Source organism: Ambystoma mexicanum, chromosome 5p (genome assembly GCF_040938575.1).
Source record: "Ambystoma mexicanum isolate Mex_15411 chromosome 5p, UKY_AmexF1_1, whole genome shotgun sequence".
NCBI lineage: Eukaryota > Metazoa > Chordata > Amphibia > Caudata > Ambystomatidae > Ambystoma > Ambystoma mexicanum.
The window spans coordinates 603,174,912-603,319,090 of record NC_090930.1 but is presented as its reverse complement, the minus strand read 5'-3'; positions in this window follow the sequence as shown (position 1 = coordinate 603,319,090).

The following is a 144,179-nucleotide window of genomic DNA, read 5'->3' as shown; positions in this document are numbered from 1 at the left end:
GCCACCTATGTAGATAGGTTGAGGACTTTGCCAGGCAGACGGCGAGACAGGAATATTACCCCAGCGGTAAACAGGAGAGCTATGAGAGAAGAGATGGAAGGCTGCGCATTCCAATTTCCGCTGCTAGAAAAGGGGGGAACAAGACTGCAATATATTCCATGGCCACACATGGATCGCGAAAACCTGAAAAATAAGCTTCCAATGCTGACGTCGGGAGTCGGGAAGTGGATACACGAGTTAGAAAAAATGACAGGGGGTTTACGTTAGCTATAGGGACATCAAAGGTCTCCTGATCGCCATACTTGGTGAGAGAGCGGACGATGTGTGGACACGAGCAGGGCACCCTGGTGTAACCATAATTAACACAGCACACGACGGAGCACCCTTTAGTAATTGCAGAGCAACAGTATGGAAAGCGCTATGAGTGCTGTACCCAGACACTTCCCATATGGGAGCTATAATGACTCTCAAAATGAAGGAGTCTGAAGATCCGTTGATTTATATCCACAATTTCCAAGACGCGTGGGTGCTAGAAATGCATGAATCTTGAATGAAATCTATATTGGTGTTTTACCACATATTATGCCAAGGGTTGCCAGAACCAGTGCAGAAACAGCTCAAAAAATTGGTAGGGGTTGAGGCTAAACCTTGGGCTGAAATACAGTTAACTATCGCACATTACTGTAGATTGTTGCAAGAAAAGAATCGGAAAAAGGAGGCAACACGAAAGGGTGAGTAAGCAAAGCTTGTGCAGAAGAAATGATCAAAGTATGCTCTTGAAGGAGCCATGCTAACTAGCCCAGCTGAACATAACTTACAACAGGTGGCTAACCCACATCAGAACAACCAGGGTAACGTAGGACTGTACCCGAGGGGAAGGGATTTAGAGGAAGAGGATGACAATGTAATCAAGGAGGTTTCCAGAGTAATCAAGGAGGTTTTCAAAACATGCAAACGGGCAACCCAGGTATGTCAAACTGACAAATAATCAGACCAGCGCCAGTATGTTGGCTGTGTGTAATGACGGGGCATTTGGCACACACGTGCATAAGTCAAGAAGTGTGGCAGAGTAGTCAAGGAATGGGAGCAGGCACGGAAAATCCACCTGCGTTCTCACAACAGGGCAATGCGCAAAACTACACAGTGCCGCAACAAGCACCAGGAGTGCAGCAGGGTCAAGGGCAATTTCAACGGGCACCACCGCAATCGTCTCAGGGTACAAACTCCGGAAGGGGAGGCAGCCCAGGGAGTGGAGGAAATCCGCAAGTGTATAGTGGGCCGAACTTATATATGAACTAGGACAGCTCACTGGGAACCCTGATGTGCTCTATCCTATCAGTGACTCAAGACCCTAATAGGGAACATAGGGTGAATGTTGTCATAGGGGGGAAAGAATATTCCTTCTCAGTTGATATGGGTGCAACATGTGCATACGTGAAGGCAAGTTTTCCTTGTCTGGCGAGGCCTTAGACACTCAGAGTTTTACAGGAGCTCACAGTCGAGTTCCCTTTACAGACGCACTCCTAGTCTCCGTAGGAAAGTACGAGATGAATGTACCTTTACTATATTCACGTCAGACCCCAGTAAACATTTTGGGTTGAGACTTAATGACAAAGTTGAATATGACAATCTCGTTTACGGAGGAGGGCTTAGTATGCTCCACTCCAGGTATTCACTATTCAAATGTGTGCAAAATGATCAGGGCATACTCAGGGCATATAGCCAGGAGAGCTATACCGCTAGAGCTAGAAGTTTTTGCATATGGCATACATGTGCTCATGGCAGGATTGCCTGGACTTGCAGATAGGACCATGAGAACCCCCGCTGAATTTTTATTCAGACCAAGAATACCTATGCATGAAGAGGAGGGACAAGTATTTCCCTTGATGATACATGCCGCAGCAGTATGAGGGAAAGTAGCATTGGACGAAGGCTGCGATGATGAAGGCAGACAATGGTGAGCAATTATTGCCATTTGAGCAGGGTGTCGAGTGACTGAAGTCACCGATGACGATCTGTTTGAAGAACAACAAGATTCAGAAGAGACAAGGGTGGAAGTGAGTCTCATATTTTGGGTAAAAATGATCAAAAGAGAAGTGCCTCAGAAAATGATGTTGGCACTGATATGTTCGGAATACTTTGATGACGACAGGCCCAGGTGCCTGTCTCAGTATGGACTACAGGACCATATGAGGTAGGCCTCCTGAAGGGAGTGGGGGAAGTGAAAATTAAACTGAAACCAGGAGCAATTTTACCGAGAGCGTGACAGTATCCCATGTCCATAGAGGCAGATGAGGGGATCGCAAAGACAATTTACGCCATTGTGGACCAGGGCATCTTTGTGACGTCAGAGTCACCATGTAATACGGTGATTTATTCTGTCAAGAAATCAAAGGGAGGGTCTTGGCATATAATTCAATATTTAAGAGCATTAAACAATATTGTTGAGGCTGAGTTCCCTCTAGTCCGTAATCCATCTACAATCTTATGTTATATACCCACCGAGGCAAAATATTTTATGGTGATTGACTTGAAAAATGCCTTTTTCTCAATCCCGTTGCACTGTGACTCTCAAGAGCGGACGTCATTCACTTTCAGACAAATGTGTCTGAAAAGCACCAGTTTGCCACAGGGGTACTGTGAGTCCCCGTCCATTTTCAAGAGAGTCCTACAGATCGACCTAAGCAACATTGCATTAGAAAGTGTCGTCTTGCATTATGTGGACAACATCCTGATCTGCAACTCCACAGAAGAACAATGCAGACACGATTCTATTTGGCTATTGACTATACTGGCTGAGAAAGGTAATAAGGTTGACAAGGAAAAGTTGCAGTATTGTCAACAAGAGGTGCTATACATAGGCCAGTTGATCTCACATGAAGGCAAGAAGGTGATCCCAGAAAGGGCTAAAGCCATATTGAACACGGCTAAGCCACACACAATAAAGCAAATGCAGAGCTTTCTAGGCTTATGTAACTATGTTAGAGCATGGGTCTTCGATTACAGCTCATACACCAGGCCTTTGCTTCAGGCTCTAAAGAAAGCCCAGGTGACAAAGGAAAATATTGAATGGTCTGAGGCAATGGAAAAAGGGTTTGCTGGACTCAAGAGAGCGATTTGTACAGCTCCAGTTCTCGGAATTCCTAATTATGCAGAGGAATTCTACCTGTTTTCGCACACAGATGGCAACGTTATGACGGCAGTGCTCGCTCAAAAAATTTTGTTGGGTTACAAGCCCCTGGCATACTACAGTGGGATCCTGGACCCAGTAATGAAAGGCCACTTTGAATGCGAACAAAGTTTAGCTGCTGCAGCGTTCACCATAGAAAAGGCAACCAGTATTGTGATGGGATGTTCCATGACGTTATACGTCGAACATTCACTGTTTGCTATTTTAGAGAAACCTAGAGGCATGTTGACGTCTCAGAGAGTCTCTGCATATGAATTGATCATATCTAATCCATCGATCAAAATAGTTTGATGTAAAACAGTGAACCCAGCTACAGTCAGAGCAGAGCCAGTCACTGAAGGAGAGCAGATACATGACTCTGCAAACTATGAAGAATTCTATGATGAAATCCCCAGGGTGAAAGAAAATGCCCTGGGGGGTGGAGAGATCGTTTTCATTGACGGCTCTTCAAGAATCGACCAAGAAGACAAAAAAAGATATACAGGCAGTGCCGTAATGAAACACATAGCAAACTGAGAATTCCTGTTACGCTCACCTGGCTCCCACAGGGGCGTCGATCGGACCCGGACAGCTGCGACCTCCTCCTACGTGAAGCATAGTGTAGAGATGACAAACTGAACTGGACCGCCTAATCTCGTCTGCTTGACCCGTAGAAGTATTCACCTGCAAGGGAAGAAAGGGATTTAGCCACCCATGGATTTTAGTAATGGCACCCCACTTTTCTCCCCACTAATCACCACCGATATTCACTTTCAGTAAGCTCACCTTATGTTTGTAAATGATGAGCTCTCCATCCTGCGTGGAATGCAGGGGTGCGTAGATACCAGTTACTTCACTGGTTTGAGGGCGTTGGAAGAGTTCTGGATGAATATTGACTCTGAGGTTCCAGGCGAGAACCCGTAAGTATAAAGTTCAAAGAGTTCAATATGTCCAATGTTCACACTTGTACATTCCTTTCTTGTGTTGCAGCTGGGTCCAAGGGAAGATTGTCTTGTGGCAGCTGATGGTGTTCAGGTAAGAGTCTGTATTACCCAACACTGTCCGGCAAAAGATGCGTGTGTTTAAATTGCTGGTTTCTCTCTCCTTACAGGTGCGGCGTAAGAAGTTGCGGTTTGTTACAGAATAATGCCTCCGGTTGTCAATCAGGTAAGTCTACGGTGGAGAGGTTGTATTTGTTGGCTTTCTCGGCTCACCTTATGTTTCTTTTGTCCCCTAGATGGTGGAATTCGGCGGAGAAAATGATGGAGGCTGCGCAGGATCGAAAAATGCTGTGAGGACTGGTGAGTATGGCGCGGCGCTGCAGCTGGCGATGCGACGCGTATAGAATAATGTCCTTTTCAAGTTTGAAGACGTGATGGATCCGGAATTCAGGTAAGGATTGAAATAATATCTGTTTTAGAACCTTTCCTTCTTCTTTCTTCTATTGCTAGGAGCTCTGGATTCGAGACGGGTGTGGCTGAAGACTGGATGCTGACTGCAGGCACGGTGAGCGTTACGCTGCTGGATGCAGAATAACGCAAAGCATGTGCTGCTGTTCGGGAGTGGTTTAAATAGCCTCCAAAGTAGTTCCAGGTAAGAAGTCCCTAGAACCACACCCGAGTAAAAAATAGTCTGTGTAGTAAAATAGTCCCATCCAGGCCTCACGTTGGCTTGGATTCATTTGCAGCATGGTCTGCATGAGGTAAGTAAAGTCTATGAGCCTGGCGCCTATGGCGCCAGGACTGATTTCTATTATGAGCCTGGCGCCTAAGGCGCCAGGACTGAACCCAGACAGCCCCCAGCCGGGGCTGCTGGGGTTTTATTAAATACTTGGATGCCTGCTCCCGGGGCTGATGGGCTTGATCCGCCTACCCGACGGTAGGCATCATGACAATTCCGGGTACTCGTCAGTGCACAAATACCATCTCATTATTCAACGCAGGCTGCAGAATTATTGGCGTTGATACTCGCCATTGAGAACCACGGAGACCAGGAAGTAACGGTGTACAGTGACTCTGCCTATATGACGTCCACAGTGCACGCAGGACTAGAATGCAGCCTTATTGGACAGGCTGATTAATGCACTACAGCTCCCAGTGGGAATAGCAGTCATGAAATGCGCCACCCACACCAAAGGGACAGATTTTGTGTCATGCGGAAACTACGCAACAGACACGTAAGCCAAGCGTATGGCCTCCAAAAGTGAGATGATCATGGAAGTGGAAGAGGAAGTGGCATGCACCCATGAGAGAATGATGGTGGCTCATACCACACATGAAGCCTATAGTAATCTGGGGCAGACGCAACTAATGGAGCTTCAAGAGGAGGCACCACAGGACGAGAAGAACCTATGGAAACGTCAAGGGTGTTCTTGAAACCCCTCTGATGGATTTTGGTGGCAAGACAGCACTGCTAAACCAGTAATGCCTGTAGCCCTACTAAAAATAGCATTGGAGCAATTGCATTACCCCATACATATGTCAAAGGAAAATCTAGCAGCAAAGCTCGCGGAAGACTGGTTCATACCGAATTTAGCTGAGCAGTTGTATTCTTTATGTCGAACTGCATAATCTGCCAGCAATTCACTGCCGGGCACACATTAAAAGTCATCCCCCGGCCAAATACACACCCAGACTCTACCTGTGCGGCCAAATTCCTAGTGAGGGAAGTGTTCCCTAGGTCGGGGGTGTGTGAAGTTATGAGGTCAGATAATGGGGCTCATTTTGTAAATTCAGTCTTTGAGCAGATTAGCTTGTTGCTTGGTATAAAGCACAAGTTCTCATCGGCGTATCATCCAGAAGGTAATGGTATCTGTTAGAGGCTCAACGGCTTGTTAAAAGAAAGGATAGCCAAGTTGAAGCTTACTCTAAAGAGGGGATTGTTACACTGACTTCCACTGGCATTGTATGCTCTTCGGAACCAACCAGGCTCCGACCATCATCTTACGCCGCACATGAGAGTCACAGGAAGGAGATTGAATACTCCCCTAACCACTCGAGACAGAGCTAGATGTGATGCTCAGCCAAACCGAGAGATCCTGGGATCCGAATTACAAGAATATCTGAACTGCATGACATCCAGTCTTACTATAATTTCAGACCAACTGCAGCGACAATAAAAAGGGTGCAGCACAGCACAAAACACAGCAGGGGACACTGAAACAGATGCAGTTCAAGGTCTACGTGTTCCACTCGTCTTTCCTGGAGATGTAAAAAACCACACGAGGAAGAGTTGGGATGAGCCAAGATTCAATGGCCCTTTCATCATAGAGGACTGCACTCCTTCAGCTGTAAAACTGTAAGGCAGGAGAGCATGAATTTTTCTCAATGACATTAAGCCCTATATCAGAGAAAGTCCTCTAGCTGCACCCCACCGCGAAGAAACCACATACAATGGGGAAGAACCTCAGCACGTGCAGACGAGATCCATGACGAGGAAGAAGGACGCATGAGCAGCAAAGCCAAGACAGAAAGACCCCTTTTGAAAATTGTGGCTTAAATTGAACATTTTCTATAAGCAAAGAGGGGGATAAGGACATAAAACGGACACTCTGTGCATCCTAGTTGCAGGGTGAAGAAGAAAATTGCGCGTTTAAGCCCAGAGACTTTTTGTTGATGCAAACTTGTGAATCAACCCACACTCCAGCATTGTTGAGAAACAAGACTCTTACAGACATTGATCAAGGACTTTTACTTTAAGAGCTAAACACAATATCCTGAATCATCAAATATCAAGACATTGTTTGACAACATTATGGTGTCCCCCAGCAGAAACATCACAGAGGACGTACTCACCTATTTCCAGTTAGTATTGGTATCATATCCGTCGCTGGTAGGAAGGGTTACCAGTATCACAGACTTTATCCAAGATCCTGCAAACAAGAAGATAATCTGGCAATTACTTACCGTCATTGAGGAAGCCTTCATTGAACTGCCTGAATACTGTGATAAGGACACAAATGTTTCAACCACGGGCAATTATATATGAACTCGTAAAGGCGCTTTTCTTTCGTATCGTAGAGGAATGCCCAGCTAATGTTGGGAGAACCACAGACACTCTCACATGTATTCGAGATCCAGGAAACTCTGAACTCTTGAGCCAGCTGTGGACCAAGTTAAGTTATCTGGTCGCAATCCATGCATCAGGAAAGTGCAAGCATTTTTCACGTCAAGGGAAGAGTCTATAATCCTGAACCCAGCAAGGCAGAACAAATGTCCCTGTCACCTGAGGACAGCCGACTGGCTCACAACGTCCTCTTCCGCCTAGTAACTGACCTTCCGGAAATGGTGGGGAGACCTGTCGAGATTGACGTCCTCACCTTCATCAGAGATCCAGCTAACGTCGCACAGATGGGACGCTCCTCCACAGCATCATGTTACAGGTGGAGCTGTCTAACTTTCAGAGAGATTACATGAGGAGATTCCAATGATACCTTCTGCCGAGGGACAGATCGAGGAAGCCAAGGCAAACACTTCATCTTTCCACCGAGGGACAGATCGAGGGAGCAGAGACAAGAACTTCACCATTATTTGTTTTGATTGCCATTTTCCCATTTCTTCACATTGAACTGTGTCCAGCATGTCCTCAGGACTGAAGCAGATTTGGGGGGTGGACTGGGAACTCACCTACTTTTTATATACACAGTACTTATCGAAGTGTTAGTCTAATATATTTTTCCGTAGTCTAGCTAGGATACTACATCCTGTATCAAGAGACAATTGTCACCCGCAAGAGGGGGGACACTTGTGAAGCACCAGACACTTTATGATACAAACTGTTCGAGAACAAGTGAATTGGGGGAAAAGAATAAACATTGATATTTAGTTATGAGCGGGATGGGGGCCCAGAACAGTAACCTGGTCCTCCCACAAGCAGAGGGGCGCCCTTGCTTCTCTGGAAGGAAATGCTGCCACCTCACGTACGGTACCATCATGTATTTATGCATTGTGTTTATCATTGTTTTGCTGTCATTAACGATCAGCACCCACCTGTTGATGTACGCATGAGTCCCACAAAAGCACTGAAAATGAATGTAATTAACAGTGACACATACACACTTGAGGTAACAAATGAAAAGAAGAGCTGGAGACAGGGTCAGCACGGAATGAATGAAAACATAGCACTGACAGCCACACGCACCCACACACTGAATACACACAAACCAGGGCATGTGTCAATGGCCACAGGACCTCAAGCGAAGGCAATCGAGAGCATGAGACTGCTTACCGAAAATTAGCCCCAGAAAATAATGAGAGAAATGAAGAAGAATCAAGCGAAAAGCCAACGGAAGAAGACTTAACACAAGCCTTTAAAAAGACAGAAGCAGCTGTAGGAGAATTGACTGCAAAGACATACATGTTAATAGATTATTTATTCCTGTTTACAGCTAGAGTGAAGAAACTGCATGAGGAACTGAAAAATAAAACCTTAGAGACTGTACTGACAATCACACAAGTTCCAACAGAAGGAACAATTACCAGGCCCACAATGCAGCCATACACTGGGCCGGTGACAGGCTGGTGGCTAATAAAGGCACTTAAAGAGGGCAGGAAAAGAATGCAAGAGGAGAAGGAGAGAATTGCAAAACCTCCACCCACCACATCGATGCAGATAAAGGAACCTGCTCCACGGACCAGCATGCCCGGGAGTCCTCCAACAAGGAAAAGCCACACAGACGCGTTTAGAGATGTAGTTATAGCAAACTACCTGCATGAAGATAACAGTGAACTGAACGACTACCTGGACAGCACAGCACATCTAGGAAACAACATTTGGTATCAGCACATGAAAGAAGTTGGAAGAAGTAATCAGAAGGGGAATGCTTCATTTGTGCAATCCTACTGTACAGCATGGGGAAATCCAAGATCTTCGTCGCTGTAGAAATCGATGTCCCGACATCACACTGTCTTTCACACGTAGCAATGTGCAACACCAGAGAACAGTTCATGGGAAGAGACGCCTCATTGATATGGGCAACTGAGACAAATTACCCAGATGAAGATGATTATATACAGGACATTAAGACGAGAAACAGAGCCCATACAAGGAATCATGTGATCAGGTATCAGAAGCCTGGAGTTAAAGGAGCAGCAATCAGATGGGAAGTGAACCCAAAGCTGAATGTCCAAGGAAAAACTCAAGAAGAGGCAAAAATTGGAAGAACAGAGGCCAAATGCAGATTTGGGGAACAGTGCTTTCACCAAACGGATGGGAAGAAGGAGTGGTAATCTGCCGAGCATGGATGGTTTTTGGAGCCTACAAGGAAGCAATAGAGAACTCACAGAGGTTGTGCAGACTTTTATGGCCACAACTCACATTACTGACATGGGTTGAAGACAGAGGAGGACCCCTGCAGATAGTGCCACTGGAAAACCAAACTGTGCTTCAGGAACAATGGCACGAGGAAGATGGGAGAGAATCAGAACTGTGGACGAATTTTTGAGGTTCCAGGAATGACGCATGGAACCGCAGTAATTATGGATCATTACTGGTCGTGTGGATCCAAAGCATACATAAGACTGCCGAAAAACTGGGGAGGCATATGTACAATAGTGAACGTCCACGTTCCTGCACTAGTAATCCTGAAAAGTGACAGTTTCCCGAAAGCAGATGCTCATCTGAGGAAAAGGAGATCTATAGAACTGGTATCCCGAAGGAAGAGAGAAAATTACTTTTCTGCCAAATCAGAAGAAGCATTCCATGCAATCCCGTATGAGCACAGGCTCTTCAGCCTCACCTCATCTGTATTCACAACGATCATCATGCCAAGATTTCAGGTTGGAGCAAATACGAAGTGGTTACAAATCACCAGATGGGAACTACTGCAAACCATCAACTCGACAATAAAGGGATTCAACACAATCAACGAAGAGTTAAGAGCAATCCGACTGATGACTCTACAGAACAGATATGTGCTTGACATGATCACAGCAATGGATGGAGGAGTTTGTGTAAAAATCAGAGAATCATGTAGCACATTTATACCTTCTCATGACAAAGAAAATGGAACCTTAACAGAAGCCATAGAAATGCTAACGAAGCTACAGAACCAGATGATCAATCAAACTGATGAAGTTGATGACTACAGCTGGTTTGGAACACTTTTCTCATGGGTCCCACAATGGATGGCAGACATATTCAAGTTCCTGGGAGCCCTGCTACTGATGATACTATTAGGATTTTGTGTTATCAAGATAATTATCTCACAATGCCAGAAAACTGCGAAGAAAGCCATAGGCATGAAGATTATGATCGATGTCAAACCAGGGTTGGAAGCCCAGAGACCTGACTGATGAAGAAATAAGAGAATTTGCGAAGGCCAGTGAATATGCGCCAGAAGGAACAACATGTGTGTATCCCAGGAAACGAAGAAAGTACGAAGGAAAATGGATTTATTGTAGCCCAGATAGACAATGCCAGCTAATGACCTGGAACAAAGACAAACATGTAAAAACAGCAGGAAGTTTGAAAGGAGTGATACAAATTTGGACTCCAAAGAGACACTCTTTCGCATCATCATGTACAAACCCAGAAGATGAAGAAGAAATGAATACAGAAGAACAAAGTAAGGTGAATACAATGGTGGAAGCAGAAGTGGTCGAGGGACCGAGCAGAGGGGGAGTGAAGAGAAGGTCCTAGTTATGGCCTGCACTCTAGCCACCCATTTTGCAAGACCAGTAACATATTTTCCGAGATATGTGATGTACGAGGAGCAAGTAAACCAACAGAGAGCCACACTTGGGCTCTGCCCAGTGCCCATCAGAAGAGAAATACCTGTTGAAGTGCCAATAACCAGACAACCATGGGCAGCACGGTACTCACTGAGACAACCGTACCTACAGCTGACACGACATGACGACTATCTTCAGACTGTACCAGAAGGGACCCAAAGGGACTTAATCGAAGGCAAATGGTGATGTCTCGAGGCCCCGGACAGAAGTACAGAAAATATGCAACCAGCTAATGCCTGTACATAGGCCTGCACATAGGCTTGTAACGCAAGTAGCTAAGAAAACAGTATGGCTTGGTATGCTTAGTAGAAGAATAGAGCGACAAGCGCCAACTATATATATATATACATATATATATATATATATATATATATATATATATATATATATATATATATATATATATATATATATATATATATATATATATATATATATATATATACCTCAATGAAGCACATTACATAAGTGCAGTCCACTTTACATGAAAGAAGAATTAAGCCCAGGATGGTAGGGGCCAAACAGGACAGGATTCATATACCAGCACAAAGCCAGACGAAAGAGCGGAATCAAAACTTAGCAAGAAGCAGCTCATGCCTAGGAATTCAAGGTCAACCCAAGGAAGGGAGGAGAGCAGCAACTCCGAAGAATCTAAACTTAAGAGCATAGCAGCCTGCCCGTGAAGGTCAAGATAAGGAGGCCCAGGCAGATGGCGAGGCCGAAGGGAGAATCAAATACACAAATAGATGGAAAATGAAGCATCTTTACGGTGTACTGACACGTGACCAGCCAAGTGCGAAGTGGTACCAACGTCTGATGTCACCCAAAACCGGAGGATGCCATTACTTTTCCTGATAAGAAACTACAGTTTCGAGGCCATCCTCAGCCAACTAACTGACACATAGCCCTAAAGTACTGATTGATGGAAGGGAGGCAGGGTGAATCTTGGGGCATGCCGCATCTGGGTAACCATTCTGCAAGCTGCTAAATAAAGTGGAGATTTATGCCTAGAGGTGTAATCAACCCAATCACAATAGACCAAATAATCTAGGGTCCTATAGCTAGTAGAACCAATGAGATGTCGTGCTTGTAGTGACGTCTAGCACGAGTGATGTAGAGGGATGTGCGTAGACGCCCACCTGATCAGAGTTGTCCAATCCTCACACCCCGTTCCCATATACAGTTATAGTAACTATACTTAAGTTACCTTTTCCAACCAATAGACTTGCATGACACATTTCCAAGTGTTACACGTCAATGATGACGAATATTGCCTATAGAAATTGCTGTTTGAATGAAGATTGTGGAGGTTGAAGCAAGACGGGTGATCGCATCACTGATGATTTCCTAATGTTTCCCCGTTTTTGTACTTGTCATTAAACAGACTTCCCTTTGCCAAAACATTTGAGTGGTCCTTATTGAGTGGTGTTGAAGTAAGAGAATCCTGCACCCCATCCACCTCAGGGTGCAGCTATCTCGTCTTAAAGTACTCAAGGGTGAGCTCTGATCCCATGGGCCCGTCAGAGGTCGCTCCACCCTCCTGTACAAATGCTCGCTCCTTAGTCTCGCATGCTCTTAACATTTCGGACCTTATGTCTGCTAACCATTTGGACTTCATGGCCATTTCTGAAACCTGGCGTCACCAGTCGGCATGCCCTGCAATCGCCTTAGCCCTCCCAGAGGGATACATCATTATCAGAGCGGATAGAAATTCAGGAAAAAGAAGGGGGAGTTGCCTTTATAGCAAAAACACATTTGGGCCTCAGAGCCACTTTCCTTACCAGCCTTCCTTCTGCTGAACCATTATCAGTTAAAATCCCACTCTCACCTACACAGACCATGCTCATGCATCTCATCTACCGCCCACCAGACATCACAGACCTCCTCTCTTCAAACACCAAACTTGGTTCCCAAACTATACTTCTGGGTGACATTAACTTAGGTTTCCAGGACCCTAATGACACCAACGCCCTAGCCTTGGAAAACTCCATCTCCAAGCTTGGCTACTAGCACCAAATCACAGAACCCACACATATCAAGGGTCAAACCTTGGACTGGGTTTCAGACCTCAACTGCTCTACCACTATACATTAGAATGAACCTGCCGCCTGGTCAGACCACCACTTCTTAGCCTTCAAAAATCCAAGGAATAACTCCCCTGAACCCTGCTATTGCCCCACCACTCTCTCTAGAAACCGCCAAAATATCACACTGCCCAACCTTAGACCTTCCTGGATGCCTCCAACTATAAGAACCTAGAAGCGAACAAACTAGTTGACCTATATAATGACACCTTATAGTCAACCCTAAATGCTATTGCACCGCTTAAGCTAAAAAAAGCCAAACCAACGGCTCTCCTCAACAAATGGTACACACCTGAACTTAAAATTCTAAGAAACTCTAAAAGAATAGCAGAAACTACATGGCTTAAATCACCTACCAGCCACAACAAGGCTGTGTTCTTTACAGCTGCAGCTACCTACAAAGCCACCATCCTATCCACAAAAAAAGAATCCTACAACACAAGCATCCTTAAACTAAATCAAGCACCAAGGAGCTCTTTAGCATCCTAAAGAAACTAGAATCCCCAGCTCCCCCGTCCGAGGACTACATGAAGGATGCAGCATGGTGTGCCACAATCAAGCAAGCCCTTGCTGACAAAATAGCGCTAGTTCAAAACAAAATAGAATCCAAAAAGAACAGCCTCACAAGAAGTCCTATATCAAAGCACTCGCAGTATCAACAACGCCTCAATGCCCGCCTTTTGCATTCACCCAAGTCACTCCGAAAGAAGTGGAAAACATTATTAGAGGCCTAAAACCCTCCCATTGCCAAGAAGACACTTGTCCCGCTCCCATCATTAAAGAAGGGGCTAAAGAGTGATCCCACTTCATCGCCACCTGGATAAAGTCCTCGTTCAAATTCAGCCTAGTCCCTAATAACCTCAAGGAGGCCTGGGTTATGCTACTACTAAAAAAACCTAACCTAGACCCCAACACTCCAACAAATTATAGGCTCATCACAACTGTCCCCTTCCTCTTAAAAATTTGGGATAAAGTCGCATACCTGCAAATCCAGAAACATTTGGAAGAAAACAATCTACTGGGCCTTAGACAATCTGGTTTTCGGCCCAGACATGGGTCGGAGACAGCCCTCCTGGACCTGAAAATCCAAATGGATGAGGCTAGGGACAAAGATAATCTGGCAATCTTACTACTGTTAGACCTGTCGGCTGCCTTTGACCTGATCAATCACCAAATCCTAATGGGTCACCTGACCACAGAAGCTGCTTTTTCTATCAACGCTTCTAATTAGATCAAATAATTCTTATCCAACCAAACTACTAGAGTCTTCTCACCTTCAGCAAACGCTGACCCGACCCCTATACACTGCAGGGTTCCTCAGGGTTCATGCGTTTCACCAATGCTTTAAAATACATTCACGAAGCTCCTCTTCGACCGCTTGGACAACATGGGTGTCATCTAGACCAATTATGCAGATGTCACTCAGGTCTTCATCACGCTCACAGGCCGGTATGAAGAGGACTTCGAGTTAATTAATTAAATCTATTTGGAAATCCAGGCCTCAATGGCTGCCAACAGTCTCTGCATCAATGACGAAAAGACTGTGCTCTTGATTGTTGGCACCAAGGCATGCCTAAATAAACTAGATCTGCAGTTCACCACCTTTGTTATCGATGGGAACTTGATCCTAGTTGCCAAGGAATCTTGACTCTACCTTGTCCTTCAAGAAACAAGTCAGCTCTGTGGCATCGTCTACAGCCTAAACAAACAAGCTGATCTATGGCTGTAAATCCTATCTGTCCCCCATTAGCTGCATGACACTAGCCATGGCTCTAGCGTTGTCAAAGATCGATTACTGCAACACACTCTTCCTAGGATCCTCCGAACTGAATCTTAATAGGCTACAGGTTTTACAGAACAACTCCCTGAGAGTAGCACTAAGCATTCAGAGATCCAGACATATCTCAAATCTCAGACGGGAGTCTAACTGGCTGCCAGTGCGTGATAGAATAACCCTTCGCACTCTGGCAATCACACATAAATGCCTGGCAAACGTGACTCCCAAATACCTATCTGATACATTCTGCAAATACCAACCAGCTAGGCCCACCAGATCTGCCCAGGCCTACTACCTATCAGTACCAAGGTTCACCCTAAAAATGGCAGGAGGAGCCAGTTTCCCTGTTCAAGCTGCCAAGTGTTGGAATTCCTTGCCCCTCACCACCCGACTGGAACCTACCTTCCAAGCTTTCAAAACCAGAGTAAAATGTTGGCTTGATTATAAGCCTCTCCTATGATGCCACTGTCCAGACACTGATGTACCTCACTGAGGTTTACTTATGTTCTTATTAACTCTTGGCTCTTACCTGTAATGTTTTGTCATTAGACCCCACTGTAACCCTGGGTCGACCTACCCTAACTGCTGTTACTGCTTCTTTTTTTATATATGCCTGTAACTCTGAAGTTTCTCCAGTGCCCAGTTACCTCAGGGTTTGCCGCAAGATACAAATAATAAATAAATACAAAAAAATACAAAAAATACAGGATGAAAACTGAAACTGTTGGCACTCTCCAACAGCCCTTGGCAATTTTGGCACCACCCACACAAGTACCGTTATGCAGTAGATGAATATATCTGGCTCTACAGGTATTTCCCGGACCACCACCTCATCTTGCATGCATTATCACCATTGCTCTCATTGCGCACATCCCTAGCATGGCATAGACAATGCCATGATCTGTAAATAAGATTGTCATGTTCAACTTACTAAGCAGATCTCACACGAGCAGGTTGACAGGATAACTGTCACAGTACAAAAGGAGAGCATGCACCACCCTTCCCCCTACTTTTACATCCAAATCTTTAGTGTACGGAACCGTAGAAATAGCCAGAGAGAATCCCTGCTTGTCGAGAGTTTTGCCAGATAATGGGATGTCCCAATCACTGATACATGATTTCTCAGCACCCAAATCAACCATAAAATTAATTGATTGTTTCCAATCTCTGCCCCACCAAGGTTTCCTCTTCAGGGTTAAGGGTCATTGACAGGACCAGACATGCACAAGCTCTCTGTGGGCAGTCCTTGTGAGGGTATGTATTTGTCCCGTGAAATCAGAAGGGGTTTCCCCCATCATGGCTGAGCTTTGAAATCGGGCGACCATACCATTCGGCGTTCCATTAAATGGGTTTGTGCCACCTGCCTGTTGGGAAGTGTTCTGGGGGGCATATTGTTGTATTTGCTTGTTGCTGCTGAGGGTGGGCTCAGGATCTGTGGGGGCAACTGCGTATATGCCGGGTGTATTTAATAGGGTATGGAAGTCATTCTGGGCGTGAACCTTGGGGGACCCCATAAGGTGCAGGACTTTTTTTGACCGTAGCAGTACCCCATCCCCTGTCTGCTCCTACATTCCCTTGAAAAATGCCCCCATTTTCCACAGTTCCAACATTGTGAAGGCTCCCTTCCTTCCCCTCTGGATCCCATTCCTCCAAATACCCCTCCTCTCGATCCTCGAAACCCACCTCTTCCTTGCTGCTGTCCTTCTTGCCACTGGGTGCCGGGTACTGTGTTCCTGCCCCCCTGTGCTTGTCCTCCTTCAGATCACAATCCCAGGTATCCTGCTTTTACCCACACCCCCCAGCCTGATTTCCAATTGTTTCCACCAATAAGCTTTTTATGTCGCTGATTGCCAGGGCGACCCAGCAGTTTGCTCTTCGAACGCATAAATCCACTTGCCCACACCCGGCATGAGGGGCGGGAGAACCTTTATCAAATTGTTTTTATCCATCTGTGCCCATGGTACATTGTGTGGTCTGCCGGTAACCTTATGTAAAAGGGAATTTGCGTTCTTGGCCTACCCCCATCAGTCCTCTTCCCACATCCCTTTTTGCTTGCTACTGCCATCCAGCCAAATCTGCTCCTTAACCTCCCATCCCACAAGCTTTCTACCCAAGGAGTCAGTTCACGTGCTTGCTCTGCCTCCTCATCATGGTCACCCTCAAACTCATCAAATGTACTCTACCCGTCAGCATTTTCATATGCTAGGCTGTGCGCCCCTTCACTTCCTTTCCCCTCTTTTACTACATGCATGTTTTTCATGGGTGTAGTATCTTTCCTGGTGCCTGCTCTACTTGTCTGTCAGCTTTCACTTTGTTGTGTACTCTTTGCAGCCTATTCGATTCTGCTCTTGCTGAGGCCAATGTCACCTCTAAATCCCTTTTATTGACATCAGCATGTGCCTGGGCGCTCGGAGGGGACACATATGGGGTGGTGGGGCTGTCGCTGCTGTGGATACATATGTTGGGTTAGTATAGCCCACTGCGGTGTCAGTGGGTATATCCTTCCGTGCTCTGTTGCTTCCTGCCCTCTCTTCCTCTGCATTCGCCCTTGGTACCGTCCTGTCCATCCCCCATTTAGTGATTGTTTCCTCTTATTCTTAGCAATTTAGAATGTAGACATGTGCTCTAACATTCCCTTGTTACGGGACCCCTGCTCTGGCCAGGAGCGGGGCATCCCCCCTCCTTGTGTCTCTGTAACCCACTGTTAGTGTTTTTTCTCAATCCTGTCCAGGTACAATGGCAGGGCCTTACACATATACTCTATGGGGGTCTCTCCCATTGTAACATTCTGTGCGCCTCACTGTCTCTATGCCTATGTTAATGCGTTACGCACACCGCTGCTGCTCTTTGGAAAGTCAGTCCATCATTTCCTCCCAAAATGTCAAAAAACAGTTTCTCCCACGAACTTCTTCTCGCTACCCCCCTACTCTAACAATTCCACACACTCATTTCACAGCAATAAGTATGAAGAACGCCCCTCTGCAGGCCTCCTCCATACACACTAAAACACAAACAAAACCATCTAAAACAACAAGCTAAAATAAAACGCACTACTATTCCCGAGCCCACTGATTATGCAGGGCTCCAATGTATTTCCTTTTTTCAATCAGTTATACAATACTTGTGGTATCACCTTCTCCCTTCTCCCTGAGAGACTCCCTACCATTCCATTTTCCTTTCCTTAATATTCTTGTTAAACAATTAATAATACCAAAAAATAAAACAAACCACACCCACAGCAGACAAATAATTTTGCTCTCTGTGCATTCATCCTCTTCACACTCTCCCATGCATCTGTCCCCTCAGTATACGGTAAAAACCAGTGCAGCTAGTTGGTGTGACCCTATTCATGATCAGCCTACTCCATAGAGAATGCCAGGGCATTGGCCCAAGGCCTGTCCGTCAGTCTTCCATCACGTAGGGTCATCTGGACTCATCATCTCCAGGGAACCAAGGTCCAAAATAAAATTAAATGTGTTATTCTAACAGTGCTACTCTATTGCTACACAGGGCACCTGGCATGGTCATGGACTGGTACAGGGGGAGGCTCGAGTTCACTGTGACCCGAACACATTTTACTCATCCCAGCTGTGTCATCCGGCATCCAAGTCTTCCACCCTTGCTATTGAACTATAATGTATCCCTACCCGAACCTCGCATTACAAATCATGCCATTGTAAAGTACAAATAGGTTGACCATTCTTTTAGATCTTTTACGGTTGTCTGGTTTATGGTCGGTGGCCTGGGGTCAGCTGGTATCTTGGAATTCAGGGGTCTTGTGTCTGGGTGGGGGTCGGAGGTTTGCCCTGGCCTGGTTGTGATAGCATGTGAAGAAAGGCACCCAGCACCATCTCATGGCCTTGGAGAATACATTCTTTATTGAGATTAACGTATTGGCAATCATTTTAGAACAAAGGAGGGTTTCTGTGGAACTTAACAGTGTGAACCACTCTCTCATCAGCGCTTGAGCCTACTCAGGTTTCTTGATCAGGTTTGCCGCCTGTGTCTAGCGCGCTGCCATGCAGGCCCTATGTTTCTTCCATAGCTACAAAATACCGCCTGTTTTTATATGGGCACTACAACTAAACACCTACAATTTGCATAATATAATGTCTGTGCAGGGTCTCTTAGCACGCCCCCCTCCCCACTGGCACATCACAGGTTTTTTCATGGGATTTGCTTCACCCTAAAGTGCCGAGAGGGATGGGATAGGTTAATTTCCTTCCCAACACCAGCCCTCCAATCACACACCAGTCAGACAGTCCCTAAAAACTGCTAAAGCACAGATCAAGCCACCCAGGGTTTGTTTTCGGTATGTAAGGGTCAGAAAACCAGCTTACCTCAGGTTAAACCATCTCAAGTGGTTCACAGCTGGCTCAGAGTTAGCCCATATCAATAAAAGACAATGGCGGCCTGCCACGATGTCTACGATGACAAAGCGATGAATTAAAGAAAATGGCCCTAAAAAGAACGTAATAAAATACATTCGTTCCACAGTCACTAACATCCTGCTGCACATGCCTGTTAATATGGTACAAATTACTTCAGCCCTGTTCAAAGGTCAACAAACCTAGTATCTCCATCAACCTTTTTTTAGGTGATCAAATCACTCTGGCGTCAACATGAGATGTTTAAATGCCCCTGTCCTGTTGGTAATATGGGCTACCTGGACTGTGTTGTACATGAATAAAGGGACACTACCCCTTTAAGAGCGGCAACAGAGAAGGAGCGGGAGAGAAAGGGAAAAGGAGGGGGCCGGGGAAGGAAACGGGAGTTGGTGTCAGGGAGTGAATAAAGATGGTTCACTGCAGCATTGGCTCCGTGTCATTCTTGAGGCTTGGGTATGCATGAATGAACGGGGCACAACACTGGCGACGAAGCCGATGCGAACCCGTGGGTGCCGGCAGCAGTGAGTGGAGGGCCCGTGTGCCCAGCAGCTTGAAGGGCCCGTGAGCCCAGCAGTGATTGGAGGGCCCGTGTGCCCAGCAGCGTCCGGGGAGGGCCCGTGTGCCCAGCAGCTTGAAGGGCCCGTGAGCCCAGCAGTGTGAGGAGGGCCTGTGAGCCCAGCAGTGAGTGGAGGGCCCGTGTGCCCAGCAGCTTGAAGGGCCCGTGAGCCCAGCAGTGATTGGAGGGCCCGCGTGCCCAGCAGCGTCCAGGGAGGGCCCGTGTGCCCAGCAGCTTGAAGGGCCCGTGAGCCCAGCAGTGTGAGGAGGGCCTGCGAGCCCAGCAGCGTTCAGGGAGGGCCCGTGTGCCCAGCAGTTAAGGAGGGCTCGTGAGCCCAGCAGACCAGGTAGGCCCGTGTGCCCTACAGCGTATCAGGACCGGAGAGCCCAGCAGAGTGGAGCCCAGCAGCGGTGGCCTGCCAGCAGCAGACCAGCCGACCAGAAGATCGGGGAGGACCGTGCGCCCAAGACTGGAGAGCCCGGTGGCGAGGAACCCGACAGCGGAGGACTGCCAGCTAACCAGCCGACCGGAAGATCGAGAGGCCCGTGCGCCCCAACTGCAGAGCCCAGCAGCGAAGAGCCCAGCAGCGGAGGCCCACCGGCAGCTGGCCCAGCCGACCAGGTGATCGAGGGGCCCGTGCGCCCGAGACCGAAGTGCCCGGCGACGGAAGCCCGCCGACAACAGCCCAGCCGACCAGGACCGCAGCGCCCAGCAGAGGAGGTCCCGCGCACCTCGACAAGAAGAGGACCGCGGACGCCAACAACGAGCGGAGCCCGCGGACCAGAAGAGGCCCACAAGAGGAAGGAGACCACGAGGGAACTCAGCAGGCCCACACGTCACGGAAGAGGAGACCCGCAGGCTCGCGGCATCCACCCTCAAGTAAGGAGTCGGAAAGGGGTAGCGAAAAGGGAACCCCGAGTCTCCCACCCACGTGACACATCAGGGAACCAGTGAAATCACCCGAAGGTGACACCTGCAAAAGGGAACCCCGAGTCTCCCACCCACGTGACACACCAGCAGACACACCCAAAGGTAACATTTGCAAAGGGGAACCCCGAGTCTCCCACCTACGTGACATCGGTGGAAACACCTGGAAAACAAAATTTTGCAAAATCACCCGAAGGTGACACCTGCAAAAGGGAACCCCGAGTTTCCCACCCACGTGACACACCAGCAGACACACCCAAAGGTAACATTTGCAAAGGGGAACCCCGAGTCTCCCACCTACGTGACATCGGTGGAAACACCTGGAAAACAAAATTTTGCAAGAACCCGAAGGTGACATTGTCACACAAAAAGCAGAGGGTGAACAACGTGCCCCAGTGGACGAACATACACCGCAGCAGTTCAAGAGAACCACGGTGCAAAAGCCTACCAGAGCACCCCGAGCATCCGCGACGCAGCACTCCACGCTACACACAGGATACCGCCATGTCATCTGCAGACGCGGCAGACCCTAATGCACCACCACCACCACCAGGAGCTCCCTCCTCTCACGCAAGCCTAATGAGGAGACCTGCCCCGTTCACGCTAAACCCACACCATGACCAGGGGCAGAGATGGGAAGAATGGATGGAGGAATTTGACGACTTCGTGGGTGCCATCGGCACACAAGAACCTCCCAACATACTGAGCATATTTGCAAATGTCGCAGGGAGAGAAATCAAAAATATTATACGCACGATCCCTCCACAAGATCGCACCACATATGCAAGACTCCTGCAAGCCATTCACGAAAAACTGGTCATCTCACCCAACCGGGACTATGAAAGGTACACTTTCAACCAATGTGGCCAGCTACCTCACGAATCAATAGGGGAGTTCGTAATACGTCTTCAGAGGAAAATATCCAAATGTGACTTTGCTAACTTTAATGACGAAGAAGCCATTAGATTACGCATCATAGAAGGGTGTGCATCCTCGATGTTCCGGAAGCACCTCCTCAAGAAACCCCTATCCCTAAAAGAGGTGCTAGACCTAGCCAGGGTATACGAAAGAGTGGACATTCAAGCAGCAGCCATTGAGAACCCAAAAAAGGGAGAAACCATAGCCGCAATACATCCCTACGCCCGCCAGCCAAACACCCAACCAAGGACCAACCAGAGGTACCCGACACAACGAGCACAGGGTGACCGCCAATGCTATCGCTGCGGATTCGAATATCCACACAGAGGACCGTGCCCCGCCATTGGGCAACGATGCATGAGATGCGGAATGGAGAACCACTTCCAAGTGATGTGCAAAGAACTACTACCGGAAGGAGGATCAGCACGCCCACAATCTGCCCCTCGCACGATGGACGCACATAAAGAACAGCATCACCATGTGGACAGGAATGCACCTCTCGCGCCATCATATCAACGCCCAAACACAGTGAGAGCCTTGGAAGGACTTCAGATCGAACCAGACAGGAAAGACCACGAATTATACGATGCCTATCAGGATGACTTCATGCGGGAACTGGAACGCGAAGACACCCGCAGAGTGGAAGCACCAGACAACCGGGAACGTGACAGGGAGCCATACCCTTACCCCCCACCACACTATCCACCAAGTGGAAACGAACAGCCTCCATACCTACAGGACGGCTACGACCGAGAGTATGTATGCCTTCTCAGCGTAGAGGAGGAGGACACCGCGGCTCCCAGAGTAACAATTCAGATGGGAAGAACCCAAAACAGATTTATTGTTGATACAGGAGCGACGGTCAACGTCATGAATGAAGACATCTATCGTGAAATAGCTTCAACATACCCCATCCAAGAGTCTAGGACACACATCTTCCAATGGGGAGCAACCCAACCCATGACATCAAAAGGGAAATTTCAATGCGACCTACGACACAGAGGCATCACAGCAACCGCCACGATACATGTGATAAGAAGCCCAGCTATTGGCCGCTGCCTTCTCAGTTACAGGACAGCTAACGCACTTGCCCTGATTGACCTACACTATGACCAGTCGGAGGTCATTGAAGGACTACCACTACCATGCGAACCCGTCAGGGCAATCATAGACAGACTACTGGCAAAAAGAGAACTCAAGAACACTTTCCCCAAACTGTTCGAAGGGGTAGGGATGCTAAAAGGGCCATGCATCAATCTACATATAGACAAAAACGTCAGGCCAGTTCCACAACACCCACGGAAAGTGGGTTTCCACCTCCAAGAACAGGTATCAAAAGAAATCCAACTTCTTCTTCTCAACGACATCTCAATACCTGGAAGGGATCAAGAGCAATATGACAAAGCCCTAACACCAACCTGTGGGAACACCAAAATGAAAATGCCACCCCGCATAGAACGAGGGGGAATAAGACTGCAAGAGGACGATTATACTATTGTCCACAAACCAGGAGGAGACGCAGACCCAGCGGACTATCCATCCAGACACCCCCTACTGGACAAAGTTGACACCCGGGCACATGAGGTCACTAAAAAAATCTTGCACCTGTCGTCAAATGACAGGCCACCAGCTGAACTCATGGTGAGAGATCAACCCAGAACACGCATTCCCAGATGGAAGGACCACACACCTGAAGAAGACCTAACCGTCAGAGAACGAGACACCGAGAGGAAGAGGAAGGCCAAGCAATGGGCTGACACAAAAAGGAGAGCGAAAGAACAACGACTAGAGATCGAGCAAACAGTCCTGGTGCGACAAACACAACGCAAGAAAACGGACACTCGATACAGCCCAGAGCCACGAACAATCACAGCCATCAAGAGGCCCATGATCACAGAAACCGGAGAACTAGGAGACATTACCCACAACTCCTCATTCCTCAGGGAGTTATATCTGGAGGAACATGAAACACAAGAAACACCCGACGAGAACACCAGCGAGGAAGAAGAAACAGAACCCCCAGTGGAATTGACCGGTGAAAGCCGAGAATCACCAGGGAGACCCCTAGGACAATAAAGAAGCCAGTGAGGCTCATCGAACAGATGTAACTGGACTCTCATGTTAAGTACGGGGGAGGTGTTGTACATGAATAAAGGGACACTACCCCTTTAAGAGCGGCAACAGAGAAGGAGCGGGAGAGAAAGGGAAAAGGAGGGGGCCGGGGAAGGAAACGGGAGTTGGTGTCAGGGAGTGAATAAAGATGGTTCACTGCAGCATTGGCTCCGTGTCATTCTTGAGGCTTGGGTATGCATGAATGAACGGGGCACAACAGACTGCAAACTACTAAACGATTCCAGTGGCAGGAGGGCTTCATTGGATGCCCCACTTTACACAAAGGTAAAGTCATTGAAACAGGGAAGACAGCAATGAGAAAGCAAAGGTGCACCTAAAATGAATGATAAGCCAATCGACTGTTAATCAATTGACTTAAATGTATTGGTTGTGCATTGGGATATTGGTTGCGCATTGGCACCCACTACAAGTAGTAAATATAAAAATGAATGCATTGAACAAAAGTGTAAACAACAATAGGGTGGTTTGAAACACAGACAAATACATGACTTTCTAAACATTTTTATATGACAAAACAAGGACTTGACCATTGTTCTGATACATCAGTTCAGGCAGAGGTTTCACTGGTGTCGTGGTGACCCACTCCATGGTGCCTTCATCCCTACACACTAAGAAGATAGGAATTCAAATTCATCTTTTCTTAACTACTACCACTCTTCACTTTCATTTCTACTTGCAGAAAGTTTGAAATTGGCAATGTAATGAAGAATAATCTTTTTTTTTGTTCTCTCAATTATAGATACTACATTTCTGTGGTCCTAGCAAAAACAAATAAAGAACAGATTTCGATTTATCAAAAAAACCTGATTCGGTATAACAACAGAACCATAATCAATTGAAACGTATTAAGTGCATTCAGTACCGACTATCTTTCATTTCCTTTGCTGGATCAGGATGGACTGTGAAGCAGAGGAAGATTGTGCACTCATAAGATGTTCGGACTCTCTGCTTTACTGCACACCACTGTTAGAGATGTATTTACTTTATTTTTTACATTTCTAAAGTGCACAAAGCGGCCCTTAGGCATTGTGGCGCTGTTACAGAAACACTTAGTTGCAAGAGGAAAACATAATCTGGAGAGTTCTGACAAACAAATATACTACAGAGAGAATTACATGGTGGTGTTGGCCAAAACACAATATGGCCAGTGCGGACAAACCAGGACATTTGAATTGCAGGGACAATGACAAGGTAGGTGTTTGGCCTAATCGTTCCATGGTTACAGGGGAACCAAATCAGTAAGGCAAAGGCAAGTACCTGAGGTTAGATTAACATTAACGGTACTAGGGTTGAAGGGGAGATCCAGAGGGGCTGTTGATGATGGCGTACTAGCGCGCTTGTCTCAGTTGAAGAGTTTGGTCTTAAGTGCTTTGCAGAAGATTGCACATGAAGCTTCATTTCTGAGTGAAGTGGGCAGAGCATTCCAATCTTTTTGCTGCTAGATATTGAAAGCTGGAGCCTCCTGCTTTAGCTCTTTTGAAAGTGGGGACGTAGATTGGGTTGGAGTGGTGAGTTTACTTGGGTCTGAGGTAGGTGACTGGTATAATTTGTTCTGATATGTAAGGGGGGTCTGTGTGAGAACGGCACTGGAGTGTGATGGCTAGGGTTTCTAATAGAATGCGCTCTTTAACAGGGAGTCAGTGAGCATCCCTTCTTGCACGTGTGAAATTTTCCCTTTTGGGAATGCTTAGCGCAGCTCTGAGGGCATTGTTTTAAGTGGCTTGTATCCTGTTGAGGTTTTTGGCCGATGTGCCCATGAACAAGACGTTGCGATAGTCCAGTTTGGCCCCAATAGTAGCCCTGGCTATTGTGGGGCAGTTTTTGGTCGACAAGCAGGGTTTAACCGCATTAATAATTTTGGTGGTGGTGCTGCCAAGGACGCAATGGCGCTAACTTGACGCGTCATGGTAAGAGAGGAGTGAATGGAGACCCCTAGAGTTTTGACTGCTGATAAGAGTCATGCTTGTTGAGAGTATTTTTGGTGCCTACCAGGAGGATCTCTGTTTTATCTCCATTGAGACACAGTCCATTAGCCGTCATCTATGCCTGGATGGCTGCCTATGTGTTGGCTAGTGTAGATGCGTCATGAGAGGGAGTAGGACTTGAGTGTCGTTGGCATAGTTTGTGTACACTATGCCGCGATCATCCAGGTCATTGAAGAGAGGTAGGGTAAAGATATTATAGAGTGTAGGTGTGGTGCATGAGCTTTGAGGGATACCACAGAGGAGGTGTTAGGTGCGGCAAAGGCATGGTCCGAGAACACTCTCATAAATCTCCCCTTCAGGAGGGAGGAGATCCAGGATGTGGCTTCCAGGAGAAATGGGTCTTGTGGTCAACAAGATGAAACTCTGCCGACAAGTCTAGGAGGAGCAGAAGTGCTGGCTTGCCTTTGTCCATTATATCATTGAGTTGGATCTTTAGGTCTAGTAAGGCAGACTCTGTTCCATGGCTTGGGCGGAAACCTGATTGCCTCTTTCCCATGATGCTGTTCGCCTCCAAGTTCTGCTGGATTTGAGCAGAAGCAACTTTGTTTAGAATTTTTAAGAGGGACAGAACCCTAGTCTGTAGTTGTTGGGTGTTTCTGGATCTAAGGATGTTTTTTTTTTAATAGGGGGCGGACCCACGCCTCTTTTAGGCATGCAGGGTCAGTGTTGGAGTTGACCAAGGAATTAATGAATGCTGTCAAAAATCGGGCTAAAGTGTCAGTGCAATCTTTAATAAGATTGGCTGGGCAGATGTTGCCCTTGCAATTGGACGGTTTGATTTGGTGAATGATGGCTAGTAGTTCTGTCTCTGTTACTTTCCGTAAAGACAAGAGTGTTTTCTCTTTGGTTTCTGCACTGGTCATAGGAGACGTGGGCAAGTTGGCTTTGGGCAAAACCTTGTAGTGGGCATTTATCTTCTTCTGCAGGGGCAAAACATTTTTTTTATCATGGCTGTTTCGGACACTAGTTCACCAGGATTCATCGTTCACAACATCCTAGGTGCTTGAGACTGGTGTGGCCAATTTTTAAAAAAAAATGGCAAACAGTTCTTTTGATTCCAATTTGGCATTAGAAATCCTGACATTATAAGCTGTTCATTTAGCTAGAATGACAGCTTTTTTTGTATTGTGCAGCCAGTGCTTTGTAGGCAGTTAATGTAGAATCCTGTGGGGCCACTTGCCATTTGGTGAGCACTTTGCTCTTGAGGGTTCTTGGTCCTCGAGCTTAGTGGAGAACCAAGAGTGTGCATGTTTCTTCCTTTTGGCTTTCCTGTTCTCTAGAGGGGCAATGATGTCTACTGCTGTTTTGATTGTGGTGTTTTACAGCTCAATCAACAATGAGGTGTCTTGGGAGAAAGGGGGCTTAAGCACTGGAACCTCTAATAATGGATGGATCCTTTCTTTAGTGAGCATCTAGCTAGTGCTGTTGGGCAGGCGTGAAATGTTTGAGTATAGAGCTGGTGGTAGGGATAGAGAAGTGAATAAGTTAGTGGTTAGTCCGTGGGGATGCAGTAGTGGAGCTGATGTCACATCGCAATTGTGGTCCACTACCCAGTCTAGAATGCGTCTTTTGGAGTGGGTAGGGTTCCCAATTGTTTGATGGAAGCCTAGATCCTGGAGCGCTTTGTCTAGGGCCTAGGCTTGTTTATCCTTGTGATTATTGAATCCCAAATGAAAGTCCCCCAAAATGATGGATTTTAGTGGTGTTTTTTAAGTTTTCCCCAAGTAGATAGAGTAAATTGTGTGGAAGTTCATTAGTTGTACTGACAGGCGGTATGCGATATGGATTACAATGGTGGTGATAGGAGAGATAGCAAGTTTTACCGAAAGGGAGTCTACATTCTCGCAGAGAAGTGATGTGGTTTGTCTTACTGCGAGGGTTTCCTTGACTATGAGGGCTACTCCGACACCTTTGGCAGTTGGTCTGTCTTGTCGGAAAATGGTGTAGCCTGGAGTGAGGGCTAGTGAGATAGATGGTCCCGAGGCTTCATGGAGCCATGTTTCAGTAATGGGTAAAGCATCGAAGTCCATGTTGGGGAGCAGGTCATGAATTTCTGTTGCATGAGCTGGGAGAGATCTTGCATTTATTAGGGCAAATTGTAGAGAACAGTGCGCTGGCATTGTCTTATTCTTGCGTGTGGAGGACAGGGGGATCCTAATAGCCTTCTTAGAGTTGGCTACCACATGGGGCGAGGGCACCCAAGGGTGCAAAGTTTGTATTGTAGGCTTGAATTTATTTGCTTCTGAAGCAGTGTAGGAGCGCATGTATAATAGTTTGTTTCTAGTTCAAGTCGGTCTGGGCGATTGTCGTGATGGAGAGGTTTTGTGCAACTCCTTAGCCTAGCTAGTCTCCTTAATAACGGGTTAGAGGAGAGTGTGGTGGTGCAAGGTGTTGGGGGAGGGGGTAATTAGGTTTGCAGAAGAAGGAAGGCAGGAAGTGGGTGGGGGCAATGTCATGCGATTTAGGTAGTTTATTAGCCATGCTAGGTTGCTATGCTATGAGCGATGGGATGGCAGTAACTCTATTTCAAGGTTGTGACAGGTGTAGTTGTTACTAAGGAGGTGGCGCTACTCATGGAGTCATGTGATGTGTTAGTTAGGTGGCAACGAGCATGTTGGTGGTATGATGTCATGTCATTGGTTATAGTAGTAAATAACAAGGGGGGTCCTGGGAGACTCTCTGCCAGAGATGAGTACTGGTTACAAGAGCCTTACCCAGAGTCTTTAGCTCACTATCTTTCACAGAGGAGAAATATCCCAAACATATCAGTCTTTGCCCTGCCCTGGGGCATTCCAGCACCGAAATGCTAGGCAATTCTCCTCTGAACAAGAGTACCAACAGCTACCCCAGACACGTGTTTCGGTCTGGTTGAACCTCATCAGTAGAGTGTAGCTGTGCATCTCTAAGATTACTGAGCAAGGGGTCCACGTCTGGATTCCCCTAGTAACTGAGGGTGAGACCCAAAGTTACTTGAAATATGCAAATAACAAGGGGGGTCATGTCTGCCAGACATGAGTCCTGGTTACAAGAGCATTACCCAGAGTCTTTAGCTCACTATCTTTCACAGAGGAGAAATATCCCAAACATATCAGTCTTTGTCCTGCCCTGGGGCAGTCCAGCACCTAAATGCTAGGCAATTCTCCTCTGAACAAGAGTACCAACAGCAACCCAAGACACGTGTTTCAGTCTGGTTGAACCTCGTCAGTAGGGTGTAGGTGTGCCTCTCTAAGAATAATGAGCAAGGGATCCACGTCTGGATTCCCCTAGTAACTGAGGGTGAGACCCAAACTTACTTGAAATATACAAATAACAAGGGGGTTCCTGCGAGACTTTCTGCCAGACATGAGTGCTGGTTACAAGAGCCTTACCCAGAGTCTTTAGCTCACTATCTTTCACAGAGGAGAAATATCCCAAACATATCAGTCTTTGACCTGCCCTGGGCAGTCCAGCACCGAAATGCTAGGCAATTCTCCTCTGAACAAGAGTACCAACAGCAACCCCAGACACGTATTTTGGTCTGGTTGAACCTCATCAGTAGGGTGTAGCTGTGCCTCTCTAAGAATAGTGAGCAAGGGGTCCACGTCTGGATTCCCCTAGTAACTGAGGATGAGACCCAAAGTTACTTGAAATATGCAAATAACAAGGGGGTCCTGGGACACTCTCTGCCAGACATGAGTCCTGGTTATAAGAGCCTTACCCAGAGTCTTTAGCTCACTATCTTTCACAGACGAGAAATATCCCAAACATATCAGTCTTTGTCCTGCCCTGGGGCAGTCCAGCACCGAAATGCTAAGCAATTCTCCACTGAACAAGAGTACCAACAGCATCCCCAGACAAGTGTTTCGGTCTGGTTGAACCACATCAGTAGGGTGTAGCTGTGCCTCTCTAAGAATAGTGACAAGGGGTCCTTGTCTGGATTCCCCTAGTAACTGAGGGTGAGACCCAAAGTTACTTGAAATATGCACATAACAAGGGGGGTCCTGGGAGATTCTCTGCCAGACATGAGTCCAGGTTACAAGAGCCTTACCCAGAGTCTTTAGCTCACTATCTTTCACAGAGGAGAAATATCCAAAACATATCAGTCTTTGTCCTGCCCTGGGGCAGACCAGCACCAAAATGCTAGGCAATTCTCCTCTGAACAAGAGTACCAACAGCAACCCCAGGCACGTGTTTCGGTCTGGTTGAACCTCATCAGTAGGGTTGCGCTGTGCCTCTCTAAGAATAGTGACAAGGGCTCCATGTCTGGATTCCCCTAGTAACTGAGGATGAGACCCAAAGTTACTTGAAATATGCACATAACAAGGGGGGTCCTGGGAGATTCTCTGCCAGACATGAGTCATGGTTACAAGAGCCTTACCCAGAGACTTTAGCTCACTATCTTTCACAGAGGAGAAATATCCAAAACATATCAGTCTTTGTCCTGCCCTGGGGCAGTCCAGCACCAAAATGCTAGACAATTCTCCTCTGAAGAAGAGTACCAACAGCAACCCCAGACACGTGTTTCGGTCTGGTTGAACCTCATCAGTAGGGTTGTGCTGTGCCTCTCTAAGAATAGTGAGCAAGGGGTCCACGTCCTGATTCCCCTAGTAACTGAGGGTGAGACCCAAAGTTACTTGAAATATGCAAATAACAAGGGGGGTCCTGGGAGACTCTCTGCCAGACAACAGTCCTGCTTACAAGAGCCTTACCCAGAGTCTTTAGCTCACTATCTTTCACAGAGGAGAAATATCCCAAACATATCAGTCTTTGTCGTGCCCTGGGGCAGTCCAGCACCGAAATGCTAGGCAATTCTCCTCTGAACAAGAGTACCAACAGCAACCCCAGACACGTGTTTCAGTCTGGTTGAACCTCATCAGTAGAGTGTAGATGTGCCTCTCTAAGAATAGCGAGCAAGCGATCCACGTCTGGATTCCCCTAGTAACTGAGGGTTAGACCCAATGTTACTTGAAATATGCAAATAACAAGGGGGGGTCCTGGGAGACTCTCTGCCAGACATGAGTCTTGGTTACAAGAGCCTTACCCAGAGTCTTTTGCTCACTGTCTTTCACAGAGGAGATATATCCCAAACATATCAGTCTTTGTCCTGCCCCGGGGCAGTCCAGCACCGAAAAGCTAGGCAATTCTCCTCTGAACAAGAGTATCAACAGCAACCCCAGACACGTGTTTCGGTCTGGTTGAACCTCATCAGTAGGGTGTAGCTGTGCCTCTCTAAGTATAGTGAACAAGGGGTCCACGTCAGGATTCCCCTAGTAACTAAGGGTGAGACCCAAAGTTACTTGAAATATGCAAATAACAAGGGGGGTCCTGGGACACTCTCTGCCAGACATGAGTCCTGGTTACAATAGCCTTACCCAGAGTCTTTAGCTCACTATCTTTCACAGAGGAGAAATGTCCCAAACATATCAGTCTTTGTCCTGCCCTGGGGCAGTCCAGCACCAAAATGCTAGGCAATTCTCCTCTGAACAAGAGTACCAACAGCAACCCCAGAGACATGTTTCAGTCTGGTTGAACCTCATCAGTAGGGTGTAGCTGTGCCTCTCTAAGAATAGTGAGCAAGGGGTCCACGTCTGGATTCCCCTAGTAACCCAAAGTTACTTGAAATATCTTGTAACCAGGACTCATGTCTGGCAGAGAGTCTCCCAGGACCCCCTTGTTATTTGCATATTTCAAGTAACTTTGGGTCTCACCCTAAGTTACTAGGGAATCCATACGTGGACCCCTTGCTCACTATTCTTAGAGAGGCACAGCTACACCCTACTGATGAGGTTCAACTAGACCGAAACACGTGTCTGGGGTTGCTGTTGGTACTCTTGTTCAGAGGAGCATTGCCTAGCATTTCGGTGCTGGACTGCCCCAGGGAAAGACAAAGACTGGTATGTTTAGGATATTTCTCCTCTGTGAAAGATAGTGAGCTAAAGACTGTGGGTAATTCGCTTGTAACCAAGACTCATGTCTGGCAGAGAGTCTCCCAGGGCCCTCTTGTTATTTGCATATTTCAAGTAACTTTGGGTCTCACCCTAAGTTACTAGGGGAATCCACACGTGGACCCCTTGCTCACTATTTTTAGAGAGGCACAGCTACAACCTACTGATGAGGTTCAACCAGACCGAAACACGTGTCTGGGGTTGCTGTTGGTACTCCTGTTCAGAGAATTGGCTAGCATTTTGGTGCTGGACTGCCCCAGGGCAGGACAAAGACTGATATGTTTAGGATATTTCTCCTCTGTGAAAGATAGTGAGCTAAAGACTCTGGGTAAGGATCTTGTAACCAAGACTCATGTCTGGCAGAGAGTCTCCCCGGACCCCCCTTGTTAATTGGTTATAGTAGTACATAGTCTCAGGGCGACACTTCCTTCAAAGGTTCTACAAGGTTCTTAGTTGGCATGGGAACTTTGACATAATAGTAAAACCCTTGACCTCTGGCTGTACCTTATTGCTACACATATCACTAGTTATCATTTTTAAATGACGTCATCAAACATGACATTGTTCCACTAACATCTGGAGGCCATTTTAAAAACACATCCACATGGAACCGTTCAATTTTAACCATATTGGAAGATGCATAAGCATGGAAGATCCAGGAGGATATTCAAGGTAATAAAATATCATCTGAATAATGGTTTGTGTCTTCTTGAAATAATAATCAGATGATGGAAAATAAAATACAATATATGTCTTTTGTAGTTCACTGAAATAATCATCAAATTAAAACACAGTAGCACTAACTGTGACAGGACTAACAGAGTCAGTAACAGTTACGGCATTACTATTGAATTACACATATCAGCGTTATGTATCTCACACAAATAATGTGTACATTTGCGGGTTTTGATACATTACTGAAATGTGTATTAATGATGTTGATTATGAAGTATTGTCTATGATATGATAAACATGAAGAGTAAATAAAACTGATTTATAAAAAGTCACGCTAGATTTTTAAATAGTAACTCACTAATTCTCTGGATAGTCTCTCGAAAAAGTATGTTTCTAGAGTTAAATAAAAATATGCTAGGTACTATTTTCACAATGATGGTGTCATGTTTAATCTTGCACAATTTGGCAGATTTTAAACATCAGCTTTAAGAAAGCATGTATATTGTGAAGAACATGATGAACATTTTCTAATGAAAAGAAACATATGGTAAAGGTGGGAAAATAAAGCACACATAATTTAATGTATGAATATTAAAGCAAACTGGGTGGTTTCTTGAAACTATTTTGGATACAATATTAGACTTTGGCTTCCAAAATGAATGGACAATGATATTGATTAGTAACTTAATAGACAAATAATGAATTTGAACATGTGAGATATTTAAATCAATTGATTATAATTAAAAGGGACCACATCTGTAGTTGATACCTACTGATTTTTGAAACAATAAAGCGGATCAAGAGAAGTGCTTTCATATTGTGATTTAAAGCTGCATCACCAGGATGTTCCAACCGCATGGGAACCAATGTTTTAAAAAGGTGTGTGGAATTATAAATGTGATAGATGTTGCTAAAGGAAATGAAATCTGCCAATTTTAAACATTTTACTTCTTTAACACATCTGGAATGAAACCTTGGAGTGTTTGTTGCCTTGAAACGTTTCTGGCATTAATATTATTGTTTAGATGAATTTCAAGTCAGTGGGCACATCTAAACTTTAAGGCCAAGACACAGATTCAATTAAATACTCACTCTGAATGGCCTTCCAAGAAAACACTTACATTGAATCACAAAATAAGCCCTCTGTCTTAATTTTCTTTTCCATGTTGTATGCTTGAGTAAAACATAAGAACATTTACCTTTTGTTGTCTTCAACCATGTAGTCCGTTATCTCGAGGTTCACTCACTTGCTGATGCCACACCAGCATTGCCCTCATCCACATATCCAATGTTTTTACCACTAACCGGTTCTCCCACCTTTCCTCAATCCTCATTCTTCTATACCTTTCCACTGCATTTAACATTGTGGTGCATCCATTTCTCCTTCACAATATGTCCCTTCTTGGTTTCCTGCACACCACAATTCACTCAGTGTTCGCTTATCACTCCAGTCATACAATCTTTATAGTATGAAACCCTGACACTTCCTCCACTAGGACCACCTCTCTCCACCCTATACACCTCCTCCCTTTGGAAACACATTTCTTATGTTGGTTTTAATTTCCCCTTCTTCGATGATGATGCTCAGATCTGCTTCTCCTTCTAGTTCTCCACCACTGCCATCTATGAACACATATATGTTTCCATAGAAACTTGCATTTTACAATAAAGGAATTACATGCATAAACAGGTCACCATTCCTCAAGTCTCTCTGTAAAGACAAAGAGAATTTGGACCCTCACGTTCGGATAGGCAAAACCCAAAGGAGAAACACATCCCTGGCATTCACCAAACAGATATGTAGCACCAATAGCACATGAGAACTAGATGCTAAAATATGGTAAAGCTGAACTCTAAGGATGAAAGGGTGAAAGGGTGAGAGAGAGAGGGTGATAGACAGACAGACAGACAAACAGTACAGGGGTGAGAAAATAGGAGAGTGACATTGACAGTGACAAAAGGAGATAGTAAAATGGTACCTGCCTGCAAGAGGCCAGCGGCAGTAGCACAGGGTTGAAGCCTTTCACCATGTGAGGTCTACTCCCCTCACCCGCTGGCTAACGATTTCCTCTCCAAGATCTCACACCACCTTAAACTACACTTACAAATCCCACATACGCAGCCACCACAGGCCTAGCTGGTAGCACATCAAAACTAACTGAGCCTTGCCTAAGGTCTCCACGTTATCCCTATCAGACATTCCCACATCAGTGGCTAATCAGACAAACGTCACTGTAGTCTATAAGATGTTGGGCTGTCTGTATGGAAAACATACTCCCAAGTGTCTCTGACAAACCCATAAAATACAGATCGGGACACAGAACAAGGTACTTCCAAAGTAAACCCCTTAACACCATTGTTTTTTCCTCTGCCTCTCACAATGTCCCACTAATGACCACCACCTCTCCACCAGAGACACATGTAGAAAATCCACCAGCAGTGGCAGAAGGGTGAATACGAAACCACAACATATCATTGCATTACACTACTATACACATGGCCAATGTGGCCAAATATATTTTGAATTGTGAGCATGATGTTTGCCTTGTTCCTTTCTACTTAATCTGAATGTTTCTAAATCTTTTGAATGAACATCCTGCCCATGCTACTTACCCTTGCTTTGCAAGTGCTACGAAATAAGTTAGACAATGGATATAATATGATATGTCATTTGTAATGCACCCGTACACAAGTGTTTCTAGGCGAGACAAGACAATGGATGGGAGATAAACGATGTTAATAGGCCTCGTGTCATTCGGATCGGACAAGTGAGACAGCGTAAAGTGCAGGGGGAAGGGAGAAGGGGAAAGTGGAATGGGGGAAGGGCAACCAGGGCAGTATTGCTCTGAGTAAGTGCAGAAAGGGCAGCACAGCTCTGGGTAAATGCAAGGAGGAAGGGGAATGTAGCCCTAATTGCACGGTAGGTCTGGAGTCAGTGCAGGGGAGACTGATTACGGAGGAGCCTGGTACCCAATGAGATTCTGTGGGTACCCAAGCAGCCAACAGTGCACAGACAGGTAGGTCAGCATGGGAGGGATGAGAGAGAAAGCAGAGGAGAAAAGGATGGTCTTGAGTTGGTTCCGTTACTTCAGGTGGTCTGGCTCAAGTTTGTGAAGTGCAGAGAGGCCATTCCAGAGGGAGGCACCTGCAGAGGAGAGAGACTACCCCTGACTCTCTGCCTAGCGAAGCGTCTGATCGCCAGAGAGTTTGAGGTAGCTGAGCAAATGGCTCACGAAGAGTGAGATTTTGGAAGAGAGAGTTGGATGCAGTGCGGCCCCCGGAAAGCTTTGTGGATGATGCAGAGGGTGTTGAACCTGATCCTTGCAGCCACTGGGAGCCAGTGGAGAGATTACAGGGCTGGAGAGATATGGTCCCGGGGCTTGAGGTCAAGGACAAGTTTTGCAGTCTTGTTCTGGATTAGTTGCAGAGGGCAATGAGAAGAGGCAGGCGGGTTGAGTAAGAGGCTGTTGCCGTAGTCCAGCCTAGAGAGAACCAGGGCACTGGAGACAGTGAGCTTCTGGGGGAAATTGAGCAAAGGAAGAATACCTCTGACGAGGGGCAGCTGGTAGTAGGCATTCCTGGCAAGTTCCATGATGTGAGGAGAGAAGGATAGAGCAGAGTCTAATATGACAACAAGTTTTTTGTCTCACTGGATGAAGGAGGGGTCGGCCAAAGGAGGGCGGCCAGATTGAGAGAGTAAAAGCGGGAGCAAGAGTCACAATAAGAAGGGTCTCCGTCTTACTGGCATTAAGGTATAGATCATTTGAGGCGCAGATATCATGGATAGACGGTCAGGAATAAGCGAGAGAGGAGAGCAGGCTGTGTGGAGCCTGAAAGAGAGCTGAGTGTCATCCGCATGACAGTAGAGGTTACAGGAGAAAGTAGAGATCAAGTGGGCCAAGGGTTCCAGGTAGACATTGAAGAGCCAGGGTGAGAGGTTGAAGCATTGGCGGACACAATAAGTGGAGACAGAGGTGGTGAAGAGAAATGACCCAAAGTGGACCTGGAAGTGTTGGTCCAGGAGGAAGGCTGTCAACCACTCCAGGGCCAGATCCATGATGCCTATGTTCTCACGGAGTCTGTTGATCAGTATGGCGTCATTGTCCATGTCCAAAGCAGAGGAAAGGTCAAGGAGGATCAGGACAGAAGGAAAGTTTGAATCAAGATTAGAGAGCAGATCTTCACAGGTATTCAGGAGAGCAGTTTCCGTGCCTCTGGCTGCTCTGAAGCCAGACTGATGGTCATGGAGACAACCAACAGATTCAGTGTGGTGGGTAAGCCGGTAGATGTCCAGCCTTTCCAGTAGTTTTCCCAGGAAAAGAATGATAGGGATCGTGAAAGGAGTGATAGAGATCTGGCAATAATTTGCCAGACAGGTTGGATCAACAGAAGGATTTTTAACGAGGGGGTGCACAAGAGGGTGCCTTGAGGAGAGTGGGGAAAAATCCAGTGGTGAAAGAGTGATTGCAGAAATCTTGCAAGGCTGTAGTTAGGGTGTCAATGTGGTCCTAGATGGTTCTGGAGGAGCAGGGGAGCACCTGTTTGGACGACACATTCATAGATTGGATTTGACTAGAAACATCACCAGGTGTTGTCTGTGAGAAGGAAACGAAAGGAGGAGGAGATTAATGCAAATGCTGACCTACTAGCATTCCCAGAAAACCTGCATACAGATAATTTAAAGATATATGAATCAAAGTTTGAAGTCAATTTAAGCACCAGGATACCCACAGGTCACAGTGTGCTATACAAATATGAATTAACATAACATAACATGAACACATTTTTTGTTAGGGAAATACTTTTCTGTTTTTCCCTGGATGGTTAACTGATATTTTCTAGATAAATGTTTTCTAGATAAATGTGAGGCCTAAACAGAAGGGAATTGTGTAATGTGGCTCCTGAGAGACTGTGTGCCACCTATGTGTTAAGTGACATAAAGATACATTGTATCCTGTGTAAGTAACCAGACTCAGTCATCTTTATTGACTCCATTTGCTGATAACAGTCTAGAGTGTATGTGTATAATTTTAATAACTAAGCATGCTCCACCCTCTTTTTATGAGTCAGAATGAGACATGATGATACTGCTTGCCTTGGAAACCTGTTGGGTTGCATAGCCAATAACAAGATTTGCCAATTACTTGAATGTTACTTGGATACCTTTCCAAGATCCACATCGTTGTGAAAGGCCAGGAAGACGCTTTGAAAAGTTTGCATGTTATGACACCAAATTATTGGTTTGCTATCAGAAGTCAGAAAAGTTACCCCCATCCCAATTGGGCTGTATTTTTATTCAGCTCCAGAATGAATTCCTTTTTTTTTCAGAAGAAATGTTGACTCTGCAGTAGATCAAACCAAAGAAATTCAACGTTGGGATAAATCTCCATGGGGAGAGAAAGGCAAACTAAAAAAGTATCTTTCATCGCTGTGCATGACTGTGCCTTTGCAAAATCAATCTGATAGAGAAATTCTCCTGTGTATGCAGACATCAGATGTCTAATGTGACATGAGGGAAACCTCAAACAATAGATCCATCCACCCGACTTTGTTTCTCAAAGATGGGTTGCAGGCACCCCAGAAAAAGTCTATATGACTGTCCCTGAGCACACCACACAAAAAGATGTGGGAGCACAGAAAATCCTTATTAATGGTACACAACAGAGCCCACCAAATGTCAGTACACAGAGAAACAAGCAAGCAAAGAGCTGTGAAAGACCATGCACAGCTCACCAAAGACATGAATTTAGCTCGACTGTGATCCTTGGGTCCCAGCTGAACCTTCCAACTGCTGGATCTGAGACATCTCGATCTGGACTAGTTGCCCCATTGTGCTGTGACACAAGTTAATTGCTGTTATAGTCCAACACCTCCTTTTGTGCCCTTGCCCAGACCAGTTCAACTTCACTGCTACACCATCACTGCTACAGTCCTCACTGCACACAGGGAGACAAGCAACCTGTGGTTCCAAATTAAATGTTGATTGCTAGTGGCTTTAACCCCCTAACATTGCCATAAGGATGGTTCCTCTGCTTTCTGATTTATCTGGATGCCTCTCCAGGGATATATGAACTCTGGCCCCACCTTTACCAATATCCATTTATTTTACATTATGGGTTTGAAAACATCAGATCCAGCATGCTGCCCAGGAAATTCTAAGTCCATATTTTCCATTGATTCCTATGAAAAAGTTTAATCCTTTTCAGTGCATAAATGTTTCTGAGTGCTCCTGCAAAGCATTAGCCAAACTGGGTGCCTTAGGTAACCATTTCACTTTTTACATTTCTCTCTCTTACAATGTCAACATATCTGCAAACTGACCATTTATTACTTCCGCAATAATATGTTTGTCAATATCACAGGTTGGACATTCCCTTTTTCAACGACAGAAACATCACACACTATCTTGAAACCATTGTGATACCCACCCAAGAGTTGCCCTTGACTGCTTAGATATCTCTGCTACCAAATGACCCATGGAAAACGTTCAGGGAATCCTATAGACTAGCTGTAAGTGATTGACACTCACACCCGAAGACAGGTCTGAGAAGAAATAATCCTTATAGAAAGCATTGTTTCACATTAGGCGAGTTGTGAGTTGTACTGTGAGTGGTGGATAATTCAGAGAGATTCGCTAAATACGGAAGGAAATAGGCACCTGTTAAACAATGCTGTTAGAATAATTTACTTCAGGGACTATGTTTTCTAAAAACATGTCAGTTCTCTCCTCGGATTTTCAGTTTTCAAAACATTTGTTGGCAAACAGAATTGAGACGGATGGTTCATGCACAGAAAAACCTCTTCCTTTCAAAGAGTAATCTGCCAAAACAGATAATTAATTCTGAGTTCTGTCCAAGACCCGGAAGTTTCATAAATAGGAAATCCCAAGAGAGAAGGAATTCATAAGAGACCATTAGCAGAAACGCAATTGGTGAATGCATACAGTAAAACAGTAAAGATGTGTTGAGGGTTTTGATACTTTCATGGAAAAATATGCAGTGCGACAAAAGCACATTGATTTAGAGGAGAGCCAACCCAGCCCCCATGTAAATCGCCCAGTTTACAAAAAAAAGAGACCTCTACACAACCGCAAGATGAGGTGGTGCAAGTAGTTATAGATGACGAATGTCAAGATGGTACAGATAATCAGGGAACTTTTGATAGTTATCAGGATGATAACCCCGAGGACAATATCCATCTGACTCAAGTGTTCAATACCACATTCTTTATAATGATTTACTCAAAAAGGCAGCGGATCACTTTAAGATCCAAACTCAAGAGACAATACAAGATATGGACTTTGTTGATGAATTGTTAGAGGAAAACAACATCAATAGGTCCATTTGTTCCACGGCTCCAATCAGTTATTAAGCGGATTCAGCCCTCTTTGGTTAGTCCATCCCTTAATAAGGCCGTTAATCCCTGCATAGAGAACTTTTAGACCTGCTCTTCAGGCACCTTAAGTATAAGGGGACGTATTAAACCAGATTTTCTAGTGGTAACTACCACCCGGAAAAGAGCAGTTACTCCACTGGTATCAGCTGAAGCGATGCCCGAGAAGCAAAGTAAAAAACCTTTTGCATTGGGGAAAATAGAAGCTACTTCAGCTGTTTACCAAGTGCGCATTGCAAACAATGGGGGGTTGCTGTACACCAGGGTGAGCAACGAGGGAATGGATATGGTCAACACTTTTTCTGAACACTAGAGGTGGAAAGGTAGCACCACTGAAGAGCCCAGATGTTGTGTACGTGGTACACGAAACGCGCATGCGCGGCCCAGCTGGCCGGCGCATGCGCGCTAGTTAATAAAGGCGGTGCCCCGGCAGTTCGCGCTGGAGCGCCGGAACAAGCAGACGTCTCCGGCGTGTGTTCTTGCGCGCCGCCTACGCGCGCTGGTGTCCCGACCCAGGGAGGCCTGCACACAACCACAGGGCTTTCCCCAGGGCACAACACTGGCGACGAGGAGGTACGGTCTGCTTCTGTGCCCCGACAACCTCGGAGAGACGGAAAGTCTTCCGTATTACGGACCCGCGGAGCGCCGGCGGCCATCTTCTTTTCACTCGCTCCCCCCTTCACACGTGGCGGCAGTGGTTGCGGCCCGAAAGGGTGCTCGTGCGCCACTCGCCAGCTGTGTTGAAGGACACAGACAATTTTTGGAAAGCCCACAGTCCTGCAGGCGCAGGGCTGTGGCAATTAAGAAGAAAGAAGTAGGTTTTTACACCCCAACACTGCCACGAGACCAGGACAAGCCGCCCTTCTCTCAAGACAGACAACTGTGAGTACGTGGCGCAGAAATGGGTGAAGAGGCTGACGATGAGGGTGCCGCCGCCCCAATCCCCCGCAGAGCTCGCAACTCCCTAGCCCCCATGCCGGAATTCGATACTACTGGCCCCCCTTCCAAGCTGGGCCCGAAGTGGCTATTGTGGGTCAAAAGACTAGATATGTTCTTCAGGGCATCTGGAGTGGACGATGATGACACCAAAATTGCGACCATGATCTACTCGGCAGGCGCAGAAGTCCACAAGATCTACGACTCCCTCGTCATCCCCGTGGTCACGTATGACGCAGTCAAGCAGGCACTCAAAGACCATTTTCTCCCCATGGCTAACGTGGATTTTGATAGGTTTGTCATGGGCGCTGAAAGACAACTGGACGACGAGCCCCTAGACAAATTTTGCGCCCGCCTGAGACACCTGGCGACCTCCTGCAGATGGGTCAATGAGGAAGAAATGGTCCGCAACCAATTACTGCAGGGGTGCAGCTCCGGAAAACTTCAAAGGCAGGTATTGAGAGAACCTGGCCTGACCCTCCAGCAAATTTTTGACCTGGGTAGAGCACATGAGCTGGCGGAAGCCAGAGGTGCGAAAATGGACGCTGCCACGCGACCAAGGAATGACGAGGATGCATTTGCAGTGGGACGGTCAGCAGCGGGAAGGTCAAGATGGGCGCCGAGAAGGCCCGATACCACGCCCACGCCAGGCCCCATTGTGCTCATACTGTGGGTATGACCTCCCCCACAGTGGTGACTGCCCGGCAAAGTCGAGAACATGCGCCCGGTGTGGCACATCGGGGCACTATGCCAGGATGTGCCGAGCCGCCTCCTCCGTTGCAGCAGGAAGGGGACCGGAGAGAGTTGGACGAGGAGGCGCTCGCAGAGTGAGAGGCATCTCTTCGATCGATCAGGGCCTGCAGGACCTGGACATCGCGGAAGAAGAAGACGAGGAGGAAGAGGTTTTCTTCATCTCCAGCATCGCAAAAGGTCCTGGCACGAGGCGCCAACCCACATGCACTGTCAATATTGATGACGTTCCCACCCCCATTCTCATCGACACTGGGGCTTCGGTCTGCGTGCTAGCCACCAAACATTATGAAGCCCTGCCTGGCCCACCGGAACTGTCAGCGTCCATGGCACGAATATATGCATTCGGGGGGGAAACACCCCTACCCATCCAAGGTGTGTTCGTTGCCCCGGTTTCTCATGGACAAAACACCATCAAAGCAAGGTTCTTTGTCACCAGCGTCAGCCTACATTCCCTGTTGAGCTGTGCGGCGTCGGAAGCACTCGACATTGTCCATTTCACGTTTGGGGTATACCACGCCGATCTGAAAAGCATGCTACACAGGTTTGAAACTCTCTTCAAGGGCATTGGTAAACTGAACGCAGAGCCCATTCGCCTACACATCGACAAGTCCGTGAGGCCGACAGCTCTCAAACACCGCCGGATTCCTTTTCACTTAAGAGCCCAAGTGGAGGAGGAGCTGCAACAGCTAGTCGACCGGGACATCATTGAAAGAGTGGAAGGCCCCACCCCTTGGGTTTCGCCCATCGTAGTAGCCCCAAAGCCGAAACAGCCGGGGGCAGTACACATTTGCGTGGACATGAGGCTCTCAAATGCCGCCATCAAAAGGGAGCGTCACCTCACACCCACTCTAGACGACATCGTCGGAGAACTTCAAGGCGCCAAAGTCTTCTCCAAACTGGACCTCAGGTCTGGGTACCACCAGTTGGAACTGCACCCTGAGTCGAGGTACATTACGACATTCACTACTCATGAGGGGTTGTACCAGTACAATAGACTTAACTTTGGAATCTCGTCCGCGGCAGAGGTCTTCCAGAATGCCATCAGAGGAGCCCTGTCCGGACTGAAGGGTGTCATTAACATGTCCGACGACATCTTAGTCTTCGCCAGGTCGGAAAGTGAACACCTTAAACGGCTAGAGAACACGTTTGAGAGACTACAGGCGGTAGGCCTAACCCTGCACCAAGAAAAGTGCGAATTCCTCAAAGACCGGCTAGAATTCTTTGGGTTCACCTTCCATGCGGGGGGCATATCCCCGGACCCTGGAAAAGTGAAGGACATAAGGGATGCGCCTGCACCCACATCACCGGCGGAGGTTCGGAGCTTCTTGGGGATGGTCAACTACTGCGGCCGCTTCATCAAAGACCTGGCCTCTCTGTCCGAACCACTGAGGGCACTTACGAGAAATGACGTGGCTTGGCAGTGGACTGAGATTGAACAACGATCCTTCAATGCCATCAAGGAAGCCCTGTCAGAGCAGGAGACAATGGCCTACTTCAACCCCAGCCGGGAATCGGAGGTTGTGGTCGATGCCAGCCCGGTGGGACTGGGGGCAGTCCTCATGCAAGCAGACGAACTAGGGGTCATGAGGCCCATAGCATATGCCAGCAAAGCCCTCACCGACACGGAAAGGCGGCACTCCCAGATAGAAAGGGAAGCCCTTGCCATCCTGTGGGGGTGCAAACACTTTAGAATTTACATCCTCGGCAAACCCGTCATCGTGGTTACGGACCATAAACCCCTGATTCCTATCCTGTCCGGAACGTCTTCCAAGCCGCCTCCCTGCATCGAAAGATGGATGCTGTCCCTCATTGAATACGGCGTCAAGCTAGTATACCGCCCAGGCACTCATAACCCCGCCGACTACCTTTCTCGCCACCCAGGCACGGGGAACGCCCAGAGTCCTGTAGAGATGACAGACGCTGGGGACGCCGTGCATCTCGTCATCGAATCAGCCCTGCCAGTAGCCTTGTCGAGGGAGGACATTGCGGACGACTCGAACTCTGACGAGGCGTTCCTAAGAGTGAAAAGGGCGGTGGCCACAGGAGAGTGGCGGGACATCCTCCTAAACAATGCCAGGAGGAACCCGGAGGTACAAAGGGACCTACAACTGCTGTGGAAAGTTCGACACGAGCTCTCGGCGTCCACGGACGGCCTGTTGCTGCGAGGGAACCAGATCGTGATCCCCAGGTCGTTGGTCATGAGAGTCCTCCAGTTGGCCCACACAGGGCACCAAGGCATGGCGAGGATGAAGGCGCGCCTCAGGCTGAAGGTCTGGTTCCCCGATCTGGAACACAGGGTAGCCGAATTTGTGAGGACCTGCATCCCCTGCCAGGCCACGAGTCCTGCGGAGAGGGGTCCACCCATTCAGGCCATGGAACGGAGCGACGTGCCATGGGGAACAGTGCACGCAGATTTCAGCTCGACCAGAAGAGGTCTATATTTCTTGGTGGTCACAGACCAGTGGTCGAGGTACCCGGAAGTGGAACTTGTGGAATCCACCGCCAGCGATCACACCATCCTGGCCATGGACAAAATCTTCGCCACCCATGGGTTCCCACTTGAGATCTGCTCAGATAATGGAGCGCCGTTCCAAGGGCAGCGGTTTGCCAGATACTGCGCGGAACGAGGCATCAAGCACCGGAAGGTGACCCCGCTGTGGCCAAGGGCCAATGGAGAGGTTGAGCGTTTCATGCGGACGCTTAACAAAATTTTTCGTATTTCTGTCAATGGAGGGGAGGACCTGCGACACAACCTAATCGACTTTCTCTGTGAGTACCGGTCCACCCCACATCGGTCCACCGGAATCGCACCCGCCGAGGCGCTGTTCAGGTGAATACCCAGAGGGCTGATACCCGAAGCGGGAGACCGACGCCCAGGAGTGATCGATAGCGCACAGGTGACAGCAGACAGGGCCACGAGAAACGAGAGCGAAACAACAAGGCGGAGGCTGCCGGGAAAAGAGATAGCAGTAGGAGACACCGTCCTAGTCCGGAACAGGAAACCGGAAGGAAAACTCTCGATGACTTACGAAACCCAACCAATGGGAGTAACTCATGTCAAAGGTTCAATGGTCACAGCTGCGAACGCGTGAGGAACGGTGACCAGAAACGTGTCCTTCTTCAAGCGCATAGGACCCGTGGCAGCGGAGGAAGAAACCCATCCTGACCAAGGACAAGCAGCAGAGGCGCCGCAGGAAGGCGGTGAACCGCCCGAAGACCCTGGGGGACCAGAGAACCTCGAGAGAGGCTCGCCCAGGTACCCGCGCAGAGAAGGGCGCCGCCCTCCGCAAAGGTTCCAAGACTTCATCATGGACTCGGCAGCCTGAGTAACGAAGTCTGTTAAGTACCGTTTGTTTTGAGCCATGTTGGCTCCCCATGTTTAATGTGTTTGTTGTTTGAGGGGGAAAAGGAGGGATGTTGTGTACGTGGTACACGAAGCGCGCATGCGCGGCCCAGCGGGCCGGCGCATGCGTGCTAGTTAATAAAGGCGGTGCCCCGGCAGTTCGCGCCGGAGCGCCGGAACAAGCAGACGTCTCCGGCGTGTGTTCTTGCACGCCGCCTACGCGCGCTGGTGTCCCGACCCAGGGAGGCCCGCACACCACCACAGGGCTTTCCCCAGGGCACAACACCATTGAGGACCCACCTACCTACACAACAGAGAAGTGGCAAGTGTAGCACCCCAGAATATATGACAGGTGAAGGGGGGCAGGCCCCAGTCAATCAAAACAGTGTGGGTAGGATAGTGTACCACCACAAACCAACCCTTCTAAAAAACTCCCCCTTCTGTATACACCTCTCAAACTCTGAACTAAACACAACCACAGTTCTACAGCACAACATCTGCACACACGTCACCACACCGCAACAACAAAACAAGCTACACATAGTCAAGGAGAACAGCACCAGCAGCTACTAGCTGAAATACACACCTATGCTCAGCAAACCAAACTGAAGCTGCTGAAAGCACATTACAGCCCCCCTGCTCTTTCTCCTGTTCAGTCCTACTGAATATACCCCCGCCCCCTTACCATCTTGCCTTACTGACTTGCAGGGCGCCAAGAAACCATGCAGTTGTGACAGTGTGCAGTATAAGAACCTTTAACATAACATGTGCAAGAGAAACCAAGTCATAGAAAACAGTTTAAAGGTTAATGCTTATTTTATAGAATAAACTCAATGAACATGGCTAACTATAATATTTATGAAAAAATGCACGCTTAGTGGAAATTCTAATGAACACATAAAGGCCCCAATTGATGGAATAAAATAGCGCTGAAAAATGGGCGCTTGCGTGCAAAACATGTGCAAGCGCCCGTTTGTTGAATCATGGAACACACAGCGCGTGGCTTAAAAGAGACTTGTGCTGAACCCGCGCGGGTCCAACACGTAACTGCGACACCACAAATGCCTTGTGCAAGACTCCCAGTAAAGGCACATACCGTCTAGCCCAGTCACTTAAAAAATGTGGAATGGGAACAAAAAGCGTAAATGTGGGTGTTACGTGGGAAGTACCACAGTAAAATACTTGCAACGTCCACATGCGCGCTAACAACACGTATTCATGGAATTGAACAGGACTCTCCTGCACGTGGAAAAAGACACACTAATCCAGAAACACGTCCGTCAAGCGAAAGCAGGCATAAGCATCACTGCGCACTACGCATAAAAACGGCATGTGAAAAACCAAAGCGCTATACAGCTATGATAAATGAACTGCATTTTTTGGCCACTGGGATATTTCAGCGGATAACTGCCATTGTCAGGGGCATTTCACAGGCCACGCAGTCACGCTCCTACACCAGGTGTTGGCAATCATGACTGCATGCCCCTCAGTCCACAGGCACATATACATGCCCAGAACACCCGCAGAAAGGCAGGCCATGGTCCAGGGTTGGCGCACTTCCCTAAAGTGCAGGTGCCATCGATTGCACCCATTTGGCCTTACGTCCACCTAGGGCCACAGAGCACATCTATCGCAATTGCAAGCACTGGCATTCCATCAACGTGCAGGTTATATGTGATGCCAAGGGAATCATCACCTCTGTATATGCCAACTATCCAAGGTCCACTCATGATAGTTTTATATTCAGAATGTCACCCCTACAGTGGGCCCTGGAAGCTGGGAGGCATGGCAACACATGGCTCATTGGCTCATTGGAGAGTACAAATGGCCCTGCAAATGCATGCATGTCTCACACAGACAAAACCACACCGCTGACAACCCATCTCACCTCTAAAGGGGACAGTGCATACCCTCTGAGCACCTACATGATGATGCCAATACAGAACCCCACCACACCACCACAGGTAAGATACACCGCAGCCCAAATTGCAACTAGGGGCATAGTGGAGCACATATTCAGAGAGCTAAAGTCACGCTTCCGCTCCCTTGACCTCTCTGGTGGTGAGCTACTATATGCACCACCAGTAGTGTGCAGGATCATTGTGGCAGCATGTGTTCTGCACAATGTTGCAACACGGCGTGGCGTACCGGAGGACATGGTGGTGCCCCCATATCCCCAACCACATGCACAGCGGCTGCACATGGGAGGGGAAAGGGCACGTGGTGGGCCTGCCCGCACCCAGCTGGTGGCACAATTTTTCTGCTAAAATCCAACCCCTGCGGAGTGCACACAGACCTGGCACATTCCACGTGACAATCGATGATGACAAAGGGACAATCATCTGTCCTAACCTTAACACCCTGAGAATGTGTGCTTGGAAGTGCTACATTGTGTGCATCCCTTAGTACTAAAAGTATCTCAATCAAGTGTGCATAAAAGGAACTCATGAAAGATGGAGTATGCCATTAACACCATGACAAAGTGCACATCTAAATGATGGTATGTCACCTAAACTCTCCAACACTTCATGTTACCTGCTTGACACATCATGCCACGGCATGCAATGTCCAAATAGAGAAATAAATGGCAAACACATAACACTCCTATCACAAAGCGTGCAACAATCAACCTAAAAAGTCCAGAAATAACTCACTCATCAATATAATCATATACACAGTTAGATCAATTGGCCAGGATAACAAACCAGAAACACAGGACCCAAGAGTTAATCTGTCTGACCGTGACCATATCCAAATGCACATGTGCCTAAATGTGTCATGGCTTGCACATGACACCCTTCTAAATTCCACCCTTCTAAATTCGTGTGGCACTGCTAACCAAAGGGGGCCAGGGAAGTGCATATAGCATCAAGGCTAACAACAATGGAGACAGTCAAGGCAATACATGAAGATGGAACATGAAGAAAGGATGCATCACAATGTACAAACATAAAATGATGCCAACCATGCACTGGACAAGCAATCATGAATCCGACTAGGGGTGTTACCCAGGTTGGACATGAGACTGCCCAAATATAGAATGGAAACCCAATGCCACTGTGTAAGTTACTTTCACACGCTGCACTCCTAGCAAGCCCATGGAAAGGGGAAACAAGAGTGGCATATGTGTTTGGACCCAAGGCACAAACACCAACATGAGAAAAGCCTCTATGGGACCAGCTGGACAAGCCGGTCAGATAGCACAGCGAGTAGAGCGCTCGCGTTGACATCCGTGCAGAGCCTGCTGACGTGGGTTTGAATCCCGGCAGGGCCAAACTCAGCCTTTCATCCTTCCGAGGTCGATAAATGAGCACCACACACCGTGGGAAATAAGCAGCTGGAACCTACAGTGGATGCCCTCGGCTGCCACACAAAGCAACATGCTGTCACATAAATGCACAATAGACAAAAAATACCATTAAAAAAAAAATGCCATAGGGCACCGGGGGTGGGCCCATCCAGAAGGGAGGAGGTGCAGGGTGCACGTCAACACCCACATGTGTGGATGTTAAAAAATAACCCTCCATGTTTTAATGGGCTGCACGGCTATGATGGAGTGGGAGACCTGTTGCTGCTGCCGCCACCCTCTGGTGCTGCATCAGAATGTGGCAGTGGAAAGGGAGGCCAGACTGAGATGCTTGTATCAGCAACATGATGGCCAGGAGGTCTCCATGCATCATTTCACGGTATGCATGCAGTTCCTCCGTGATGGTACGAGTCATCATTTGCATCTGCTGTTCAGATGGTCTACTGCTGGATGCCTCGAGTACAGTCAGTGTAACCCTGAGGGACCTATACCCTGCTGGCCCAACCCTCTGCAGTCAAGGATGCAGGCAGAGCCCTCAGTTCTGCCCGTCGTAATGCCTGGTGCTCCACCTGTCTTGCTGGGGGTATCATGGAATTGGCCACCCTATCCATGCCCTGAGCCAACATCTTATGTGAAGCAGCCTGCTGTTGTGCAACAGCATACATGGATGGCTACCACACAGTATCCGCAGCTAAAACACGGCCGCCGCCCTTGGCGGACCCCATGCCTGCCTAGGCGAGGGTACCTGGCCCTTGATGTGATGACGCCATCTGTGGCTGCAGGACTGCATCCCTCCCTTGATCTGCTGCCAGAGGACTAGGAGTCAATACTGTGGAGCGTGACTCTGCAACTGTAACCACCACAGACGGATGTCCCAACACTGACTGGTCCTGTGAGGGGTCTTCCCCCCTCCAGACGTTTGAGATGCAACAGCACCCACAGTCGATGCACTCACCATCGACACCACAGAGGTATCCATATTTGATTCACCACCAGAGCCTAAGGCTTCCTCGGGGGTGGACTCAGACTGAGTCTCAGCCAAGATGGCCAGTAGCACCAGTGGAACTTCATGGGCTACCACATCATGTCCTGGTGGTTGGTCGTGGCTCACTATCTTGATCCACCTCCACCTCCTCCTCTGCATCCAGTGCCTCATCATCTGCACATGAACAGAAAAATAAATGAAGAGCCATGTATATACCATAGGCCACACACATAGGCATCACAATGTTGTCATGTAACACATCAACCTGCCATGTCACAAACTCCTGCACCTATGCAGTGTCAATGCAAGTGTAGGGTAGCATGAAAGCAGCTATGGACCTGTGTGGAAGGGCTAAATACAACCTGTAGTGCATGTTGCATAGCACCTGCTACACAAATGAGCACCTAACTGGCATAGTTCATCCACCAACATCACAGATGCAAAAACACATATGCCACATACCATAGCCATGCCTGTTCTGTAATACTGCATGAGATGGGACTTGCTAACTACTGTCCCAGAGCCACGTACAATGGATGTGACATGAAATGTAAATCACAAACTCAACACATACAGCTGTCACACGGTGCAACAATGCAAGGGTGGTGGAATAGAGTGAAGGAAGACACACCAATCCCATGAGGCCAACTCACATTGAGATCATGCGAGTGAATAGGCATGGTGAAGGTGAGACCTAGGGTTGGAAGTGGGAGTGGGCAATGCAGTACATGGGAATGACATACCAATTAAATACAACTACATTATCATCAATGAAAATGCGGTGGGCTGGTGGAACTGTATGTGCAGACATCAGCTGTCAATAGCTGCTAGAGAGTTGTAGGGATCCAGTAAACAGTCACCGAGTGTTGAGTATGGTAGGAAGGCAGTGCATGGGTACAACTGGTGGATCAGAGGCCCGTTTCGGAGATCATAGTGTGTGCAGATGGCTAGATCATTCTAGTGGGCAGGTGACTAGTGCATTTCTATCAGTCATCCAGCAGGGATGAGGAGGTAGAGAAAGCAGAACACAAGAGGAAGGATCATAAGAGCCTCCAGGCCCAGAGAAGGTTCACCTCCAATGCCATTGAGGCAGAGAGGCTGTAGCAGAGGGAGGCCCCAGCCGAAGATAGACATTAACCACTAACTAATTGCTCTGAGAAGTAACTGACCCTGAGGGAGTAGGAAAGGGATGACCAAATACCATGAGAAGGAAGCAAATTGGGAAGATGGAGTTGAAGGAACTGCTGCACCAGGACCCATAAGGCCCTGTGGACAATGCATAGCAATTGAAAATGAACAGTCGTAGCCACTGTGAGCCAGTGCCATCATCACAGTCCTAGGGAGACACAATGCATGGCACCAAGACAAAAGGACACTCCCCAGTGGCAGAGAGAAGAGGCACAGAAATCTGTGTATAGGCTGTTGCAGTACCCTGTTAGGGAGAATTCTCAAGAATGTGCTAATTTCCCTTACCTTTTGAGACCCCCAGCAACTTTGCTGGATTTCTAGGATTTTAATTTTTACCTGGAAAGAGCGTGAGCCTTTTTTCCCACTCTTTCATGTATTTTGATGTGTGTTTTACTTTGTATTCTTTGGATGTGGAGTTTTAAAACAACTCCATAGGCATCATCTTTTTCTTGTGTGTCACACAGCACCTTCTGTGCAGTGGCACAGGGTTGTCTTTCCAACTTCCCAAGGTTTAAATACCTTCTCTGGGACGGACTACCATCTCCCAGAGCATGTAAAGGTTAAATTGACTTTACTAGTCTTTTTAAATGTACAGACCCAGCACACACTATATTCCTATAGAGTGCATGAGTGGTTGCCTAGCATCCCCTGAGTCTAAACACTCATGTAACAGTCAAATGGTACCCTTTACCTCTTGAAATGGCTGGTGGCAGTGGTTTAGAACAAACTACCATGATTTTGCCCGACCACGAACAACGGTAGCTAAAAATCGGGGTAGCCATGTTTTTCAATATGGCACCCAAGACCTATCTGTTAAAACAGACTCTGGTCAACTTTTTTCACTGTTTATTTTACGAAAGGTCCTTATAGTGTTTGTCTCTGTGCGCTAAACCAGGTTTGTTCCCTTTGTTAATCGGCCTTTGGCGTGCTTCAGTGCTGAAGCCCTCCTCTGGCGCCTAAGTGTCTGGGTTGGACAGGATGTGAGGGATGTGCCCGAAACTCCCTATGCTTAGTATCCTAGGAGACCTGAATGCACCCTGGCATGATTGGCTGGCTGGCTGTCCGGCAAGAACATCCACCCTGCTGGGTGAGTGACATCTAGGCTGGAATGAATGGGGGAAAACTGTTTAAAAGCAGGCCTCTGGGACTTGGAAAGGAGAGTCAACCACTGGAAGGTAAGAACCGAAGACGAGCTGAAGGAAGACGATTTCCGCAACTCCTGGTCCACCGGTGAAGCCCTGCTGCAGGCCTGAATTGACTGAAACTACATCGACAGAGAAGCCCTTCAATGTTAAGTTTGTGAAACTTTCGCAACTTTGAAGGCTTGTCCTTCCCGAAACCGACATATAACTTTTCGTCTTACCAACTACTTCTTAAAACCGTGGCAAAGACCTAACCGTTTATTACCAGAACTGTCCTATCCTATCCAAGACTCTGAACCATTGACTTTGGCCTAGGCCTATTGAATTGCATTGCTGGTTGTAGTGAACTGAAAGTATTTCCCCTACCTCTGAAAGTATTTGTACTTTAATTCTTTTAACCTTGTCTTTTTACCCCTATTTAAAGTGACTGAAGTGCCATTTTGCTCCCACTTCAGGGGAGCTGAACTTGTTCAGAAACTGATTGGTTGTGTATTGTAGTATATTAAATTGTGATATTGAGGTGCTCTTATTAGTGGAATGTTTTCCAATTGACTGTGTAAATAAATGTATATTCTTTTCCCAGGAAACCTTGAGTAAGTGTTTGTTTGAACCACTGTGATTGCTGCCCCTTTGCCTAACCACTTGTACTGCTCACTTTACTCTTGAGATAGGTCTGGCTGCTCAGCCACTGCTACCACATTACTGTGTAGTACAGGCTTGTACTAAAGGTGAAATTGTACTTACACTTGTAGTCTTAATTTTGTGTAGTGTTCCCAAAGGGTACTGCATGTGATTCTGCCTAACATACCCCACCATAAGTATGACCAGTCCTCTGGAGACACTGAGCTACTGGTGGAATGAGAGGAAAGGAGGAATCCCCCTGAGGAGGTGCAGCTGGCAGGGTGACCTCTTAGAGATGTCAGGGATGTGCGGAGAGATGGCCAGTGTGAAGTGCAAGATTGTCACAGGCTATCCACCATCACAGGTTGGAGCAGGAAGAGGGCCAAGAGAGCCTGGACAGAGTGACATGGAAGGAGTGAGCTTGTGTGGTGATGGGGTTTTTCACAGTGTGCAGCATATTGTGCATTCACCTATTGCAGTCATGCAAATGAAGCCAGAACTGCCAGACAGCCAACACACTTCATCCAAGCAACATACATATGACCTAGACACACACACATCACCGCTTACCAGACATTCCCTCATAAATTGGCAGCCCTCCCACGCCTTGGATCTGCTCCACATCAATCATAGCACCTATGATCTCCTCCTGTGGAGTGAGTTCTTTGTCCTCTCGTGGTGACCCACCTCTAGTCACCAGAGTAGAGGCCTAGTTGGCACCCATCTTACATTTGGCTCAGCGCCAGAGGTCATAACAATGCTTCGTTGCGTCAGTAGCTGAGCGCCTCTCATGCATGGGTGTAGGACATGGAGGGGACAGGGGGGGACAAATCCCCCCCCCAATTTTAGGTGGGGGGATATAATGTCATTCATCCCCTCCAGAATTTGGTTTGGAATTGTGTTTCTGCAGCATTACGTCTGCAGCCTGCCTCCCCTCTCTGTCCTCCACTCACTGTGCCTCCACTCTTAGTCCTCCTCACTGTGCCTCCCCTCTCTGTCCCCCTCTCACTCTGCCTCCCCTCTCTGTCCCCCGCTCACTGTGCCTCCACTCTTAGTCCCCCTCACTGTTTCTCCCCTCTCTGTCCTGCGCTCACTGTGCCTCTGCTATTGATCCTCCACGCACTGTGGCTCCATCTGCTCTCTTTCCCCCACTCACTCTGCTTCTGCTCTCTGTGACCCCGTCACTGCCGTCTCCCCAAACCTCTGGCATACTGCACCCCTGCGCTCTTCCCTCCGTTCTTTCTCTATTTCAGTTTGATGCTCTTGCTGCTGTGTGCCTAAGGAATTGAAGGAGGCATATTTAGTTTAGATAGGGAAATAAATGGGGTATCATGCATTTCTGTATTTATACATGTGGCTGGCAAAGAAATGGGTAATCCGTTCGATTAAAGCTGGATAGACAAGTGCGAGGGTTGGCCTCCTGTTTTGGCATTTCAGCTGGCTTATTTTGGGGTCGCTAGATCCCACCCAGTTGGCAATAAGCAGTGAAGGAAGCAGAGACAATAAAGTTCAGCAAGAGTGTGTTTTTCTCACATTTTCTCTCCTCAGAATTAGCGTTACTCTGTTAAGTCACCGATTTTTCATTTTGTCTTGTCGTTGCACTGGAAGGGTCTTGGAAAACTCTGGTGTTATTTTATGTTACTTTGCATTTGTATAGCGCCTTATGTACCATTGGTATGGTCTCAAGGCGCTGGTAGGTTGAACGCCCTCGGGAACCGAAGTTCAAGTCAGTCGAGAGAATAGAGAGAGTCAAAGGGCGTGTGCGCACCGGATATGTGTGCAGCTGGTGTGGGTTTTGTGTGGTAGCTGCTTCTTAGCAGTAGGTGTGGTGGTTGGGAGATCAAGAGTATGTGTTAGTTCTGGCAGGTTTTTATCCAGACCGAGCCTGGCTGCATCAGGCCTGAGGAGAACACCTAGGCTGGAGTGTGTGCAACCAGCAGTGTTTCGTTAGGGTGATGGGGAGTGTGAGGCAGATGGTGGTATGAGAACAGCTATACCGAATGGTGTCATACTATCGCTGTGTTCTAGTTGAGCGGTGGTGTAAGGAAGAGAGTAAGCATGGAGATATGATATGGTGGTTTACCTAAGGTGTTTGAGATCGGGGTCACTCCAACAGTTCCATGTACTCTATCCGTTTCATGTACTCCGACTGTTCCATGCATTACGACTGTTTCGGGCACTCAAAAACCATTCATTTCCATGCACCTTCAAACATTCCATATACTCCAAACCATTCCATGTAAGTCACACCATCCTATGCACTACAATCCGTCCAATGCACTCCAATCCGTTCCATTCACTCCAATCCGTTCCATGCACTCCACTCCATTCCATGCACTCCAATCCGTTCCATTCACTCCAATCCGTTCCATGAACTCCAATCCGTTCCATGCACTCCAATCCATTCCATGCACTCCAATCCGTTCTATGCACTTGTTCCATGCAATCCAATCCGTTCCATGCACTCCAATCCATTCTATGCACTCAAATCTGATCCATGCATTCCAATCCGTTTCATGTACTCCTAGCAATTTTATGCACTCCAATCATTTTATGCATTCCTACCATTTTATGTAATGCGCCTTTCATTCGTTCTGCCCACGTTACCTTTTCTCCATGCATCATCTATCCACATATGTAATCTTCACACGTTCCATCCACTTCATTGGGTCCACCCATTTCACACGTTCCATCCACTTCACCCATTCCACCCACTTCACCGGTTCCACCCACTTCACTGGTTCCAAACACATCACCCGTTCTTCCAGCTACTTCATCCGTTCTACCATTACACCTGATCAACCCACTTTACCCATTCTACACCCATTCATCCTTTCATCGCCATACTTCACCCCTTCCTTCCACATATTTCACCCGTTCCTTCCACATATTCCACCCATTCCTTTCACATACTTCACTCGTTCCATCCACATACTTCACCCGTTCCATCCACATACTTCACCCGTTCCTTCCACATACTTCACGTGATCCATCCACCTAATTCACCTTTTCCATCTACATACTTCACCCTTTCCGTCCACATATTTTGCCCGTTCCACCCTGTTCGCCCATTCTACCCTGTTCATCCTTTCTGCCTTGTTCATTCTTTCTGCCTTGTTCATCCATTCCACCCAGTTCACCCATTCCACCCAGTTCACCCGTTCCACACAGTTCATCTGTTCCACCCAGATCATCTGTTCCACCAAGTTCAACCGTTCCACCCAGTTCATCCGTTCCAGCCAGTTCATCCGATCCACCCAGTTCATACGTTTCATCCAGTTCATCCGTTTCACCCGGTTCATCCGTTCCACCCAGTTCATCCGTTCCACTCACATACTTCACCCGTTCGAACCTCATGCTTCTTCCGTTCCAACCACATTTTTCACTTGATCGATCCACTCCACTCGTTCCATCCACATACTTCGATTGTTCTATTCAATATATTTGACCCATTTAGTCCACATCCTTAACACGTTCTTCCTGCATACTTTACCAGTTTCATCTATATACATCACCTATTCTTCTAGATCAATCATCCGATTCCTACCACCCACTTCACCCGTTTCTTCCCTTTACTACATCCGCTCCTTCCAACCACTTCACTGGTTGTTCCATCCACATATATCACCCGTTCGATCTAAATACATCATCCGTTTGCTCCACACTCAACACTCGCTCTGCGCTCTACACCCGCTCTGCACCCTACACCCACTCTGCACTCTACGCCCACTCCTCGCTCCGCATTCTACACCTACATCGTACTCTACACCCGCTTCGGATTCTACACCCCCTCTGCACACTATACCCGCTCCACACTCTACACCCGCACCGCACCATACTCTACATCCACTCAACATCCTACATTGGCCTCAATCATTTTGCACACTCATTCACTCTACGCACTCATCCGCTCCAGGCACTCATCCGCTCCACACACTCATCCGCTCCACGCACTCGTCTGCTCCACGCACTCATCCGCTCCATGCACTCGTCCGCACCACACACTCGTCCGCTGTATACACTCACCCATTCTATGCACTCATCTGCTCTATGCACTCATCCACTCTACGCATTCATCTGCTCTATGTATTCATCCGCTCTACGCATTCATCCGCTCTATGCACTCATCCGCTCTACGCACCCACCCGATCCACGCACTCATCCACCCTATGCACTCATCCGTTCTTACACACTCATCCGCTCTTACGCACTCATCCGCTCTACGCACTCATCCGCTCTATGTACCCATCCGCTCTGTGCCCAAATCCGCTCCATGGACTCATCTGCTCTGCGCACTCATCTGCTCCTATGCACTCAACCGCTCTTACACAGTGATCCTCTCTTACACACTGATCCGCTCTACAGAGTCATCCGCTCTACACACTCATCCGCTCTGGACACTCATCCGCTCTACACACTCATCTGCTCTACATACTCATCTGCTCTACACACTCATCTGCTCAACGCACTCATCCACTCAATGCACTCATCGGCTCTATGCGCTTCATCCACTCTACCGACTTCATCCGCTCCACTCACTTTGTTCATTCATCCTGCATTATCGGTTCAGCCCATGTCACTTGTCGTATGCACTCGATCCGTCCCATGCACTACACTCGTCTCATGTACTCAAGTCATCTATTCTGTACTTCCCATTTATACCATGCACTCATACAGTCTATGCCATCTGTCTGTGTACTCATCTGTCTCCTGTATTCGTCTTTCCATCCTCTTCACTTTATTCATTTCATCCATTTTGTTTGCTTCATCCATTGCAATCATTACATCCATTTCATTAGTTTCAACCGCTTTACTGCTTTTGTACAATTCATTCTTTTTATCCCCTTCAGGGGTGGACTGGGAACTAAAAGAGGCCCTGGAAATAATGACTGGGGACTAAAAGAGGCCCTGGAAATAATGTCCAAAGTGGCCCCATATGACACAATTTCAGCAAGCCCAATGTGTTTCCTATGAGAACATTTGGAAATACCACACAAAAGAGGCCCAGGGTGCAGAGGCCCACCGGGAAATCTCCAGAGTTCCCTATAGGGCAGTCCACCCCTGATCCCCTTCACCACTTTATTCTGCTTTACTCATTCTATTCTGTTTGTCCTTTTTAGTTTACATTAGAGGTTATTAGTTGTTGATATCTCGCTTGGATCTTGATGCTGTATTGTTATTTGTTTTCATGTTATTTAAGATCTAGTGGTTTGGGTTAGTTGAATTGTTGTTATCCACTTTATTCATCACGTCCACATTGATCTTCTTGTCGATTTCATTTATTTTGTCCATTTCTTTAATTTCAGCCACTTTACTGCTCTCGTACAATGTATTCTTTTTATCTACTTCGAAGGTTTGATCCTTTTTACTCATGTTATTTTGTTTGTCCTTTTTAGCTACCATGATGCTGCATTGCTATTTATGATCTATTATTTGGTAAAGTCATTGAGATGCTGTTATCCAGATTGAGTTGGTTTGAGTTTGGGGTCGGTATTAGGGGAAGAGTCAAGTTTTTAATAATTTGCGGAAAGACTGAGGTCTTCAGTGAGTCGGATGTGGGGTGGGAGTGTGTTCCACAGCGTGGGGGCCAAGGCTGAGAATGAATATCCACCTAACCTGACTGAATTTGTTTTAGGTATGACTAAGAGGCCGGCTGAGCTTGATCTTAGAGTACTTGGAGGGTGATAGGGTTTTAGTTTGTCTTGAAGATATTGAGGTCCGGTTTTATGCAGTGCTCATTGAGAAATGCATAAGGTTTTGAAGGTCACCCTTCGGGCAACCGGAAGCCAGTGCAGAGTTTTGAGGGCTGGGGAGATGTGGTCTCTCGGGCCGAGCACTAGTAACAGTTTGGCTGCAGCGTTTTGTGCTCTTTGTTGTTTAGACAGTTGGTATGCGTGGACTCCGAGGTAGAGGGGGTTAGCATAGTCCAGTCTTGATATAACAATTAATTGGACCGCGGAGAGTCTGTTGGGAAGGGAGAGGAATGGAAAGATGCCCATAAGAGGTTTAAGGTGGTAGTGGCAGGACTTTGAGACGTTGTTGACTTGGCGCGAGAGTGTTAGGTCAGAGTCTAGGGTGCATCCAAGGTTTTTTACTGACTTAGAGGGAGTCGGTGAGTTGCCCATGGCAGATGGCCAGGGTAGTGGGTGTGGAAGAAGTTTGGAATTGCCACATACCATGATTTCGGTTTTGGAGGGGTTTAGCAAGAGGTGGTTTGTGGTCATCCAGAGCTCTATGTCGAGGAGGCAAAAAGCAAGGTCAGGTCAGCAGTTGGGTTTTGAGTTCAGGAATTTTAGGATTAGTTGAGTGTCTTCAGCGTAATTGTAACACAGGATGTTATGTGAACGAATTATTCCTGGGAGGGTGGCCATGTAGAGATTGAACAGGAGGGCTGATAGGCATGCTCTTTGTGGAACTTCTGTGTCGACTGGGAGGGCTTGGGAGGAATAGGTGTAGAGAAGGGTTATTTGTTTCCTGTTTTTGAGGAAGGATGCTATCCATTTGAGAGCAGTTCCAAGAATTCCTAGGGAGTGGAGGCGGTCAAGGAGGATTGCGTGATAGATTGTGTCGAAGGGGGCGGATAGGTCAAGAAGGATTAATGCGGCACATCCCGCAGAGTCAGCCGTGTTTTTAAGGTCATCCCAGATTGAGGTTAGGGTGGTTTCAGTTCTGTGTCGGGCTCTGAAACCTGATTGCGTGGGGTCAAGGAGATTGTTGGCTTCGACAAAGGCATTTAGTAGGGAGTAGGCGGTTCGATCGATGAGTTTGACAAGGCACCTGGTGTTTGAGATGGGGCGGTAGTTTTGGGCTCGAGAGGGTCAAGGGAAGATTTTTTTTTTAGAGGTTCGACATGAACCATTTTGAATGCGTTGGGATACATTCCAGAGGATAGGGAGTCATTTATGATCGATCTTGCGTGTTCTCCTGTGCAGGTAGAAGCGAACATTTCTTTGAGGGTTGTGGGTGTGCAAGGGTTTGTCTACTGCACGCTTTGCCTTCTTACGAGGCTGTGCATACCCCAAGTGGCTGGGACCACTTGGATCAGTAAGGGCTTGAGCACTGGTGGCCTGGGCTGTGGCACCACACACAGATGGTGTGACTGTTGGTGCCCTTGCAGGTGGGTGTACTTGGGTGCCGGTGCCATGACGCTGCATAGCATTTCCCTTCCCCTTCAATGCACAGATGGCATCTGCCCCTGTGTCTCCGTGGACCAGGGGGGAGCACCACAGGCATGGCTGGGTGACCCGGAGCCTGGGTGGTGGTTGCTACAGCTGCCCCCGCAGCTACCTGACCCTGTCAGGTGCGTACAGCAGGTGACACTGCTGCATCTGGACCCTGGACGCTGCACGTCATGTTCCTTCCCCTTCGATGCACAGATGGCATCTGCCCCTGCGTCTCCGTGGACCAGGGCGGGGAGCACCACAGGCATGGCTGGGTAACCCAGAGGCTGGGTAGGGGGGCATGGCTCTCCCTGCATGGGGCTGGACACCTTCGTCACCTTGCAAACGTTGGGCGTCTCTGCCACCTCGCACACCTCTGCCACCTCGGGCACCTCTGCCACCTCGCACACCTCTGCCACCTTGGGTGCCTCTGACACCTTGGGCACCTCTGCCACCTCGGTCCCCTCCGCCACCCCAGCCACCTTTGCTTCCCTTCCCACTAGTTGCCCTCCCAGTCATGGCACAGATAGATTGGTGCAATGAGAGGCGCAGCTATCGATTGTCCTGGGTAATTGGAGTGAGGGGTCAGTGTATGTGATGTCAAACATACCAGTGTGCCCCAGCAAGGCTCAATGTTACCCCTGGAAGAAAAAGAAACAAGCCCTGTAATGCACAGGCACCCCAAATATGATAATAAAACATGTACGCGACCCCTCAGCAGCCCACATGGAAATAAAAAACCTAACGCAGTGTGCTGTGTCACCCAGCAACACAAGAAATACGTATGTGAAGGACACATAAGCTACAGTGATGTTAAATAAGGGGCTACGCAACACACAGGGGCACCACAGATTGCAAAATGTGTACGTAACTCACCGTCAGCCTCCAAAGTGCACGCACATGTGCACAGAGGCAATCCCCCACCAAAAGAAGAGGCTTGCACGCAGTGAAGAGATCGCATGAAAATGAAGCCCACACATACGTCCGCTATAACTCGGCAAGCGTGATGCTCTCCTACGTACTACTTTATCCCGATCCTGAATGCCACGGCCAACATTCAGCGTGTGTCACGTAAGTTACGTGCTTAGGGCCTTTCCGCTGAATCCACACTAAGGCACTGGTTCCGCACGTGTGGAGTCACTCTGTTTCCGGCTGGTCAAGTGAGTAACATGCTCCTGCCTACCAGCCAATTTACCTGCCTCCAAGTGCCCTGAGCTGCCTCCTACGAGCCATCTGCTGCTGCCTTCCCACTATGTGTGCCTGCTCCCCATGTGCCCTGCAATTTGGTGCCTGCTGTACAGCCATTGCCAGTGCTCCTGCCACTGTGACCACATCTGCTGATCCTGAAGAATCCCAACGATGTGCCATACCACTGCTCCACAGCCCAGCCCCAGGTCGAATTTTGCAATAAGAGCCAGAAAGGCAGTAGTTCAATATGCACAAACAATAGACCTTCTGGATTTGAATTTTGCAATTTTTAAATGTGATATGCAAAGTCTTTTTCTTTTAAGAAAAGAATAAACAGAACAAATCATTTCTCTCTCCTCCTTTCCCTTTAAATACTGTGTTGTGTGAGAAGTGGGTTCCTGTTGACAGAAGCAGGCCGCGTCTGTCACCGCTACCGCCCAGCTGACAGGAATAGTCAGCCACGCCACGCACAGGATGATGCGGCTTGAAGGGCCCTGCCTCCCGGATGAAGATCTCGATGAAGGACGGCTTGCAGAACCTCCATGAAGCTCCTCCGACGTCCGGAATCGAAGCAGAGCGTAATCAGTATCCAGAGGATCCAAAAATAAGGTAGGTGGATATCTTTTTAACTCTTTTATAGGTGTCTTTAAATTCCACTGGAGCAGAGCCTACAAGCTAGGGTGCCATCTTCCACGGTGCCAAGCCACACGCCCTCTCTATCCCTAGCTTTAGAAGACAAAAAGCAGAAGGCTCAAGCTTCCCAGTAGTAGTGCCAAAATTATAGAATGCCCTCCCTTACCACCTGAGAAATGACACCTCATTCAGAAAAAAATCTTAAAACCATGCTCTGCAGATCCAACCTTTTGTGATAGCTTATTAGACTATTATTCTCAGTACTAATCAAGATAAAGACCTGCAACAAAATATAAACATGTAAAATAGTGTGATTCCTGCTTCTGAACTCATTGTAAATGCACTGCCTGATGTTTATATGCAATGTACAGGGTAAAATTGTAAAGTAACAAACTCTAAGATTTCACATTTTTAACCATATCCTTACGTTGTAATCAGCTCCTAGTTGCCTCTGGGATATGTGAGCTCTACAAATGAATAAACAAATAAATAAATAAAATTAAAGCATGATAGCTTAACCATTTAAGGCCCGATTCATAGAATTACGCGCAGTGTAGGCGCAAGCGCTGTGCGTTGAAGAGAAGCATGCGCCACACGTGCGCCAGGCGTGGCACGATTTAACAATTGCATGGCATGCGTATTCATGGATTAACTGAGGCATCACTAGCCATGAGCTCAAGGAACATCAAGCTGCACCACTAATGCCCCAAACACACCCCCACATGCAGCAAAAAAAAGCCAGTGAAATGCCCAACACGGCGCAAGCCCCCGTGTCATCCCATGTCCAGCATGCAGCCCCCCAGGCAAATTGTGTGAAAATCTGTTGCAGGCAGGGCACACGTCTAGTTTCCACTCGATTTGGCTGGGGTGTGTCTGGGGTATGCAATGAGTTTCCACACAATTTGGCTGTGGTGCGTCCGAGGGTACGCAATGAGTTCCCACACGACTTGTCTGGAGTGCGTCTGGGGTATGCAATGAGTTGCCACATGATTTGGCTAGGGTATGTCCGGGGTATGCAATGAGTTCCCATGCGACTTGTCTGGGGTGCGTCTGGGGTATGCAATGAGTTCCACATGATTTGGCTAGGGTATGTCCGGGGTACGTGATGGGTTTCCACGCAATTTGGCTGGGGTGCGTCCGGGCTACAAAATGAGTTTCCACGCGACTTGTCTGGGGTGCGTCCAGGCTACGCAATGAGTTTCCACGCGTCTTGGTTGGGGTGCTTCCGGGGTACACAATGACTTTCCACGTGATTTGGCTCTGGTGCGTCTGGGGTACGCAATGAGTTTCCATGCGATTTGGCTGGGTTGCGTCCAGGGTATGCAATGAATTTCCATGTGATTTGGCTAGGGTGTGTCTGGGGTACGCAATGCGTTCCCACGCGATTTGGCTGGTGTGCATCCGGGGTACGTGATGAGTTTCCATGCGATTTGGCTGGCATGCATCCAGGCTACACAATGAGTTTCCACGCAACTTGTCTGGGGTGCGTCCAGGCTACGCAATGAGTTTCCACGCGTCTTGGCTGGGGTGTGTCTGGGGAACGCAATGACTTTCCACGAGACTTGTATGGGGTGCGTCCGGGGTACAACATGAGTGTTGCATCCGGGGTACGCAATGAGTTTCCACGTGATTTGGCTGGGGTGCATCAGGGTACGCAATGAGTTCCCACACGATTTGGCTGGGGTTTGTCCGTGGTACACAATGAGTTTCCACGTGATCAGTTTCCACGCGATCACTCCACCTGCACCCCAGCCAAATCACATGGAAACTCAGTGCAAACCCTATGAAACATGTACAAATACCCTGGAAGATGACCCTTCCTCACAGCACAGCCACATCCCAGCCCCCAACACCCGTGACCGCCCCCGCAGGCAGCCCACATCACATGGCACCCCCATCAACCGTGACCACCCCCACAGGCAGCCTACACCACATGGGACCCCCATCACCCATGACCACCCCCGCAGGCAGCCCACAGCACATGGCACCCCCATCACCCGTGACCACACCCTCAGGCAGCCCACACCACATGGGACCCCCCAACACCCGTGACCACCCCCACAGGCAGCCCACTCCACCTGGGAACCCCCCATCACCTGTGACCACCTCTGCAGCAGCCCACACCACAGGGGACACCCCATCACCCGTGACCACCCCCATAGGCAACCCACACCACATGGGACCCCCCATCACCCGTGAACACCCCTGCAGGCAGCCCACACCACATGGCAACCTCCATCATCCATGACCACCCGTGCAGACAGCCCACACCGCATGGGACCCCCCATCACCCGTGACCACCCCTACAGGCAGCACACACCACATGGGACCCCCCATCACCTGTGACCACCCCCACAGGCAGCCCACACCACATGGGACCCCCATCACCCGTGACCACCCCCACAGGCAGCCCACGCCACATGGGAATCCCCATCACCCGTGAACACCCCCGCAGGCAGCTTACATCACATGGGAACCCCATCAACCATCACCACCCCCGCAGGCAGCCCACTCCACATGGGAACCCCCATCACCTGTGACCACCCCCGCAGGCAGCCCACATCACATGGGAACCCCCATCACCTGTGACCACCCCCTCAGGCAGCCCACACCACATGGGACAGCCCCACACCCGTGTCCACCCCCGCAGGCAGCCACACCACAAGGGACCTCCATCGCCCATGACCACCCCGCAGGCAGCCCACACCACATGGGACCCACCATTACCCTTGACCACCCCCACAGGCAGCCCACACCACATGTCCCGCCACCCACACCTGTGATGGCAACCTGCAGGCAGGTCCCGTCTCATGGGACACCACCCACCCCACCAGTGATGGCAACCGGCAGGCAGGCCCTGCCTCATGTCCCCCCACCGACACCTGTGACGGCAACCTGTAGGCAGGCCCCGCCTCATGTCCCCCCACCAACACCTGCAATGGCAACCTGCAGGCAGGCCCCACCTCATGTCCCCCCACCAACACATGTGACAGCAACCTACTCAGGCCCCCCACCAACACCTGTGACGGCAACCTGCTGGCAGGCTCTAGCTCATGTCCCCCTACCAACACATGTGACGGCAACCTGCAGGCACGTCCTATCTCATGGGACACCCCCCACCCCTGTATATATAAAGAGAGACAAAGCTAAAGTGTAGATGCTAGAGGTACATGAAAACGATTTATCACATCAGGGACCAATCACAATTAAGATCAAATTTTAATGATAAATCATAAAAGTTAAAACAGCCAATTAAATGAGGTGGTCCACAGTACAAAACATACAGTATTCAATATAAAACCAAACTAAACTAGAACAGAAGTTACGTGAACAAACTAGTTCGGCTAGTGACAAAACCAGTGTGTTAAAAGAGCACAAGGGGGTAACTATTAAACAAATTGTATAGAACCCTACTTCCGTTTGGAATAAATGTGTAATACGTTTAGGTCTCTGGTTACAATACAGAGATATATCTCGACATGTTTCTGTTCCTAAAACAAGTGTGGAACATTCATCAGGAGGAAGATATTAACGTAACCCAGTAACAGTTGAAATAGCACATAACAGTGAACACTCTCTAGCATCTGTGGGGATAAAACAAACAAACATATAGTCAGCTCATGAGTAGCAAGATACTATGAACAGTTCAAAATCAATGAACAGAGGCATACAAAAAGAGGAAACAAATACCTCAAATGCCGCCTGTGGGTGCTCGCTACTCTGAATAGTAGGAGGTAGAAGATCATATGGTCAATCCTACAAGAGATAATAAATACCTTGTAAGCGTGATTAATCGCTTACCGAAAAGCAGAAATTGTGTATAACACACAGCAGAATGGGAGACCAAAATACAAATGCCAAGTACTGTAAGGCAGACGTCACAAGGGTACATCAGAAATACGAGGGTACATAAGGGTAGATCACTAAGTAAACAAAATGGTGAAATCATTTCGTAACTGATAGAGTAATGTAAGTTAGAAAGATGCTACGTTCACAGTGTAAGATACAGACGCCCAACATAGCTCGAGCTTATTATGAGGGCCATGCAACGTTCCAAAGGGTAAAGAAGAATGTGGAGGTCAATTAAGTCCCGAGCCCAAAGATGACACCCTGGGACGTGCTAGTGTGAGGTATAAAGCAACACAGATATACCTTCGGAGAGCCCAAGGAGGCAACAGTTCCACAGGAATCCTTCATTCGGCACTAGAAGAGGATAAAGAGAAACGAGCGGTGCTAGCATAAATATTCGCTCGTAGCCCACCTCACTTAGACTCGTAAATGAGCGCTATTAAAATAATAAATATCGCTCACCCTGTACAAAATAACCGCTAGAGGGTAAGTGCTCTGTACTCAACGGGAACAAATCCCCGAGTGACTCAGGAGGCTCGCCGCCGCTGATGCGAACAGGTAGTCATAGTAACTTGGTAGTCCTACCTCTATGTTCAGTGGAATCTAGCCAGAACCTGGGAAAACAAAGAGCACGGCGGCGGCCATCTTAACCCCCACCCCACCAGTGACGGAAACCTGCAGGCAGGTCCCGCCTCATGTCCCCCCACCAACACCTGTGACAGCAATCTGCAGGCAGGTCCTGTCAAATGGGACACCCCCCACCCCAAAACAATTTGGACCAATATACATTAAATCAGCACATGTGAAATCAAATGCCACCACACAATGCACACTCCCGGTGCACCTCAACACCCATCCATGGTTCATGCTCCCCAGTACATGCCCCATGGCATCGGAATCCTAAAATCACACATGCATGCATGTGTGCACACACGTTAACAACATTGGTCAACGGCAGGGACACAGAACTGAGTCATTAAAAACAACATATGAAACCAGCATGAATTAAATTAAAAAACAAACAAACATGACAACAGAGATAAATTGGATGTTAAAAATGAAAAACTTCAACAAGTGGTCCATGTCCATTAATGTAAGTCAAAATAAAACACAAATGAAAAGAAAACCATTCCTCCATTGTGAACTAAAATAGATCTCAGAAAAATACAACTATTTACAAACAACCAGGGTCCATTGTCCCAAAACAAGTTTTAAAATCCTAATAAATACCATTAAAAAAGAACTATGTACAAAATGTGGAGCAAAGTCCAGGAACTCCAAAACAAAGTGAAAAATAAATGAAACATACACCTAAAGAACTATATACAAAGGCAGTGGACTAGTCCTCCTCCTCACCATGCTGCCTCTCAGTCCCCGCCAGGGCATCATTGAACATTGCGTCCACTTCCACTAGGCGGGCCTCTGCTTCCCCCTCGAGGGCTTGCAGGCACTCCACCATTCTCCTCCCGAACTCCCTGCAAGTCTCCTCAAGGACCTCTGCCCGCCTATTTGCCCGACGCAGTGAATTCTATACCCTGGCCATGGCGAATCGTGCCTCCTGTGCCCGATGCTGCTCTGCCCTCATCTGCTGGCCGAAACGCTCCAACACAGAAGACATCCTTGTTGTAAGGTCCACGTTTGCCTCCTGCATGATGGTGGGTACCTGCCCCTCTGCTGTTGAAAGCCCTGAGTCCTGTCACCTCCGACTCTAAGCCTGCTGCTGCCAATATGCCCAGTGCCTGCACATCAAGGACTGCCTCTGCGATGATGAAAATCCCAGGGGCCGTCATGCACGTGCCCTTCTCCTTGGTGACTGCTCTTCCACCATTACCATCACTCCTGTTGCTGTGGTGACCACATCTGCTGATGCCACCTTGACTCCTGACTCTGGCAGGGATGTGATCTCCACCAAACTGGCCGCCGGGGTGAGACAGATACACAGGGGGCCCTGGTGGTATCTGGCCAGGAAGAGGGCAGGGAGGACGACTGGCACACAGAGGAGGAAGACGAGGATGGGGTCACATGAGTGGCCAGCCCACAGACCCACTGCGTGACCATGAACTGTGTTAGCCAGTTCAAGAGATGACATACCTCATTGTGATGACGTAAACCCCCTAATTGGAAGCCTGCACCTCATCACTGATGTTGCCGGTACGCCTCATGATACCGGCTAGCAACGTTTCCACCCGGTCCCGAATGGCTTCATCTGCAGGTATTGGTGTGTCTGTTTGGATGGGTCCGGCCTGAGGCATGCCCGCAGGTGCATACAGATGCAGTCACAGTCCCAGGAATTAGCACAAGCACCTCCACGGCAACCTGCGCTGCCTCCGGCCCCTGAGTCTGGACTGCATCAGTCACACCTACGTCATCACCCCCGCTGGGCAGTGGAGTGGGAAACCAATCTGACCAATAGTTCTAATAAAATGTTATTATTACTTATTGAGCATGCGGAAAGAGCACACTCTCGTATTGTCAAACAAATTGATGAACTCAAACAAGAAATTCAATTGTTTGATGCACCTTCTGCAACTATTGATAAAAACTTCAAAACAATGTATAACATACTGAGAAGGCATCAAGATGAGGTTAAAATGAGAAAATGTAGAAAATTTTCTAGAGACGACAGGGATTATCGAGATAATCGGGTTTACACTTACCAGCCTAAATTTGATGATGTGTCTAGATCGCGCAACAGTAGTGCTGCCTCATGCCCTGCCAGCTCTGATGTAGAAAGTGATGTAGATAGACCTAGGAACAAAGCTGTCCCAGGGACTAACCCACCTGAGGATGAGGCTCAGGATGAAGAGGATACTGACTCTGTGGAATTACCTGTACAACCTACTTTGGCTCCGCAACCTTTTTTAGAACAGATGGGAAGATTCAAAAAGGGCAACCGACAAGCGGCCATCAGAAAACAGGTCAGGTTTCGCTTACCACCCGTTGCCAATACCGCAATGCTCGGGCCCAACCAAGGGGCTCAAGGGGTGGCCAACACAGGCGGCGCCAACGCCGCTTCATTAGGTCAACGGCTAACCAGAGCTTCTTATCAGAAATCCCTGCAGAATCGTCATTGCAATTGCAATTTACATTAAGTCCTGGAATTGTACCCTAGAATTAATCATACTATTGATTATTCGCCTTCGACAAGCATCAACGCCTTTGAAGAAGAGCTCTGCTCGAAACACGTGTCAGGCTGTGGAATTGAATTAAAAATATAACTCAACTGATTGATGTATTATTGTAAATTGGCGCAGTTCACTGATTATATTGACCTTGTTTCTTACCGAGGGCACTTGGTCTAGGTACCCTCAAAAATTCATGTTGAACGCTGCCTTTTATATTCATAACTATTGGCATTAGCGCTGGTCGTTCTTAGTGGCCTTCTGGACCACCTTGTTCTACTGGTTTATCTAATATGCAGTCTGTATCTATTCACCTCATATACCGACCTCCTGGGCCTTTAGGATCTTTTGAAGAGGACCTTACAAACATCCTATCAAACAACCTCAAGAACTCCTCCCAAAGCATCCTATTAGGAGACTTGAACCTTGGTCTCAGCGACCCTTTAGATGCTAATGCCACTCTAATTAATAACACCATAGAGGAATTAGGCTTTACCCAGAAGATCACAGATCCCACCCACATCAAAGGTAGAACTCTTGATTGGTTAGCTGTGCATAATTGCCCAATGGTTTCATCTACAATGCCACAGCCCTGGTCTGATCATTACTTGATAACTTTCTCCTTAGAGGCTGTACCATCCCAACCTTACAGTATAGCTCCAGCTGTCCCGACCAGAAACAAAAGAAACATTACTCCTGAAAACCTTATCCCCATGATCCTACATACTCTTAACGCCATTCCAGACCACACAGATCCTTTCACTATGGTAGACTTGTATAATAAAGTAATGCTATCATCCCTTGATTACATAGCACCACTGAACATGAGAAAGAGTAAACCTTGCAAACATGTGAATACCTGGTTCTCTCCCCATCGTAAGGCTATCAGACAGGAGAAACGACGCTGTGAACAAATCTGGAGGTCAGATCCTTCAGAAAACAATAAGAAAAACCTGAGCAAACTAGCTTCCCAGTACAAAAAAGAAATCATCCTTGCTAAACAAACTTCCTATAACCTTTGAATTTCTCAAGCCAAATCTAACACCAAAGAGCTTTTTGTAATTCTGAAAGAGGTAGAATCCCCTGTCCAGATGCCTGACTTTTGCCTAAAGGATAAAAATTGGTGCACAGGTATACAAAATGATCTAGCTAATAAAATTACCTCATTGCAAACTAAGATTAGTACTAAAAAAAGACTCCCTTCTCTCCACCTCCAAATCCAGCAACACTAGCTCATTAATGTCACAATCCATCCTGACGCCTCCTCCTGCGCCGATTCCCCACTTTAACTTCCGTAAGGTATCCACCAAAGAGGTTGAAAATGTCATTTGTACTCTCAAACCCTCGAATTGCCATGGGGACCTATGCCCTGCACAATTGATAAAAGATGCAGCTCGTGAACTTGCACTGTTTATCACCATACTAATAAATGCATCCTTCATATCAGGCACCATACCCGATAATTTGAAACAATCTTGGGTCCTCCCACCCCTTAAAAAAACCAAATCTAGATCCCTCCATTCCCACTAATTACCGTCCTATCACCACAGTGCCATTCTACTCAAAATCCTTGATAAAATAGCGTACCAACAAATCCAACACTACCTTGAACACTACCACCTTCTAGAAGTCCGACAGTCAGGCTTCAGAACCCAGCACGGAACTGAGACAGCACTCATGGATCTTAAGGCACAGATAGATGAGCTGAGAGACGAGGGTAAGACAGCACTACTGCTACTTCTTGATCTCTCAGCTGCATTCGATCTGGTCGACCATGAGATCCTTTGCAATCACTTACAATCGGCAGCACACTTTTCCCAAGAGGCAACCGACTGGATCCAGTCCTTTCTTAAAAACCGTACTATGCAAGTCTTTTCCTCACTAGTAGCTGCTGATCCAATGCCCATCACCTGTGGCGCGCCTCAGGGCTCTTGTGTCTCCCCTACACTGTACAACATTTTCACAAAGCCCCTTTTCGATGATCTAGGTGGTCTGGGTATCACCTACATAAATTATGCTGATGATACCCAGATCCTCATCCCGCTGACGGGGGATTATGACAAGGATTTGGCTTTTGTAAATAGAGTGTATCTCATCATCCAGGCATGGATGGCCTCACACGGTCTATGCCTGAATAATGACAAAACAGAACTCCTCATCCTAGGTACCTCACCCAACCTTAATATACTAGGCCAAAATTATTCTTCCTTTGTAATTGACAATAACAACATCACCGTAGCCAAGGAGGTCAAAACCCTCGGCTTCTATTTAGACTCCACACTTACCTTCAAAAAACAAGTTAATGCCATGGCATCCACCACATCTTATACATGCAAACTTATTAGAGCAGCCAAACCATTCCTTTCACCCATTAGCTGTATCACCCTAGCCAGAGCTTTGATCCTGTCCAAGTTGGATTATTGTAATGCCCTCTATGCAGGCGTCAACAAATACATCACAAACAAAATTCAAATTTTAAAAAATAATGCTTTGAAGAGCTGCTCTAAGCCTCCCGAAGAAAGCCCACATCTCAGAGACTAGAAGATCTGTCAATTGGCTTTCAACAAAAGACAACATTTTCCTTAAATCCGTCTCTCTGACTCACAAATGCCTCCACCAAGCTGCCCCTCAATACTTTATAACGAGATTCACTAGACCGGCATCTTGCCGCCCTTCCAGAAAGGTCAACTCTAACCTCCTTCTAGTGCCAAGATTCAAACGTACTATGTCTGGAAGAACAGCTTTCCTGTTAAAGCAGCACAATTTTGGAACTCCCTACCACCATCCATCAGGGAAGACCTTCCTTACCCACAATTCAGATCCAATACCATCCTCTGGCTCAAGGAACATGACACTTAACGTTCTTCCTTGCTGCGCTATACTATAAATACTGTAAATTGTGTATAACTGTGTATATCCACTGATCCTCTATGCTTAGACATTATATAACCTATAAATATTGTATATTTTCTGTAATTATAACTTGCTGTATCGGCTTTCATTGTTTTTGATGTTTCCAGCAATGTAACCTCAGTTGGACTCCATCTTTTGCGCTCCCTGTAACCTAAGCTTTACAATCCTCTTGTTGCTTCTGCGCCCTGCTACCCTTAGGTTAGGTGCGCACTATAAATAATAAACGTAAACATAAAAAAATAAAACAGCTACTTAACTTTTGGAAAAGAAAAGGGAAAACGATCAAAACAGAGGAGAAATAGTGGAGAAGGAGGAAGAGGGTCAAAATATAAAAAGAGGAAGGGAGAAAACAGAGAAATAAAGAAGAGAAATGAAGAGGAAAAGAAAGAAATTGAAAGAGAAGGAAAAGAAGAAAGAGAAAGGGAAAGCAAAGGAGAAATAAAAACAAAGGGAGAAAGAAAAAGAGAGAAAAAGAGAAAGGGAGGAAAGAGAAAAGAAGCAAAAAGACTAAGAAATGGAAGATAAGAGAAAAGAAAGATAAGCAAACGAAAGGAGGAGAGTAAAAGGAGACGGAAAGAAAAAAGGAGGAAAGGAAGAGAAGAAGTGAATTATGCACAGAGACAACAAGGAGAAAGAAAAGAAATGAGAAACTAAAAGAAAAAGAGACTGTAGAAGACAAAGATGTAGGTGAAGGAAATGAAACCAAAAGAAGAAAAGAAGGAAGAAAGGAAAAGTAGTGTAAACAGTTAACGGATAAGAAGATAAAGAAAGAAGTGGAGCAGAAAAAAGAGAAAGAATACTCTATTAAATTACATTATGACTACAAAGCGAGCACAATCCAAAGATGTCCCTCCTCCATCATCTGCTGCCCTCAAAAGGCAAAAAAGCCAATCTCCTTCACCTACAGAAAACTTAACAGACACGGTTATGCAAATGATATTATCAGAAATGAGAGGTCTTAAACCTTTCATGGAAGACACTAATGCTAAACTACAACAATTGGATAATAAGTGGTCTGTCTTTGAGGCCAGGATGAATGAGGTTGAGAGGCGGGTCGGGAATGCAGGGGATATTTCCAACAAGGTCAACTCATTGGAAACCACAGTATTAACTCTACAACAATAGCCTGAAAATCTCGAAAATTGAAACAGAAGAAACAATAGTCGTATTATTAGCCTTCCCGAAGGAATTGAAAAGGACAATCCTACTGCCTTCCTATATGTGTTCTTACCTTGAGTTCATAACCTCTCGGCCCCAATACAACTTAACATCCAACAAGCACATCGAATTGGCCCTCTCAGACCCTCACAAAATTCCAATAACCCACCCAGGACCATGATACTAGCTCTTCTTGATTTTACACATGTCACTCTTATTATGGAAAAAGTCAGGCAAAACAGAAATCTAACCTGGGAAGGAAAAATAATTTTAATAACACAAGATGTAGCCAAAGCAATGGCAGCAAAAAGAAAGGAGATTCTTACCTTCAAACGAGCAAAGCAACTAAATGCGAGATATGGTATCAAACATCCTGCCACCCTTAAAGTTACTCTTAATCGACAAACCTCAACATTTCAGAATCCAGCGGATCTGCGTAGGTCTACCCAATCTCAGAAAAAGATTGACATGGATATATCACCTTCTTTTACTTTAAGATGTAAATACTCTTTTTTTACTGCTTCTCCACCGGAGGGGGGTTTTGGCGGGCCTAATTCTTTTTTCTGCTCCCCCCATCATATTTATTCTTGTATATTAACATGGACTGATGTGGCTTCTTTTTTTTAGCCACCTCCGTATTCATAATCCTTTATGATGACTCAATGTTATTTAAATTCATGTTATACCCTTCTGTTGTGTCCCCTTCCTTATGTCTCTTTCCCTTTATATCTTCATTTGTTTTGCTAGACATTACCATTGCCTGTACTCAAATGCCATATCATTCTAATCTACAGGTACAAAAATGTTTGTAACTTATTCTTTGCCACCTTTGTGTATCCATATCATATGGTTTATAGATTCATTATTGCATTCTCATGTCCTTCAACATAGTATCTTGGAATATCAAAGGATTACATAATCTGATTAAGAGACAAAAGGTATTATCTCATCTAAACAGATTGAAACCCTCAACTGCTTGCATTCAGGAATCCCACCTCTCCAATGAAGAGGCAAACAAGCTTAAGAAACATTGGGTCGGTCAGGTGTTCTCCAGTTGGCAAACGGAAACACAAATGGAGTCATTACTTTGGTTAGTAAATATCTCAAATGCAACATACTCTCATTTGAATCTGATTATATGGGAAGATGGGTTTTGCTCAAGCTATCGATTAAGTCCAAGGAATATTCCATACTTACCATCTATGGCCCAAAATCCCTTGATTCTAATTTTTGGAGGCAACTTCGAAATCACATGCTACAATGCAATCACCATAATTTAATTGTTTGTGGTGACTGCAATCAACATATAGACCCCTTCTTACATAGGAAATCTAGTGTTTGCTTTACCAATTCTACGTCTCATAAACAATTCCCCAATTTTATATTGGAACAAGGTCTTAGTGACGCATGGCGCTTACTTCACCCCACTGATTCTGATTTTACCTTTTTACACCGCACCCCATACACCCTTTTCAAGACAGAATTGTATTTTCATACCAAACTCCATGGCATACCTTCTCCTAAAAGCCCAAGTTGAATCCATTACGATTTCTGATCATGCTCCCGTTCGCATCCAATTGCAATCTTCCAGTAACTCTAAACCCTCAAATAGATGGCGATTCAATACTAGCCTACTGAATGATGTCTTATTCACACCCTTTATTTATTTATTTTTTTAAACATTTTTTATTGGCATTTATTAGTTGCGCGTTACAGGTTATTTCTTCATGTTTATCATCACATTGCCGGTTTATTGTCTTTTTTAAACATATTGTAACTTTCAACAACATATAAACAGAAAGGAAATAAGAAAAACAACAACTGTCTTCATATCGTTTCATCACATTGCTCTACTTGACATTGTGGGGGGGTATATTTTCCAGTTCAGTTCGCCAACTTCTAGGGGGGCAGCGTGGGCTGGCCAGGGGTTTATTTACAGTTTGTGTTACTCAGTATGTTTTCATTGAAGTTTGACTGTTTAGGGGGGCATGTCATCGGATGGGAGAAACATATCTCTAATCAGGGCTTTCCATGCTTCACATGTGACACTTATATCTCTCGCATTTCCAACTGTGCCCGCACCCCAAGCTTCTGTTTCTGCTGCAGTCCACCTTTCCATTTCCTTCTTCCACCTTGGATATTGTGGGCTCGCCTTCGATTTCCATGCCATTGCTACGGTTCTTTTTGCCAATATGCACGCCATACTCATGAATTTGGCAATGTGTTTGCTCTTACTCAATTTGGGATATGTGCCCATGAGGCATTCTTTTGGGGACCATATCTAGTAATTCTGGCCTTCCTCCATTCCTGTTCAATTTTTATCCAAAGAAGTTGTGTTTTATCACACCCCCAAAACATATGCATCAGGTCGGCCTCCCCTCCCCTCTACCACACCATAGGCACATTGGGCTGGTTTGTTTGTTGAAGCTTGCCACCCTGCTAGGGGTCATATAAATTCTGTATAGAATGTTCATTTGTATCAGTCGAAATCTGGCATTTCTAGACACCTCCTTGGGGTGCGACATTGCCCTCTCCCATTCTTTCTCTGTGATATCTACTCCCAAATCTTTCTCCCATTTAGCTTTCACTGTGGTAGTGCGGGGGTTAGGCCTGTCATTCAGTTGGCCATATAATCTCGACACTGGCCTCCATCCATTGCTCAGATTATATATTTCTGTTATCAGAGGATGAGCTACTGGTTCTTAAGGCCATTCGTCCCAGTTTGTTCTAGCTGCATGCTTAATTCTGTGATACAATAAAAATTGCCCACTTGGAAACCCCTCCTTTTCATGTAGGGAATTCAGTTCTCTAAATGTACCGTCCTCGTACATATCTCCACAGGTGTACAGGCCCAGTCTTTCCCAGTGTCTAATGGCGGGGAGGTCAGTAGCGACCATTCCTGTCACTGCCAATAGTGGCATTTCAGGTGAGTAAGGGTGGACCAAGTGTTGTACTGTTCTGACCCTGTTCCACACCTGCTTCCCCAGCAACACCAGCATGGGTTCTTGTCTCATGCGGGTCTGTGGGATCCATATGATTTCTTTTAAATGCGCTGGTGCTACCAGTTCGCACAGCAGTCTCGTTTCTACAGTGATCTCATCCGATAACCATTGTTACATGGCTCATTTGTGCTGCTAAGTAGTATCTTTCAAAGTCCGGGAGTTGTATGCCCCCTACTTTATGGGATAGCATTAGTGTGGACAATGCCAGTTTGTGGCGCGTTTTCCCCCAAAGAAAATCTTTAACCAATGTTTCCAAGGTGTGAAAGAAAGGCGGCCCAATGTAGTAGCAAATGTTCTGAAAGTAGTGCAAAAACCTCAGTAATATGATCATTTTCAGCAATCAATTCCCTCCCCATCATTGACAGCGGTAGTTTAGACCAGAACTTCATTGAGTTGCGCAAACCCTGTATCACAGCTACTGTGTTATGCTTGTGTGTAAGTTTTGGCATGTGCTTGATTTTAACCCCAAGATATCTGAACGTGTCTTGTTGCCATTTTATTCCTTCCTTTGGTAATTCATTGATTCCTATCCCAATCAGGCTTACGAGTGTAAACATGCAAGATTTGTGTCTGCTTAAGTGTATTCCAGAGTAACACGCAAAGTTATTTAATACTTCCAGTATTGTCGCTGCATTTTGCCCTGGGTCCCTCAGGTAGAGTAGTACATTGTCTGCGTAAAGTGATATTATATGGTGTTCTCCACCTAGTTTGATCCCAGCGTCAAAAAATTGCTTTCTAATGTGGGCTCTAGTCCCAGGATGTAAAGCATGGGTGATAGTGGGCAACCCTGTCTGGTACCCCTATGCATGTCCCAGGCCTCTGACACCACCTTCCCTGTCTTTACTCTCGCCTTTGGGTCTTTATATAGTACCTGTACCCATATAGTACCTGTACCCATCGCACAAAGCCCTCTCCAAACCCAAATTCTCATAGGACCTCCACCAACCATTCCCAGTATATGGAGTCGAATGCCTTAATGGCATCAAGTGACATCACTGCTAGTTGTTCTCCATCTTGCTGTGTTTGTGCCATAACATGTTGCAGTCTCCGTAAATTAGCAGTTGTGATGCGCCATGGCACAAAACCGTTCTGGTCCTCGTGTATTAGGCTTCCTATCACTCTGGACAATCGTTTGGCTAGTATGGTGGTTAATATTTTCACGTCATAATCGAGCATGGCTAAGGGGCGGTATGAGTTGCATTCATTTGTTGGTTTGTTTGGTTTGGGTATTGGAACTATCAGTGTTTCTCTCATGCTACTCTGTAACCTTCCAACCTCATATGCTTCCTGAAACACCTCGTGGAGTACCTGCGTTAGCACTGATCCATATGCCTTGTACAACTCTGGAGGAAGTCCGTCGCTACATGGGGATTTACATGTGGACAGTGACCGTATGGCGTATGTCACTCCTTCGGGGGTGAATGCTTCATCTAGGGCCTCCCTTTGTGACTCGCCCAGTTTGGGTAGTCCAATTTCATCTAGCGTGTCTCTTATGTCTATCAGTGGAATAGGGGTATCGTGAACATAGAGTTTAGCGTAGAAGGTTGCAAAAGTATCATTGATTGCTTTCTGTGTCTTGTGTACCTCCCCAATGTCTCCTCTGAGCGTTGTCATTGGATGTCTAGGATTTTCCCGCTTGCATAACCACGCTAGCAGTCTACCAGGTTTGTCCCCTTCTTTGTGTGCTCTGGTGGTGCGTGTTTCATAATCAAACTTGGACAACCTCCCCCATGCTTCCTGGCAAACGATTCAGGCTTCTGCTAGTTTTGTTTCCTCCTCCCGGGTTCCCAGGCTAGTGGCTTCCAACTGTTGTATGTCCTCCTCTTGTTTCTCTAGTTCCCGTTTGAGCATTCTCCTAATGCCCCCTGCACCTGCAATGACTTATCCACGTATTACTACCTTCAAGGATTCCCACATTGTGCTTCAGCGGTCTACGCTACCCTGGTTGATCGTGATGTATTCCTCCAGTTTTCCTCTAGCTCCCCCTTGAAGAACCAGAGTGCTTCCGTGGGCATACGACATAGTGGTATGTGAGGCCTGGGGCCTGCCATAGCCCAGTGCATTAGCAATGGTGAGTGGTCAGATATTATCCTGCCCATGTATTGTATTGTTTCCACTTGTGCCATGTGTGCTCTGTCTACAAAGAGGTAATCTATTATTGTGTGCAATCCATGTGGCAAGGAGTAGTGTGAATAAGCTCTGATCGTGGGGTGATGTTCTCTCCAAGCAGGTCTAGTTGTTCTACCATGGTGTTCAATACCTGCGGGGCTGCTTCTGCTCGGGTTCGTGGTGGTTAAGATCTGCCCAGAGCAGTGTCACCCACGCAATTAAAATCTTCACCCCAGATGTATAGGCCCTCGCGGTGCCGGAATAGTTTAGGATATAGTGTGTGTATGTGTGCAGGTATGCCATGATTGGGGAAATATGAGTTTACAATGCAGATCTCAACGTGTTCAATTACGCCCCATAATACCAGATATCTGCCCTCTGCATCCACCTCCTTCCCCAAGAATCTGAAGGGAACTCCTGGGCCTATCCAAGAATACACTCCTCTAGCGTATTTGGAGTAGGCATCCCTGTGACTCTGCCCCCCCCCCAGCTTTCTTCTAGTTTGGCCATGGCTTCTGCTGTGAGATGGGTCTCTTGGAGTATGGCTATGTCTGCTTTCTTCCTATGGAGGTCGGATTTGATTCTGTTTCTGCACATGTAGGTGCCCATCGCACGCACATTCCACGTCAGGACTTTAAGTTGCACCACCATAGTCACAGTGGTAGCCCTCTAGACCCCTCCCGTCGTGTTCCCAGCCAGTTGTTGGCCACGACCACGGACATCCTCCACTCACCACATCCCCTTATGAAGACATCTAAACAATATAAAAAAACAAGTAACACAAACCAACTTGTCGCGCCCAGCGACTGCATTGCTGCTACTAAAATCGGGCGCCTCAGCACAGTTTTGCCCCTTCCAGGGAGTCCAGCGTGAACATTTGCATGCCAGCAACATGCCAGCACTCGTCATTCTGTGGGTTGGGACTCAGCTTACAGGTTGGGTCACCCAGCTCCATCCCAGCCATATGTTGATTACTCTCACGGTCGTTACATGTCTTTAAACATTTTTCGGATAAGGATGTTCTTATTCAAATGGATTCATCTCTCCATGCCTGTTCTCCCCCCAGCCGCAGCATGTTTCAATTATCTTGTTCCCTCCCATCTGCCAGGTTGTTGTGCTCCAGCCACATATTGGCTGCCGCTGGGGTCTCTAAGAATATTGCTCACCCTTTAAATATCACCTTCACTCTTGACGGGTATACTAACATGCATTTCAAGTTCAGTTGCCTGAGTTTTTCCTTTATCGGGACTTAGGAGTTCCTTGCTCTTTGTACAGCCTGGGTGTAGTCGGGGTATAGGGTTATTTTGGAGTCTACTCATTCTATTACCGCGCCTTCTCTCGAGTACATGAGTATAATTTCTCTATCTTGGAAATTAAGGATTTTCGCAATCATTGGGTGGGGATGTGAGCCCGGCGGCATTTCTTCTGGAGAGATATGTGAGCTCTCTCTGCCGCGAAACCCTGTGATAGCTTGCCCACACCTATTTCCTGCTGCAGTAGTGAGTCCACGAATTTAGTTGGGTTCAGACCCTCCATCCCTTCCAGGATTCCAATCAGCCTGACATTACTGTGTCTGGCCCGCCCTTCTGCCTCCTCTGCTCGTGCCTCCAGCGCCCTGACCTTCCTTTCCAGGTCAGTTACTTTGGTCTTCAGGTATGTTGTAGTTTCAGTTGTCTCTTTTAGCCCAGCTTCAGTTACTCTGACCCTCTCCGCCAAATTCCTTGCGTCTTGCCTCATTAATTGCATGTCTATTTTTACTTCATCGATTTTAGTGTCGATGAATGACCTTAGGGCTGCAATTGCCTCTAGCACCTGCCCATCTCGACTGTCTGTTTCTTCTGATTTTTGGGCCTCCGGCATAGTCACTTGCCATTGTGTCTTGGATTTTGATCTGGATGCCGCAAATGAGTCCAAAATTGTCGCCTTTGTTTTGTCTTTATCTTTAGTGGAAGGCATGTTTTTCTTGGTGTTGTGAGGCAGGCTATTTGGTGGCGCCGTCAGTACCACACAGCAGGGGAAAGGCTGCTCCTCAACAGTGCGGGTATACAGGGTTTTGGATTACGTTGCTTCTGATTTCTTACTGAAGCAGCAACACCCTTCAGCTTTGGTGCGTCTTGATCTCCAGTTGTGTGTGCACCTTATGTGCCCAGGCTCTGTTGCTTAGTTTATTTTGCCCCGCCTAACTGTACGGCACTGCTCCCAGGCCTTCGTCGGTCTGTACCAACCTTAGAACACTTTTGTCCTTATGTCTCTTCTCATGCGCCTCAGGTTTAGTTCAGCCTGCAAAGTAGGCTTGCAGGCGTGCAGTATGATCGATGTTCATTGCCAGGAAGGTCGTACTGCAGGCACTTTGTTACTCTGCGCACTCTACTACTCCATAACTCATTGTCTCTGGTGGGAGCACACTTTCGTTTCGTGTTGGGCCGCTATGACATGTGACCCTACGAGGCATTGCTTTGGTCCTGCCAGAGTTCTCTTATTTGACTGTTGGTTGTGCTGCAATATAGGTCCCTGGGTTAGTGCTGTGTGGTAGCAGAGCACGTGTCCCAAATGTGGTTCCGGGGCCAGTTCACTGTGTCCGCCTTACCCGTTCTCCATTGCTGCTGTCTCAGGTTATCAGGGCTGGTCTTTGTGGTCGGGTGCTCATGGGGTGCGCAGGCTCTCCAGTACTGTTTGTTTGTGCCGCCAGGGGGAACTATGTGCCAGTGCCCCTATTGTAGTTTGTGTTGCTGCCTTTTCGCTTGCTGTGCCACTTACCTTGTATGGCCAGACAGCCCTTGGCAGTCTTGCTTCTCTTCCACCTCTGCTCGTCCACTGTTGCTCCTCAGGCATTCTGGGGGTCTCCTCAGCGTTGGTGGCCAGCCCGTGGCCTGTAGGATCCCTTGTGCTGGTCAGTGGCCAGCTTGTGGCTCGTCCAATTCACTGCTTAGGTCTTGCTTCATGTCACTCAGGCACACCAGGTCTGTCGTTATTCCACCCCTAGGGTGGCTCCATTCATTGCTCTGATTAGGGTCGAGGTGGGACCCGTGCCGGGCGTCTGCCGCCTGTCCCCTTTCCCGGCTTTGTACCGCCCTGGATATCGGGCGTTTACTGCCCCATTGTGGTGCAAGCTCCATGCATGCTCCTTGCCCAGGGGTCATGGGACCAGCTCTCTTTGTCTGTGCATCGTTCTCTTGTCTTGTGCCCGCCAAGGGTTCCCCCTCGTCTCAGCAGGCGCGGGTCATTGCAGAGCCAGTATTTCCCTGCCGCAGCTCACTTCGCTCAACTCCTGTCTCTGCTATGTCGCGTAGCCCTCCTTACCTTCCTGGTCTGCTCAGGGGAAACCTCCACGCAGGGTCTCCCCCATGGCACACGGAGTCAGACTGCTTTTTGCCAGGTCCTCTTCGATGGCCCGCCGTCAGATCCGCTCTGTTGCGTTGTTGTGCCACCCTTCCCCCAGTTCAATTGCGGTCCGCAGCCGCACCTGCCATTTTGGTTTGGCCAGTGGGGAGGACTTCGAAGGGGCATCCACTGCTGCTCTGAGCTCCGATTTCTCCCATTTCTTCTTCCAGTTCGTGGAGAAGCATCTCTGCTGGTGTTTAATGTATTTTCCTGTCGATCCTATGTCAGCTCGCCGTCTCTTAAGGATCTTTTTCCAGGATCTCAGCAGGAACCCGGTGCTACAGCTTCCTCACACCATGCGCGCCAGTATTCACACCCTTTATTACCCAGCAACATAATACATTTTTCATTGAAAACAAAGATCAAGATACATCCACTACTAATAACTGGGATTGTTATAAGGCCGTTCTCAAGGTAATATTATCTTATTTGTAGCCAATAAAAAGAAAAAACTAAAGCAACAGTCGGAATCTATTCTTAGACAGCTAAAACTGTTCGAAATTCAATTCGGCAGTACTAATTTACCCACGATTCTTAAAGAAGTCTTAAAGTTAAGACTTCAATATAATAAAATTGTTACTCAATACTCTTGTGCAAATATGCTCAAATATAAATCAAAAATCTATCAACTTTCCAAAAAGGCTAGCAAATCTTTAGCCTCGTATCTTAAATATGAAAAAGAAAAGGCTAGAGTTGTCACCCTACAAGACCACTTAAGAAACAGAAAATGATCTGATACAGATATTCTTCAAATTTTCTCAAAATTCTACTCTAAATTATACTCCTCAGAAGCTTCTTGCAATAATACCTCTATTGACGATTTTCTACTTAACATACCTAGGAACACGTATTCCCCAGATAGATCTCAACTCCCTTAATACTCCTATTACTCCTGCTGAAATTTTCCAACCCATTAAACATCTTAAAAAAGGCAAAGCCCCTGTCCCTGATGGCTTTCCTATAGACTTTTATTCAAATTTTTCTAACCTATTAGTTCCTAAACCTAGTAATCTTTACTCTCATTTTATATCAGAAGGGAAGTCCCACGGTTCTTTTCTTGAAGTCATGATTATTGTTTTTCCCAAAACCAATAAAAACCCAGAACTCCTTCAAAGTTATCGCCCATTTTCCCTTATCAATAAAGACTGGAAGATGTATGCGAATATTTTAGCCAATAGACTCCTTCCCTTTCTTCCCAAACTTCTTAAACAAGATCAAATTGGATATGTTAAGGGTAGAATATCTTCCTCTAATATTAAAATGTTCTTAGACATTATTGGCTTAATACATCAATCCACGGATCCTCATGCTGGAGTAGCCTTAGATGCCGAAAAGGCTTTCAATAGAGTTGAATGGGATTTTTTATTTAAAACCCTTAAATGGCATGGTTTTGGCCCTCCCTTTGAATCCCTGATTAATGTACTTTAACTTTTACTCAATGCACAAATCTTTAGAATTGACAACTTTCTACCCTCTTCCCTCTGTCCAGAGGAACACGTCAAGGCTGCCCCCTTTCTCCAATCCTTTACATCTTAGCTCTTGAACCTTTCTTAAATACCATTAGACAAGATGATAATATATCAGGAATACAATATCAAAACCTTCATATTAAAACAGCTGCATATACGGATGATGTTCTTATATTTCTGAAAAATCCAGAACAAAGTGGTCCACACCTTTTAGAGACTATTTCTAAGTTCTCTAAAGTATCTGGATATAAGCTTAACATTGATAAATTGGAAGTCCTTCCCCTTAACAAATGCTGTATGCCGCATCATACACTATCCTTAGGAATGAAATGGTGTCCTCAAGGTCTCAAATATCTTGGCGTTCATATGACTACTCCCATCTGTGAGATGCGAAAAAGAAATATAGATATCATACTAGCTAGAGTCAATGAACTTGTAACTTCATGGTCTCCCCTTTATCTATCCCGGTGGGGTCGTTTAGAATCCATAAAGATGATGATATCGCCTGTAATTCTCTACCTTCCATATATGCTACCTGTTTCCTTTCCCCTCTCCTTTTTTAAGTCCTTAGACTCTTGCCTACTCAAATTATTATGGGATAAAGGAAGGCATAGAACATCACTTAGTAAATTAAAGAAACATCACTCGATGGGTGGTGGTAATTTTCCAGATTTAAGGAAATAACACTTAGCCTTTGTTATTAAGCAAGCATTCAAGACGAATTGGAATATGCTCCCATTTGGGTACTGCTAGAAAAAGCTGTGGCTTCCCCAATTCCCCTATCAGATATTTACCTATCAAAAGTAAGAATAAACTTATGACATTTTCCTGTATATGCCAATCTGCACTATATCTTAAAATATATATGTTCCCATCTCTTGTCAAATTGTCTGCCTTTATCTCTCCCCTTTATCTGGCTCAATCCCTTCATTAAGGTGAAAGTCAAATCAATATTGTGGAAGCCATGGCTATCTAGAAACATTAAATACTGGAATCAATTCTTCTCACATGATGCTCCTATTGTTTTTGAAAATGTTACTATCAAACATCATCTCCCGGCATCTGCCGTAAAACAATACATGACTATTATTGCTGCTATGTTCGAAAATTATGATCAACTTATTCATAGCTCCAATATACCTGATTCACTAAGATTGTTTTATATACTAAAACCCAATTGTACTGCATCTTTCTTCTATAAATCTCTGATGGCAACTCCAGTGGCTGGTCCGCTACATGAAGATTGGAAAGACGACAGCATACTGCCAGACCTTCAATATGGCTGGCCTCCACAGTGGGAATGCATCTAGAAAATTACTTTGTCAGCTGGTTCAACCCAAACCCTATTTTCTTCCTTCATAGGGCCTTTGCTACCCCTGCTTCCCTTTTCAAATGTGGCCTGTTACCTAATGACCTTTGCTGGAGTTGCTCTTTACATTCAGGCTCATTTATACATATGTTTGTTGAATGTCAATATGTTAAACCCTTTTGGATTTCTCTATGGCAAACGATCAAACTTATTTTCAAAACACAGCAAGACTTTTGCTTTGACTTTCTCATTTTTGGAAGCTCCCTTCTAAAAACTGTAAAAGCCACCAAACACACAAAAAACGTTTAGATCTATGTCTCATGGTCACACTGCAAACTATAACTACTAATTGGAAAAGTCTACAACACATTCATTACAAGTGTTGGTGGAACAATATTTGTAATATTCATAGGCTAGAAAACTGTATAGCTTCCTCTCCTGCTCTAATATGCAAACACAATTTGAAATGGCAACCATTTCTTAATTTCTTATCTAATACAGATTACCACTAATCCTTTCATTACATATTTCCTTTTCCCTCTACTCTTTTCCATTTGTATGTGTTATGTCCTGTCTGTCATGTTTGTTATATGTATAGCATGTTATCATACTACTTTTTCGTTACCTCCCCCTTTTTTATATCAAAAACACTATGCTGTTTAAAATAACTACATCCTTTTCCTTACACATACTAGATATTGTTATAAATTCTTTGCACCTCTTATCTCTGATTTAAGTACTGGCACTTATTCTTGTTGTATTATTAATGGCTACTGAATATATTTATCATAATAAAAATCTTCTAAACTGAAAAAAAAGCTAGGGATAGAAAGCATGTTAGTATAGGCAGAACAGGTTGGTCTGTTAGTGTTGACTTTGCTGATGATTTTGCTGAGGTTTTTAGGGGCCTTGTTAGTGATACACTTGTGTGTCATCGTCAAGATTTTGAAGTTGATTCTGTCTTGGACAGGGAGCCAGTGAATGTTCCTTCTAGTGGATGAGATGTGGTTGCGTCTAGGGATGTTTAATGCTGCGCTTATGGCGTTGTTGTGTACAGTTTTGATGTTTCTAGTGCTAGTTCCTGCTAAGAGGGAGTTGCAGTAATCAATCCCAGAAAGTATCAGGCCCTTGCCAGGGTGATAGAGTTTTCTGTGGAGAGAAAGGGGGGCTGGCTTCTATCAGTTTAGCCGTGTATGCAGCTGAAGAGACAACAGCGGTGACCTGTCTATTTAGTGCAAGTGTGGAGTCAATATAGACCCCTAGGGTTTTTATTTTAGTGGCCACTGGGATTTTGTTGCCATTGATAATGAAGGTGTTGTAGCACTGTGCGAGGTAACTAAGTTTTGTTTTGTTTCCGATGGGGATAAGCTCAGTCTTATCATCATTGAGGCATAATTCATTAAACGCCATCCAAGCTTGGATCGTAAGGTATATTTTGTTTAGATGTATGGCGTCATGAATTTCAAAACCAATTATCCTTTGAGTAAAAGACTAGAAATATTTCAAAAACAATAGCAAAATCTGTAAAACAATAGTCTAATGTTCAATAAGAGGAACAAACCTTTGTGGATTTAGAAAATGATTTTCAGAAAGACATTTTTTTTTTTTTAAATTGCAGAGGTGTGCAACGTGTAATCCCTAACATGTTTACATTGGAGATTAGAGCTTGTATACTCACTTGTTTTTAATCTGTATGTACATGTTGTATTCAAAGAGGGTTAGGGCTGGTTAGGTTCAACCACATTCATAGATGGTATTTTTGAGGGATGATTGCCAGCTACATAGAGCAATGGTGCCCTAATAGTTCCAATGGGCCTGCGTATATGCCATCAGTAAATATTGGTGTGCACTTCTTCTTTTGCAAAATAGAGTGCCTCTCTTGGTCTCATTGGTCTCATTTGCCCCAGGTAGAGAAATTGCTTCTTTAGTGGATCTCCCATTGGTGTTGAGGGTTCTGAAAGCATCTCCTTGTTTGCCTTTAGAAGATTTTTCCTGTTTTTTTCTCTTCACTTATCCCACATGTTTGGTAACCGGTCATTACATCGACAACCATAGCATTGACAGCCAAACCAGTTAAAAAAGGCATCTAAAAAAAAGCATCTAATGCATTTTTTTGGATGGTAAAGGGTTTAGTTTAACAAACATGGGTTTTAAAGGTTAAAAAAGGGGATTAGGGGGGACCCCCCATTATAAATGTTTTTTTTTTTTAAATGCATTAGATGCTATTTTTAGATGCTTTTTTAGATGGTATGGCATTAGATGCTTTGTCTGTCGATGGAATGACTATAAACCACATGTTTTGTCACTGGGATTCCGGGTTGTGGACTAGTAGAATGGGGTTCTCTTTGTCACACCTATATATTTGTATTGTGTTTTGGAATAAAAGAGAGGGCATGTCTGGGCCCGCCAGTTCCCCATCTTTTTCAAGAAACATTCTTCCAAAACATTCAACCTGAACATTGATATGCTACAGGTTAAAGGCCTGATATTTCACTGAAGCGAAGAGTCACTTAAGTACATATCCTTCAGATCTAATCACCTACTTGTTATGCTATGTTATTTGATATTTGTATAGCACCTATTGCCATTGTTATGGCATCGAAGTGCTGGACTCTTGGAAGAAAGGTTTGAGATACGTTAATGGCTAATAATTGACATTTAATGGCACAGGTTGATCTGTCACTGTTTATCATGGATTGACCTTTATGTACAGTCACGTCAAGTCATCTTATGTTGTATTTCACATCACTAAACTTGGCATGGTCTCTTGTAACTGAGGAAAAGAGGGTTGCGGTAGGGTGGTAGGGAGAGTGATAAAATGCAAGATACCTTTGGCTACTGTGATTATGCATGGAGTACCTGCCTCTGCGTGTAGATATGTTTCTGGATGATTTGTACTGAGGCCACTTGCGATATCTGTACCCAGACTGGAGACATATGTGCATGTGTGTGTGTCTGCATGTGTGTCTGTACGTGTGCGTGTGTGAGGGTGGCTTAGTCGATGGTCTTAGTGTTTATCCAGTTTATCAATGTCGAACAGGGACATGAGTTATCACTGGATTATTTACAAATAACACAGTTCTTACCCTTTCTTGCCACACTGGCATTTTCAGTTTTGTTTAATGGAGTAAAGCTCAAGGGTGAAGAACATTGCATATTGCTAGAATCTGTGATGAAACCAGCGGAGCTGAAGGCAGACAGTGCTACATTAAATGAAATGCCATCCATGTCATTGAACCTTCAGATGGAAAACTTTGCCCCTAGCTATTGCAATTTTATTTAGTGATGCACATGGGCACTATAGGGCCTCATTACGAGTTTGGTGCTATCTGGTTGGTAAATCTGCCCCGATACAACTAAACTGTATTACTGTTACCGTCACATGGTCTAGCTGTATTACCGCCGGATTACATGTGGTGGTGGTGGTGTAAATCCCCATTTTTTGGAGTCCATGGGAACCAATGGTGCATTTTCGGTGGAATTACCACAGTGGTAATTCCGCCCTGGTAATTCCACTGAAAATGGGTGGAAAGTTGGCAGATTTACCTCAAACTCGCAGTTGGAGGTGAATCCTTCAACCTTTCGCCGAACTCATAGTTGGGCAGTGCGGTAATGCAGCAGTATATGGTAACACTGCTGCATTTAACCCGCACTGCACAACTCGTGATATATGCAGTGTATGAATTAGGGTGGTCCTGGTAGCAGGAATCTGTACTTCCTGCATACACTAGCCCTGCCATTTTGGGTATTAGGTATCAGGTATTAAAAAGAAAAGAATACTAATTTTTCTACACTTCTCTCCATGGAACTTGCAATTGGTCATCCGTCTAGTTAGTTTTCAGATTTAAGACTATGTAATTGATTAGGTAACATTTTATATCATTGTGAATTTCTATTCTGGACACGTGGCCCATTGACTTTTAATTAGAAAAATATATCTTGCTCATTAACATTTAACATTGCTTTTTCAACAGCAGTTAACAGCATCGAGCAACTTTCGGGTTGAATAGATATAATTATTACTTAAGAATACATGGTTCGTGATAGAGTCACCCACCCCAGATTGCCTTTCAATCAGGACTTTGATTGATAATATTTGCTATGTTCAAGGTAGTGCTCTTAACAAAGAGCTTTGGCTGTTTCAATGAAGTATACTGACAGCAAAGGTTGTTGTAAAGGCTGTTTGACTCTGGGCAGTTCATTTCCCCTTTGTATGGCCCTGGCTGTAGTTGCATTTACCTCTGCGCCTTTTTAACAGAGGAAGGCTAATAACTGAATAAAAGCTCCCTTCAAAAAGTCCCTATTTTCTCTTTGCAAAGTACTCCCGGATTGATTATTACAATGCTCAGACCTACTCTGCGAAGGTTTCCAATTACATAGATGTACCTTGTCATTCAACAATTACATTTGGGAATGACACGTTCAAGCCTTCTCTAGTCTCAGGCAACGTTGTGTGATACAGACGTTGGGAGAGTTATCATGATCACTCTTGAAAACCTTAACCTAATTTTGGTTTCTAAGTGAAAATTACATAAATAGTGGGCTTTACAATGATACTCTACACTTTGCACACTTTGTGAAACTTGTGTATTGAGCTGTGCTACAATGTAATGTTTGGCCAATTTTGTATCAAACAGGCAACAATGGTCATCAGTCTGAAAAAAATGGGACTGTTGTTATAAAAATCAGGGCAGATACACCTCCGCCACTAGCACATTGCAGATTGTCTGTCATGTGTGGAAGTCAGCGCTGAGTGAGACCGTTTACCACAACCCAAGGCCATAAACAATATCGACCAACATAGGGAAATATGAAAAATGGATAACAGCTTGGATAAGAACATATCTTTATTTACTTATTTTTTAAAGAATAATAAGAACTTAGTTTCTCAGTTTTATTGTTTTTCGATTGTGGTTGTTCAGAGTTCAGTCTGGTACTCACTGTTGCATATGTGAGAGTGGAAACATATTCTAGAAATAGGCCATTGAACTTAGGTTTGTGATGTACAGAAATGTTAAATGGTAGGCTTATACTTTGGCTGAATAGAATGTCCTGGAGATGTATGCACACATTGAAAACAATATATACTATGACAGCTCTTGTCACAGTGTCTCATTGTTTACTTCAGGTTTACTTTGGGTAGGAACTTGTTACTGTTCCCAATGTAGGAACAAAGTGATGTTTCACTTGCACTCTGTTCATATATTGGTGGTAGTGGTCAGGTAGTTAAGGTTTAAAACAGAGAAATGGGATGGATAAGATACAAGTGAAGGCCAGTTCCAACACCTGTCCGGCCAGAGGTTTTCTTTAAATACGCACATCATATGCATTCAGTTATTTTAAATGTGTATTTCATAATTTTGTATTTTCATAGAAATGCCTAATACTGTAGATGTAGGCATTCAATATTTGTTGACCCAATTGTATTAAGATTAATTGCAAAATGATACTTTTTCTAAGATAAGTGCAGCTGAGCAAGACATGGTCCTGCGAAGCCCGGGATCTGCATGTAGGACTCTGGTGCTTCACAGGTGTCTTTAGTAGTTCCTGAATTTGTATGTATTATTATTATTATTAGTTTAGTGTTTATAGAGCGCTACATGCCCATGGGTCTCAGGGCGTACAATAAACTGAAAAAACAGTGACATGACAGACACAGCTCTAGGCTGCCTGTTAAAACTGGTTTCAGATTGAAGAGGTTATGCTTGACAATTGTTTAAATAGACTGAGAGTGCCTGCTGATCTTATAGAGGATGCTAAAGCATTCCACGCTTGGGGTGCCTGGCACTCACCGGTTGTAGCGCCAAGCTTGACAAGCTTGTTTCTGGGTTGAAACCATTTGAGACGGTCCTGGGAGTGCAACTGGCATACCGATTTTTATCAGACCCTTGAGGTATTTGGGGCTAGTGTCAGTCCAACATTTATAGGACAGAGCCAGGAACTTGTGAGTGATTCAGTGTGGTATGGGAAGTCAGTGAAGTTCCCTTCTGGCATCAGAGACCTGATTCCATCTAGCTAGACAGACTGTGAATGGAATGAACTGGCACATTTCGAGAGACATGGATCGAGTGTAGATTAGCTTGCGTGGTGCCTGCCAGAAAGCTGTAACAAAAATCTAGCTTTGAGTTTACGAGCACAGTGGCTAGTGAGGAGCAGTTGCTGGCTGAAATAAAGGGACAGATATTACTGTGCAGCTTTGTTGTGTAGCTGCATGATGCACGTATGTGTGAGATATGAGTCTTCATGCTGAGTTCAGCATCTAAAAATATGCTGAGCCTCTCGCTTAGAGACCATAATAGAGTTGCCCACAATGCTAAAACAGCCATAGGCTGGATCAAGTTTGTTCAGTCGGGGACCTGAGGCTGCAATCAGCCGCTCAGTTTTGTCTCTAAGGCTAGTGAATTATCCACCATCCACATCTGTACTGCATCGAACACTTTGTTGATTTTGTCAGGGTCCCCTGAATGATCTCCGGTAAGCGGGAGGACGACGTGGGTGTCTTCTGCATAGTTGGTATATTGTATACCCAGGTGGTCCAAGAGACTGAGCAAGGGCCGAATGTAGATATTGACGGAGCAATACATGACCCCTGTGTGACACTGCATATTTGTGTAGTGGACAGAGAGCTCACCTCACCAACTGCCACTCTAACAGTGTGTGGCCCGAGAAAAAAGGAAGAGATCCATTGGGCCGCCAGGTCAGAGCACTGGGCCAATTCCCTTACTCTAGTGACCAAAAAAGAGTGATCGACAAGGTTGAAAGCTGCAAAGAGATCTAATGGCATTTGCAGGGCAGGATGATCCTGACCCACTATGCTGGCCAATGTGGATTTAAGGTCCAGCATAGGGTTTTCTGTCCCATGCTTAGCTCTAAAGCCTGACTGGCAAGCCAAAGTATGCCATGTTCTTCAATATGGCCATGCAGCTGTAAGTAGGCTACTTTATCCATGATTCTAAGGAGGAAAGGCACATTAGTAATGGGTTGGTAGCTTTTTGCCACTGCTGGTTTCAGGCTACTCTTCTTAAGCAGAGTCATAATCCAGGCCTCGTTAAGAGATGAGAGAACAATCCCTTTGCTAAATGAGAGATTAATGAGTTTGGTTAACCAGGAAACAGGTAGCTCAAGGGATCCTCTTAGGAAGCTTACCAGGCATCTGTCACCCAGACAAGATATGGGTTTCATGATAAGGACAGTCTCAATTATGTCACCCTCAGAACAGTGGGTAAAGTTGAAGTTGTCATTGTTGGTCCGGGGTTGAATGTTACCCTGTGGTGGAAGCACTGGAGGTGAGGACACTCTGTGCCCAGCGGAACATTCTTGAAGGTCCCTAATGGTCTGCCTATGGCCAAATATCTTCATATTAATTCTGAATGTTCTGGCACCAGGATGAGTCTTTAGAGAAAACCTGGCTGACAGGTGGTGTGTCCTCAAATTTGGAAAGGATCTTGAACAGTTTGCTGGAACTTGAGTCAGCGTTCTCAATTCTGGAATTAAGATAGGTTGATTTAGAGTCCATAATAGATGTTTTAAATTCGTTGACAGAATTTCTATAATGGGAAAGAGAATTGGGGCCGGGGTTCTTCTGCCACTCCCTTTCGAGAGATCTTTTGGTGCGTATGAGACAAATAATGTTATTGTTGTACCAAATGTTCGTGTGGGTCTCGACTTACATTTTTTTTTAACTTTCATGGAAGCAATGGTTTCAATGGCAGAGTTGATGGAGGCTGTAAAATATATCAGGCTTAATGAATCTCTAAAACTGTCGATGGGCCGTAGCATGGTCGCCAGCAGTGCAGAGAATTTAGAAGAGGTGATATTTTTTAAATGCCTAGATTTATTTTCCTATCTGGGCAGGGAGTCCATTCTGGGAGGAGAAGCTGATAAGGAAACATGCAGCGTCACTCAAAGCGTATTTATCTCGATTTATATAGTGCTTTCACCAAAGCGCTAAACATGAAGAAAAAGTATTATTTACACAAAAAGAAATGTACATATATGAGAAAGCTGAAAGAGAAAGGTGGTGGTATTTTAGAGGAGAGCAAACAAGATGAATACAAGGAAGAAGTCCAATAGCTAGAGGGAGATGATTTTAGTGTTTTGGGCAAGCAAAAAAAATTGAAAAAAATCAGAACTGAGAACTGGGAGTATGGGAGACAACCAGGGGAAACTGGGAGTTATATCTAAGAATAACGGGGAAGACTAAAACCATATTAAGGAAGAGAGATAGGGAAGAGCTATTCTGAGAAGAAACTTGAAAAAGTTACAAGGGAAATTAATGGTAAAATGGGATGGATTTGAAATGTAGCCGATGGAGCCAAAGTACTGCAGGGTGCACAGAATCCCCAGGAGACATAACAAAGAGTAAATGGATAGACGAGTTCTATATCAATCAAAGAGGTATTCATTTAATAAAGGGAAGGTTGAGAAGGTGACACAGCGACAATCAAGACAGGCAAAGACAAGAGAAGAAGCAAGATGTTTGAGGTCATGGAAGGGCATGCTTTCGTGGCATTAAACAAATGCAACTGACAAGATTGAGCAATAGTAGAAATATGGGTGGACAAGGAGGAAAAGTAAACTTTGATGTCAAAATTGATTCAAGGATGGAAGCGGATTCTAAAGTATGCAGTGAGTAGATTGAAGGATGTGGGGGGTGGAAGTGGGGAAGAAAAGGGGCTTCATTTTGTAAGGGTGTATGGTTCAGAAAATTAACAGATATCCAAAAGTGAATGGCGACCAGACAGGGAGAACGTGTTGAGTGAAGGGATTTGGTAAAGGATGAAAATGAGAAGATAGTTTAGTGCAGAAGTGGTTGGAGAGGCTGATGGGGGAAATAATACAGGCTAAAAGGATCACATAGCGAAAGGTGAAAGGGGCAATGACACATCCTTGAAGGAGGACATATTGAAAGAAAAGAGTAGAGAAAGATTTACCAGCTCTAGAAACAGTCTATGTGCTGTATATAAGCTAGGAGTTAAACATTTTAAAAATAAACTCTTTAAGACCAAGAAAGAAAACCATGCAAAGAAGAGTAGTGTGGTTGACACAATGAAACATAATGAAAGACTGTGGAACTGTATATGAGTACAAGAAGGAGGGGATGCTTGACATAGTGAGCAGTGAGAAAGGGAATTAGAGACAACAAGCAATACAGTTTCTGTGCAGTGATAAGGGCGGAAACTGGATGGATCAAGGGAAAGAAGTGAGGCATGATTTAGGTGAGCACAACTTGAAAGTAACCTGTGCAATCAGTAATCTTTCGGAGGGAATAGAGCAGAGACATAGGATGACATATAGAGTTAAAGAAGGATACATTGATGTTTTTTAAATAGGAAGAAACAAGGCATGGTAAAATACAGTAGCAGAAATATAGGTAGATAGATGGATGCTGCAGATAATAGTTAAATAAGCAAGCAATAGGGGATAGACTTTAGGAATCCGGGAGAAAGGTAGAGGATCAGTGTGGCTCTGCTTCATGGGTTCAATCTTCTTTATTAGTCTACAAAGCAGTATAGAACAATGCATATAGCAGCCCCCAGCCTACCGCTCTCAGCGACTCCAGCTCAATCAACATCTCTGGAGGTCCATGTCACCATCGTTCCATCCACCCTATGCATCCCATCTTACATTCCATCCATCTGCTCCAGCAACCAGCTCACTATATAACATGTCGACTCTCCTTCCTCATGAATAATTTTTCACATGACCACATTTTACTCCTATAGCACTCCTCATTACTTTATCAAATTGTACAGGTTCACTATATAAAGGATCACCTTTCCTTATCACCAAAACTTTGTTGATCCTCACCCAATCGTTTACATGAATTTCAATGGCTTTCTGACCTTTTACTCTCCTCAAGCCTTCCTTCATTCTGTGGTCCACCTCTGTTATCACATCCTCCTCTATGCAATCAGACTCACTCACACTTCCCAACCGGAAGTTGAAACCCTTGTATTCCCCTTTCTACCTCTCATCATCAAATGATAATGGACTCACTCCTGTAACCTCAGATGGTGACATTCTGGAAGCATGCACATGCTCTCTCACTGCCTCCCTCTTTCTTCTTTCAGACTCTATGGCCATCTTTATCGTATCCATTATGCAACTGTTTACTCTCTTAAGCACCCATTACTTTCAAGGTGGTAGAGATCTATCCTCTTGTGAATAATACCATATTTTCCCAAACTAGCTCCAAAAACCTTTTCCACAAATTGGCTTCCATTAGCCAATAAAGTGCTTCCCAGGTAGCCTTCTCTTTCATAAATCTGATCCAAAATCTCTGTAACAATAACCACACTAGCTTTGCTCACCACTTTGCACTCCACCCATCTTTTTTGTTGTTGAATAATTTGTATTGAAGGTTTGAAAAGGAAAGACAATTGCATTCATAATAGTCAGATCAGTAATTCATCAATGTAGTATGCCATTCAAGATATGGGGCCTCATTAAGAGGCCAAGCGGTAACCCTGCCGGTGATACCGGTGGGTTGCCGCTGAACTTGCAATATTTTACCGGTGCCTGACTTCCCGGTGCCACTGGCTGATTATGAGTCTGGTGACCCGGGAAGACAGGTGCCGGTAAATTGTAAATCCCCATTCTCATAGAGTCCAATAGGACTCTATGGGAGTGGGGACACAGAAACACCAGCACTGTTGCTAACGATGCTGGTACGAACATGATGGGTCTGCCTACCATGGCCGCTGCGCCCCTTCAGGGTCAGACCTGTCTGGCATAGCGGCCATGGCAAGCAGAGTCGGAGTTTGCCAATCCGGGAAGTATCATCCACAATGGTCTCTCTCCTGCCTTCCTTTCCTCGTCCATGTTCATGAGAGCAGCTCATGTACCACCCAGCCCTTCACTATCATCTATATTTCTGATCTGTTTCCATAAATCGGGAGGTAAAACAACAGAAAATAATATTTATTTTAAGTTAAGTATTGAAGAAATCAAAGTTGATTGCATTAGAAGCCTTTAGGATTCTTGTTAATATCGGGGATGGATTGTTTAAGGCAATGTATCTCTGACCTGGAGAAAGGGATGTATATGAATATCTCAAGATAACTCTCCTCAGCAATAACTGCCTGGTCGTCCACATTCACCCCTGGTACCGCTTTGTGTGCTATGTGAATAGGGGGCGCTCCCCTCATTGGTAACTGTAAGTTCGGGTTATTGAAATATGCTATTTAAAAGTAACGCCAAATCAAGAGATAGTGAAGTTGGTGGAATGTTTTCTCCAAAGGTTTGTTTATATATACATAATATCTCCTGAGCAACATAATTTCCTTTTAAGACATTCATCCTGCAAGTATTCTGCCATTATCTGTAATACTTTTTCTGAATTGATGAGGATTATTGGACAAATGTGTCACAGATCGCTATAGGGGAGAGAGAGACATCTTAAATTCACTTGACTGCATCCTTAGTGATGATGCGCATTTCTTCGGTATCTCTAATGTGTATGGGTAAAGTAATTTTTTGGACATACAATGCAGTTAGTGTCGGACCAGAACCTCTATCTAGCTTGGATTGGTGTAGCTGGTCTAGTTCTCGTTTAAAAGAAAATCATTGCAACATGTGTTCTGTGCATTTTTAGAGGTGTTTCCCGGGTGCTGTGGGGCAGCAGTGTTGGTAAAATCACCCCAAATCTGTACCAGGTATTGTCCCATTTGTTCTAGCAGCACTTTCTGTTCAGGGATGCTTTAATGATCACTTAGAGGTGGAAGTGGTTGCTTTATCAGTCACAACTCTATGGTTACAGAGGGAATGGTGGTATTCAAGTAGAGGAGTGTTGGAGGTGGTGAGGTTTTAGGTGATTCTAGAGTGGAAGTGGGTGCAGGCCAGGTGTCAGGGCTTGTGTCGAGAGCTAGTGGCTGCTGGAGGCAATGGCAGAATATAGGGAGGGGGTAGTGGTGGTGCTGTAGGAGGTGTTTGTCTCTCACTTAGCAGTTTGTCCATTAACTCATCAGACGTGCGCAAGTCCTTTGACTGGTATATTTTATGAACATCTAGCTGGAAGTTCCTGTCCATGGCCCTAATACCCTCTTCCTGTTTATGCTGGTCATGCACTAAAGCCTTTTCTGCTTGGGTAATATGTCTGAAAGCATATTTTACCCTACTTTTGAGACGTTGGGTAGCTTCTATGTGCCTATCCCGAACCGCATCAATAGCAGCAGGTCTCACTTTTTTATTTAATAATACTGACTCCAAATGCTGTTTTCTTGACAGTTTAAATGAACCATTTTGTGGCCACTGTAAGTTTGGTACATGTCTGGCCTGGCGGTGTCAAACACTGTTAAAAACTATTGCTCGAAACCCATATTTAATATACATTTCATAGGCTGGGGAACTCTCAGGTGTTGCAGGCTGACCATATTCTAACTCAGTGAGTTGTTTTCTATTGCAGCAAAGTGCTGGCCAACATGTGCGCATCTTACTAAATCCAGGCATTTCTTAAGTCAAAACACGGTCCCTCACCTGGCAAATATTTTGCAAAATATTTTTGTGCACTACCAGTTTAAAAAAAACTCACCTTATTCCAATTAAAAGCAATCCCCCATCAAACAGACTCTTTGGCTGGTGGTCTTCAAGAGAGCAAAAATACAGTTGCAGCTATGGTTTGGGACCCTCGCCGAGATGATCACTGGGTGAAGATATGTGGATCACGAGTAGCAGCTATGAGAAACTCCATATCAGATCAGCAGGGATCCCCGGTACTCACTGGTCCCACTGTCAGTTCACTCCATCCTCGAACAGTGATGGCCCAACCTCGAAAGGGCCCAGGTCCCGGGCGCCAATCGTAAGACCACAAACTGTTAACTGCAAATAAGATAGGACAAGACCAACAGTCACGGGTAAAATATATACACCAGTTTATTCACTTCAAGCAGACCCTGGTTAATCTACAACAAATTACAGTTGTAGTGAAGTAAGCAATTTGCAATAAGATTGCTTCATCTTTTATACACATTGCACTGCATGAAAATCATGGTTTACAAATTTGGTAAACTGCATGCAAACCTATGTAAACTATAAGTTTACAAAGGTTTACGAGTGTTGGAAGCCTTTTCTGTAAACTTTTGGTTTACATTGAGTTTACACATAAGTAAACCATGTAGTTATGCAAGTCTATTTGGACTTTATGTTCCAGCGATTTGTAAACCCTAAGTTTGCCATGGTTTACAAATCATGAATACTTTGTAAACCCTAAGTTTGCCATGGTTTACACATCATGAATACTTTGTAAACCCTAAGTTCTTCCATGGTTTACATATCATGAATACTTTGTAAACCCTAAGTTTTACCATGGTTTACAAATCATGAATACTTTGTAAACCCTAGGTTTGCCATGGTTTACAAATCATGAATACTTTGTAAACCCAATGTACACTTAATGATTCATGCACAAATGAACATTTCATTTACCAAGAAAACGTATTTGTATACCTTTGTAAACCTAGTGTACACCTGAAATTCTCATTAGTAAACATTTGGTTTACCGAATTTACAAAGAATGTAAACCTTTGCAAATAGTTTTCAGTTCCGTCTTTTAAGTGCACTTTTACTTTATTAAATAGTAAACCCCTTAAAACACAATGGGCCTCATTATAATGTTACCAATCCGGTAACTACAGTACCAGTAAGCTTGCCGGTACCGTAGTTCCCGAACCAGCAAACTACGAGTTGTGCTCGCGGGTGCCTTTCTCTTAGGAAGTTTACCGGGCATCTTTCACCCAGACAAGATATGGGTTTCATGATAAGGACAGTCTCAATTATGTCACCCTCAGAACAGTGGGTAAAGTTGAAGTTGTCATTGTTGGTCCGGGGTTGAATGTTACCCTGTGGTGGAAGCACTGGAGGTGAGGACACTCTGTGCCCAGCGGAACATTCTTGAAGGTCCCTAATGGTCTGCCTATGGCCAAATATCTTCATATTAATTCTGAATGTTCTGGCACCAGGATGAGTCTTTAGAGAAAACCTGGCTGACAGGTGGTGTGTCCTCAAATTTGGAAAGGATCTTGAACAGTTTGCTGGAACTTGAGTCAGCGTTCTCAATTCTGGAATTAAGATAGGTTGATTTAGAGTCCATAATAGATGTTTTAAATTCGTTCACAGAATTTCTATACTGGGAAAGAGAATTGGGGCCGGGGTTCTTCTGCCACTCCCTTTCGAGAGATCTTTTGGTGCGTATGAGACAAATAATGTTATTGTTGTACCAAATGTTCGTGTGGGTCTCGACTTACATTTTTTTTTGACTTTCATGGAAGCAATGGTTTCAATGGCAGAGTTGATGGAGGCTGTAAAATATATCAGGCTTAATGAATCTCTAAAACTGTCGATGGGCCGTAGCATGGTCGCCAGCAGTGCAGAGAATTTAGAAGAGGTGATATTTTTTAAATGCCTAGATTTATTTTCCTATCTGGGCAGGGAGTCCATTCTGGGAGGAGAAGCTGATAAGGAAACATGCAGCGTCACTCAAAGCGTATTTATCTCAATTTATATAGTGCTTTCACCAAAGCGCTAAACATGAAGAAAAAGTATAATTTACACAAAAAGAAATGTACAAAGATGAAAAAGCTGAAAGAGAAAGGTGGTGGTATTTTAGAGGAGAGCGAACAAGATGAATACAAGGAAGAAGTTCAATAGCTAGAGGGAGATGATTTTAGTGTTTTGGGCAAGCAAAAAAAATTGAAAAAAATCATAACTGAGAACTGGGAGTATGGGAGACAACCAGGGGAACCTGGGATTTATATCTAAGAATAACGGGGAAGACTAAAACCATATTAAGGAAGAGAGATAGGGAAGAGCTATTCTGAGAAGAAACTTGAAAAAGTTACAAGGGAAATTAATGGTAAAATGGGATGGATTTGAAATGTAGCCGATGGAGCCAAAGTACTGCAGGGTGCACAGAATCCCCAGGAGACATAACAAAGAGTAAATGGATAGACGAGTTCTATATCAATCAAAGAGGTATTCATTTAATAAAGGGAAGGTTGAGAAGGCGACACAGCGACAATCAAGACAGGCAAAGACAAGAGAGGAAGCAAGATGTTTGAGGTCATGGAAGGGCATGCTTTCGTGGCATTAAACAAATGCAACTGACAAGATTGAGCAATAGTAGAAATATGGGTGGACAAGGAGGAAAAGTAAACTTTGATGTCAAAATTGATTCAAGGATGGAAGCGGATTCTAAAGTATGCAGTGAGTAGATTGAAGGATGTGGGGGGTAGAAGTGGGGAAGAAAAGGGGCTTCATTTTGTAAGGGTGTATGGTTCAGAAAATTAACAGATATCCAAAAGTGAATGGCGACCAGACAGGGAGAACGTGTTGAGTGAAGGGATTTGGTAAAGGATGAAAATGAGAAGATAATTTAGTGCAGAAGTGGTTGGAGAGGCTGATGGGGGAAATAATACAGGCTAAAAGGATCACATAGCGAAAGGTGAAAGGGGCAATGACACATCCTTGAAGGAGGACATATTGAAAGAAAAGAGTAGAGAAAGATTTACCTGCTCAAGAAACAGATTATGTGCTGTATATAAGCTAGGAGTTAAACATTTTAAAAATAAACTCTTTAAGACCAAGAAAGAAAACCATGCAAAGAAGAGTAGTGTGGTTGACACAATGAAACATAATGAAAGACTGTGGAACTGTATATGAGTACAAGAAGGAGGGGATGCTTGACATAGTGAGCAGTGAGAAAGGGAATTAGAGACAACAAGCAATACAGGTTCTGTGCAGTGATAAGGGCGGAAACTGGATGGATCAAGGGAAAGAAGTGAGGCATGATTTAGGTGAGCACAACTTGAAAGTAACCTGTGCAATCAGTAATCTTTCAGAGGGAATAGAGCAGAGACATAGGATGGCATATAGAGTTAAAGAAGGATAACTTGATGATTTTTAAATAGGAAGAAACAAGGCATGGTAAAATACAGTAGCAAAAATATAGGTAGATAGATGGATGCTGCAGATAATAGTTAAATAAGCGAGCAATAGGGGATAGACTTTAGGAATCCGGAGGAAAGGTAGAGGATCAGTGTGGCTCATCTTCATGGGTTCAATCTTCTTTATTAGTCTACAAAGCAGTATAGAACAATGCATATAGCAGCCCCCAGCCTACCGCTCTCAGCGACTCCAGCTCAATCAACATCTCTGGAGGTCCATGTCACCATCGTTCCATCCACCCTATGCATCCCATCTTACATTCCATCCATCTGCTCCAGCAACCAGCTCACTATATAACATGTCGACTCTCCTTCCTCATGAATAATTTTTCACATGGCCACATTTTACTCCTATAGCACTCCTCATTACTTTATCAAATTGTACAGGTTCACTATATAAAGGATCACCTTTCCTTATCACCAAAACTTTGTTGACCCTCACCCAATCGTTTACATGAATTTCAATGGCTTTCTGACCTTCTTTTCATTTTACTCTCCTCAAGCCTTCCTTCATTCTGTGGTCCACCTCTGTTATCACATCCTCCTCTATGCAATCAGACTCACTCACACTTCCCAACCGGAAGTTGAAACCCTTGTATTCCCCTTTCTACCTCTCATCATCAAATGATAATGGACTCACTCCTGTAACCTCAGATGGTGACATTCTGGAAGCATGCACATGCTCTCTCACTGCCTCCCTCTTTCTTCTTTCAGACTCTATGGCCATCTTTATCGTATCCATTATGCAACTGTTTACTCTCTTAAGCACCCATTACTTTCACGGTGGTAGAGCTCTATCCTCTTGTGAATAATACCATATTTTCCCAAACTAGCTCCAAAAACCTTTTCCACAAATTGGCTTCCATTAGCCAATAAAGTGCTTCCCAGGTAGCCTTCTCTTTCATAAATCTGATCCAAAATCTCTGTAACAATAACCGCACTAGCTTTGCTCACCACTTTGCACTCCACCCATCTTTTTTGTTGTTGAATAATTTGTATTGAAGGTTTGAAAAAGAAAGACAATTGCATTCATAATAGTCAGATCAGTAATTCATCAATGTAGTATGCCATTCAAGATATTGGGCCTCATTAAGAGGCCAAGTGGTAACCCTGCCGGTGCTACTGGTGGGTTGCCGCTGAACTTGCAATATTTTACCGGTGCCTGACTTCCCGGTGCCACTGGCTGATTATGAGTCTGGTGACCCGGGAAGACAGGTGCCGGTAAATTGTAAATCCCCATTCTCATAGAGTCCAATAGGACTCTATGGGAGTGGGGACACAGAAACACCAGCACTGTTGCTAACGATGCTGGTACGAACATGATGGGTCTGCCTACCATGGCCGCTGCGCCCCTTCAGGGTCAGACCTGTCTGGCATAGCGGCCATGGCAAGCAGAGTCGGAGTTTGCCAATCCGGGAAGTATCATCCACAATGGTCTCTCTCCTGGCTTCCTTTCCTCGTCCATGTTCATGAGACCAGCTCATGTACCACCCAGCCCTTCACTATCATCTATATTTCTAATCTGTTTCCATAAATCGGGAGGTAAAACAACAGAAAATAATAATTATTTTAAGTTAAGTATTGAAGAAATCAAAGTTGATTGCATTAGAAGCCTTTAGGATTCTTCTTAATATCGGGATGGATTGTTTAAGGCAATGTATCTCTGACCTGGAGAAAGGGATGTATATGAATATCTCAAGATAACTCTCCTCAGCAATAACTGCCTGGTCGTCCACATTCACCCCTGGTACCGCTTTGTGTGCTATGTGAATAGGGGGCGCTCCCCTCATTGGTAACTGTAAGGTCGGGTTATTGAAATATGCTATTTAAAAGTAACGCCAAATCAAGAGATAGTGAAGTTGGCGGAATGTTTTCTCCAAAGGTGTGTTTATATATACATAATATCTCCTTAGCAACATAATTTCCTTTTAAGACATTCGTCCTGCAAGTATTCTGCCATTATCTGTAATACTTTTTCTGAATTGATGAGGATTATTGGACAAATGTGTCACAGATCTCTATAGGGGAGAGAGAGACATCTTAAATTCACTTGGGAGCAACCTTAGTGATGATGCACATTTCTTCGGTATCTCTAATGTGTATGGGTAAAGTAATTTTTTGGACATACAATGCAGTTAGTGTCGGACCAGAACCTCTATCTAGCTTGGATTGGTGTAGATGGTCTAGTTCTCGTTTAAAAGAAAATCATTTCAACATGTGTTCTGTGCATTTTTAGAGGTGTTTCCCGGGTGCAGGCCAGACAATTAAAATCCTGCAATTCTGTGGGGCAGCGGTGTTGGTAAAATCACCCCAAATCTGTACCAGGTATTGTCCCATTTGTTCTAGCAGCACTTTCTGTTCAGGGATGCTTTAATGATCACTTAGAGGTGGAAGTGGTTGCTTTATCAGTCACAACTCTATGGTTACTGAGGGAATGGTGGTATTCAAGTAGAGGAGTGTTGGAGGTGGTGAGGTTTTAGGTGATTCTAGAGTGGAAGTGGGTGCAGGCCAGGTGTCAGGGCTTGTGTCGAGAGCTAGTGGCTGCTGGAGGCAATGGCAGAATATAGGGAGGGGGTAGTGGTGGTGCTGTAGGAGGTGTTCGTCTCTCACTTAGCAGTTTGTCCATTAACTCATCAGACGTGCGCAAGTCCTTTGACTGGTATGTTTTATGAACATCTAGCTGGAAGTTCCTGTCCATGGCCCTAATACCCTCTTCCTGTTTATGCTGGTCATGCACTAAAGCCTTTTCTGCTTGGGTAATATGTCTGAAAGCATATTTTACCCTACTTTTGAGACGTTGGGTAGCTTCTATGTGCCTATCCCGAACCGCATCAATAGCAGCAGGCCTCACTTTTTTATTTAATAATACTGACTCCAAATGCTGTTTTCTTGACAGTTTAAATGAACCATTTTGTGGCCACTGTAAGTTTGGTACATATCTGGCCTGGCGGTGTCAAACACTGTTAAAAACTATTGCTCCAAACCCATATTTAATATACATTTCATAGGCTGGGGAACTCTCAGGTGTTGCAGGCTGACCATATTCTAACTCAGTGAGTTGTTTTCTATTGCAGCAAAGTGCTGGCCAACATGTGCGCATCTTACTAAATCCAGGCATTCCTAAGTCAAAACACGATCCCTCACCTGGCAAATATTTTTGTGCACTACCAGTCTAAAAAAAACTCACCTTATTCCAATTAAAAGCAATCCCCCATCAAACAGACTCTTTGGCTGGTGGTCTTCAAGAGAGCAAAAATACAGTTGCAGCTATGGTTTGGGACCCTCGCCGAGATGATCACTGGGTGAAGATATGTGGATCACGAGTAGCAGCTATGAGAAACTCCATATCAGATCAGCAGGGATCCCCGGTACTCACTGGTCCCACTGTCAGTTCACTCCATCCTCGAACAGTGATGGACCAACCTCGAAAGGGCCCAGGTCCGGGGCGCCAATCGTAAGACCACAAACTGTTAACTGCAAATAAGATAGGACAAGACCAACAGTCACGGGTAAAATATGAACACCAGTTTATTCACTTGAAGCAGACCCTGGTTAATCTACAACAAATTACAGTTGTAGTGAAGTAAGCAATTTGCAATAAGATTGCTTCATCTTTTATACACATTGCACTGCATGAAAATCATGGTTTACAAATTTGGTAAACTGCATGCAAACCTATGCAAACTATAAGTTTACAAAGGTTTACGAGTGTTGGAAGCCTTTTCTGTAAACTTTTGGTTTACATTGAGTTTACACATAAGTAAACCATGTAGTTATGCAAGTCCATTTGGACTTTATGTTCCAGCGATTTGTAAACCCTAAGTTTGCCATGGTTTACAAATCATGAATACTTTGTAAACCCTAAGTTTGCCATGGTTTACACATCATGAATACTTTGTAAACCCTAAATTCTTCCATGGTTTACATATCATGAATACTTTGTAAACCCTAAGTTTTACCATGGTTTACAAATCATGAATACTTTGTAAACCCTAGGTTTGCCATGGTTTACAAATCATGAATACTTTGTAAACCCAATGTACACTTAATATTTCATGCACAAATGAACATTTCATTTACCAAGAAAACGTATTTGTATACCTTTGTAAACCTAGTGTACACCTGAAATTCTCATTAGTAAACATTTGGTTTACCGAATTTACAAAGCATGTAAACCTTTGCAAATAGTTTTCAGTTCCGTCTTTTAAGTGCACTTTTACTTTATTAAATAGTAAACCCCTTAAAACACAATGGGCCTCATTATAATGTTACCAATCCGGTAACTACAGTACCAGTAAGCTTGCCGGTACCGTAGTTCCCGAACCAGCAAACTACGAGTTGTGCTCGCGGGTGCCTTTCTGCCAGCCAAGGCACCCGCATAGCAGCACCCGCGAGCACAGCATTTCGGATGCACTGGCACCGTCATTAAGAGTGCTGGTGCATCCGAGCTGCCCATTCCCATTCAGTCCTATGGGACCGACTGGGAATGGGGAGCATCTTTTTTCCAGTGACCACAAATGGGCAATTAACGGATCGGGCAGGGCCGTAATGACCCGGTAATTGCCCATTTGCAAGCGCCGGAAACAAAATGACACCGGCTACCACCAATGTCATAATAACCCCCAATGTTCCCAGGTTGTGTTTTAGGAGTTTACTAACGAATCCTCATAAATACAAACCTGGAATCTACTGAAGTAGCTATTCTCCCCTATCTGCAGTGACTTAGAAAAGGCACATATGATTTGAAGAAAACAGGTTGATTGTGCATCACTGGCAGCTCACCTTAAAAAATGCGTCACAAATATTTAAAGCCTCTCAACTATGTGACTGCATGTTAATATGACATTGGAGACATCAAAGATGTAAATCCATTTGAAAAAAAATAAAATAAAAGAGAATAACAGGGTTCGAAATTGCCAGGAGCTAGGAGCTATTTATCTCCTGGTTATAGCCCAGGAGAGCCTGGTTACCTCGAAACCAAGTGGTGCAATACAAACACGGTTTTGTAATATTAACAGGGTAGGTTTGGGTATGTGTATAAAAGAGAATCATGGACAAACTTATTGGCTAATGTATAAATGGACAAACATTTAGAATTTGTGTCTTACGCAAAGTTTACATTTGCTGTACTCTATGCACTAGCTACTGCCTAATTGGTGATGCCCGATACAAGGGGGCTGAAATTTGTTCCTGGTCAAGAAATCCTAATGTCAACCCCTGCAATAGTAACCAGCATTTTTTCTAGGACACTAGACTCTTGCTACACAACACTTACATGTCTTATGAATTGTTGGTTAATCCTCCAGTTATGGCTCTTTACTTGTCTTTTTTAATCTAAATTCACCAGTCGCTCAAATGTCATAAAAGTCCTCAGTGTGCTAGAGTACCACAAATAACTTTCATAGGGCAAATTAATGTAAGCAACAGATACAAATCATGGTCACAGCCATATGCACCAATAGGTTAATGGGTTTAAAAGTTAAAGAAACTGTTGTATGCTGACCATTAGGCATATAGTGGCCACTGGCAAATATAATTTAAAAAACACTGATGAAGCCAGATGAGGTCCTACAGCACATAGAAGAGAACTATAGGTGAAGCTAATGTAGGCTATATTGGAAACCCACAATAAAAGCATTTCGAAAAAACAAGGTCCTATATTTAGACAAGTCCAGCATATGCTTCTCCTAGCCTGCTAAAGTACTGGTGTGCACCTCAACCCTGCTTTGATGCAGAGCACCAGCCTCATAGAGGTTTAATCAAAATCACAATTCTAATCCCAGACAGTTTCCAACATTATTTCACATCCATTGATTGGAGTAGGGAAATCTGACTTAAACACAAGCAACTTACAAGGCACACGCGTTCAAAACAGAATAATTGCAATTACAATGTGTGTGACTGTGGTCAAGTAGTTATACAAATTAAGCCTTCCAGGTTTTGGGCCTTGTTGAATGCGGTCATTAGAAATATAGAAACAAACCTATGGGAAGTTAGACACATCTGCTGTACCAATTCCGTGCAGCAGCAACAATATATTCATCTTAGCTTCTACATCAGCCACTGATTACTTGACAGAGTTCATCAAATAGTAATATTAACCACTTACAAAGCAGAAATAGCTAAACCTTCCATCTTGAGTCTTAAATTGTAGAGTATTCAATAGTTTTTTCAGAAGATATTTCCTATTAGAAAGCAACTAATAGCAAAAAAGGCATTATCAATATTGATTTGACCAAGATCAGCATTTTGACAAGTTGGCGACTAATAAAGTCTGCTAATGCTCCAGTTTATTGAGGCATGTCACTTATTCCTTCAGAACCAGGTGTCCACAACAATGTGTAAACCATACGCAATTTGTAAAGTTTGGACTCCCCATTGTGAAGGTCTTACTTCTTTGTGCCCTCATCATGGAACCATGGTTCCCTTAGCCACTTTATGAGGCCCTGTATCCCCCTTGTGGACATGGGTTTGAAATTAACATGGTGGAAATGACCACATACACATGCATAACTCAAATTCTACAAAAGCAAAACGGGGACTATTAGCTAATTGTGGTTTACTGCTTATAATGAAAAGGAAGGAAGAAAGAGAGAGGGAGAAAGAAAAAAGGGAGAAAGAAAAAGACAGAGAGAAAGACAACCATTAGCAAAGAGTGGCAGACCGCTTATAGCGAGCGCCTCCTCCATGGCAGATTGGAAGAAAGTAGGCTAACCATTAGCAATGAGTGGCAGACCGCTTGGAGCGAGTACCTCCACAGTGCCTCTGACTCAAAGAAAGGAGGAAGATGACCATTAGAATAGTGTCAGACTGCTTAGAGACAGATATTTACTTGGGATCCAAGGGAGTGGAGGGAGGACAGAGAATAGCAAGCTGGAGGTGTGAGAGAATTGCACAAGGAGGGCACAAACAAGACAAAGCTTTAAATGCTGGTCTACAAATGTTCACTGTTCGAGACAGTAGTGTAGTTTACATCACTGAGCCTAAATGCCTATGCATTGTCAGACATTGAGCAGCCTTGTATTACAATAGCCGTTTATTACTGCTTTGTATGCGTGTAAAGTCGAAAAACATCTAACTCATTTCCTTAAGCCCCTTCATTTCAAGGTAAACATTCAGTGAAAGGTGTGTATATTGTGCTTTCAATCATTTATCAATAAACTCATACCCAAATTCGAACAGCCATCCCAAAATAAAGAGGATTACCAATCCTCGTTTGTCATGACCCAGCAAAATTGCCCCTTCTGGACCTCATGGTCATTGTCACGAAGGGCTAGTACTCCTTCTTCCTCCCAACATGGCCGTACCAAGCTCCTACCCTTGACTCTTGGATTCAGACGCTGATCGACTTACAAAGAGAGGCAAAGGATCAGTTAGAACAGACCCAGACTCGAACCAAAAGATATGCGGACTCTAAGAGAAGACCATCACCTTCCTATTCAGTTGGCGATCAAGTCCGGTTAGCCTCGAAAATGTTACCTCGACATCTACGACCAAACAAATTAGCTCCTCGCTATTATGGTCCATTTTCTATAAAGGAGGTCATCAATCCTGTCTCATTCCGACTTAAGCTTCCGGATTCCTGGAAAAAGATACATCCAGTCTTCCATACTTCCCTGTTGAAACCCTACGTTAGTTCTACTCGAAAACCCTTCAAACCCGCACCTGTGGTTGTGGACGACCAGTTGGAATATGAGGTGTCCAGGATATGTGATTCCAGGTATAGGAGGGGTCGACTACAATATCTGGTCGAGTGGAAAGGCTACCCCCCTAGCGAGAGAACATGGGAACCAGTTTCTAATTTAAAGACCCCTCGTTTGCTCAGAAGATTCCATCTCATTCACCCAGGCAAGCCTGGAGGAACCAGTCTTCGGAGGGGGCATGCTGTCATGACCCGGCGAGCCTATTCAAGACCCGAACCATCCACAGGAAGAGTCCTGCGGCCGAACAAGGGAGATCCCGATCACAGGTGAGACGAGGGGAGATTTACGACAGTTTGAGACGCCAAACGATCAATACGGATTCTACCATGGAGAATGCAATTCAGGACCTGATGCACGGAATGCAAGAACTTTCCACAGAGATGCAGAATTTAAAAGCCGATAATGCAGCGCTAAGACAGCTTGTCTTGTCACATGACTCCGCGAACAAGGACAGCGTACTATTGGGAGGAGTGGTTTATAAATACGACGGTTCAACAAAGACCTTACGTGGATTCCTGGATTCTTGTTTGGTACATTTTACCTTCAAGCCCTACTATTTCTCAACTCCTAGGGCTAAGGTAGGCTTCATAATATTGCATCTTTCCGGTAATGCCCTTACATGGGCCACTCCTTTACTCAATTCAGGGGATGCTCTCCTGGATGATTATGAAGGCTTCATCGCGGAACTCAAGACCATGTTCGAACGTCCAGAGATGGTCCACGGTGCTCAAGAGAAGTTACTCGACTTCCAACAAGGATCCCAAGACATGTTGACCTATGTTACCAGATTCAAACAGCTAGCCAAAGAGGCGTACTGGCCCCAGAAAGCCAGTTTTACCTTATTTCACAGAGGTCTACATGAAGAGATTAAGGACGAATTAGCCAGAGTGGCACGTCCTAGTTCATTCCAGGCCCTCCTGGACTTGTCTATGCAAATAGACTTCAGAATCCAAGAAAGAAAGGCCGAAAAGAAAAAGAATAAAGTCTCAATTTAAAGAAACTCCCCAGAGAATACTACAAGGACCGAATCTGCCAAGAATCCGAGCACTGATTCTGAACCCATGCAACTCGGAGCCTTTCATGGACCAATTTCCCCGCAGGAAAGGTTAAGAAGGATACACACAGGCTTATGTATGTATTGTAGCTCAGATAAACATCTAGTTAAACAGTGTCCTCTGGCTCCTTCCCGACGCTCGGGAAACGCCAGCTCCCGATCCTAAATGGAGCAATGTTTCGGGAGAGCGATGTTTGCTCCACATCAATTCCATCCTTGAACTCTCCTGGACAAAACAAATTGGTGATATTAGAGGCCTTTTTATCGCCATCCAAGGAAAAGGTCTACCCCATACTGGGCTTGGTGGATTGCGGAGCAATGGGAGTCTTCATTGATCAAGATTGGGTAAGAAGTCATAACATTCCATATGAAGCAAGATGTTTTTCACAGCCAGTGGAAGCAATTGACGGAAGACCTCTTTCCTCAGGACCCATAAGTCTGCAAACAAGGGAGATCCATCTTTCCATAAATCATCATCAAGAAAGGATTGTGTTTGACATTATAAAATCAGCCTATTACCCCTTGGTTCTGGGCATGCCCTGGTTACAAAGGCACAATCCATATATTAACTGGACGGCCTGATCCTTATTCCTGTGCTCGGAGTTCTGTATGAACCATTGTTTTAACCTGGATACCTCAGTCAAAGCTCCTATAAGTCTACCAAGTTGTCCAGAGACACCACTCATGGTTTCCAATATTGTACAAGTTCCAGAGATCTATCAAGGGTATGCTGACGTTTTCTCTACTGCCATTGTTCAAGCCTTAACTCCACATAGACCCGAAGACTGTGCCATAGATACTGAACCCTCAGCAGTGATTCCCTTTGGCAGGATGTTTATCCTTTCAGAACCCGAAAGGAGAGCCCTCCGGGAATACCTAGACACTAATCTTGAGAACGGCACCATAAGACCTTCAAAATCACCAGCTGGTGCTTCATTGTTCTTTGTTCCAAAAAAGGATACTAAAGAGCTCAGACCTTGCCTGGACTATCGGGGCCTAAATCAATACACCCTGAAAGACAGATACCCTCTACCCCTGATCTCGGATATCCTTGAAGCTGTGAGAGGTGCAGTGATATTCACGAAACTGGATCTCCGAGGTGCTTACCATTTTATCCGTATCCGGGAAGGAGACGAATGGAAAACAGCCTTTAGAACACCCTTTGGTCACTTTGAATACCTAGTCATGCCCTTTGGTCTGACCAATGCTCCTGTAGTCTTCCAACGTTTTATGGATAGGGTGTTCTCTGACATGTTATTTCTCAATGTTATCGTCTACTTGGATGACATATTGATCTTCTCCAAGGACTCCTTGAAACATGAAGAACATGTAAAAGCAGTACTTCAACGTCTCCGTGAAAATCAACTCTTAGCCAAACCAGAAAAATGTTTGTTTCATGTCACAAGATTTCGTCCTCAGTTCAGAAGGTATTAGTATGGACCCTTCAAAGGTGAAGGCCATACTGGCTTGGCCCGCCCCAACATCTGTTAAGCAAATACAATCCTTCCTGGGGCTTGCCAACTTCTACCGGAAATTTATTCCCACCTTTTCCGAGATTGTTCAACCCATTGTTAATCTCCTGAAGAAAGACGTTCAATTTAACTGGTCTATACCACAAGACAAGGCATTCCAACGCTTGAAAGAAGAATTGACCCAGGCCCCCATCCTGGCCCAACCTGACATAAATCGTCCTTTTCTAGTGGAAACTGATGCCTCCAATTACGCCATAGGAGCAGTTTTAAAACAAGAATCCGATGATAAGTTGGAACATCCCATTGCTTATCTCTCATGGACCCTGACCACCAGCGAGACTCACTACTCAGTTCTGGAGAAGGAGTTATTGGCTATTCGTCATGCCTTCACTGAATGGAGACATTTACTCCTGGGTGCTAAATATCCAGTTCAAGTCCGTACTGATCACCGAAATCTTCAGGTCCTACAATCCATGGAGTGCAGGAATAGTAGACAAGCTCGATGGGCCTACTTCTTTGCTCAATATCAATTTCAAATTTCACATGTTCCTGGATCGCAAAACTTGATTGCTGATGCTCTTTCTCGGCGTCCCGACTATGTTCCCTTGGAGGATAAGATCTATCCAAAAATGTTTCCACCCACAATCTTTGTAGCTCAAGTGATCGATCTCCTAGAAGAAATCAGAGCACATAATCAATTATCTGAACTCTGGAAGGACATATCGAAGAAAAATCCCTGGCGTCTGACAATCAAGGAAGGATATTTATTCAAGAACAATTCAGTGGTCATTCCGACAAAAGAACTTCAACAGAAGGTAATGAATCTATGCCATGATACTCTTCACTCCGGCCATCGAGGAGTAACCAACACCTTCCATCTTATACAAAGACAATTCTGGTGGCCAGGGATGAAGTCCAGTGTAGTTCAATACTTCAAGACATGTGCTATTTGTAGTCAGAACAAGTATGATAATCAGAGGCCGGCGGGTCTGCTTCTACAACCTACGTTGCCAACCCGACCCTGGGAAGTTATTGTCACTGACATTTTTGTTGAATTACCACCTTCCCGAGGATATACAACCATTATGGTAACCATTGACTTGTTCACTCATCTAGCTCATTTTACACCATTGTATAAACTATCATCTTCCTCGGAACTTGCTTGAATTTTCCTGGAACATATTTTTCGTCTTAATGGCCTTCCTTCCAAGATTATTTCGGATCGGGGACCCCAGTATATTTCACAATTCTGGAAATATCTCTGTCGTGTTCAAGGAATCCAACGTGCCCTTTCTTCAGACTATCATCCACAAACCAATGGAGCAACGGAACGAGTAAATCAAACCCTGGAACAATATCTTCGTTGTTTTGCCACCAAGGTTCAAGACGATTGGTCTCTCCTTATACCCTTAGCCGAATTCTCCTACAATAACTCAGATCATTCAGCTCTCAAGATCAGCCCTTTCTATTGCAGTCAAGGTTATCACCCATCTGTTTTACCATCAGTTCTTCCCGAATCTACTCCGGTACCTACCCTTGACTCTTGGATTCAGACGCTGATCGACTTACAAAGAGAGGCAAAGGATCAGTTAGAACAGGCCCAGACTCGAACCAAAAGATATGCGGACTCTAAGAGAAGACCATCACCTTCCTATTCAGTTGGCGATCAAGTCTGGTTAGCCTCGGAAATGTTACCTCGACATCTACGACCAAACAAATTAGCTCCTCGCTATTATGGTCCATTTTCTATAAAGGAGGTCATCAATCCTGTCTACTTCCGATTTAAGCTTCCGGATTCCTGGAAAAAGATACATCCAGTCTTCCATACTTCCCTGTAGAAACCCTACGTTAGTTCTACTCGAAAACCCTTCAAACCTGCACCTGTGGTTGTGGACGAACAGTTGGAATATGAGGTGTCCAGGATATGTGATTCCAGGTATAGGAGGGGTCGACTACAATATCTGGTCGAGTGGAAAGGCTACCTGTTACAATCACAGACTTAGAATGCTAGCACAATACCAAAAGGATACTCAGATGTACAAAAAAGGATACAAGTTGAGTTCCCGGAGGACTTCTCACAATTGGCTCTTCCGGGTGACTTCTAAGGAGATGAGTTTGATGATTGAAAACCTTCCAACCAATGCCACTCTCAGACTATTGATAAACAAAAAACAGCCTGAGAGAGTAATTAGTTGAAAGGGCCAGATATGGGATGGATACCACCAGTCTGCTGGATAAAGAATAATATAAAGTTCCGTGCACTTATCCTTATAGAAAGTAGTTGGATGGAGGTCTGGATGGAAAAGGTATTCCTAGAACAGGAAGGTCCAGGATAGGCTGGGACTGGCAGAGCCCTTTAAAGGTTTGAGATGGATCCGAAATCCAGATGTGGAGAATAGAATAACCAGCTGAAGATAGCGGTATGAACCGCAGGGTGTTGCTGCGAGGAGCCAGAGGACCGTGGCGTCAGGATAGCTGGGGTTCTGGCCGAGACTTGCAACACGGGTCCGGCTGGTAGCAAAGGAAAAGCAGTCTGGAAACTGCCGTGTATAACAGCGCGGATCCGGCTGGTAGCAAAAAGGAAAAAGCAGTTTGGAAACTGCTTAGAAGCAAGGTAGAAACCGAGCTCCGGAACGAAGATCAAAAACCAACGATCAGAAGCGCCGATTAGCGGGAGGCTTCCGTTTAAATACGAGTCAGCTGACGAGAATGCGTGAGTAGCGCGATGACATCCAGTCATGTGATACTCGCGCATACCTGTGGAATGCAACTGGTATTGGTAAATGGTATGCGCGGTATGCTTGATAAGGAATGTCCGCCTGTTCGCAAAAGGCAGAAGATAAGGAAGTCTGACAATGAATTAGCGGGAATGAAGGCGTTTGCCAGGAATCTTCCCCCAGAGTCGCCACCGAGTATAAAATGGTCTGGCTGATCTCTGGGCTGTACGTGCAGGGTGCTGAGCACGAGCATGGGAGGACCTGGCAGGCATGACAGTGCCATCCCCCAAAGTGCGTGCCACCCCCCTGGAATCGTGGAACCTGCGCAGAAGAGCGGGAGCATGGATGTTAGCGAGTGGTTCCCAGGAGCGGTCCTCTGGACCGTAACCCTTCCAATCAATGAGGTAATGTGGAACCCCTGCACGCATTCTCATGTCAAGTATCGCCTGTACATCATACTCTTCGGAACCTCTCACAGAAAGAGCTACAGGCTGAACAGGTAGCCGAGTTCCGGCTATGAAGGGTTTCACTAAGGAGAAGTGAAACACTGGATGTAATTTCCAATTCGAGGGTAGATTCAAACGTACAGCCACCGGATTCAATACCTTGGTGATCTTGTACGGTCCCACAAAGCGTGGTAGCAGTTTTCTTTTTCCCGGCATTTTCAGGTTTTTGGTGGACAACCACACCGACATACCCACTTTATAAAGAGGAGACAGACGTCTGTTTTTGTCAGCGTAATGTTTGGAACTAACCTGTGCTTTCTCCAGATTCTTTTTAATTGAAGAATGCAAGGATGACAATTCCTTCAATTTATCGTCAGCCCTAGGAACCAACATGGAAGGCTCTAAGTCCACTGGAATGGACCTAGGATGCTGTCCGTATAAAGCGTAGAACGGAGAAGTTCCCGTTGAAGAATGTACCGAATTATTGTATGCAAACTCGGCTGCGGGCAGTACCTCCAGCCAGGTAGATTGGTACTGTAAAGCCAAACACCGTAGGTACTGTTCCATTGTATCGTTGACCTGTTCCGTCTGTCCGTCTGTCTGAGGGTGGTAGGAACTAGACATGCGTTCATCCATCAGGAGGGCTGTTGACAATGCCCTCCAGAAACGAGACGCAAACTGTGACCCCCTGTCGGTGACGACCATAGAGGGTAAACCAAAAAACCGAAACACATGTTTCAAAAACAGATCAGCTAGAATAGCCGCTGTAGGAACACCCTGACAAGGCAGAAACGGTGCCATTTTCGTGAAATAGTCCACCACGACCCACACCGTGTCGAATCCTTGGATAGGTAATTCGACCACGAAATCCATGGATACCATAAACCAGGGTTTATGGGGTACAGGCAAGGGATGCAAAAGCCCCATTGGTTTCTGAAGCGATCCCTTACTTTGAGTGCATATAGAGCAGGAGGTGACATAGTCTATCACATTCCTGGACATGCTCGGCCACCAGGCCCACCTCCAGATTATTTCCAATGTTTTCTTCTGACCTGGATGGGCCGCAACCAACGAGTCATGACCCCAGTTTAATGCCTTGGCACGGGTGTTTTCTGTGGGTAAATATAAGAGGCCATTGTAGTATGGGAGACCGCCACGAATGTCTAGGTTCAGGCGTAGTACCTCTTGGGGATTTTGAGAAACCCAATCTGCGATCTCTTGTTTCAAAGACGGTTGAACAGAGCAGCTACAAATCACCTTTTCAGCCAATAAGGTCGGCTTGCTTGAGTCTTCGGTAACAACCGTATGGAGCCGGGACAGGGCTTCGGCTTTGGTGTGTTCTCTGGCAGGGCGATATGTGATCTGGAAATGCCATCGAGCCTGCCGTCCGGTCAGACACTTCATCGTCTTTATGGCTTGGAGGTTCCTGTTGTCTGAATAAACACACACCGGATATTTAGCCCCGAGAAGATGATGCCGCCATGTCAGGAAGGCATCTTTAATGGCCAAAAGTTCCTTCTCCGTGACTGTATAGTTCCTTTCATAAGGAGCCAGTTTGCGGGAGAAGAAGGCCACAGGATGTTCTGCTCTGGTGGATTTGCACACCTGGGAAAGGATAGCGCCAATGGCTATGTTGGAGGCATCTGCCTCCACTATAAAAGGCAAACTAGGGTCAGGGTGCTGCAGAACCGGGGCGGTGGTGAAGGTTTCTTTCAACAGATCAAAAGCCTTTTGGGCCTCTGTCGTCCAGCGGAAAGCAATCTTAGGACTTGTTAGTGCAGTGAGAGGTGCTACTGTCTTAGAGAAGGCGTGTATAAACCGCCTATAAAAGTTCGCAAAACCAAGAAATGATTGCAAGGATTTGACGGAGACGGGTACAGGCCAGTCCAGGATGGCTTTGACTTTAGATTGACTCATTCTAACTCCCAGACTGGTGATATCATAACCCAGGAACTCAACGTCGGATGTGTGAAAAACGCATTTTTCTGCTTTTACGAACAGGTGGTTTTCTCTCAGTCTCTGGAGAACCTTGGTGACATGTGTGACGTGATCCTGGAGGGAGGTTGAATATATCAGTATGTCGTCGAGATAGACGACTACAAACTGATCGATGTAATCACTAAAAATGTCATTCATGAAATACTGGAAAGTTGCGGTGGCGTTGCACAGGCCAAACGGCATAACAAGGTATTCGAAGAGACCGTACCGGGTCTTAAAGGCGGTCTTCCATTCGTCACCTTGTCGAATACGCACGAGATTGTATCCCCCCCGCAAATCCAACTTGGTAAAGATGACAGAAGCACCCAATTGGTCCAGAAGGACGTTGATCAGGGGCAATGGGTACTGGTTCTTTATTGTTATGGCAGTAAGGGCCCTATAATCAATGCAAGGCCTGAGGTCCCCCTCCTTCTTTGGGATGAAGAACAAAGGAGAGGCCGCTGGAGATTGAGAAGGACGAATAAACCCATTGGCGAGGGCCTTGTTAATGTAGTCTTTCAAAACTGCATCTTCCCTTGGAGTGAGAGAGTACACACGTCCCGTTGGTATCTTGGCACCAGCCACTAATTCGATAGGACAGTCGTATTGCCTGTGTGGTGGCAATGCCTCCGCTTTACCCTTATCAAAAACGTCGGAATACGCGTTGTATTCAGTAGGCACCAGGACTGTGTTAGAGCGAAGTGCCCCAATACTAGGGGAACTGTCAAGGAAGGCCAGCACAGGCGTGGATACCACTTCCGACTCCAGAAAGCAGTTTTTATTGCAATAGGCTAATGGGTATTGGATGTGACCGGTTACCCAATCTACGTGAGGGTTGTGCAGTCTGAGCCATGATAAGCCCAAAATCAGTGGGTACTGAGGTGCAGCAATCACGTCGAAAACCAGGTGTTCAGTGTGGCCATCAGGCAGGGTTACCTTAATGGGGATAGTGTCTTCCGTTACTAAACCAGAAGACAAAGCTGATCCGTCAACGGTGTTGACGGATTCGGGTACTGTTTTGGTAACTGTGGGAATAGCCGATTGTGTAGCAAACGTGATGTCTATGTATTTATTGGAAGCACCGGAATCCAACATCGCCTTGGAAAAGACGGTGGTTCTGTTGAACTCCAAAGAGACTGCTACCTCTATGGAGGAGGCTACATATAATGCAGAGTCCTGTTTGGTGATCGACAAAGGAACCCCTGCTATTGCCGAGCTTTGACGTTTCCCGCTTTTCTAAGCGGTTTCTTAGGGCAAGAAACCAATAAATGCTCAGCGGAACCGCAATACATACATAGGTTGTTCTTGCGGCGATTCTCGCGTTCAGCGGATGACAAGCGGCCACGTGTAGCGCCAATCTGCATGGGTTCAGGTTCGCTAGAAATGGGTTGAGACACATCAGAGCGACCAGAAGCTGACGTAAAGGGTTTCTTCTCCCCTTTCCTTGCGGATCGCCGCGCATCTATTTGGAGGACTAAATCCAAAAACTCTGAATAACCAGAAGGGGCCACAGGAACCGTTGACACAGCGTCTTTTAGTTCTTCTGACAGTCCTTTGTAGAAAACAGCCGTTTTCTTGTCTTCAGGCCATTGGGTCTCTGCCGTCAGTTGATTAAAGCGAGCAAGGTAGGCCAAGAGTGTCTGGTTACCCTGTTGTAAGCTTAGTAGCTCCAGATCCGTAGCCTGGTTAGCGTAGCGCATATCGAATACCTTACTCATGGCAGACAATAGGGCATCACAATCATATAGTAAGGGGCTGTTTGACTCTAATAGCGGATTGGCCCAAGCTGCAGCAGAACCACCTAGATGGGACAGCACAAAAGCCGCTTTAGTGGTCAGGTCCGGAAAGGAGCTGGGCCTACAGAGAAAGTGCAGGCGACATTGGTTTACGAAAGTACGATAGCATTTGGGGTCCCCCAAAAACCTCTCGGGTGGGGCCAAGGGGAACTGGGTAGGCATCAGGACCTGTAACTCCCTGGAGGGAGGAGGAAAACCCGAGCCGGAAGCCACTGGTTCCCCACCTGTTGCTCCTTGTGGTGCAGCTCGTATAGCGTCCTGCATTACGTCCATGCGGTGACGGAAGGTATCCTGAGCGGATATCATCTTGTGCCTAAGATCAGCTATGAGCTGCGTGAGGACGTGTAAGGGATCGGTTCCTTCCATCTTAGGCTTCTGATTCTGTTACAATCACAGACTTAGAATGCTAGCACAACACCAAAAGGATACTCAGATGTACAAAAAAGGTACAAGTTGAGTTCCCGGAGGACTTCTCACAATTGGCTCTTCCGGGTGACTTCTAAGGAGATGAGTTTGATGATTGAAAACCTTCCAACCAATGCCACTCTCAGACTATTGATAAACAAAAAACAGCCTGAGAGAGTAATTAGTTGAAAGGGCCAGATATGGGATGGATACCACCAGTCTGCTGGATAAAGAATAATATAAAGTTCCGTGCACTTATCCTTATAGAAAGTAGTTGGATGGAGGTCTGGATGGAAAAGGTATTCCTAGAACAGGAAGGTCCAGGATAGGCTGGGACTGGCAGAGCCCTTTAAAGGTTTGAGATGGATCCGAAATCCAGATGTGGAGAATAGAATAACCAGCTGAAGATAGCGGTATGAACCGCAGGGTGTTGCTGCGAGGAGCCAGAGGACCGTGGCGTCAGGATAGCTGGGGTTCTGGCCGAGACTTGCAACACGGGTCCGGCTGGTAGCAAAGGAAAAGCAGTCTGGAAACTGCTGTGTATAACAGCGCGGATCCGGCTGGTAGCAAAAAGGAAAAAGCAGTTTGGAAACTGCTTAGAAGCAAGGTAGAAACTGAGCTCCGGAACGAAGATCAAAAAGCAACGATCAGAAGCGCCGATTAGCGGGAGGCTTCCGTTTAAATACGAGTCTGCTGACGAGAATGCGTGAGTAGCGCGATGACGTCCAGTCATGTGATACTCGCGCATACCTGTGGAATGCAACTGGTATTGGTAAATGGTATGCGCGGTATGCTTGAGAAGGAATGTCCGCCCGTTCGCAAAAGGCAGAAGATAAGGAAGTCTGACATTGAATTAGCGGGAATGAAGGCGATTGCCAGGAATCTTCCCCCAGAGTCGCCACCGAGTATAAAATGGTCTGGCTGATCTCTGGGCTGTACGTGCAGGGTGCTGAGCACGAGCATGGGAGGATCTGGCAGGCATGACACTACCCCCTTAGCGAGAGAACATGGGAACCAGTTTCTAATTTAAAGACCCCTCGTTTGCTCAGAAGATTCCATCTCATTCACCCAGGCAAGCCTGGAGGAACCAGTCTTCGGAGGGGGCATGCTGTCATGACCCGGCGAAATTGCCCCTTCTGGACCTCATGGTCATTGTCACGAAGGGCTGGTACTCCTTCTTCCTCCCAACATGGCCGTACCAAGCTCCGTGCTACGCACTAGCTTTCACGTCGTGGCACGTACTATAAATTGGTCACGCCCCTGCGGGTCCGCGCATCTCAACGCTATCTTCGGAAGTGACCCGACGTGTGCTTACTCTCTACATTGATTTCCTTGATCCTCTTGCTTCCTTCCTTGCCTTTATCTTGTTCCCGGATTTCCCTCCCTACTTACTCGTTGTACGCTAATCCTGGATACCCTGGAACCACGAACTTCCCGGAACTCTGAACGCGTCCTGCAACCTGACGAGGCTCGGGCGAGCCTATTCAAGACCCGAACCATCCACAGGAAGAGTCCTGCGGCCGAACAAGGGAGATCCCGATCACAGGTGAGACGGGGGAGATTTACGACATCGTTAGCATTAAAATCCATCACCAACATATGTCTGTGTGGTGCTGCTGTTCCCTCTGACCTAATCAGATTTCCAGAAACGCAACTCATGCTTGTAAAACACAGCAGGTCAAAACCCTGGCATGCAACTATATTGCATCTTTTTTTCAAGTACCCATCCTTACACTAGCAGTTGTCTAGATCTCTTACCAGGAGCTGGAATGGCATAGTAGAAACTCTTGGAACACGGACTGGGTTAAAGGCATTCTGCCTTGTAACTCAAGTCATCTGACCATCTTCTACCTGTTATTACCAGCAAACAGGTTATGAGATTGAGTGGGAACATGTGGCTACTAATAAAAATAAAGAATTGATGGGCAGGAGCACCTAGGAGCAGCTCCAAGGTATTTGGCATCACCTAGTATACAGGAAACATATCTGGAGAACTAGCAGCTAGTACATGACATGCCACAAATGTAACTTTCTTTTGGGATCCAAACTATTGTCCATTATATATTCCTCATTGTAATGCGATTGAAATTGTGTTTGTTTTTCTTTATGTTATGGTGTGATCGTTTTGTGGAACATTTATTTTAAGCTATACACTAGGTTTTATTATTAATATACTGCATTTTACTTAAATGTGTGTTATAATGCTCTTTTATACAAATTCCCATAACTGGTTATTTTCACATAGGTATATTTCAATGGTACCGGTTTGACAAGGGAGGCAACTGTAGCTCCTGGTATTGCTTGGTGTCAAGATATCTGGGCTCTCTGAATCTACAAGCATGAGATAAACAGCTCTTAGCAATTTCACTTGCTGCATTTCATTTGAGGAGGACAAAAGAGAATGAAATGGCCAGTCTTGCACCTTCTGCCAAAATTGTTTATATGGCTCAAAGCTTTGCACTTTCCACAATGTAAAATTTATATTTTATTTATGCATGTATTGCTTATTTAAATAACGGCTATACATCAAATGGTGTTTCAAGGTGCACGAGACAAAAGTGTGTGTGGATGGGAGGGGGGACAACAAAGAAAACAAAAAAACGATCCTACCAGGCCCTGTGTCATTCGGATTGACCAAGTGCAGTAACAAGGATTGCAGGGGGAAGGAGTGCAGGTAGGGGGGAGGGAACATTCTAGGGTACGAGGGAAATACGGGGTAGAGTGGGGGCATACAAGTACAAGTGGGGAGGAAGGGAATAGAAGGGCCCATTGAACTAGGCAAGTGCCAAGGGGAGAGCAGGTGGGCAAGTGCCAGGGGATGCAGGGAGTGAGGACCACATTCTAAGTGTGAGGACGGGGGTGTACCAGGCTCGGTAGGGATGCACACTTGTCAGGCTAGTGAGGGGAAGGGGGCCCAGAAGGGCAAGTGTAGTTTAGGGAGACCGGAGTGCTGGGGAAGACTGAGCGAGGAGGGCCTGGTGCACTGTAGGACTCAGAAGGGACCAGGCAGCCAGTCCATGGGCAGAGGGGGGCATTAGCAGGGGAGGGGGAGAGGAAAGGAAGGCGTGAAAAGGAGGGTCTTGAGAAGCTTCTGGAACTTAGGAGATCCAGCTCAAGCCTGAGAGGGTCAGAGAGGCCATTCCACAGATCTACCCCCACTCTCTATTAAGCATCTGATCGGCAGAGAATTGGAGCTAGAAAACAGAAGGGCTCAAGCAGGGAGATATTTAGTGAAGGGTGGATCCTCATCCTTCAGCCAAGGTGGGTTTGGCTGAGTCGGTCAGACCATAGGGTAGAATTGTGAGGGAAAGAGTCACAGAGGCTGCGGAAGAGTCCAGTGGCTGCAGCAGGAGTGTCAAGTTGAATATTGAAGTCTCTGAGTAGGAGAAGTTTGGAGGTAGAGGCCAGGAGAGAAGAATTGAGGTCAGACCACTCCGAAAGAAAGGGAGGGACTGGACCAAGGGTCCTGTAGATGGTGGCAAGAGTCAGTGAGAGGACAGAGAGCCCACGCCTGCAGAGGAGGCATTCGAAGTAAGAGTAGGACTGAGTGGGTATGTATGATAGTAGCAGGGACTAATTCGGGGAATATCAGGGCCACTCCGCCTCCAGTCCGTTAAAGCCTGGACTTAGAGAGGATCTTGTGACAGAGCTGGCAGTGAACCATGTCTCAGTCAGAGTGAGGACGTCAAGGTCAAAGTCTTCAAGGAGGTGACACATAGCAGAGGAATGTTCAACAGCAGAGCAAAAGTTGAGGGTATCTAAGTGAAGCTGGTTGCCACCTTGGAAGGTCTTCTGAGGAAGAGTACAGTGATGCGGTACACACCTCGGTGGTGGCAAAAGTGTTGGGGGGTAGCAGAAGGAGGAGTGTCAGGAGAAAGGAGGAAGTTGATGAGAAATGAAAGACACCCAACAAGACGGAGGAGGTTGGGCTAAGAGTTCTGGGCCATGACAGTGCCATTCTGGTAGACATTAATGATGCACCTAGAGGATGAAAAATGTGCCAAGAACATTTCCCATCTGGGTCCACCATTAATGGGTGAAGAGTCCGAAGGTCTGGAGATGAAGTAACAAAGAGGATGTCAGTGATAGTCTACCTCGAAGAAGCTTTGACATAGGTGTCAGCGATGGGCAGGCCTGTATTGGAGAGCTTTCTTGAACTTTATCCTTCCAGGCTTCAGAAAAGAGGTAGGATAGGTGATGGAGTAGCAGTTAAGAGTAAATAGGGGAGATGGAGAGTACCATGGATGGAGATGATGGAAGAGGGGTAGAGTGAGATAGAGACAATGCACAATGAACTCACCAGGCGACCTAGCAGCAAGACAGGTGCAGACAGATCAGGTGCATGAGAGGAAAGTCCAGGCCAGAGAAGAGGGACCTCAAGGCACAAACATATGGGTGGAGTGATCTGCAGGGGCAAGGGGGATGTGTGGTGCAAGAGTCAGAGGCAGCACGGTTGTTATGCTGCTCATGCAGCAGATGGGTGCAAAGCATACATGTTTTGTTTATTTGCTATGGTGTTGCTGGGGTCTTATTCGTTTCCAGAAAGTGTTACAAAGGCCCTGTCATTAGGACTCAATATTGACCTACTCAGTTGCCTGCTGATGCTTCCTCAAGTAGGGGACTCCTGTTCAGATGGATGGCCTAATTGCAGGGAAAATGACAATATAACAACTACTCTTTGTAGTCGAAACACTTCAAAAAACATCACACCAGCCAGAACATTGGATGATTCCCACTCAGGTACTTGAGCCTCTTGTGCAGATGTTCAATTTGCTCTGAATCCGGTTTCCGCCAAGTCATCCCCCGCTCCGAGTGTACCCTCGCCATGATTTTTGGCTGGCTGGGAGGCCTGGGGTCATCAGTCTAAGCTCCCCCTGAACACTGTATGTATTGGATGCTGTACTGTGCACTTCCCATGGCCATCCCACTCGGCTCTGATTTCCCGCTTCTTGCTCAAGTTCCAGACCGCTATAACAGTCAGTGGCTACTCACTCTGATGTGCCTCTTTTCCCTGCACACCTGCTGTGAGCACCCTGGCTTTGCGCTCATTCACCACGTTGTCCTGCATTTGTCATCCATCTCCAAATCTTGCTGAAGGCATTGTTGTCCAGTCAAGCAGGAGGCTGAACCCCTGGTGCCGCAGATACAATTTAAAATGACCCATCTTCTACCCACACAAACACTCCCACCGACACAACGTCTCTCACATACCCAGCTACTCAATCACTCCCTCTATACAGTTGAAGGGGGCAAAAAGTACAATATAAAACAATCAAATAAAATAACCAAGAAAAAAATAAAAACACTGTTTAAAAGAAATCCCAATTTGATATACCATTCTTAAAAAAGGTAGCATATTTGCATTGGAGTAGCAGACTACTTCCTCCCAAGAGTTCACTCTTGTTTTCTTTATCCATCCTGGCCTCGAGAGTTCGTAGATACCAAGAAGATAAATCTGCTCTTGCAACTTTCACCAAGAGCACCGTTTGAATCTGCTGGTGAAAAAAGACATCCAGCCTCATTACGAATCAGGCGTTTAGGGGTTAACGGCGACTTAAACGGCGCCGACCCTTAACGCCTGATTCCGAGGTCCCTTTGTGCCATGGTGAGTTTAACGCCTGCTTTTTGCAGGCGTTAAAATCCATGGCGCTAAGGGACCATGGTGCTAATTACGCCACCGTAATTTACGGTGGCGTAATTAGTGCCTTCCCCACTCCCATTATGCCCTATGGGGCAAAAATGGGAATGGGGAAGGGTAAAATGGGAAATGGGGATTTACCGCCCCACTCACCTTGGAATGGGGCAGTAAATCCGCCATCCACCATGGTGTAAACATAGTTTACACCATGGTGGTAAGGGTACGACCCAGGCGGTATCTTACCGCCTGGGTCATAATGAGGCCCATCATGTCAGAAATAGCCCTTGTTTGGGCCAATTGTAGGTTTTTATAACATTTCCAGCCAACCAGTAACTCACTTCCTAAACCAAAAATTCACTGACTCTCTCACTCAGTCTGCCAGTCTGAGGGCCACTCAATCACTTTGCCACTCTTGCAGTCACACCATCACGTCACATTCAGTCAGTAACTCAACATTAGTCACACAGTCACTCCCACACAATCCCAGTCATTAAATTACACGTGCTTGGTTGGACTCAGACAAGTTTGAGAAGAGCAAGCAAAGTACTTTTTGGTTCACACATAGCTGTGAAAAATAAAGCATAGACAATTTCACTGTACACCCTCTGATGTGCTTTCGTAATTCCATTTAGGTACCTTGTATAGTTCCTGTCGATGACGATCCAATGTTAACCTTCGCTTTGATGCCATCAGTTCTTCTTTTGTGAACAAAAGATCCAGCAGCTTGTTCAGTAGGTAACGTGATGGGTTGCGTGTCTGATTTTTTGCCAGTTACTTCACGGGGTTCACTAACATCTGCAAACCCACAGCTCCAATCTGTTGCAAGGGGCATTGTTGTCTGTGTACACAAAAAATGAAAAATTACTACATTTCTCAAAGCTCTCAATCTGGATAAAACCATGGCAATTCCTTAGAATTTAATATATATTAGTGTCACTTCCCCAGGAAGTGGCTCTCCGTTTATCTTGTTTCCCATTTATTTGCATAATTGGTATATTGTGAAGAAATTACCAATCTCATGTTTCCCCCATGTTTCCCCATGTACAGTGCATTGGTAAAGGAGCCATACAAGCAAAACAAATACACAGGGTTTGAAATAGAGGGGAGCTGGGGGCTATTAAGCCCAGCTTGTAGCCTTCAAGAGCCTGGTTAGCTTTACAAAATGCCTACCAGGAGCTACATTTGCCTCCCAGGCCAACTAATGTTGATCACGTATACCCACAGGAATTTAACTATGTGCTTGCTTTTGTAACTATGAAAAAAAAAACTTAGGACACCACTATATGACATTGGAAGCATAACGGGTCATAAGTAATGGACAAAGCGATATGTTTGCATGTGGGCATATAATGAGTGATGGACAATAACCGGTGAATACATGAGTCACAGTATTTGAGCTACCTTTACCCACCCCTGACACCGTCGTCTAGAAGCCCTATGGCTTCATAGGAATGTTGGGGAGGAGGGTTTGGGATTGGGGTGGAGACAAACAGAAGCCTACAACCGATAGCATTTGGATAGAGAAAAAGCATTTATTTATTACATAGGGGCACAAACCAACTTTTGTTTAACTCTAATGGCACTTACCTCTGATGCAGTTGATGGACCAGGGTTGGGATTTGGATGGGGAAAAACTGTTTTTGTGGCTCCCGATCGCCTCCTCTTTATCCACTGAAGGGCCAGTTCTGAGCAGTGCTCAACTGCTACCTGCTGACCGGAATGCATTGTGTCCCAGTATGCTGAAATAATAGCACAAATATGAATATTACACATTCTAATACAGTACACATTCTTATCAAGTCTTATCCGACTTTGCGCTCAAAGTGCCTGCCAGTGATTTCTCAAAGTAGTCTTCTTAGAGTTATTAATTTATTGGAGTTGTAAACCCACTACTGGTCTGATATAAAGGTCTTAACTAGGTCTGCCTTCAGCCACTTGATTTAGAACTGGTGCGGGAAGCTTGCCGCTTCAGCCAGTACGCACCGAGACAGGTTGTGAGGTGAATAATGAGTGCTATGAGCAGTGTAGCGTGGGCCAGAGCTCCAGCATTGGGCTCTTCACTTTCATCTTGCTAGTCTCATTTGCCAAATGTGAACCCCATGTGTCAATGTGCTCTCACCATTCTGCCACTGCCATTACACTCACAATTCTTCAATCCCAACTACCTTCACGATGTACTCAAATAATTAAATGCTGCACCCATTCCCAGCAACACTAAAAGCATTTAAGCCTGTGTGTGGGTGTTAATATTGGCTTGATTGTTTGAGCTGTTTTACTCCACACTAGTTGACCAGAGATGGAAGTTCAGATTGAAAAATAAGGACACAGGAAGATTGAAGATGTTATTGTGGAAAAAGAAGCGCCCCCTACGTACAAGCTATCCTGTAGGTCCACAAAGCAGTTCAAAGAAGCAACCAAACACGTCTGGAAGTATTAGATGAAAAAAGTAGGATATACCCTAAAGCATAATCATTTTACTCAAATGTATGTTGCTTTATAATTACTTGTGCTGTTCAAGTACAATATTGTGCTTTGCTGATCGAACAAACAGAGCCAGGAGAAAGAGAAGTGGAAGCGATTGTCTGTGCTGCGGTTTGATCAATCACCTCTACCAGCTTTTCAGAGGAGCTGAGTATTCAGTGGAATGGAGCTGGGCGTAAAACGGAACCATCAATGTGCAACCGCATTCATTCATTTGCACCTTATAACACTTGTGTATAGGCGCGTTATAAATGCCATATCATATCATGCGCCGACGTTCAGGCCATTTGCGCAAAAAAAACTCGTAAAGACAAACCTGCTGAATACAGACGTGCAGCATTGAATTTGCACCTGTGCTAACTTTCTGTATTCTGTCCCAAGACAGTTAAAATTGACTTATAAATCTGAGTTTTTGGGCACAAACCACAAGCTGTACATTGGAACAGCTGTTTATAAATGTACATGTTTTAAGATGAGCTCACAGATTATCTTAATTTGGGCAGTAATTCAAGCATTTTCGGCTGTTTGTTATATACAGGGGAATTCTTGTGAAAATGGCATGCATTGAAAGCAGTGGGTCATTTTGCCAAGGTTGCTGTGGATTTCGCGGCAACATTGTCTCTGATGGGCAGTATTTCACCATGCGTGTTAATTACCACTTACCACTCCCAGAGTTCCTGCCCTTAGTTTGCGCTCGCACATTTCAAAACACTGCAAAATGAGCGAGCACGTACATCATTAATCACAAATGTTAGGCGACCTCCTTAAAATGAATCTTTATTTGTTGCCACTTTACTTGGTAATGAAATGCTTAGTTCGCTGCTCACATTTACTGAAGATTAAAGCCGTCATGTTTGTCATTTAGAGCAAAACCGGTTGCGAACAGCAGTCTATTATGAACGCAGGGCGTGTGGGGGAGGCATGACGGGATAATCGATGCTCTGAATATCTTGAAATTGCCAGGAAATAATGGATCAGTAAATAATTGTAAAATACAGATTGGCAGTCATGAAGTGAATTGAGTCCTTCTTTATAACGTGCGTGTGATTTACAGGAGGGAAACCGGCAACGCTGAGGAGCCATTCCTTTCTATCTAGCCGGGCCCATGCAGCGTCCATCCATCGTCAGGGAATGGAAAGCAGACTTTACTTTCCCCTGCGAATGCTGCATGGTGAAGGACCGCGCTGCGCTCCTCATTCAGCCACATAACACAACTAGTACTGGAAGGTATGAATGAAAACGTAGCTGGATTGAGAGTTGCTTGAAGGGCCCGGGAAGGCAAACACTCCAGCTTTGAAATACATGCCTGACTGAATCCTTTACTTTCGCGGAGTGCGCAGAGCTACAGATTGCCTCCAGAGAGACACATGCACATAAATAAGGGGCCACACTTGCCTCTTCTATGCTATTTATCCAGTTTCTCGTGCCCACGGCCACCAGTGTATCTTCTTCCTCTTCCGCCGCCATTGCTGCTCACGCTGCCAGGACCGAAGGATAAAAAAGCCAAATGCCCCTGCAAAACCAGCCCAAAATAAACCAGCTCCCATCGAAATAAGCGAGCACTCACTTAAAACGCTGTGGTTAGGTGTCAAAAGTTAAACATTTAACAGAATTGCATAGAACACAGAGTGTACATACTTGCCAACATTCTGTGACCAAAAAGATGTAGTATTTTTTAAAGTTTCAAAGATAATTATTTGCATAACAATGACATCACAGGAAAATACAAAACATACATTGTTGGCACCATTGAAGCATCCTAAAATACACAACCCATCAAACAGCACAACATAGAAAGATGTTCACATGTCAAAAATGTATAATTCTGAATGGTAAGTGAACACCAAATTCAATTACACAGAAGGTAATCACACAGAGCTGGTAGGCAACGATTGCCACTGCACTGTAGCAGCAGCCTGGGCAATACATATGTATTCCTGCAGTGCAAGTTGAACACCGAATGACATGGAGACCAGTGGTGGAAATGGAAAAAAATTGGTGGGGGATCCCACAAGGCCCGGAGTGGGGGCAGAGTTTGGTGGGCAGTGCACGAGGAGACAGGGTTAAGGTGGCAGAGCTGGCAGTTGACCTCCGATCAAAGGAAATGTCCAAAATAATACTTTAAAACAGCGCTATTTCTTTCATGCTTCTTCTTTTCCAAACTATATATCAATTCCACTTTAAACCGCTTGCATGGCACTGGTGATGAGTTACTTCACTATGCGAATAATAGTTTTGACCTGTGTTGCTGAGTAAATATTCTTTAAAATTGACAATTTGCATCCAATTTTATTTTAAAAAAACTTCCCCTTGGGTACTATTCAAACACAGCGATTTCTGCCATAAGCAACGTTTTCCTTCACTTGAACCCCACCCGGCACAGCTCCTGCAGCTCCCCTATGAAACCATTTGGGTGGCTGCATCGTGTGTGATGTTAATGGGGATATATATTTATGCAATTTTTGTCGGATACCTGCATATTTATTTATTTATGCCATGTTTGTCGGACAAACATGGCATAAATAAATAAATAATTCAGGACCATGTATCCGACAAACACTGTATAAATAATTCGGGACCATGTATCCGACAAACATTGCATAAATAAATAAACCGGGTCGCAGCTGAGGACTGTAATTTCCTCTTGTGACCTCTTGCACGGGGTCACCAGACGAGGTTACAGTTTGCTTACGTGCGCTTTATTATTATTATTTTTTTGTCTTCTTCTTCCCAGCGCACAGCAGGGGTTTGGGGCGGCTGACTCTGGCTGGATTCCGAGATCCGGCTACACATCTGGTGCCGGTTCTCGTATCCGGTGAGAGCCGGCCCAATGACCAGCCCTGATGGAGACTGATACCCCGCTCAGTCTGATAGACAGATGCTGTGTGATGGTGTTATGCTCTACCACTTGCCTTCACTTGTGGTTCACCTAAGGGTTGTACCGGTAGCAGTGCAGGACAGGTTCACGTAGCTGTAAGGTCAGTGGATTGGTCTGAGCCCAATCAAAGTAATCACCTACCAGCCCACTGTACAGACACACTAATTAATGTGTTGCATGCTTTGTCCTGGGCCTAGCCTCAAGCAGCCTGCCTCAGTCACATATATTACCTGTCACTGTAAAATGCAGTATGTTCTGTCACACAAATCTGTAGGCGGTAGGACTGCTTAAAAAGCAGTAGCCTACTGCCTAAATCTTCAGGGTTGGCAAGTATGAGTGTATGCTCAGCAAATATAACCCCACTCTCCTCAGAAACCCTTTGTTAGGAGCACAGTTAAATTATATTCTCTTTATTAGTCAAACAATGACTAAATGTAGGTCCATATTATTACCACAAAATACATTTTGTTGTGTGTCTTGAAAGCACATTTGCAAACCCATTGAGGTTAAATGTAAAAGAGGTAGCAGGCGCACCTCTCTAGAATGAACATGGCATGAAAACCTGTTCAGTGGTTTTTACCCCCTTCAGAGTCTGCAGCCATCACTTTTTGCTCACTGCACTTTTCACAAAGGAGGAATATCCATTTGCATATCAGTCTTTGTCCAACCCACAAGGGCAGTCCAGCACCGAAATGCCTGGCAAACTCCATTTGAACCCGAGTACCAACAGCAAACCCATTCACGTGTTTCAGCCTTGTTGGGCCTCATCAGTGAGTTGGAGCTGTGCCTCTCTGAGCACAGTGAGCAAGGGGTCCACGTCTGGGTTCCCCCTTATAACAAAGGTGACCAACACCAATACAAAAAAGATAGCAGGCACTCCTCGCTAGAATGAACATGGCATGATAATCTGCTCAGTGTTTTTTTCCTGGAGATTGGGCTTATATTACTCTGCCTTCTGGTACTTGTAGCTGGCAAGTGAAAATGGGGAGGAGGATGGGGTGGGGCAACTAAAATTGTGCTTTTTTTCTTTTTCGTGTTACACATATTTCTATAATGAAATGTTTGTCAGCTTGGTTTATCATGTGATTTGCATACATTTTAAGTCATCTCCATTAAAACTCAGACATGTCCACAAACTGTATCTGGGAAGATATGTGGTTAAGTACTTCAATTGCAAGACTGGACCCCAATCCTGATTTCACCAATTCCCTAAAGCGTCTTATCATTAAATTCTGAGACGATAATAGTCTCCAGAGGCAGAGTATGTGCGTAATATGCATTTAACAGTTGAGACACTGCAAATAGGCCTGGCAGCGATTCTGCAGGTTTAACAGTGCAATTAAGGGGAGAAGATAAGGGAGAACAGACCGAGGATCTTCAGGCACATTGCATTTGGATTGTGCAAGTGCAATGGGAAAATTGGTGGCTATTAATCACGGCTGTATTTCTTTCTCTCAATTATGATGTATGCAGCCCACAGGTGCCTCAGACTATTTTCCACTCTAAGCACAAGTCCTCCAACCATCATGTTGAATTAGGCCCCCATACCTCTTCAGCCAGGCCTGACTATACGACTGGCCTACATTATGCATCCAGTTTGGACATGTTTTCTCACTGTGATATGGCATTTTTAAAGGTAAAGCCAAATCCCCCACCCCCCCATCGTGGCCCGCCCAGTGTCTGCCAGAAGCAGGGGCCGGCCATGAACCCCACCAGGTAAGCATATTATTTATTTTCTGCTTCTTTTCTGCTTGGTTTACTTACATCTGATTAAGAAATGTAAATTATTTAAGAGTGCCATGCATAGTATTGATTATTTGGGGTAGAGACAGAAGGCTATTCAGGCATGGTTTGGTGCCAATGATCCAAATGTCACAAGGCCTAGCCGGACCGTTGTTATCTTTCTCCCTTGTCCCCCCTGCCCACCTTTATTTTGTATTGAGGTGCCTTGAAACACCATTTGTTGTGTAGGGGACTTACAAAGTATCCAATAAATAAAAGAAAGAAATAAAATAGTAATTGCGGTTACATTTTCTTTTTTCCCAGAGGTAATAACATAACAGATATACAGCCGGAGGTGGTATACAGAGGGGTACAGAGAAGGGGTACAGCTGTACCGGGCGGCAGGCAGGAGACAGGCAGCCACCGTCCAGCGAGTCAGGTGGCACGTTGGGAGATGGGATGGCCGAGGTGTTAGCCATTTCGTCTACCCTTTGCTGCAAATTGGTATACCCTGAATGTTAGCGACTCGGCATTATCTACTGGAGAAATTAGTTAAGTGCAGTTGGACTTGTAATTTGCACCAATAAAATGCAAAATTAATAAAACCTAATCTCTGCGAAATGTTTAATCAGATTAAAATGCTAAATAACGGCAACCAGCATCGAAACTAATTTGACATTATGTTTGCAACATTTAAATGCAGTACAAATGTGTGCCTATGTAACTGGATTGTTTTTACAGAGATACAAGTTGGAAAAAATCAAAAATAAATCTTACAATGTATACTTGCTTGTAAAAGAATCCCAAATAAATGCAGTAAAAATGTGTAGTGTTGCTAGATTGGTTTTATTGAGAAACAAGTTGAAAAGAAAAACAAATCCTAAATAAGTCCTCCACTCTAAAGGCAAACAATCCATCCTTGTTAAGAAATCCAAAATAAATCCTGTAGAAATGCCTGCCTGCCAATTAGTGTTAGTGGATTGTTTTTACTGAGAAACACGTCAGTAAAAATCCAAAATAAATCCTGTAGAAATGCCTGCCTGCCAATTAGTGTTAGTGGATTGTTTGTACTGAGAAACAAGTCAGTAAAACTCCCAAATAAATCCTGTAGAAATGCCTGCCTGCCAATTAGTGTTAGTGGATTGTTTTTACTGAGAAACAAGTCAGTAAATATCCAATATAAATCCTCCAACCCAAGACAAATAAATCCTTGCCAGAAAAAATCCCCAAAAAATCCAAAATAAATCCTCCAAGAATCTGCAGCATGAAAACAATCCAGAAGCAATCCCAAAAAAATCCAAAAAGTGGATTTCTGTTTTACTAGGGAGGGGCTGCACGAGGGACTTTATAGAGACAGCAGAGTGAGAAAGAAGGAGAAAGAGAGAGAGAGACCGACAGCGGAACCGACAATTGCCAGAAAGAGAGCCAGCAGGGAGACAGAGAGATCTGATATGAGAGAAAAGAGAGACAGTGTGAGATACACGACTGGAAGAAAAAGCAACAGGCCGGTACGTGTGTCTGAAGAAGCAGTAAGTCACCCCTGCTGACAGTGGCACACAGAGCAAGCTGATCCTTGGGAGAAGAGGATGTGACAAGCCAGAGGGAGTGAGGGAGAGAGACGGACGGGCAGCGTGGCAACATACAGAAACAGAGCAGAGAGACAGGCGAGAGGGAGTGCATGATACACGGTAAAGGCTAGCAAGAGGGAGGCTTGAGGCGCTGCAGAAGCAGGGACAGAGTGACTAGCTCAGAGGAAGGCTGAGGACAGGATACACTGCAAGAGAGAGGGATTATGAAACTGGAGAAAAGTTGTGCGCAATAGCCGATGGGGCACAGAGTGAGTAGGAAAGGAGGACACCAATATGAGAGTGAGAGACTGCTGCGTAGAAACGGCAAGATAGCGAAACAAAGTAGTTAAAGGAAGCAAATAAGAGACACACAAATTACAGAGGACAAGTGTTGTTAGAAAAACAGGATTCAAAATTTCCAAAGGCACATGTGAATCACAATGCATACTGTGGCTGTGCATTTGTTAGACACCTTGCAGACTTCGAATGAAGGAAAACGTGATGAAATTAATTAAGCGGCGGGGACTCTGTGAGAGACAACAAGGGGTCAAGAGGCCGAAAGCCAGTGCCAGAGAAACTACATCCATCATTTCAAAGTGTTTGAAGCCATACGTCGCAGCTGTGTAAAGCTGCACGGAAATGTTGGCTAGGAATCAGAGCGGGTTCTGAAGTGACAGACCTTGCGATTTAGGGTGGCCAACTCTTTGATAGTCTTTTTCGGGACACTTGCCCACAAGGCGGTGAGTCACAACGTCATTCACGTTTGACCCGCCCCTTTTTTAAATGTACATTTTTTTAATGGCTCTTAACACCTGGCTTAATTGCAATGCAAATGATTTGTCCTTGGGAGGTGATGGTCACGTTTTTTAACTGCAAACATGACCATCACGACCCCAGGAACAAAACATTAGCATTTCAATTAAGCCAGATGTGAGAGCGTTACAGCTTGACCTGCAGGCTCAAAAGGAGCCAGGGCTGCTAAACCGCACGTGCATGCTGTGTAATGGCCACTTCAGTTTGCAGAGTGGCTGTGCTGGAGACAGGTTGTCCCGCGAATTCCGGGACAGTTGACCACCCTACCTTGCGTTTGCAGTCCAGATATTCCGGGTGATTGGGATCGGGCACATTCCGTGGAGCGAGACTCTGAGGCCAGCAGGGCAGCTGACGACCCTTCCCCCCACCCCTCTAACAGCCCATGAGTTTCAAAAAACAGAAAAGTATGGTCCCTGATGATCCTCACTCACAAATAAATAACCCCAAAACAGTGTGCACCGCCGTAATTACCTTGCTCTGGCTTGTTTGATCCAAATTAAGTCCACGCTTGCTCGATCCGCCATTGCTGCTGGTGTTCTTCTGGATCAAGAGGAAAAAAATAAGCCGAATTCCCTTTCAAAACAAGTCCAAAACAAGCTTACTCCCACCAAAAAATGAAATAACGCAAACATACATGTAACCCAGACATCATATTTTAGAACTAAAAGCATTTGCTAAAATTACATTTCATTTTTCTGGTAATTAGTATTTTCATTTCTTGTATTTCCATTTCTGGGGCTTTAAATGTGAGCTTTTCAGTGCCTACCTTACAAGCTGCGTTTCCTGGAGCCCTTCTGTCCATCACTTCCCTTGGGCTATATTCTTATACCTTGTCACCCTTTAACCAATGTGTAGCCCAAATGGATTTAAGCATAGCCCATTTCATATTTTATAACTGTGCTTGAAAAAATGTTTGTGTTGTTGAAATATACATACTTGCCAACATTCTGTGACCAAAAGGATGTAGGATTTTTCAAGTTTCAAAAACATTATTTAGCATAATGACATAACAACACCAAGTTCCTTGAAAAAATACAAAAAGATAGCAGGCACTCCTCGCTAGAATGAACATGGCATGATAATCTGTTCAGTGTTTTTTTCCTGGAGATTGGGCTTATATTACTCTGCCTTCTGGTACTTGTAGCTGTCCAGTGAAAATGGGGAGGAGGATGGGGTGGGGCAACTAAAATTGTGCTTTTTTTCTTTTTTGTGTTACACATATTTCTATAAGGAAATGTTTGTCAGCTTGGTTTATCATGTGATTTGCATACATTTTAAGTCATCTCCATTAAAACTCAGACATGTCCACAAACTGTATCTGGGAAGATATGTCGTTAAGTACTTCAATTGCAAGACTGGACGCCAATCCTGATTTCACCACTTCCCTAAAGCGTCTTATCATTAAATTCTGAGACGATAATAGTCTCCAGAGGCAGAGTATGTGCGTAATATGCATTTAACAGTTGAGACACTGCAAATAGGCCTGGCAGCGATTCTGCAGGTTTAACAGTGCAATTTAAGGGGAGATGATAAGGGAGAACAGACCGAGGATCTTCAGGCACATTGTATTTGGATTGTGCAAGTGCAATGGGAAAATTGGTGGCTATTAACCACGGCTGTATTTCTTTCTCTCAATTATGATGTATGCAGCCCACAGGTGCCTCAGACTATTTTCCACTCTAAGCAAAGGTCCTCCAACCATCATGTTGAATTAGGCCCCCATACCTCTTCAGCCAGGCCTGACTATACGACTGGCCTACATTGTGCATCCAGTTTGGACATGTTTTCTCACTGTGATATCGCATTTTTAAAGGTAAAGCCAAACCCCCACCCCACATCATGGCCCAGTGCCTGCCAGAAGCAGGGGCCGGCCATGAGCCCCACCTGGTAAGCATATTATTTATTTTCTGCTTCTTTTCTTTTCTGCTTGGTTTACTTACATCTGCTTAAGAAATGTAAATTATTTAAGAGTGCCATGCATAGTATTTATTGTTTGGGGTAGAGCCAGAAGGCTATTCAGGCATGGTTTGCTGCCAATGATCGAAATGTCACAAGGCCTAGCCGGACCGTTGTTATCTTTCTCCCTTGTCCCCCCTGCCCACCTTAATTTTGTCTTTAGGTGCCTTGAAACACCATTTGTTGTGTAGGGGACTTACAAAGTATCCAATAAATAAAAGAAAGAAATAAAATAGTAATAGCGGGTACATTTTCTTTTTTCCCAGAGGTAATAACATAACAGATATACAGCCGGAGGTGGTATACAGAGGGGCACAGAGAAGGGGTACAGCTGTACCGGGCGGCAGGCAGGAGACAGGCAGCCACCGTCCAGCGAGTCAGGTGGCACGTTGGGCGATGGGATGGCCGAGGTGTTAGTCATTTCGTCTACCCTTTGCTGCAAATTGGTATACCCTGAATGTTAGCGACTAGGCATTATCTACTGGAGAAATTAGTTAAGTGCAGTTGGACTTGTAATTTGCACCAATAAAATGCAAAATGAATAAAACCTAATCTCTGAGAAATGTTTAATCAGATTAAAATGCTAAATAACGGCAACCAGCATCGAAACTAATTTGACATTATGTTTCCAATATTTAAATGCAGTACAAATGTGTGCCTATGTAACTGGATTGTTTTTACAGAGATACAAGTTGGAAAAAATCAAAAATAAATCTTACAATGTATACTTGCTTGTAGAAGAATCCCAAATAAATGCAGTAAAAATGTGTAGTGTTGCTGGATTGGTTTTATTGAGAAACAAGTTGAAAAAAAAAATCCTAAATAAGTCCTCCACTCTAAAAGCAAGCAATCCTTCCTTGCTAAGAAATCCAAAATAAATCCTGCAGAAATGCCTCCCTGCCAATTAGTGTTAGTGGATTGTTTTTACTGAGAAACAAGTCAGTAAAAATCAAAAATAAATCCCCCAAAAATCTGCAGCATGAAAACAATCCAGAAGCAATCCCAAAACAATCCAAATAGTGAATTTCTTTTTTACTAGGGAGGGGCTGCACGAGAGACTTTATAGAGACAGCAGAAAGAGAAAGGAGGAGAAAGAGGGTGAGACCGACAGCGGAACCGACAATTGCCAGAAAGAGAGCCAGCAGGGAGACAGAGAGAGCTGATATGAGAGAAAAGAGAGACAGTGTGAGATACACGGCTGGAAGAAAAAGCAACAGGTCGGTACGTGTGTCTGAAGAAGCAGTAAGTCACCCCTGCTGACAGTGGCACACAGAGCAAGCTGATCCTTGGGAGAAGAGGATGTGACAAGCCAGAGGGAGTGAGGGAGAGAGACGGACGGGCAGCGTGGCAACATACAGAAACAGAGCAGAGAGACAGACGAGAGGGAGCGCATGATACACGGGAAAGGCTAGCAAGAGGGAGGTTCGAGGCACTGCAGAAGCAGGGACAGAGTGACTAGCTCAGAGGAAGGCTGAGGACAAGATACACTGCAAGAGAGAGGGATTATGAAACTGGAGAAAAGTTGTGCGCAATAGCCGATGGGGCACAGAGTGAGTAGGAAAGGAGGACACCAATAGGAGAGTGAGAGACTGCTGCGTAGAAACGGCAAGATAGCGAAACAAAGTAGTTAAAGGAAGCAAATAAGAGACACACAAAGTACAGAGGACAAGTGTTGTTAGAAACACAGGATTCAAAATGTCCAAAGGCACATGTGAACCACAATGCATACTGTGGCTGTGCATTTGTTAGACACCTTGCAGACTTCGAATGAAGGTAAACGTGATGAAATTAATTAAGCGGCGGGGACTCTGTGAGAGACAACAAGGGGTCAAGAGGCCGAAAGCCAGTGCCAGAGAAACTACATCCATCATTTCAAAGTGTTTGAAGCCATATGTCACAGCTGTGTAAAGCTGCACGGAAATGTTGGCTAGGAATCCGAGCGGGTTCTGAAGTGGCAGACGTTGCGACTTAGGTTGGCCAACTCTTTGATAGTCTTTTGCGGGACACTTGCCCACAAGGCTGTGAGTCACAACGTCATTCACGTTTGACCCGCCCCTTTTTTAAATGTAAATTTTTTTAATGGCTCTTAACACCTGGCTTAATTGCAATGCAAATGGTTTGTCCTTGGGAGGTGATGGTCACGTTTTTTAACTGCAAACATGACCATCACGACCCCAGGAACAAAACATTACCATTTCAATTAAGCCAGGTGCCAGAGCGTTACAGCTTGACCTGCAGGCTCAAAAGGAGCCAGGGCTGCTAAGCCGCACGTTCATGCTCGGTAATGGCCACTTCAGTTTGCAGAGTGGCTGTGCTGGAGACAGGTTGTCCCGCGAATTCCGGGACAGTTGGCCACCCTACCTTGCGTTTGCAGTCCAGATATTCCGGGTGATTGGGATCGGGCACATTCCGTGGAGCGAGACTCTGAGGCCAGCAGGGCAGCTGACGACCCTTCCCCCTAACCTCCTAACAGCCCATGAGTTTCAAAAAACAGAAAAGTATGGTCCCTGATGATCCTCACTCACAAATAAATAACCCCAAAACAGTGTGCTCCGCCGTAAATACCTTGCTCTGGCTTGTTTGATCCAAATTAGGTCCACGCTTGCTCGATCCGCCATTGCTGCTGGTGTGCTTCTGGATCAAGAGGAAAAAAATAAGCCGAATTCCCCTTCAAAACAAGTCCAAAACAAGCTTACTCCCACCAAAAAACGAAATAACGCAAACATACATGTAACCCAGACATCGTATTTTAGAACTAAAAGCATTTGCTAAAAATACATTTCATTTTTCTGGTAATTAGTATTTTCATTTCTTGTATTTCCATTTCTGCGGCTTTAAATGTGTGCTTTTCAGTGCAAGCTGCGTTTCCTGGAGCCCTTCTGTCCATCACTTCCCTTGGGCTATATTATTATACCTTGTCACCCTTTAACCAATGTGTAGCCCAAATGGAGTTAAGTATAGCCCATTTCATATTTTATAACTGTGCTTGGAAAAAATGTTTGTGTTGTTGAAATATACATACTTGCCAACATTCTGTGACCAAAAAGATGTAGGATTTTTCAAGTTTCAAAAACATTATTTAGCATAATGACATAACAGGAAATTACAAAACATATATTGTTGGCACCACTGGAGCATTCGAAAATGATAACCAATCAAACAGCACAACATGGAAAGATGATCAAAGGTTTAAAATGTGTAATTGTGAATGGTAAATTAACACCAAATTCAATTACCTAACTTCACAGAAAATAATCACTCTGAGCTGGTAGGCAATGTTTGCCACTGCTCTGTAACAGCAGCCTGGGCAGTACATATGTATTCCTGCAGTGCAGGTCGAACAACATGGAGACTGATACCCTCCTCAGTCTGATAGGCAGACTGGTGGGGGGACTAGCACACTGGGCATCAGAGGGGTTGGGGGGACATAGCAGCACAGGGTAACGGAGGGGTGGGGGAACAAGCACATTGGGCATCAGAGGGGTGGGGGACATAACAGCAGCACAGGTTAACAGAGAGGTGGGGGGCTAGCACACGGGGCATCAGAGGGGGTGGGGAGACTATAGCACATGGGGCATCGGAGGGGGTGGGGGGACATAACAGCAGAACAGGGTAACGGAGGGGTGGGGGGATTAACACACGGGACATCAGAGGGGGTGAGGGGACTATAGCACACGGGGAATCGGAGGGGGTGGGGGGTCATAACAGCAGCACAGGGTATCGGTGGGGTGGGGGGAGTATAGCACATGGGGCATCGGAGGGGCTGTGGGGACATAACAGAGCAGTAGGGTATCAGAGGGGTGGGGGGAGTATAGCACACGGGGCATCAGAGTGGGTGGGGTACTAAGAAAACACAACGGCGTAAAGGAGGGTGTGGGGGGACGTAACAGAGCAGCACGGGGTATCGGAGGGTGGGTAAAGACAACAATGGCGCAACAGAGGGGTGGGAGATGTGAGAGAGGGAGTAATCTCACGTGCCGAATAGCAGGCATCAGGTTATAAGTGCTGCGTGCAACAGACGAGTCATACATGACAGTCTTCATAGGCGCGTGAAGATGAGCATACGGGCAGAGAATGCAATAATGGTATGTTGGATGGGAGGGCGTGGGGCCTGGGGGGTGTTTAGGCAGGAAACATGGGGAGTTGGGGGCAGCTCCCGAAACGCGAATGCTGGGCGCAATGATCGTTGGCAAATTCGATAATGGGTTATGTTGGGCGGGATCGGGCGGGTGGCCTGGGGGGCAGCGGGGGGGGGCGTTTAGGCAGAACGTGGCTGGTGGGCCGTTCATTTTGTGAGAGTTCACAGCTCAGTATACTTCGATGCGTGGCAGCAGGATCGAGTTACCGATCATCGCCCATCACGCTCCCAGGGTAAACCAGTAGCCACGGCAACTGCAAGCGACCTGCCGAGCTGTCGATGCCCATTTTTTTTTTTGGATCGTCACTGAAAGTTAATGGCTGTGGATGTGGGTGCATGGGGTGGCGAGGGGAGGGCCAATCAAATGAAATGCCAGCCATACGATCGCCATACATGAACATATATTTTCGGGCAGCATAATTAGAACGATCACACGCGGTCAACGCTGTACGTGCGCACGATATGACCGCTAAGTCTTGAGAGTACTGCAAAGTATAGCAATGCCACCAGGCACTTCGGCATATTGTTAGCATGTTTATGATGTCACTCTTTGATAGTTGATTTAAGTTTAAACAAAAGAAAAGGACATTGTGTTTCAATACAAATTACAGTTTGCCAGTGTTGTCAGATTTGTTAACCATTGAATAACCTCAGTTTTGCAACTGTTTACAAAGCTCTTTTAAACATTTCACAAACTTAGTGTTTAGCTAAGTTTGCACAATATTTAAATGAGTGTGCACCTTGTTTCCCAATGTTTTACAGAAATGTAAATTGCATGCAATACCTTACATTTACAATGTTTGCTCTTTTGAAAACCTTCAAGACTTACATAGGTACCTTCTGGGAACATATCACAGATTTTCACTTGTTTGGACGGGTCCCATGTCATTTGTACTGTTTATCAAAAGTGGGGGAGATTCCAGAAAATTGGCACAGCAGAGCCTCTTGGTCATAAGGAACCTTAACTCCATTCCTACCATATATCTTAGACCACGCATGGGATGTAGTCCTCACTGGGTCAAATTTACAAGGTTCTCTGTGGCTAGGGCTGAAGAAGACAGACCGAAGGTCAGTTGGGGAGGCCACACATTTCTCAATGGGAATATGGGTGGCCGTGTTATCAGGGTCAAAACAGTGCTTGGCAAATTGGGCCACCAAATAATATAATTTGAAGTCTGGTGCAGCTATGCCTCTGCTTCGCCGTCCCTCCACCCCATATGAACGAAGTGGCCAAAGATTGGAGCTTCTTAAAGAAAGCTTTACCTGGACAAATGGGGACATTACAAAAATAATACAGCAGTTTTAGGAGAACAATCATTTTTAAAAGCACAAGTTGGCCATATAGAGATATCGGGAGTTTGGACTACAAATGGAGTTTGGCTGTGAGTGTCTGCAAGTATCCCTCATGATTATCTGTATATAGCGTGTGTTTGTTTCTGGATACAACTATACCTCGGTAGTAGACCCGCACAGGGGACCATTTAAATCCACTAATACCGGATAAGTCACAAGTGGCAGAGGTGAGAGGGAACAATTCAGATTTAGAAATATTAATCTTGTATCCAGAGTAGCTTGCAAATTCGTAGATACCAGTCATGATGAGCTGTAGGTTAACCTCAGGGTCCTGAACATACAGCAAAGTGTCATCTGCATAAAGGGATATTATCTGTGGAGGACCACAGGATCCTAATGCCTCTGTGTACATAATTCTTCAGAACGAACTCCACCATAGGTTTGATAGTAAGGGCAAACTATATGGATGAGAAAGGAAAACCCTGCTAGCGCCCCTGCCAAGGGAAATAAAGGGAGGATAGAGAGTGGTTAGAAAGGACACTTGCTCCCTGGTCAGTATAGAGTAAGCGGCTGCATTTAATGAAATACGTCCCCAGTCCGAATGGTTCAAGAATCAAGATTAAATAGGAACAGGATACTGAGTCAAAAGCCTTATTTGCGTCGAGTGCAGCAATTGCTGCATTTGCATTGGGATCAATTTGTGCCATCACCCCGAACAGCCTACGGAGATTCAGGGCTGTCGACCGCTTGGGGATGAATCCCGACTGGTCAGGATGAACCATGTTGGGCATGTGTGGGAGAGTCTAGTGGCAAGAATCCTGCCTAAAATGTTGGCATCAGTGTTAATTAGTGAAAGAGGCCTATATGAGGACATGTCATGGGCAGGGCGCTGGGGCTTCAGGAGCACAGTGATTATGGCCTTATGCATTGATCCCGGGAGCAGGCCCTGTTCCATTGCCTTCTTCCACACCTTCAACAGGATGGGGGCAATTTCTCTTGAAATGTCTTATCCAGTTCAGCTCCCAGCCCATCTGAACCGGGAGCTTTCCCAGATGTTAAGGTTGCAATAGCATTTTTTATCTCATCTAGTGTGATAGGCGAATCTAGTGTAACACTGATATCGGGAGAGAGGAAAGGGAGTTCCAGCCCCTGTAAAAAAAAATGTGGCTGTCTCTGCAGCAGTTCGTTCATCTCAAATGGAGTATAATGTCCTGTAGAACTGAGCAAATGTAGCATTTATGTCCCTTTCACGATTGACCCCTTCTCCTTGTGCATTCTGAATACTAGCGATAGCGATATGATTATCAAATTTGAGCATGTTGGCTAGAAATCTACCAGATTTATTGCTTTCTCCCTATCTACGGGCTCTGGCAGGGGTTGCCATATATTGGACCTCTGTGTGTGCAAGTTTATGAAACTCCCCAAGCAATCTATGGATATCAGCAAGGGTATTTTTATTATGGGTGGAACTGTAATCTTTCTCAAGCCTTGACAGTCGGGGTTCCACTTGGCCTAGCTCCTTTTGTGACTAACACCTGTAGTACAGTGGTCTTGGCCATCACAATACCCCGTTCCACACCTTAAATGTTTCCCACAGTGTCGCAAATGCCCGCACAGAGCCTGCATTGATCTCTAAGAATTCCTCTATCTCTACCTGAAGGAATTCACAGACGTTAGGATACTTAAGAATGTTATGAGGCATCCTCCAGTGTTTAGTGAATGGGGGAGATTGTGTAGTACTAGGTAGAGGGAGACAGGGGAGTGAACCGAGAGGGTGCAGGGATGGATATTGCATGCCATCACTGCATCCGAGAGAGATGAGTTGAGAAGCCAATAGTCAATCCGAGATTCAGAGTCATGGACAGACGAACAGTAGGTATACTGCCTATGTGACGGGTGTAGCATATGCCAAGCTCCAATCAAAGGGGTCTGTATCATAATCTGTTGTGGTGTGGTGGCGGCTCTTGTGGGTCTATGAGGGACTGTGGAAGTCCTGTCTAGCGTTGTATCAAGGATTGTGTTAAAGTTGCCTCCCCATATTACTAACATTTCATCTAGTGGGGTGAACATATCAAGAATAGTACTGTAGGACTGAGGATCATCCACATTCGGTCTGTATGTATTGACTAGCACAATGGGATGCCCCGTAACCTCACCCCACACCAACACAAATCTACCCGAGAGTGTCTATTTTACTGTTCAGGTTCCCAAACCCCAAAGATGGATGGATCAATGTAAGAACCCACCTGGATTGTTCTGAATAGTCTTTGTAGTATTGAAGGGGACCCCAGCATGCATTGAACACAACATTTGTGTTTTTAAGGGTGTGTGTCTCCTGGAGCATCGGTATTTGTGGGTTGTGCCTCCTCACATATGCCGCTATCCTCCTGGATTTAGCAGGATTGTTCAGGCCCGCACATTCCAGGAGAGCAGTCTAATTGCCAATCCACTGCTCATCTGAGTACCACCCGCTATATCGACCATTCCTGTCACCTCATATTTAATATTCATGGACAGGCTAGGCACCATCTGTGAGAACATGACTCTCAGTTTTCAAACTTTTAACATCCCCAACTGATCCCGGTGCAGTGTGAAGGGTAAAACTTTGTGGACCCCACCACCCACTCCCACCCACACCATCAACCCCAACTCGATGATGACATCCCAATATAAACTTGCAGAACCTTCCGGAGCCACGTATGATGCGGCTCACAACTGCCACAGCTGGATATGCTCCATCTGGTACAACTTAACAATAGTAGTTCAGTGCCACCCAGACACTTAGTTTTCATTTCCGAAAAAGGATATCATACCCAGCATCAGTCAGTCTGCCAGGTCTCTCTGATCTGCTTCAGGTGGTGGGGGCCTATTTCGATCCGGTCCACGTGTTTGTGGCGGCAATGGAATTGAAGCCTCTATATAGTCCATTGCTGCTTCAGGGTGTTCGAAGAAATGAGCCCGGTCACCATGGTGAAACCTAAGCTTCACTGGGAATATCAGCACGTAAGGAACTTGTCTCAGTTGCAGTTGTCGTTTGACCAGTTCGTATGACCTCATTTGGGCCTGTACTCCAGCAGCAAAGTCCGGATATATGTGTATATTGTCTCCATCGTAGCGCAGGGACCCCATCTCTCGCTAACCTAAGGACTGCATCCATATCTCTGTAGTTAAGTAATTTGACAATAATAGTGCGGGGAGGGGCTCCTGGTTTAGGCACAGGAGCTAATGTACGATGGGCTCTCTCCACAAGGAAATGGTCAGAGAAGGTTGTGGCACCAAATAGGGCTTTCAGGAGCGCCTCTACATGTAGTTCCATAGAGCCCTTGCAAGAGGATTATGCCACACCCACTTTTCGGATATTGTTTCTACGGGCCCTGTATTCAAGGTCATCGCATTTGCCATGCATTTTGGACATCTCCCATTTCAGCAAGGTTGTATCACATGTGTTTCAGCCGATAGAATCTTCATTGGTACTGATCCTGGCCTCAGCTTCTGTTACACAGGTGCTTCCTTTGTCCAGCCGGGCCTTCAAGGATCCGATGATGGAGACAATGTCGTCAAGTTTTACATTTACTGCTAGAACCCCACTCTGCAGAGTTGCCAGGAGGTGATTGTCTCTGAAGTTACTCGTGCAGGGGGCTGGAAGGTCGCCGGGGATTGATGGTGATGCAGCCATGCCCTGATTATTTCTGAATGAATCCATTGGCCCTATTTTCTTCATCCTGGCTCTTGCGTCTTTTGTCATAGCCAAGGAGTGAACCCGCTGGAGTTGACCAGTATACAGTACAGTAGGACAAGTGGCCTTGTGCAATGATCAAAGAAGTGTTCCGGGGCTGATTATATTGCGCAGCACTGCAGTATATGTGTCTGTGCCCCAGATGAATATCACAATCCACCAGGTGGTTCCAGTGTCCCACCTGCGATAACCTCGGTAGTTGGACGACTGCACCGCTATTGAGTGTCTCAAATGCAATACTTGTGCTATTAAATCACTGCGTGGGCCAGAGCCTGTGTTATCAATCGATAATTACAGCCATCGACCTGGACCAAGACAGGATGAGAGAACAGGGTTCACCGACCCGCCAGTTCAGTGGGGAGCAGAGTGCGGACCGCTATCCCTGCGCAGCCCGGGTGCGGGTGGTTGCCAGCTGTTGTTTATATGGCCACACTTGCTGCAACTACAGTCTGTTCATAATCTGTATTCAAAGTGTTGTATTTTGGATGTAGCCTACTGCCCAGTGTACAGAATAGATGCATTCAGGATGGACTGCGCCCCCTCCCACATAGAATTGCAACACTTCAACAAGTTGTGTCCACTGGTTCAGTATCCTACAGATGGGTTTGCAAGCGGTAAGACAGATAGTTCATGTGGTCTGGGTGGGGCTCACACGCAGTTATGTACACCATATAGTAATTATTAGTCCAGTCCTTGACGGGATTGTGTTATCTATAAACTGCCCCAGTCATAATTCCTTGTGGTTCTTCGGTAGGTAGCCAGAACATATATCCACCATAATGGCAGTGCAAACATGTGGCTCCACAGGATCAGCTTCCCGCCTTCAAATTTGCAGACCCAGTCGCACTCCGATGTTTGTACTCATCGCGGCCTAGCCCGCCAACATGCAGTGAGGCAAGACCAGCAGCGAGGCCCAGCCGACGCAGCAACTCAAAGATGTGGGTACAATGCGGTCCCCCCTCTGCGCAACTATGTTGTTATTGGTACCAACGATGTATCCTTCAGTTGGATACAGGTACGTAGACCCCTGAGTTAGCAGGAGTCCAGGATATTCTGGATGTATTAGCAATGCACCAGGAGGGAGGGCGCAACAGCCCAAAAGCTATTGGTCCATGGAGATCCCACAATGCAGATGTAGCATCTATCTCCGATCACAGCCTCGGGACAGGTCCTAGGTTGCTCCAAGCCTCCGGTCCAGCCAACATCAGGTGCATATGGC